The following is a 121,896-nucleotide window of genomic DNA, read 5'->3' as shown; positions in this document are numbered from 1 at the left end:
AGATGCTATAGAAGAGACGTAATTGAGCTTCAGTAAGTGAATTTTGAAGCTGTTGTGGAACACCAATTTGACCAGCTATGCCTGTGCCTTTGTAGAGAGTGACTGTGAAATTCAGGTCTCACTCTGGATTTTGAGTTGAAAGGCATTGGCTCTAATCCTTTTGGTCAAATTATTCTTTCAAGGGCACTACCAAGAAAGGTGAAGTCATAGATGTGGGGCAGCAGTCCCACCCGTGCAGGTGTGCCTTTCTTTCTCTGCCTGAATGGAAGCAGGAAGAATGCAAACAATGCCCACAGGGCTGCAAAAAGAAAATCCCCTCCCTGGAGAAGAGCCACACACCACCGGTGACCAGCAGCCTGTTCTGCCTCATGAGGGCCTCTGTTTCTGGCCACAAACAGGGGCTTAATTAGGCACAGGTTCATCAGGCTCAGAAGGCTGTTGGGTTTTTTTCAGACAGATCTGGGTGAGTGGTTGCCAGCCCTCAGGGCAGGACCAGGCTGGAATTACCCTCACCAGCTTCACCTGGCCCTCTGCCTAGAGCTGCAGCCCATCAGACACACAAGGTTCTTTAGGCTCCAGCCTGAAGGTTTGGGTTTGGGAAGAACTGGTTTGAGGATATCTGCTGCCTGTTCTTTGCTGCGTTATTGTTTGGATTTCCTGGGCTGACTTGGCTGAGGATCACTGGATGAGTTTTGTTGCTGTCATCATCCTGGATTGGGAGCCCCACCTGTGAGGTCAGTGCAGTTTAGTTTTAAGAACAGAGCAGTGGAGTGCCTTATTAGCAACTGTGATTTTCTGAAACACTAAGCAGGGCAAATGTGTATTGCCTCTTTTGGAGTGCTTAGATTTTAAACTTGTGCTTGGAAATGAGCGGGCTTTCTTGGTAACTGTTAGTTGTTGGCACTTCAGCAAGTGCTATAACATAGCCGTTTATCTTCAGTGAAAAATTAACCATCTGAAGTTTTGTAGTAGATTCAAATGAAGGGTCGTCAAGTGACACATTACTATGGAAGGTGTGATGACTTAGTGTTTCAAGATAATTTTCATGTGTTTGGGAAAGTCAACAGATCTAGTACCCTACACGATGTTTTTTTCTTCTGAAACAGTTGTAAGCTTAGCACGTGCAGATTTGATTCACCACCTACTTAAATGAATCAGATTTGCTAGGAAACTTCCTGAGCTTGCTTGCCTGAGAGCTGCGTGAATGTAAAAATGTCAGGAGACTACAATTCCCTTATTTCTGAATGAGTGGGGCACGCACTTTTTTCCGATGGAGGAGTAGAGTCTTCAGAGACACTTTTTAAGTGCCCATGCAGTGCTGTCACACCTGCCTAGCCTTTTGCTTGAAAACTCAATTGCTGTTCCTATTTCCAGATCATAACTTGCATCTGCTGTGAAACTCTGAGTATAGAGAAGGTGTTGGATGCCCATTGTTAATTCTGGGTGCTCTGGGAGGTGGCAGGACAACAGCAATGTGGAGTTTTGCCTTACAGCCGTCTATATAAGAGAGTTAATGTTTCCACCCTCACAGGTGCACCTGCTCAGCTATTGTTTGTGAGCAAAGGGGCACTCAGGGCTCACAGAAAGAATCTGCGAAGATGCACAAATACAAAAAAAACCCTCTTTGAAATACCCAGTTTAGAAAGCAAGTTTCTAGGGACAATTCTTAAACATAATTTTCTGGCTTCTTTTGTGAGGCCCAAGACTTGATCCTAGCTGATGCAGAGAAGAGTCTGTAAATGCCTACTTCTTTTTGCTGAAGGCAGTTTACTCTTCACAGAGCAAAAGTTTCCTGTGATTTGAACGAATTTCCTTTCTAACCAGGCTGGCTTTCCCTCAGGAGAAAAAGCCCCACTGTCCTGCATAGCCAATGGACTTGCATTGGTGTCCTCAAGCAGGTTACTGTAAAAATAAAGTTCATACAAAGATCCCACAGGAAAAAGATCCACTTGTGAGGGGCTGTATTGATGGTCCTTTGATTTGTCTGTTGTGGTTTTGAGATGTAGCTTTTTTTGACATTTTATCTGCCTGTTATGCCATGATGTGAAGCACAGTGACAGCTATATTTACACTAGCTGTAAATCTGGTTCTGTAAACACCAGATGAAACTGAAACTTGGACACGGTCATATTCCCAGACTGTCACTACTGTGACAACACAGTTCTGTCCAGAAATGCAATGAAACTGGTTAGATCTGCAGGGGTGTTTAAGAACCTTGGCTAGTAAACTCAAGGGATGTGACGTGCATTACACCAGGTCTCCTTATTCTTGGTGTTTTAATATGTGGATGGATGGATGGATCCTCACCACAATCATCCCTGTCACTGGAGAGGGAGAAAACCATAAAGGAAAAGTTGTAAAACAGTAGGATTTGGGAGAGGGGCGTATTGTTCTCTAGTGGCTTATTCCATAGGCTGTGACTAATACAACAAAATTCTCCTAGAGGCTGGTTGGAAGATGTTCTCAGTTTAACTTTCCAAGAAAGCTGAGGCTGCACACTCACACTTTTCTATCCACCTGCTCACAAATACTGAGACATGACCTTGAGTAGGCTGGGTGGGATTTCTCCCATGTGAGACAAGGAAGGCCAGCTCTTGAATATGCATTGCATCCCTGGGTTCCTTTTGATTGCCAGCTCGTAAAATCACATATTCCTGAGTAATGAATAAATTATACTGATCTGAATAAATGATACTGTTTCAGCTCAAGGCCCTTCAGCTATGAAGGGTAATGGGCTGGCACAGAACCATTCCTTTCAAAAATGGTGTGAGATAAGGCTAGACGTGCTAAACCAGGCTTCTGGCAGGGTGTGGAAAGGACAGAAGTACCGGTTTTAGGAAGTGGTTACCTTCTTAGTGGTAAAGTGTATTCCACATACAGCTCCCAAATTCATGGTTGTGGAATTGAACACATCCAGCCCTGGTTTCTCAGCTCCTCATCACAGCCAGGATCCTTGCAGTCATGCTGCTACTCTTGGAAAGGTGTCAGTCAGGGAAAGGCTTGGCTGTGAGGGAGGTTAAGAATCAAGCACGGTAGACTTAACATCCCACTGAAGTTGTCAGTGGACGTTGCTCAAGTGATTGGGGATCTGGGTTTGATAACTCAGCATCTGCTCAAGGCTTGTGCTCCCCAGCAGCAGCAAAGTGACTTGAGAAAATACACTTGGTAAACTATTCAGACAATAATTAAACTCAGTCAAACCTGGGATGATTTGTGCAGCAGTGCAGTGTTGCGTCTGACTGCTGGGAATGAAGTCAGAGATTTGGATGCAGGAAGGAGAAACCACACAGCATAAATAAAGCTCTTTGGGATGTGGAAGACCAAGGGTTGTAGAGGTCAGGAAGCACAAACAACTTATTTGAAGCCTGAAGCATTAAAATTGACTATTGCTAAGTTTTAAGGGGCTGTTTCCCCTTTTGTTCTTATATTGTCCTGCTTTGTTGACATTCCTTAATCTCTAGTAAATTTTATTGCATGCAATAGAAAAATTTAGACTCCTGCAAAAGGGCTCCAAGAGAGCATTTTTTTTTAGGGCATGGATCATTTAGTTTGGGTTTTGGTGGTGGTGGTGGTTTTGGTTTCCACCCCTCCTCCCCCAGATGGCTGTGGTACTATGGAAATGATGCACGTTCTGTAGTAAATGCATATGTTAAGTACATTAGAGGCTATAAGTCATTAAATTGGAATATCAGGGAAAAAATGCTTGAAGGGAAATGCCTGCTAAATAATACAAACATTAACAAATATTATCTTTCAAGTGACGAAAACAACTTTTTCATCTAAAATGATAGTTACAGAAAATTATTCTGCTTTAATAGGATGTTGGTGGAATGAGCAAATAACAGGAAATGTGGAAAAACAATGGGGCCTGTTCAGAAATGAGTGAGTTAGGGTTATAATGCCAGATCCCAGCATCAATTGCACCCTTCTGGAAAGTGTTGTATCATCTTGAGGATTAAGAAACACTTCCTTGGGAGATTTCATGAGTGTGTATTTAAGTGACTCAAACTTTCCTATAGCCCTTCTTGTACAAATTCTGGGATCTAGTGGGAGTTCCATATGGTTTTTTTAATCTTATAATGGGTATTTAAATAAGAAATTTAGTATCTTTTTGATGCTTTTAAACTAATTCTTCTCACAGCAAAAGTCAGGAGCAAAAGTAATCACTTTCAGGGAAAAGTACAAATTTTTTTTTTTTGGAACATTAACTTCAAGTGCCATAAATATAATAGATGTACAGAATAACTCTTAAGGGATCTTTATAAGTAAATATAAAAGCAGATTTTTCTTGGATGTGTTTTTTCCTTGAGAAAGTTTCTTAAGGTACTTTAAGTTCTCAAAAATCTTTGCACATAATATTCAATATATTGCTGAGAAGTTTTGTGTTTAAAGACTTTCTATGTAAGAATGGGATGGACACTTTGATGCCTTAGGTGAAGTAATGTGCTATTGAATCATTTAGAATATAATCAAATTTGGGACTGAGAGGTACTGTTCCCTGTGAAAAAAAAATACTTTAAAGCCTTTTGGGATTTTATGTATTGTCTAAATTTTTCTAGGCCAAGTTGCTGTTGAATTGTGTGGTGGTAATTGGGTGTGTTGCATATTCAATGGGTTGACAATAAAAGCAGAAAAATAACTGCACCCAGTGGTAAATGGTGTCTTAGAACATTGATCCATCTTTTGTGGTTGCGATCTTATTTGTGACAAATATCAAAGTTTATTACTGCTTCAATTTCAAAAGAGTTATATCTGCCTGGCAAGTGCTTCCCTGTTGTCATTCCAAATCCACAGGAGGGGACCACTGTCAGTGTGGCTGAAATGAAAAGAAAAATTTTTTTTTCCTTTATTTTTTATATATTTACCGATGCTTTGCTTGTGGCCAGCAAATATTCATGAGTTACGTGTTCTGCCTTGTTGGTTCTCCATCCAGAGAGCCCAGACACTCTTGTTCCCATTGATGGCAGCATGCGCAGGGGGGTGTCGTGTTGCACAGTTTCCCAATTAAGTGGCACATCTTTCACCCTTTTAATTAAAGGAAGGGAACCAGCCAGCCTCACAACTTGTGTGGGCTTTTTTTAACTTTGTTTCATGTTCTCTAGCTGTCAAAATGTTCATTACTCACATGCCGAGCTTTTGTTGCAAAATTCCTCTTGTGACTCCCCGCATCTTTAACAATTGAGGGGTTAGGGCAAGATGTTCAGGAATGTGCAGCTTCCATGTAAGATAGGCTAAAATCCTATTTCCTGTACAGAGGGTGTTCTAAAAGAGATCCCATTGTAGCTGGGCTTTTGGAGAGTAGCCAGAAACAGTCGATGGACTAGTGTTTTCCACTGTTTTTCCATTAGTGCTTGCTAAGAAATATACCAGTTCTGGAGGATGCTGAGTACAAGTGATGCAGTTATTGATTAGTTCACAATCAAAAGCAATTCCTGGTTGAAGTTCTGGGTTGGATTACTAATTCATTATCTACCACAAAAGTGTGGATTTAAGAGTGTGAGCCTTGAGTGGTTACCCCATTAGCAACTCAGCAATGCAGCACTTGGCTTCCTTATCATAAAATTGCAAAGTCAATAACTTAGGCCACTCCTGCCTGTTGTATCCATGTTTTCTGGACCAAAATACGTTGGAATAAACGATAATCTAGTGACTAGTGTAAATTGCAGGTGTAACAGGGAGATGCCCGAAGGAAACCAGATGTGTAGTGAGTGTCAGACAACTCTGAAGACACACACCTGCTGCACTGCACGTTGCATTTTCTGGACTTCACACACATGTGGATTTTGGCTGTGCAAAGTATGAACAGCCTGTATCAAATGCTTCAGAGCTGCTGCAGGTGTGGTTTGACTACAGAACAGTTGTGAAAGGTCAGACAGGTGCAGGATTTAACATCCATACATCACACAATTACTGGCTCCCTGTTGAAGCCCTGGCTAGGGTTAGGAGCAGTGTGCAGAAACATGTGAGCTGCCCTGGGTGTTAATGACAGCGAAGCTGTTGTGCTTCCTTCACCACATTTGCATGTGGAACTTGATTTGGAGAAGGTAGTTGGAATAATAAAAAGCATTAGCAGTGTAGTTGGTTGCTCTATAATTATAATTAAAAGGTGCTAAATCTGGTTAATGAATTCTGAAGATTGCTAGCACGTCCTTCAGTATTAACTGTGCGGGTGTGGTGAGGAAAAAGCATGGGAGGATAGCATCATGGAGCATCCCCTGAGTTTGATTAATGAGAAATCAGACAGATGAGAAATAGAGAATATCTGTTTATGCACAGGGAGAAAAAAAAATACAGATTTTCTCCAATTTCTTGGATAAGGGAAAGAAGTGTAAGTATAGACAGAGCACAGGCAGCTCACAGTGTGTAGAAACAAACAGAAAATCACAAAACCCCCAAATGAATAAACAAAACCAGCAGCAAAACCAACACCAGACCACCGAACAATGAGAAGAACTGAAAGCTCTTTAAAGTTAGGGAAAGAACTTGGCAAAACTGGCAGAACAAAGCATGCCTGGAAATCTCCCAACAGATCTTGGGAACATCTGTGTTTTTAACTGGAGAAACTGAATTGCTTGTTTGTTAATTAGGAAGGCTGGTATGTTGCTATGAGGAGTTTGAAATGTGAATAATAAACCTGTCATGAGGATTACCATTCACTTTCCCTAGATAAATATTTCTGCTCAAAAGTGAGATTCCAGAGGCATGTTTTGGTCACCACTGTAGCCACTGAGTTTGATAACTCTGTGTAACAGTTGGGAAAAAGTGTATGACCAAGTGACTTGAAAAAACACTCTCTTCTTTCAGGAAGCATTCTTTGTTATGGCTGGGCATTAAATATTCCTGGTCACAAATACTTCTTACTTCAAACAAATTCTGATTTGAAAGGAAACACCACCAGTCTTTCAAGGGCTAGGAATCATCTTGGCTAAGGTTTAAGTCTTAAGAGCTAGGGTGAAAAATGATCCTGACAAAAATTCTAGATACAAAACTCTTTAATTTAATGGCCCCACTAAAACTGAGGGTTGATGGTAGAACAGGGAAGCCCCCAACCCCTTTCTTTTGTTCTTTAGAAACTAGAAATACCTGCTCTAGTTGTTAGGGTGGTGGAGGATAAATAGTCCATCCACCATCAGCCTGTGCCCACATAAAGAACAATTCCACAGGACTGCTTACCTGTCCAGGTGGAGAAGGATCAATTTTACCTTCAGCACATTAAACACTGCAGTCTGAAGGGTGGGGCACAAGGATGGTATTTCTCTGCACTTCATCAAACCCTCGTTGTTTGTGCTCCAGTTAATGGCAGCTGTAAATCTCTCATTTGAGTGAATGGAATTGCAGCTGTGCAGCACAAAAATGCAGATATTTTCAGAAGAGGGCAACAACTGATGTCCTTAATATTTGTTCTGCTATATCAAGGTAAAGATCCACAGTTCTGAGTGGCCTTCAGTGCATGAAGAATGAAGTTTTTGTGCTGGGCTTGTAGAAAAAGTGCAGACGAAACTAAACTTGGCTCAAATGGAAGGAGGAGAGGGGAAGGACGAGCTCCTGCTCCCAGCTCTGGTCCCTGTCCTTCCCTGTGGGGTTCCTGGCACCACCAAGATGCTTTAGCCTCTGACAGGAGGATTAGATGTTTTGTTGGAGCAGGTGTATTATTTCTTACTAGTCAGGATCATCTGATATATTTCAAGCAAATTGACAGAGCCTGAAGGTGTAGTCAGAAAGTGCTGGTGATTTATTTCCCCACTGATTTTCAGCTCCAGTGGAATGCACAGATAAAATGCAAAAATACAACAGCTTAGAAATAACTCTTCTGTGATTATATCCAGGCCTTTCCTCTTTAAATATTCAGAGTAAATGTAAATGTATTCATAGCATTGTGTATTCTGCCTGTAGAAATGCATTTGCAGCGTGTCAATGTGTTATAAAAATAATGGAAAATACTATTTTCTAATAAAAAACCCTCACAAAAATTGAAGGCAGTAAGGCTAGCAGAAGTTGTCCCAAAGAGGATGTATTGCTCCCTGTATCCTCTATTTGAAATTCAAATTGTAATTATGACATTGTACTTTGAGATTGCTCTAACAGTGATTTAGATTCTTTCCAGTAATCGTTTCTCTGTAGTGGTGGGGCACTGCTGGTGACACATAAATTCCTCTGACAGATATGGTTAACTGGCTTAATCCTGCATGGGGACAACTCAGGGAGATGCTATAATTACTTGAAAAGGTTATTTTAAAAGGTAAAAAAAAATCACTGCCATATTTACATTGGGCATTTAAGATTTTATTTTCAGACCTGGTATCTTTAGGGGTATGAAGCTGTTCAGGGAAGGGGGCAGGAATATGGGCAGGATCTGGAAGCTCATACACACAGCATTGTTGTGGGGTCTATGTGAACTTAGGGATTTTGCTAGCTCCAGTGTGCTGGGATCATATCTAAAGATAATTAACATTATGTAAAAATTATGATGTTATATATAATTTATTTGTATAAATTATATATTACAGATATATTTTTAAATTATGTCTGTGTCTGTCTTTTGTAATTTCCTTCCAGAATATCTCTAGATCTTTAAACATTTTCAGTGCAAGTAGATACACAGAACTGTTGCAATTAAAAGTATAACCTTCAAAATATGGTTGTGCATGGATTGGTGTCAGAGACAATACATTTGCTTAAAGAGAATTTATTTAAAGATTAACATATCTATGAACAATTGTGTCCTATTGAGAGCTGTAATATAAAATCCTCTAAGTCAGACTGTCAAAACTAAAGTTATTTTTATGAGGGCTTCCACAGAAAAGCTGAGATAATATAGCATATCAATAATTTACTTTAGACATTTTGATTTGTATTTATTAATAAATGCAGCGTGCGTATGTAGTTTGCACAGTAATTAAATTGTAATGTTGAAGGAATGGAAAAGGTGATAGGCCTTTGGCTGAGAACAAGGGGAACATGTCATGTAAGCTTAAAATACTGCTAGTCTTCCAGAAGCCATTAACTATAAACAATGTAGGCATTTTGATTGCATTTTAAGGAGGAAAAATGCCCGACCTTGAAAAACAATATATAACTTTGTGGGGAAAGAAACAAAACTACGCTTTGGAAACTATTACAGCTCCACAGGGGAACGAATCCACGTGCTGCTCCAACATAACCTTTTCTACATCTTAGTTAAATATTCCTCACCCTACTGCAAGCCTGTCATTCTGTTTCTGTTATTCTAATGTACCCGACACTGTCGCACTGCCTTTGTTTTAATTCTGTGGTGCTGGGCTAAAAATCCACGCTGTTTGAAACAGTGCTTGATGGATTCCACATATTTAATACTTGGGGCCTTCTGCTAAGGAGCAGACATTGTCTGGAGCTTTGGAAAGACTTCATGGCATCCAAACCTCTACATTGTAAAGCAGGGAAGTGTAGAACTCCCTCCCTTCTTCAGCTGTTCAATCCTTGTCGAAAACTTTTGATCTTGTGCGATGCAAAGGGCCTTCAGAATGGCTGACTCATTTCATCAGCACAGGGCTCAAATCGCTGGCACTGAAGAAACAGGATACAGTTCATGGAATCAGTAAGGCTCTGCTACGAGTACTTTAAAAAAAGCAGCTTTTAAATGATTCTGATAATCACAGAAATGATTCATAAGTGTCTTTGTAAGACAATATTCAAACGGTCTTACAGTAAAGCTAAAGAGCATCTATATAGGTACATCTATATAGAATTTGGAGTCCAGAACAAAAACATTTAAACCATCATTTAAAACAGATACAATCCTGGCCAAGAATGTTAGTTACAAAACTGACTTTAGTTCCCTTAAATAAACAGGTCGGTTGCCATTGCAGATCAATTTTATTTCTTCTAACCATAACCTTATCCGATTCCAATGGTGTTTTTTAAATTAGTTATTTTTTGTGTGTTGATTGTGATGATATCCTGCCCACAAATAACTCATTCTGCAGTTTATATTTAAACTCAGTTTTACTGAGATACGATGAGCAGTAGTCAACAGTGATTTGTGATGTGGCTGGGATTTTTGTAGCTACTTACTTTGAAGATTCTATCAAAAACCTTAAGCGTGCCTTAGTCCACCTTTTAAGAAAAGCAGACAGAAAAGTAAGCATTTTTCTAAGGCTGCAAAGCAGATGTAGCAGATAAAACTAGATGTTATTTCTTCTCCAAATTCTAACTTCTTAATCACATTCTCCCAAGAATGTGCCTTGAAGGATGAATAGCCAAAATACATTTCTTGTATATACAAAAAATAGGTTTAAAAATATAAGTTCAAAGAAATGCTTACATACCTGGACACAGACTTAGTCTTTCCCTTCATGATGGTGGCTTTTTAGTCAAGAAAAAAATCAGAGTTAGTGTTGATCTCTTTGCCTTATCCTACAAAGGTGGTAGGTCAGGATTTGTGGGTTGCTTGGAAGGTTGGAAGGCTGAATCAGTTGCACCATTTGGCTTCAGGAGAAAGACTCCAGTTCACACATGTTCTTCTTTATTTTTTATTTTTTTTCCTTTTTTAAAAGGAACATCAACAACAGTTCAGCGGAGCTCAAAATTAAAGCTCAGGAATGATCGGTTAAATCTCAAAAAATTGCAGGGGGGAAATAGAGTGAGAAATTAGTTTCTTAATATTGACATGATATTTCAACCTTCATTATAAATAAGATTGTCAGCTGATACCGCTTCAGTTTTACATATGGATTTCTTATGTCTGAGTGGATCATGAAAATTTCCTCACAGTCCAGAGAAACCCAAGCAGGTCGGTATGAAATGGGTAAATATTCATTGACTGAGGCTTTCTTGAAGGAAAGTAGATGTTGGCACTACTGCTACCTGTGATGCCTGAAAACCTCTCCGTGGGCCTGACATTTCTAAGTCTAAGAGACTTTAGCCTGCTAGCAGTGCTAACTGTTTCCCAAGGGAAAAGTTCTTGAGAAAACCTTTTCTCAAAACAATCTTGGCAAAACAACTAGCCTTTCCCAAAACAATCTTTCTCCAGGCGGTGTTTTGCTGTTTCTCTAGTTTCACCAGTGGGATTAGAGAGGTGTCATTCCCAGTCACCAATCATGTTAAGTCTGTATCAGAACACCTTATAAAAGGTGGTAAGAATTAGACAATAAAGCCTTCTATACTCTTTGCCTTCTGAAAAATTGACTTGAAGTCTTTCGTCTTCCTTTCATGTCCTCCAGCAACACCTCTCTACAGATGACTGTTGTTAATGAGTTGAATTGGCTGTGTGTCCTCCATTTGAAGTTGCAATCGTCACTGGTTTTTATAATTTCTTTCCTTAAGCCAATGTAAAGATGTTGAGGACTTGTTTGTCTGCTAAGTGAATTATTTTGTATGTATATGCACATATATATATGCTCATACATATTTATATATTTAAGTATACATAGCATATTATTACATTAATTATTTTTTAAAAGCACATTATTAGTCTTGGTGATTTTACAGGGGAAAAATTAGGGCTGAAATGAAATGCAAAATTGGGAAAGAAATGTGAAAACTGCAGAGCAGCTAAGTCCCCTTGTATTCCAGACTATTGCCAAGATAAGCCATTCAGAAATATCCCCTTGAAGGACAAATATTTCACATCTATGACAAATGCCTAAATAGCTAATAAGTTGGTGGTGGGTTGGTGTTGTTTTGTTTTGTTTTGGTTTTTTTTTTTTCTGCTTTATCTGTCTTTTCTTCATAATGGGAAAAGAAAAAGAAAAAGAAAAAAAAAAAAAAAAAAAAAAAAAAAAAAAAAAAAAGTTATTCTTTCCCTAGGTGGATTAGCAACAAACTGCATTCTGTGCAGGAATGATTTTTTTATTTCCTTTAGTGCATGCAACGGTACCTGATCAGATTATTTCCTTTCCCTGCCCAATGTGGGAGAGAAACAAGGGCAGGATATGGAAAGAAGGCAAAGTAATTATTAAGCTTGCCATGAAAATTCTTTGCAATTCCCAACTGTGTGCTCGTGTCAGTTCTTGAAATGGATGTGTCTGATTTAAAGTGCTTTGCATGGGGATCAGACTGCTGTGATTATAGGAGTTGGTTATGAACTGAGCTTAGACGTGAAGAAAATGTATATTTCCTGCCCCTTGATCCAGGCAAAGTAATATTGACCCTCTCCTAATGGAGATTGAGTTATAGAAAAGCTTCTGAATTTTCCCCAAGATGTCCCAACGAGAACAACACATCTTTAATTTGAATTTTGTCGCTTTTCCATCAAACAGACCTCTCATAAATCTCAGCTGGGTGCAGGACTACCCTGACTGACACAGCACCCTGTCTCAGTGCTGCACTCACACAAATGCTGCCTCTGTCTTCTCAGGCTGTTTCACTATCCCAAAGTACAGTTTCAGTGTGTGAAATGTACCTTCTGTCTGTGCTGAGTATTTTCTGTCTGTTATTTGTGTCTCTTGAACTGTCTGAACAATTGAGAGCTGCAGAATAACAGACAGGCTGAAGGCACATCTTGTCCAACCCCCTAATTAAAGTTTTTGAAATGTTCCTTCACACGGAGTTTGCAATGTTTTTTGGGTTTTTTTTCCTCTGCCCAGAACTCCCTTCAGTTTTTCTCTATCTGTCTGTGTTGCATCAGGTGCAATATGGTAAATTTGGGTTTGATGGAAGTTGTCAATGGAAGACATTTAATTAGCTGTGTTGTCCACAGAATAAAGTCTTTATTAATACAGTGTAAAATTCACAATAACATTCTTTGCTGTCATATCCATTTACAAGTTTATAACTAATTAGCTGTCAGTTCTCAGCCTTAGGCCCTATCTTGCACACTTTCCAGAATATCTTCCTTTTTCCAAAATACTGTTACCAGCAGACCTCCTCTCTCAGGCATTGCCAACATGCTAACTGGGGGGTTTGCCCCTTCTTTGGTTATTAGTTAACTAATTTACCTGTTCAGTTGTTTGCTCGGGGGTTTTCCCCCCCACTTTTTCTAGTACATCAAGAGTTTTTTATCTGAAAGCTAAAGTTCTTCCACATTTTTTGAGCGGGACCTTTTCTACATCGCATTGTGCAGGTCTGATCTTCTACTTAGGATAGCTGACACATAAAAAACCCAACAAAACAAACAAACAACCACAACAAAACCAACCAAAAGAGCTTTTTACTCCAGATATCTGCTGTCTCCTTCTTGGTTTGGGTTGAAGGGCATTTCCCGTTGTTAAAATATAACTGAGAGGAGGGCAATGAGTGATGTACCTGGTGGTACAGGTGATGATGATGATAAATGAGTTCCTAGAAGCTGGTTAGACATGAAGTGTTTTCTCAGGAAGGGGAGAGGAGGCCAGGCAGAGTGGGGTGTGTGGAGCTGGACTGAAGGTGGTTTTGTGAATTCACCTTTGGAGACAAAGACAGTGGATTTGTTACTAGTAGTAATTTCTAATTTTAGTTTGATCTTTGTATTTTCCTGACTATATGAGGCACATAGAGACAATATATATTACAGTTATTTTTGTAACAGAATAACAGGCATGCAGAGATATAAACAGATTTATTTCCCAAGTGCCTTATCTTTGAATAATGCTTTTCCATCTGCATATCATTGACGCTTTTTCCACACAGAAAACCTTATATTATTCCTTGATTTTCAAGTCCACAGAACCTTTATTGATTATTTTTCTATTTAAATATTTGCAGGTCTTTCCAACTGATGAATTTCAGTACTGTGCAGTTTGCAGGCTCCAAGAGATCCATACTGAAGACACCAGGTTTGTATAAAGCTACATTAGACCTGCTGCTGTTACATTAATGAACTTTACTGGCATTAATGAACATTATTGGCACCCCTGCCCACAGCAGAGGGGTGGGAACTACAAGATCTTCTGTCACTTCCAACCCAAATCAGTTTGTGGTTCTAGGATTTATTGTACTAAAGTATTAAATGACTTTTTAGCACGTCTTTATAATGTACTTCTCAACTAGTAGGTGATTACAGACAACTTGTAATTTAAAACAGACTTTTAAAAAAAACCAGGTAGCTCTCCACACAAAATAATAGAGAGGCAAAAGTGTTACCTCACAAAGAAGTAGAAGTTCTTCAGAAATGCTAATCCCTTTTATTTCTTCTGAAAATTGTGCCTGCTGGCAACAAAAAAGGTAACCTTTTCCACTGTGACTTCATCTTTTAGAGGAAATAACTTTAAAGTTCAGTTTTAAATAACCACGAATCTGGGGCCCAGCTCTTGAAGATTGCGTGGTACAAGCCAGCATTGCCACAGCAGACGGTGCAGGCTGTCCATCCCCTACTCTTTATCTCTGTGTTTTATCCTTAAAATACTTCTTTTTATTAAACAATAGAAATAAGGGATCATACTGAAATCAGTTTACTGCAGCTGGTTTTGTACTATATAGTGGAACACTGCTGACTGCTGTGGATGCATCTGAAAAGCCTTTCATATCGAAAGATTGACTCCAGGCAAAGGTTGAAAACAAGAGCAACAAAACAGAAGGAAATGATGAGTCTATTTTCTGAGAGGAGAGGTGGGGGGAAAAAAAGATTTTCCTTATTAAGGTAGGAGAGGAAAGAACAATTTTCAGAAAAAATGGCTTTTTGTCCTCCTGACTTGGTTTTACTCAGAGTATTTTTATTTCTTCAGTAGTACAAGCCAAAGGATATTTAATCCATCAGGTTCATGATCCTGATGGTGGAGCTTTCCAGTGGCCTTCTGTGCATCACCAGGTCTGAAATAGAACAAAATAAAGTTCTTAGAGACAGGGGTCAGCCTGGGCTTTGTCATCACCCTTGTTCATTTCTTGGTGTGTATTAAACATCGTTCTGTGCTCAAAACCTGTCAGTGGAGGGAATATTCCATCTGATCTTAGGAATGCTGGTGCTTGGGATTCAAACACCTGAGGAGGGAAGGTGTCAGGAGATGACCTCTGCTGGCCTACCCTTGAGAAAATTGTGTCTCAGAAGTGGTGCTGTGCATCTCTAACCACAGGTAGAACTCTCTGTTTTGTTTGGGAGATGTTTTGGGTTGTTCGGGTTTTTTTTTTTTTTAGCAGATCAATCCTGAGATAATAGTTGGTAACTCATTAAATATTCATTGTCTACTTCCTTTGTTTTAGAGGATTTCTGCTGTATCAAAGATTCCTTTCTTCAAGACTGTGTCTTAAAAATAACTTCCAGTCTATAAAATGAAGGGCTTAAAAAGGATGCATGGGATAATCAATGCTACTTTGGTTGCTAGAAGTAATATATTCTGAGAGAGATTTCCACATTAATGTTGGTTGCCTATAAGAGGATGTGGCTTTACAAAGCACAGAATTAAAAGATCTATTTTATACTGTCATTCATCTTAAAATTTCCCAGCTGAAGCTCGTTACATTTTAAAAGAAATTAATAAGTTACACATTTATTGCACCAAAAATGTCTGTGTTATTATTTCTTCTCTAGCTGTTGTTCAAGGTTCCAACTGAAATGAATGATTTAATAGATACTGAATTTACGCATAATAAGACACAGTACATGCCCAGTAAAATTTACAATAGACTTCAGAGAAAATGTACAAAAGGTCAGAGAAAGGAAGTGCTCTTATCTCAGTTTAATGAATAGAAAGAAAGAGCACAATGAACACAAATAATTTCCTCACAGTCACTCAGGAAGCCTACAGCAGGAATGAGAATGACACCTGCATCTTAAGAAACCTGATGGCTTGATTAGCAAAAAAAAAAAAAAAAGAAAATATTAACTCCCCCCTCCTTTTTATTAACTGGTGTTGTTTATTGAAATACTTTGTAATTCTGGCATGAAAGAAGTTGTAGAAATAATGATGGTCATAATTAGGTAACTTGAAAAGCACCCTGGCTTGGCTCAGGGATAACACTTGAAGGTGAGCCTTCCCTGGGGGAATACCAGACCCCAGTGGTGACTGCAGGGTGATGCAGAGTGTCTCGGAGCTGTAGATGTGCTGTCCTCTGCAGTGGGGCAGCAGGTACAGAAGTAAACGGTAAAAAGAAGTAAATTTTAAAAAGCAGTAAATTGTAAAAAGCTATGGGCTTGGTTTTGGTGAGGGCTCTTGATGCAATGCTTTCAAATGAGAGTAAGCTTCCAGTTCTGGAACTTTAAGATTTCCTTAAAGGACTCATTAAGAGAACGTGGGTGAAGTGTATTCCAGGGGAATCAGTCACACACACACTGAGTTTTGATTATTCTTCATAAACTCTGCTGGACTGGATTTTTGCATTTAATCTCCAGGTATTTCTTTTAAAGGACAATTCTGGTAGCTAGTGCCAGGTGTTGTTGGTTGCCTGATTTACTTTTGTAATTGTGCTGCTCTCTCTGTACTGTGTTCTGTTAGAAGTAATGAATGTTCCCTTTTTATGAAAATTGGATGTTAAAGAGAGTCACTGCATCTTTGCTTCTGCCACATTACTTGAACGGTAGAAAACTTCATGGTGGATATGTTTTTTTTTTGTGACCATCAATTTATTAAAAAATATTAAAAGGTAAGGTTCTTCAGGTGTTATGTTTTCCCTGTGGTATTGCTTCTCTTCCCTGGAATTTGCATTTTTCTTCCCTCTTTAATACTCCAGGGAGCTGTTTAAGATGTTGACTCCCATACACAGGCACATTCTATTTCAGCACCAACACCTCATTTTCTGTTCAGCACCATAGGCATGGCAAAAAAAAAAAAAAAAAGGGGGATTTTTATGGTGAAGCAACTCGCACGTCAGACAACTTAACCAGCATTTTCCAAATGCATTGCCTGAGAGGTCCAAGGTGATGACAGATACTCCTGGTGGCAAAATTGGCTTTCAGTTTCTTTTTCTCTTACCAGAGACAATTCCAGTAACAAGGAATGAGGCAGGTGTTAACGTGTCTGTCAAGTGTGTGACATTTTGGTGCTGCAGAAAGGATGTGACTGTGAGGAGGGGGGAAAGCATACTGAAATACCTGCTGGTGGCAGACAGTGCATTCCCTCAAAGAGAGAAGCTCAGGAAACCTATTTCTCACTGTCAACAAAATTTTTCTCCAGTGATTTTCGATAGTGACACTTCCCTAAGTCGAGTTAGTCCTGTGAAGCTCCCCCTTCTGAAAAATGTAAAGGGTGTCAAGAAGTTTTGTGATATTGATCCGTGATAGGTGGTAGAAAAGTGTTCAGTGAAGTACTTAGGTACTTAAAATATACAAAACATTGCTGGAAATAAAGGCAGCATCTGATAAAAGCAGGGATGGGCTTTTTACTCCTTGCTGAGTAGTGCAAACAAATCTGTTGTGTTTTGAACACGGTGGATTTTCTCACTGACTTTTGAACAACATCCACAGACAAGGGATGAACTCCTTGACAGTGACTGAGCATATCTAACACCTCTGCATTTCAGAGGTTTCATAAGTGATGCAAATCACGGATTTGAGTTAATAAGGGTTGGGTTTTTCCTGCCAATCTTATTGCCTGCGTGAAATTGTGGAGAAGCTACTGGGATAACATTCCCTGTGCTGGTGCACAGTTACTGTTCAGGGGGTCACCTAGGATATGCAAGGTATTCCTTCTCTGACGTGTTGAAAAACACCCTTGGTCTCTGCTCTTACAGCAGGATTTCTTTTTTAAACACAAGACAGCATCAAAACAGTTGGAATGAATCTATTTGCATTCATGGGGAAAAAAAATGCAATCTTCTTTTAATATTCCCTTTTTCACATACACAGGTGTCATGTCATAATCTGCTTAGCCTTTTTTTTTCCCTCTAATCTGGTGTGCAAATAAATACTTTTCCTAGGGACATCCCCATGTCCTAATTAACTTAGGCAATGCCTTTTTTTTTTTTTTTTTTTTTTTTTTGTTTTTGTTTTGTTTTGTAAATCATTTAAAATTCTCACCTGAGGTAAAATTCAAAGATATCACACTGTTTAAAAACCATTAAAATAAAATGGTTTTTTATTTCATTTCCAAGTGTTGTACTTGATATATAATTATTTTTCCCCTAAAAAGTGTATTTTTTCATTTCATATTAGAAGCAAGAAATTAATTTAGCAGTGTGAATAGAGAGATTGGAGAATAAAAGGGACCCAAGACACTAAGGATCATTTCTTAACTCAGTTGTAGAACAATCATTCTGGAAATGATGTCTGGAAACAAATCTGCTTATATTTTCACCAGTATTCTCCCTTCTCCTACAAGGAGTAATGGCTTTAAAATGAAAAATGGCAGGTCCAGGTTAGATATTAGGAAGAAAGTATTTATTCAGAGGGTGGTGGAGCACTGGCGCAGGTTGCCCAGAGAAGTTGTGGATTCTTGAAAGTGTTCAAGGCCACCTTGAATAGAAATTTGAGTAACCTGGTCTAGTGGAAAGTGTCCCTTGCCCACAGCAGGAGATTGGAATTGAATGAGCTTTAAGGTCCCTACCAAAGTATTCCATGATTCGGTATGATTCCTCTAATTTTTCTCTTTCTCTTCTCCCGCTACTTAGATAGATTTATTTTTAGGTGCTTGAATGTGGAGGGGTGGGGAGCAATAGAGTTGTTCTCTGCCCAGTCTGCTGTTTTGGTTTGTTTTTTTCCTGCCTGTACACATGTCAAGGCCTGTATAAGGCCAATGCCCTGGCAATCAGAACAAATGAAGCTCCTGCTCACACATTTCCTCATTGCCATGCTGGTTTTTAATCAGATCTGCTGGCCTCTCTGGCTGCAGCCATCCTTGTGGAATTTGCAGGGTGGTTTCAGGAGAGGAAAGCTATGAAGGAAGGTGTTTCAGCCATAACTGATTCCATTCAGAGCCTCTGCCCTGCTTTCGAAGCTATCCATACTCTTTTGATATGATGGGTAATTATTTGTAAAAGCATATATTACCTAAGCTAACCATAGAGTATTTTCCATAAAATTCATTTTATTTTCATTCTTAGCACTTGCTTCTCAATTCTGTTATTTTTACTGGACCAGGTGAACTAGTGGTAAGAACAAGTTGATCATTTTTCTCTGTGTATCCAGCCAAAAGTAGCTTTCTGTATTATGAAGGGAAAACTACATTATAAAATGGGACCAGACTTTAAAACCACCCCTTGCCACATAAAGTGCTCAAAGGGCATTAGTTCAATCTTTAGTAGAATCCAGCTAATAGATGCATTCCTTTGCTTAAAACTTTTCTTTCAGTGAGTAAACTCCTGGGGAGTTGACTTTCCTTCAGGTAAATCACACATTAAAGAAACTTAAAATCTTAATCAAGAGAAAATACACAAATGTACTCATGTGCCCTGAAAAGGGATCCTGCAGAATTCCTCACTGAAAATTATCTGTTCTTCATGGTTTAATAACTAGTATTGCATAGACAAATTGAGGGCAATAGAATGATCTGGCAGTGGTAATTTCTGGTGATCAGTGAGGAGTGAGTTGTTACACATGATGTTGCTCCTCAGCAGAGGAAGGTGGTAATGGACAGGCTGCTGGCTCAGACATTAATCTTCTCAGCTATATCCATGAATGAAATGTCATGCCTAACAACTCCTCTTTTATTGGTATTTCATCTTAGCTGTCCCTGATAAAAATTAATGTCTGTGCATGTATGTATAAAAATGGGGATTAAAAGATCTACATATTCAGACGGTCAGAGATGATACATACACACACACACACACACAGAGCCCAAGAGATGATACATCCACACACACACACACACAGAGCCCAGCTTCAAAGAACAGATAGGAAAAAGAAAAAAAAAAAACCACACAAACCCTAGCTGCAAAAAGTCGGAGTACCTGTTCTTAAACATGACAACCTGCCAAAATTTCATCTTGAGATGTTCTTATGACTGTGACAGAGATAACCAGAAATTACTGTGCACTGGGATAGCAAATTAAAATCCAGGAGTCAGTGAGGCCACAGGATATTGGATTTAAGACCATGAAGAGGTTGTCAGTGTTTTTGACATTTCATTGCTGGGAACATATCAGTGTACTCAAGGGGTGGATGTTTTTGAATGCTAAAGCTGGGTGAAAGGCTAAATCAAATCCATAGGAAAACGTGGCATCCTAAAGCATCTGAGTAGCCTCGGTTACAGTCAGTTGTGGGGGCCATGGTTAAATCAATATATATATATATATGAAAGAAATATGGCAAATATTATTCTAATGAAACAAAAGTGAGATGTTTTATTGAAGTTACAGGTTGACTTTGGATCCAGCTTGGTGTGGCTGGTGTAGTACAAATAGGAAATAAAATGGAAGTTCCAGGGAGGGAAGTGGTTTGAACCCCACTGCTGGGTTTTCCTTCCCAGGCTTTGCCATGTGCAGGGGTGGGTGTTACCACTGGGGCTAGGGAAGAGACACAAGTTACACTGAGTTTTCCAGGTGCTGTAGGTTTGTTCCAGGCCTGTTCAGAAGGCACACATTGATGTGATTTTTCTGAGCACAAGTCAAATCCCTAAATTCTAAATTCCTCAGTTTTAGCTTGGCAGTTAAGTCTGTTGAATTTTACTTGTCCCACCCTACTCACTAATCAAGCAGAGCATTTTATATGTTCTTATACTTTGATCAGCTTTGACCAAATCAGAGGCTTTTTAGAAGAATGCTTCGATAAGCTGTGACAGAAAGGTAAAACTTTAATGAGCTTCACATGTACAATTTTAGGGGTGTTTTGTGGAGAACACTGTGAGACATGACTGATGTGTTAAAGCGTTTTGTCCTTTGCCTTGTGGAATTTATTGAACTTTCGCCTTAAAAAGGGCACTACTTCTCACGAAACATAATCCCCCCCATCACTTCTGACCACAGATCCGACCTGTGTTATCTGACAGTAAACACACAGCCTCATCAAATCACTCATCTTCCCACGTTTCAGCAATAATTTTGAGGGAAGATGAATAAATCTCCTCGCAAATGGTACAGCTGCTCTCAAAGAGCAGAACTAATGAATTGTCATGAGTGCAGAGAGGGAGAGGTGCCTTGCATCGCTAATCCAAGACAGCTGACAGGATAGTGCCCCATCAGGTTCAGTCACCACCGCTAATTACAGGCTGAGAAATTACAGCCACTCTTAGGTTAATGGCTGGTAAACACCGAGAGGTAACTTACAGCAAGAGAGGACTTGCCCTGCAGCTTAAAAGGGGGTGGAAAGACATTTTGTGCTGCTGTGCTGACCCTCCAGCAGTGACTGTCCGACCCCAGCCTTTTAATATCCATGGCATTCTGGTTCCAAAGACATTCTAAGTACAAAAACTGGGGACCTTTCCCCGTTAATTTTATTTATTTTTTTCTTTTTAACAGAGATGTATTAACACTTTAATGGCAGAAGAAAGAATTCAGTCATTCTCCTCCATCAATTCTTCTCCTCAGCTAAATTTGTAATACTGTAATGAAAAATGTCAGTGGTGTGATGGTTATACCAACAATAAAATCATTTGCTCTCTGTTTTTTCTCTGAGGATACTAAATCTAACGTGCCAGTTACATCTCGAGTGGGTTTGTGTGTGTAGTGAATACCAGCTCAGTCAGCAGAGCTTTAAATCAATCCCAGTGCTTTGTAAAAGTAGCAGTAGCTTGTCAGCTTCGAAAATGTTAATGGACTATCTGGCACGCATGACTCGAATTATAATTCCAAACTTAGGTTTTACTATACTCATCATTTTTTGTTTTTATTATTTCCTCTCAACAGCAACTCACATAAATTGTCCAGTAAACCAGACCAAACACAGACAGAGAAACTAAGGCAAAGGTGATAAGTGAGAAAGGTAGGTAAAGGACACTAAAATACAGTAAATTCAAGTGGACCTTGAATTTGTAATACTGTACACACTTTTGTGCTGCTTAATATTTATTAGCCTGAGAATTTTCCTTCCAGACCTGTTGCAGTATTCATCCACTCTGCTACCTAACAGGGATGGCAAAATTGAAAATCAACGTGTGTCTTAATACTCTGCTACTGAAATGCTCAGACTTGCTTTGATATCCCCATTTTGGAACTGAAAAATCCACAGGAAAAAAAAACAACACATGGATGTTTTCAAAGCCACAGAAAGCTCTTTTTACTGATAAGCTGAAATAAGTCAAGTTGTTTAATTTATCAAGATGACAGCTGAGATGGGATTTGATTGCTGTTGTGTGAATAGTTTATTGCTAGCTAAAAGGAGGGATGGTGAAAGGGCTCTAATTTTTCAGGGAGGAGCATGACATATTCTGATTTATGGACAAATTCTAATGACATTCCATGCTAAAATCTATAATCTTTCAAAAGTGATGAAATGAGCAGAGCAATCTGAAGAGACAAAAGGCAAGTTTAATGCTTCTCTGTCTTATCATATCTAACTTCTGGAAACAGTACAGGAGGATATTGAAAATTAAGCTATGTGCAATAGAGGGTGAAATTCTTTATTTGTCTTACTCTTTGATATATTTCACTGGGAATTCTTTACCTTTTAAAAAATGAAAATGAACACATAAGCTTGGGGTTCTGGGCTAGAAGTGGTTTTTTATTATCTGAAATCTGTACTAAGCTTGGTAAGTTAAAACAAAACAAAACAAAAAAACACCCAAAGTTATTGCATCTGAATTTCTTGTTTCTTCTTGCTCTGTTCCAGTCAGTTCTGGTGGCATTTGAAGTGTCACAGTATTTGTGTGTGAATGCAAAAGAATCTCAGTATTGGAGAACTGTCTAAAAATTCATCCCAGATCTCTCAAGTTTGGCTTCTATGCAGAGAGATCTTCTCTGCAGACATCTTCAGGCATAGAGATAGTGTGAAAAATTACAAAATATCTTTTTATAGCTTCAGACTGAAAAATGTAAAGATGAAGCTTGGTATTTCATTCAAACTTTAGAAAGTCATGAATGTGCTCACACTTTGGTCACTATTTACACGTGTGGAAACCTTTTAGGGGGAAAACCTTTTTATACATTCTGTTTGAGGGAAAAGTAAATTGCTGATAACTGTTAAAAATTCATTAAAAAAAAAAAAAAAAACAAAAAACAAACAAAAACAAACCCTTAAACTGGTTCATACTATGGCTTTGCTGGCTCCCTTCCTAGAAGGAGCTTTCTTAGTTGTCTGATCAGTAAGCCATTGCAAAAAAAGATTATTCAGAATTGTATTTGCACTCTCAGTTTTGTGTGTGTGCCCTTAGACTCTGCTAGGACTGCATTCAAATGGATGAAGGTATTAACCTCAACAAGTTTTGCTGTGGAGAAGCTGAGGTTTCACTCCACCAAAGCACTTGTGCAGCCACTTTTTTTCACCTCTCTTATCCCCTGATTCCACAAACAAAACTTGTGGCTCTGTATCAATAACCCTTCCCCGGGCTGTTCTGAGGATGCTTGCAGTGTGCAGGCTTCCCAACAGGGCAGCAACCCCTGTTCTCCAAGGATAAGCCTCAAGATAGCTGTAAATTATTCTTTGGGGTTATTTATGAACTGTAGAAAGTGTTTTGGGGGCAGTGCCAAGGGTGGTTGGGTCCATAATGACTTGGGAATGTGACCTCATTCAGAAATGTCCAGTGACATTACAGTGCAGCGTCAGATTTTAAAGGGTTTGAGGGTTATTTCCTTGGAGTTTTTACTGTTTCATGTGCTGTTCTGGCAGGCTTTATTTGGATTACCTTATTGCCTGTTTCTTTAGGAAAGGAGCAGTATGTGTTTCAAGGAAACATGATTTTAGTTAGATTAAGATTTGACTTAAAAAATATTTTAAAATTTTTTTTCAATTGGAAAATTACTGTTTGAAGATGCTCTAGTGAAGTCATTAAACAATCATTACTTTCTGCTTTCCTGGCTAGGCATAAAAATCCTCCCCTACTTTAAAGGGAATGCAAGTCAAAACTTGTTCAAAGCTTGCTACTCAATTTTTTTGTTGTTCCTAAAGCATCTTTAAATTTCCAGTGAACTGATTCTGAGCTGGGACTTGAGGAAGAAATTATTTTCTGTTTCCTGACTGAGGTCCAGCAAGTTATGTTGTTTTGGGCTTTTTAGTTTTTTTTTTTTTTTTTTTGATTCTTCAGCTGAATGAACTGGAAACAGGAAAAATATTGCCTGTTTCACCACTGCTGTACACCTTAAAGCACCTTTTTAAAAAATGTGTGTTACTTAACTGCTAATGCTGAAAGACTCCACAAAACTGCAGAAGGTCCCTTGTTTACTCTAGTGGAAGCCATGGTGACAGCAATGCTGGGTAAAAAACTAAGCATCTTGATTTAACACCTCTTAGGGAAGTATTCTAGCAGTTGAGTTAAATAAATGCCAGATGTCAAAATCCCAAAAAATGTCTCTGCTTTGCAGTGTGGGAAATCAGAAGTGATAATAAATAATGTCTGGAAACCTGAATTCAGTCAGGATCCTGCCTCAGTTTCTAAGGTCACCTGGCAGACAAGACCTTCATTGTTTGTAACCAGCAGTTTGTAGCATGATGGCACAGGACATGGAACCCATTTCATACAGGTTCTTTATGCTGCCTTAACTTTGGAGCTGTTTTCATCTGTTTTTGCAGCTTAGATGCTGAAGGCCTTTGGAAGAGGGAAACCCCCCCAGCTGCTGAAGTGGTGGAACACCATCTCCAGAGGAAGCTCTGTCACAAAGTCTGGGGCTGCAATTGTTGTCTGGCACCTTGTCCATCTGGTGTTCAACTGCTGCATTCACCTTTCCAAAGGCAGCAGGATGTGCCCCTTTGCAAATGAAGAAGGAAAAAAAAAAAGGTATTTTTTAGAAGTGACCACTTGAGAGATTATAAATCGTGCAAATACTTTCAGAGTAGATTTCCTTGGATCTTTATCGTAGCATACAGTTAGGTTTCAGAACAGACAGCTGCCCACAATTTTGGAAAAGTGGTTTGCTTTAGTTTTGTTTTGGGGTTTTTTTGTAATTTAAAAATTCATAATTTTGTCTGAAGGGATCTCTTGTAGCTGAACTAATCCACATACACTTAATTGAAGAGAGAAAGGAAAGATAACCATAACCTAGCTGGAAGGGCCATTCACAGAATTATCCACGGAAAAAATCTGAATTTGCATCTTCCAGGACAGAAGGGAGCTCGTGGTCCCCAAGGAGGACACATCTCTGACCTGTAACAAGAGGCCAGGAGCCAACAGGGCCTGAGAGTATCCAGTCACAGGTTTGTATCTTCCAGGCATCCTGTGCCCACTGTGGATCCTGGCATGGGATCAGGGTATCCTGCCTTCTCAGTGGCTGCTTCCACCCCACTCACGTGCAGCCACACAAGCTGCAGAGGAATTTGGCATAAATAACCTCCTGCAACTCATGTAGCAAAGCTCTGGTTGGCTGGCGTAGAGGGATTTATAAGTGCATGTCAAGCAAAAGCATTTTAACATCTTTTTTTAAAAAAAAAGAGAGGTTTTTTTAAAAAAAGAGAGTTATTTCTCTTTTTTTTTTTAAAAAAAAAGAGAAATAACTCAAGGACATGTGCATGTTCAGATAATAATGATAAAAGAAAAGCTTGGACTAAACAAAATCTCATAGTAATGCCTGTAAAATCCCCTGGCATCATCAACTTTTGAAGTGTTTCACTCCAATTTGCATTTATGCTAATGAGCACTTGAATATTTCAGTGGGTTTGTGTGTTTGCTTCAGCCTGACCCAATAGTATGCTTTTAAGATCTGATGCTCTGGGATAAAATCGTGCCTTTTGTCTACACTTGGAGCACATGTTGCTCATGCCTCGCTTTTAAGAGTCCCTGGGACCAAGCCTGCTTGCAGCGTGGTGTTATTTTTTCCCACAGATGATGGGCTGCTGCCGTTCCAGACATCTCTCAAATGGTCAGTGGGATGATGAGACAAGCACCTGCTTATTTGCAGTCTGTATAATCTGTACCACGGTTGCAGATGGTGCCCTGCACAGCTCTGTGAGGTATGTGCTAAACAGCCATGAATGATTTGGAAGCAGTGCTGGAAAAAATATCGACATTAGAACTTTCAGCAGTTCCACTCCCATCAGATTTTTAGACCTGGCTGGGCAGGGCAGAGCACAGAAAGGGGAGGATTTCAACATTGCAAATCTTCTGGGGCTGCTAACATGCCATTTTTCAGCTTTGAAAGAAGTCTTCTGTAATACAGAAATGAAGAGGTTTACCCAGCAGAAAATAAGTGTTGCCACTTGATTTTTTTTTTTTTTTTTTGGCAAGAGATGGTGGTTCATCATTTGAACACATCAGGTACTTTCCTTGTGAATGTCATATAATTTAAAATGACAGTGCTTCAAATGGTGACAAAATGACAAAGCACTGATCTGTGGTGGATGTGTAGCATGGAGGCAGAGCTGCAGCCAGGCAAAATTACTCTGAAAGGGAGTCAGAAGAGCACTTTGCTTTTAGTTTATTTATTTACTGGGCTTTTCCTTTGCTGATTCACTAGCAGGGAACCAGGAGCTGTGAACTTTGACATGAATGTCTCCAGTTTGTGGGGTGTCATGTCCATGGCAATCCAGCATTTTGAGGACAATGTTTATACGACGTTGTTCATCCCTGTGAAAATGGCTGAAATCAAACCTGGTGCATTTGCTGTGGCTGAAATACTGATGTCCATTCCACGTAGTAAAGGAAAAAAAAAAAAAATCATGGTTAAAACTCGCTTGTTGAATTGTCACAGTTGCTTTTGAGAGTCTCACAGAGCAGAGAATTTTGTATTTTAGAGAGACATGTTCTGCTGGACTTCCCTAGCCTTAGAAATTCCTGGAAGTGCGCAGCAGTTGCCATGTGACAAACGCTGTGAGCTGGTCAGTATGAACAGGTGATGGTAGGAAAGTGTCCATATGTCCGGGAATTCACTGCTGCCTTCAGAGATCCATAATCCTGCACAAACTTCTTTTCCTCAGGGACTTGAGTCCATCTCAGAGGATGGGAGTGAGGACAGATTTTGTGGTCATAAAAAAGGGAAGACGTTTAAACAAACCCCCCACCTTTAACTCAGCCAAAGGGAACTTTTTCTGTGCTGCCTCTGTTAGTATCGAAATCACTAATGCTCAGGTGCAGGAAGGTGTCCCTTTCTCTGGTCATTTAGGAGCTGTGAATTCTCTGGGTCTGTGCTTGTAGTTCAGAGGTTTGGACTATTCACTGGCCATAACCAGCTGTAAAATGCCATAAATGGAACAGTATCATGACTGGAGCTACCCAGTGTCCTTCAGAGGACTCTGGCTCTGTCAGTTCCACTGTCCTGATGGGAGTTCTAAAGAGCAGTGCCAGCTCCCGTGGATGGCGGGGTCTTGGTCAGTAAATCACACGGTGTTAAGGAAAAAGCCTTTGTGCCTAGGAATAGTTCTATGGCTGTGTTCAGTTTGAACTTTTCTCATGTTTTTCGTGATTTACTTATATTTCTAAACAAATATAAACTGTCGGCCCTCTTCCCCCCACCCCCATCCCCCCCAAAGGGCTCATTCATTCCCCTCATAACAAAGCATTAAATCCCCAAACCATCCCTGCTGTAGGAGACTCGGATTTCCAAGTACTACTTCAAAACTCAGGCTGGTGTGACTGGTCAGCGATGCACTTTTGAGATTTAAAATCTGATTTCTTGCTTCTACTTTCCAGCCTGTGGTTTTAATCTTCTGTGGAGCTGTGCTGAGCAGAACAGCTGGCCTGTAATTGGGGGAGATTGCTGCAGCCACTTATCTCTGTGGGTGTTACTCCTGTTCTCAGCATTATTGCAGTTAAAATGGTTATCATTTTCATCTATAGTGTCTTCCTAAGACAAAAATAAGCATGTGCCACTTACCTTTTCAGTGTTATTGAATCACTTTTGAATCATTTCAGTATGGAACAATTTACTTTTTTGTTGTTGTTGTTTTTCCCTGCTGATGCATGGCCATAGCCCAAGAGAAGCATTGTTATCACTCTCAGTCTATATAGCAGAAGGGAGCAGGATCTAAATAAGCTTAAAAGTTTCTGATTACCATGATTGGAGTGTTGAAATCTTTTAACAATCAAAAAAAAAAAAAAATCCAAATTCTTTTATAACCATCCATCCGAATTCTGCAGGTTATTCGGGTCTTGTTACACTGCCTGCTTCTCGTGCTTCATTACTGGTTTCTTCTAACTCTAAGTTAGAAAGCAAAGCCCCAAGATAAAAGCTCTCCCTAGGATTTCCTAGGATTAAATGATGGCCACAAAAAGGGTACGAATAAGAAAATACTTGAGGGCGGGCACAAGTCTTCTCCCCTCAATAGAGTGTCTAAGGCACAACCTTACACCCTGGTGGGTCTGCTCTGTGCCTCTTTAGCCATTTTTTGTTTTAATGGTTTGTGCTAATATGGGCTGGAACAAATGCAGTGGATGTAGGGGGTAGGAAAAGAAACCTTTCTGCTCTAATGTTCAGTTTAAAATGATTTTCAGGGAAAAAGAAAGCTGAATATAGTGCACAATACAATTCTAGCTAAGGAAAGGAGCTGGCTTGGAAGAGAAGGTGGCTGAAACTGAAAGCAAGCACAGCACAAGAGAAATGTGAAGTGCTGGCTTGTAAACTGTGTATTTCTCCTGCTCTGTCAGTTTATTCATAATACTCTATCTTTAAAGTAAAGAAATAAACAGTCTGGATTTTTTTTCTCATTTTCCTTTTGCCATTTGTACACTTTATTCAAACCATTTCTTTTCAGCAGTTTTTTGTCTTTCTTTCCATGGCAACAAAGAGCCAAGGCTCCTCTGCAAAAGCAATGCAGTCACCCTCACCAAAACACAGCACCCTCTTTGTGCTAAGGTGGGCACAAATCCACAGCTGTTGTTAGGATTGCTGACATCATTGACCAATAATGATGACGAAATGAGACAGTTCCTAGCAATGCATTAGTGATATGATGGAGTTACCCACAGCGAGTGGTGATCTCTAGGTTTTATTACACTAAGGCAGCCTCAAAATCTTCAAATCATTTACAGCTTTATCACACTTTTTCAGTAGTTGTTATTGCTCAGCCAATCCTCTTTTTCTTCCTCTTTGCCTTCCTCAGATGAGCAAAGATCTTTGATGCTTCCATTTTCTCACTCGGTGAATGGATCAAACAGCCCAAAATCCACAGGGCTTTGAAACAGGAGGAGCACTGGAAGAGGGAGATTACAGTCAGATAGAACAGACATGCATTTGTCTGGAGCTTGATTGACTGGTTTTGTAAATTGATATTTGTGAGCATAAAAGCGTTAAGGGGAAGTAACAATGGCATTTTTAAATAAAATAATAGTAGATTTTAAAAGAAGTTAATTTTGCACTAAATACCACTGTAATATTGTGTCTTGCAGTACGTATCTAACTATTCTGAAATGATACGCAGTTTTCTTTCCTGTAAAAGGATCCATAGACTAAGGAGACTCTTGAGTGGCAGCCTAGATATGAGAAACGTTATTTGAATTAGGCACAGTTTATATTCTAATCCATGTTTATAGTACTTTCCAGGGGCTTTCTCTCACTTTTAGGCCTTCTTCACAAAAGCACATGCAATAAAAATGTTACTGCTGCCAGCTTGTATGCCTGAAAGGTCAATTCTTCTTTTTGTTCTAACTTTATCAGTTTCTTTAATAAAAGATATTAACTCCCTTCACAAACCTGTCTCACAGAGAGAAGAAAAATATCCCCAGCTCCAAAGAAAATATCACTTCTATTTAATGATTCAAACAAATCTGTGTGAGTGAAGACATGAGGTAGCTACCAGAAAATTCTGGTGAGTAGCAGGTTATTACCAATAGGATCATTCTAACACTAATAATTACTCATGATTAATATCAAACAAGTCTCTACATTTCCATAAAATATAACAACTGTGACATTAAAATAGTATTTTTTTCTAAGAAATATGTAAGTAGTTAATGCTAATTAACTAACCACCGCAATTCCATGAAATGTAACAGTAATTAGTAGTAACAAATTCAATTACATTTCTATAAAATGTAACAACTATGATAGTACAATAGTAATTAATATTAAAGAGTAGTAACAAACAAAAATTATTACATTTCTATTAAATGTAACAGTAATTAATACTAATTAATAGCAACAAACAAAACCCATTACATTTCTATAAAGTCTGACAGTAATTAATAGTAATAATGGTCTTTACATTTCTATAAATATAATTTTATGATACTTAGTCATTGCATTTCTATAAAATATAATATTAATAAGGACAATGCTAATAAGATGTTAGCCCAGGGCAGGTAACCAAACCTGGGGTGTTTGCAGCAAGTAGAACACAAACCCCAGTTCCAATTTTGAGCCAGTGCAATTTTGTTCCAGGTTCAGCATTTAAATTCCACCCCCTCTAGGTGTGAACGTGAGACGTTATCCCTGTTTGACAGGGAAGAGCCAAGCCTTTGCAGAGCTCATCAGCACGCTGTGCTCTGCATCGTCACTGCCTGATTATTCAAAGGTGTTTGTGGAAAAATAAGTCTAAAGTTCAGCTTTGGGGGATGATCATTCTTTCTGCACCATTTAAGCACATCATCTCATTTCTAAGTGGTACTGATTACAACAATTCATGGGCAACCACAGTCATTTTCTGAATGGAAGGGCGAGGGAAATGTGACCCTGTCATAAAACAAAGCCCATGCTACAGCGAGCAGTGCTAACACGGGCTAAAGGCTTGGGGGGGCCCTGTTTCCATGTGTGACTAAAATGCATCTCATTGGTATAATGCCTTCTCATTTAAACAGCTTAATTTTTAAATCGCCAGATAATTGTGTAATTGTGGTATTTCTGGTCGCTGTGATGAACCCATCTGAGGGTTCTGTGAGAACAAAATGGCCTGCAAGCACTCCCAACCCTGTTCCGTGGTGTGGCTGTGGGGCTCGGGGCTGGGCCCTGGAGCAGATAAATGGTGTCTGACTTGCCAGGTGTATTTACACCTGCTAGGGCCAGTTCGCTTCTTCTTCCAGGAAGGACATTGCTCACAACATCCCCACTGTGCTCCCACAGTCAGCTGCTCCTGATTTCTCCTTGTGGCAGATCTTTTGCAGAGTGTTGCACTGGGAAGCTGCACCGTTGCTGTCAAAGGAAGGTCAATCCATTACAGACTTGCTGGATTCTCCTGAAAAAATTACACCCAAAGCATTTTGAATAAGCAGGAGAGTCTCAGTGTTCTTTTATGTCTTCCCATTTCACTAAAACACAAGCCACTTGCTAAATACATGTAATTTGAGTCAAATTGGTATAAATGGCTGCAAAAAATAGGGATAACACTGAGGATGATGAGGGAAAAACAGCTAGGTGTTACCAATTAAATACATCAGTAGATTTGGAAGAAACGGCTGGATTTGTACCAACAGGCTGTTTGTGCCTTGCTTTTCATAAAATAAAACACAAGTAATTACGGGCAACTTAATCTTTAATGCTTGCACTTCACCCAAATGGGACTTGGCGCACAATTTTCAAATGCAACCCGAGTCTGCTGTGAAACTGCACTGCCCCAGGCTATTGGCTCTGCTAAAGGCAAACGAAAGAGGGGCAGAAAAACGTGAGTTCAGGCCAGCAGAGAGATTTGATGTGTCGCTTGTACCTGTCCCATAACCCTGGGGAGGGTCACGTGCCACACGCGCGTTTACAGGGCACGCTTCGTGCCAGAGACGCTACAAAGCGGCACCCAGGGCACTCACAGCAATGTGGGGTGCGCCCAGAGCTGTGGTGAGACATTCTGCTCTGCACAGCATGAGCTCGGCCAGCACTGAGATGCACCAGCAAAGCACTGCAAACAAAGCTACAGCAGATGAAACCACAGCATGCAACACAAACCCCATGCAGAACAGGTCTAAAGCCAGCACCATGGGTCTGTGCATTTCCCATTGCTATTATTTTATTACTATATTTTTTGAAGGTATTTTCTCTTTGGGCAGCTAGAAGCTTTTTACCAAAATCAAGTTTAATTTATGAAACAAATTAATTTTTGCACCAGTATTTCAACCCAAATACTTACTGCCTTGCCTTGGTATTTTCTTCACTGATGTAGTTGAAAGACATTCTTGTAGCTCCTTGACTTTAGGTTTGTTAATCTAAACAAGCCTAGCAAAGCTATTTGAACACGTCTTTAATAGAGATACTGTCCTTCCTGTAATCAGTCAAGCAGTTCTTTAGTTATTCAGTCCAATAAAGGAGTGGATATAGTTTCACTGCTCTAAATGAAAGCATATCAATGGCTTTTATGGGATTTTTTTTTTTTTTTTTTTTTTTTTTTTTTTTTTTTTTTTTTTTTTTTTTTTTTTTTTTTTTTTTGATTATGCCAGAAAACACCATGCCTGCTGCATGAAAAGTGCACTGTTTTTCTCTTGGCACTGGCAAATGTATGGGTCACTGCCACAGTAAACCAAAAATACTCTCAGGCCTTTCTACTGTTTGTTTGTTTGTTTGTTTGTTTTTTCTCTTCTGTAACTTCCAAATGATGAACTGCAGAAGTTCTTGTCCCACGAGACATGAATTTATGCAGCACATCTTGTGATAGTAGGATCCAAAGTACATTTCCTTGCATAATTAAGTTAATCTTATTTTTGTTGCTGTACCTGTTGGAAGGCATTTGGTTCCCTGTTCACACAGAAACAGCCCTGATTTCTGTCTTAGCATCAGCTGAAAAATTAAAACAGGGAGGATTTTCCCACACATTAATGAATATGTTAATCAGTATTGAACTCCAGATCTCCTTTTTATATTCCCTACCCTAATTTACTTCTGCCTCTGAGTGCTATATGAAACCTGTAAGAGGGACAAAGCCTGAGTAGACAGACTTCAAATGAATATTTTAGGGCTTTACCTTGAGAGGAAACCTTTGGAATTTCTATATGCACACGTTGAGAAGAGCTATTAAAATACATTTCTCTGAGCCATGGCTTCTCTTCACTTCACTGCTTCACCTTCCCACCCTGTCATACAGCAGCCAATGCACTCCATTCCTGTTGAGAGATTTAAATTGTGAGCTCTTTGGGCTGTGGGTTGTTACCTTTTTGCTCGGTGCTTTCACACTTTTTAGTCCCAAGAAGCCAATGACCTTGACTGGACGCAAAAAACACACCTTACACAAATTACTCCTTAACTAGTTCCAGAGTTTTTCATTGGCATCACAGAAATTTATTCACCCACACTGAATATGTCTCCAGCTCAAGGCAAATGGTGTAAACTTCTTGCATGATACTCTGCCTTATTTACAAATATTTCAGCTTCTAACCTAGTCCATGTCTACTACACCTTCTGTTTCTTACGATTTTTAAGGACAAATCAGTAATTTCAAAAGCCAAGAACGCTTACATACCTGACAGTATGTAAACTCTAAGGCAAAGACTCAGAAAAAGTTGGTGACTTCATGTTGCTACCTTATTTACATGATGTTAAATACCACCACGCCTATAAGTTTTACTGAGCTGGAAACAGACTGGAAGGCAATGGAAAACAATCTCTAAAAGCTTAAGAAATATAATTTTACATGTTTGAGTGCTTCTGTGTTTTAAAGATTTTTAAAAACTGAACCAGATTGTCTAAGATTTAAATACCAACTTGAGCTGTCAAAAATCACTACAGATGTAGGTAAAATTATTTTTCATGTAACAGAATCTAACTCCTGTCTCTCGCTGCATTTTGGACACAAAACTGGCTGACAACTCACACTGCAGTTATATGAAAACGTCACTGTCAAAAGCACAGACAATTCAAACCTTTTTTCTACTACATTTGTGGTAAAGAAGACTTTTAAAAGCTTATAGCAGTAAAAAAATAGCACATAGATGAGAAAAACAATGTTTTGAGATGACTTATTTTGCCAAGTATCAAGTAAAAGCATTGGAAACAGATATTGCACTATTTCATGAAGTCAGAGGAAGGAAAAGACTTGCAATTTAATGTCATTATATGTACACGCTCCTATAATATTGTCATCATCTGCTACTTGAGACAATGTAATCAATCCAAAAACTTCACCTTAAAATAAGTAGCATTTTTATACTGGAAACAAATTGAATACATTGGCAGCCCAGTGCACTATTGAAATTAATTCGGTCAATTCATGTTTAAAACTCATCAATATTCTCAAACTTAGGAGAAAAAAAACTCTTGAAATAATCCCCCTATAGATGGCACTGCAATTAATGACATGCTGAGTGTAAAATGTGTGGAGTGATTTGTGAGAAACAAAAACGCGTTTTCCTTCTCCTGTTACCTTAAATCCCAAATGAGGTAACTACTTCATTATCTAGAGAAGAGTAAACCATTCAAGATATGCAAAGGAAGGAATAAAGGGAAGATCTTTACCTCTAGACTTTTAGAACTTGAATAACATCTACTATTCAGAATAGATGAAACACGGCAAAATATCACTGTTCAACAACAACAACAACAACAACAACAAAAAAAAAAAAAAAAAAAAAAAAGAAAGAGGGAGAGAGACAAAGCAGGATTTGAGCTCAGTTCTTGGATGCTTTTGAAAGACAAATGAGGTAAATGTGTGCAAGTACAATGCAGATGCAAGGGGCATAAAGATGCTAGGGGCTTTTATAGCGTATTGGAGACTTTTGTTTTGTGATAGAAATTTTCACATCACAAGGCTTTCAACATAACCTCAACACTTTCCTACAATTTAATTTCTTCCTTTATTCAGACCACAGAAAGTTTTCACAGTGGAAAAGTACAGACAACTGGAGGGAAAGAAACCTCACCTAAGCACTGCTGAATGAAACACAGATGTAGAAGGACAGCAGAGCTTCTTTTTCGTGGTAATTATGTTTCTGACAGTCCTTAATGTGATTTCCTACATCAAGAGGAGCCACTGACACAAATAAGTATTTCCAAGGTTTGTTTTGCAGTTTTCATTGCTAGAAATGTTCTGTTCAGTTCTACTAAAGGGACAGAAAATGTACAGGGTGTGGAGGAAAAGCTCTCTTTGCCTCATGATGTTGGCTTCTCATCCATTAACATGGTGTTTGCCGATATGATCACAGTATTTTCCATGGGAAAATGAGTTTTGTCAAACTTCCATTGGGAAGGGTCCAGAATGCAATTAAGATCAGTCTAGAATAGTCCAGTGCCATCCTTAGTTTTAGAGAGAGCTATATCTCGGAGACCCAGGTTACTCTTATCCCTGTATCCATCGAGCTACTGGCAATTTTGAATTAATTGCAAAATGGAAATGCCAAGGAGTTTTCAAATTCTTTAATATTTTGCCCCTTAGTGCTTCCATTAGCAATATGCACTTCAAAGAGATGAGAATATAGGTGATCCTGCAAAGTATTTTCAGGCTATTGTGACATGTATTTCACACTCAATTATTGATGCAATACAGAATGAAAAATATTAGAGACAGAAGGCACTGATAAGGGGACACTCTATTTATTTCTCTGAACCGAGTGTGCAATCTGACTGGAAATTTCATCTGAGTTTAAGTGTCTTTGGAATTAAAGCAGTTATCTGACCTCGGCACTTACGGTTTTCTTATAATTGCTATTGTAAGGAAAAAGAAAAAAAAAAAAAAGAAAAGCTGAAATATAAAAATTTCCCAAAGACCAAAAATTAACACAGCACTTCTTAAACTCAGTAACACCCTCAGCCTAGTAATACCTGCTCACTCTCAGCCAGGATCATGGGTGCTGTAAGTGCAGCACTCTCACCTCAGTCAGCACTGCTGCTTGCAGCAATTTCTGCATCCGCTTTCCTTGGTGGCTTTTTAATCATCTTACCATTTTACATGAAATTACAGGTGGATAATTGAAAGGGAAAATCCAGCACCTTTCTACTAACAGCTGCCAGGTATTTTCAAAACTCTAAGAAAGGATGAGACCCATTCCAGTAAAACTAACCACGGAGGGCAGCAGAGATTCCCCCACTTCCCCATCACATGCCCCATTAACAGCACAAACCAGTTTGAACCACCAGCCTTGTGCTTCCTGTGTTTCCAGCACAAACAGCAGGGAAACATCGGAGCAGGGCACTGCTGCTGTGCCCTGCCCCTGCAGCCTTTATGGAGTGGCAGAATCTGCAAGCCAAGGTCTTTTCTTTCCCTCAGGAGCACCTGCAGCTCTCCTGTGTTGCACAGGCATCTGTCTTGTGGCAGTTATAATGTTACTTGAAGTTCTCTCCTTCTCTGTCTTATCTTCTTTCTTTTCACAGGAGAATTGGGACTGCTTTCCATGTGGGGCCAAAACCTGCATACATTGAATCAATTCACAGCAGGAAACCTCCAGGCCTTTTTGGGACAGGCCATGTCATTCCAGGGCACTGTGTGGAAAAGGAACCAAGCAGTTCCTCCAACTGCTTCTGCACTATAGAGCAACTACTACCTCTCTGCAAGTTTAAGGCTGGCCCTGATGAGCAAAAGGATTTCCAGTCCGTCCCCAACATGTTAAAAATACACAGGCAGCCACTCCAAATATGATAAAATTAAATAACCTCCTCTATTCTACGTGATAAAGCCAAACTGCTACAGTTGTGCCATTAAATGCCACACACAGAGAGGATGAAGAATCGGAGCAGCCCGTAGATTTTTCTCCGGTTCTGTCAGCAGCACGAGTCTGCCTGCAACAAGGAATACCCAGATCCATATGCTTCCTGTCAACCTGGGTGACAAATGCGGCACAGGCTCCGTGCTCCCAGCTAACAGAGGGAGTAAATGATATATAAAGCCCCTCTTTGTTCCTATCCATGGATGGAAGGAATTGCACAGACAAAGACAAATGTGATGGCTGCCTGCTGGTCGGGGAAAGTCAGCCACTGCAGCTGTGAGCTGATTCAGGAAAAGCACAGCTTTATTTTACGTTCATGGGTTTGAACCCAAGCTAAATGTGTTGGTAAATGACTGGGGTGCCATTGTGGCTTGGCTCCCAGATCGTGCTGCAAGCCAGGCCTGCTCTCTCTGGGCAGGCTGGTGCTGCAAGATCCTGACCTGCTGCCAATCTGCATGGAAACTGTTCCTCCCTCCTCAGCACAGCTCAGCCAGCCACTCGGGAGGAGCAAGGGCATCCCAGCTGCTTGCTGTCACGAACAGCAAATTCCCAGGAGGACTGGGGCGACCTGAGAGGAGATTCTGCTATGTTTGTAATGATCTGCTAGTGCTGCAGGACTTCCACTGCCCCTGTGTCATAATTTGCCTTCCAAGTGGCAATGCCAAAAAAGCTGACTATCATTTCTGCAAGGCTCAGCTTCCTGAATTGCAGTGAAGGAAAACAAAAGGTCACACCAGAGTAAAGTTTCACTTTTTCTCCTCCTTACTTAGTTTATCCCCTTCTGCTTCCCACATCCTAACAGAGGAAAGGTCCAGGCTCCTATAGAAATACATGGTGATCTTAGTGAATTTTATACAACGAAGCATATCGGAGGAAATGAATACAACCAGTCTCATCCCCAGACAGAAGGTGGAGTTGATGTCCCTTGACTCCTCTAACTGATAAAGATACAGTGCTCCTAAAGGGAATTATAACCCACCAGATGAGGTGAGCCACGTCTCACAGCAGTGGCCGTGAAGTCTTGATGGTGATACCTGATGTTCTTGACTGACTTGAGAGCCCGGGTTAGGTCTGAGGTTCCATGTTCTGTTTTTCAGATGACTGAAGCATTATTAAACCCAGCCAAACATTAGGCTTTTAAGCTCATACACCACATTCATCACTGAACCACTCTTTGTGATGTGTATTACTGTTAAGTAATACGCAAACCTGTAATTTCAGAAATAAAATGTGATGCCTCTCAGGCAACTGGGGCAGCAATGATCACTCTAGAATAACACCACTGAAATAGGAGATGCTGTTGGCTGATATTACAGGGCCTGTTTCCATAAATCTCCTATAAAATCCATATGCACAGCAACCATTTGCAAGTGAAAACAGTGGCTGATGTGTGCAATTGTTTATTCTGAATACAGAACAGACATCTGCATGAGCAAATCGATGTGCATGCAAATTTCCTCCAAAACTCACAGAGACAGTTTTGAGCGAAAGCCACAAAAGCTTTTTGGAATATTCCTGTTGATTTCAGGGATTTTGCCTGCAGATGTTATTTCCACACCACTGACTTTACTCCACTACTCTTAAATATCAAGAAGAACCTAAAGTTGTTTTTTTTACTTACAGCACAGTTAAACTGATATTGAGTCAAACCAAGCCCAAATACTCTAAGAAGGGATAATCTCAAGAAGTAATCTTGATAGTCACTAAATAATAAAGCATGAATCATACTGCTCTTTATCTTCTCCTACAGTGGATATTTGCAAGCAAAAAACAGGGATTTCTTCTATTTATTTATCTATTTTCCCCTCCAGGAAGTCTGTTTAATGAGGAAAAAGCCACCAAACTCTTAAAACCCATGTGTATAGGTTAAAGCTTTTCAGTAAAGAAAACTCTTCATAAAGCTTAAACATGTCTCACAGTTACATTTTTCTGTTGCTGCTAAGGGATCAAAAAAACAACTAAGCGTGAAAATAAAATATGCTGAAAAGCTTTTGCATTCTGTAATTGTGTTCATGTTGGAATGGGTTGTTTTGGGGGGTTTTTTTGTTTGCTTGAATTGGAAGGCTCTCAAAAATTGGAAAGCTTCCAGGTTGCCCTCAGGCAGAAAAGTACCACCAGCTCTCTTAATACCATGCGAAGAACCAAGGGGTATTTGGTGCATCTCTGTACAATACATTTGCTACTATCCAAGAGTAGCAAGAGCCTTTCCTGTGCTCCTCTGTTGGCACAGGGGCATCTTCTACTTCAAATTCTCCCAGTCACCACAGGGCAGCCACCATCTGTGTGCACCAGGTCCAAACTACTGGTCAGGTCTCAAACAGAAATGAAGAATCACTTGCTTTGCCAAATTCTCTCAGGATTCCTCATGAAAAGTTAAAGCTGCTATTCCTCTGGCTTAAGCTGCCACACTTTAATAAGACGAGTTGTTGTTCTTGGTTTGCTGACTGATAAGGTTTGGAGCACGTTTACTTTTGCATTCTGTTACATGTAAGCTGGCAGTGAGCAGGAAGGAATAATTTATAAATGAGATGAATTTGTATAGATTAGCCAAGTGCCTACTGACTAAGAGTATAGCAATGTCTAAATATTTAGATGAATTAAGCAGCAAGGAAAGATAAATATTCTTGAAAAGAACACATTTAGTAGTCCACTGAAGTATAACTAAGAGTAAACAAAAACAAGAAAAGAAAAAATGTAAGAACACAGAGGAAAGGTGTAGCAGCATAATGAGGCAAACAATAAAAAGTTTGCATGTCTTTATTTATACCTCTCCCATCACTTAGTCTAAGTTTATAACCCCCAAAATATAAAATACTGGTTAGGTGAATGACCCTAGCTGGTCTATATCACTGTTCTCAACTGAGCAGCCCTGGACACACATTGTCTTTGTTCTCCATGTTAAAATAACTGCTTTACATTCCTGTCACTGCCTGTAGACAAACATACATCTCCATTTATATGTACACATAGAAAAGGATCATGTAATGTAGCCACCCCTCGCCTTGGAAAACCAAAATCATTGGCATGGATTCCTGTCAGCCTCCTGATTCTAACAATCTAGGAGGGGTGGAAGAAGTATTGCTCTCACACTGAATGAACCATCATCACAAGGACTGGTCAGGTGCAATTCTTCAAGTCTTTCCTGTAAGCTCTGCACTGATTTTATGGTGAGGGTTTTTTTTTTTCCCTCTCTTTCCTTAATGGAGAACAAAGGATCACCAGGCAACATGACACAGCAAGTGGACAAGCTCTGTTGCATCCAAGTACCTCTGCCTATATTACTTTCAAACTTTCCTGAATAAAAAGATAAATCTACTTCTCAATTTTCCACTTCTGGATGAATATAAGTTTGAAACAATAGGAAAGGGCTTAAAAAATTGAAAGAAATATTAAGCACAAGTGAAAAATATCTATTTCTCCAGTAATCATCTCATGGGATTCTTAGACAGAGACATTAAAAGTATGCTCTAGGAGTATGAAGCATCATTTCAGTCTTTCAGAGCATCTGTATTTTACTGATATGAGTTCTTGTCTCTGCTAATTGTGGAGGTCTGGGTGAGGTAATTAAATTAAGAGGAAAAATAGGGTTTGGGTTGTTATTTTAATGATTTGAGTAATGCATATTTTGTACAGTATACCTTTTAAAAAATATAGTCTAAAAACCCTAGAGAACAGACTAATAGCTCTGAATAATCCTAGGGAGAGCTTGACTCCTTATTACTTGATCTGCTAAATCACAAAGTGGTTATTGCCTGCATATATTTAAAAACAGATAGTAGGATATTAATCACTACTTTTAATCTTGAATTTCTTTCTTTAGGTAGTAAAGACTGCAGTTTTATGTGGTTTATGTCCTATCTTGTTACTTTAAATGTTATTAGATTCCTTCTCACAAGAGTCTGGTTTGTTTTCTTTGGTTTGTGTAAATATACTTTAAGATGTGCTAGAATGCCAAAGAGAATTTACAGTTTTGTATAACTTCAGAAAACTTGCAACTATTTAAAATAATCCCATTGTTCTCATAAAATCCTAATATTTCCACCTCATGTCCTCATTATGTGGAACATGTCAACTCTACTTCAAAAGAATCTATATTTGCTTTATTGTAAGAACAAACAAAAATTTTAGCACAGGGAGCCAGCTAAACCAGAAAACATTTCAAGTAAAATGGTTCTCTCTATTCTGGGCATGGCCTTATCCAATGAATTTCCCAGGTTATAATTTTCTAAGTAATTTACTGACAGAAGTTGTTAAAATAGTTATTTGACCTTTATGGAGTAAGTGAATCTAAATTAAGTATAAGCAATTACTGCATTATTTAAATTTTCCACCTTCCCTCACTGATTTCTCCCCTCCCCTTCAGTATGTTTATTAGCGCTGGTTAATTCTTGCTTGTCTCAGAAGTTAATTTTTAGATTTCAAAAATCAGCATGGAAGAACTTTTTGAGCTGATGCTGTAAGGTGAATTTTACCACCAAGCATCCTTAAAATTTCAGTCTCATTTCAGGGAAAGAGTTCCACAGACTGCAAGGAAGAACAGACTATTCCACAGATTAAAGAGAAAGCCCAGAAGTATACATGATGACAGCTGCAAGAGAGCTAATATATTTTCAGTCTCTGCAAAACATTAGATTTTCTCCGCTGAGTAATGGAGTGAGAAGTTATGGGGTTTATATTATGTATGTTTTCAAAACCATAAAAAAAAGCAGACACATTTCTCTTTGTGAACACTATCACAGTGTACCAGAACACTTCCCATTTGATATGGAGCCCAGTCAATAAAAAGGGTAACTATTTATGGCACCCAAACCAATGTATGGAATTTCAGCCATAAATTAAACCCCAAACCTGCATTTTTAAGGGTTTCATGGAAGTGGCTTCTATCCCAGCCTTTAGGGGGCACGGCAGCTCACACACTTGGAACAGAAAAATCCTGGATCTGCTCAAGATGATGACAAACCTACCAAGCATGCAATGATGTTCAAAGGAAGTTCATTATTATTGACCCACAAAGACAGAGACAGACAAGGAAATCCCATTTTTCTATTCCTCGTCTCACCTAAAAGCACTAAAACTCAAAGAATTTCCCGCCTCCTTAATCTGTGTGCCATCAGCCAAAACAATAACAATCCATTTAAAGTTTTACTGACACTGGAAGTGCTGATAAACCTCCGTCTCTTATCACCTCTTTATGAAATGGATCAGACAAGTCAGACTGGAAGCCTTTAAAGATATTAGCTGAAAATCAAAACGGAAGGGAATTTTTTCCTGACATATTTATTCTCACTCTTTGACACTTTCACATTAAAAGTAAGTAGTATGATTCTTCTATTACAGGGCACCTGGTGGATTAACATTGGCTCTTTTGGAAAACTACAGCTAATCTCAAAACCGGTTAATTCACACCTGGTTCTTTTTTAAACCAGTAAAATCAAATTGATCCCTTGTGGACAAGCAACTACATACACCTCAGCACCGCTAAGAAAATGGTAACTACTATTTTCATTGTGGTTTTAACACATACTTTATGGTTTAGTAAGGTGTGTGCCTTCTCTTTAAAAAGAGTTCCAATCTGCTTCTGTGAGGTCCAGCAGCTCAGAGCAATGCCACGTTGTACCAAAACTCCATTATCCCAAAAATAGGAATCAAAATATTCTATGTGTTACACAGTGCAGGAAGCCAGTATTGTTTCTAATCAATTGTTTCAGAGGAGCAAACAAAATCCTTCCCAGATTCCACTGAGGGGAGAGGCAATGGCTGGGCTTCGGAACCTAAGGAAAACCGTGGTGTGGCCCTGCTGGCATCCACCATATCACAGAACAAACTGCTGCTGTTCTGCAGGTGAGGCAGCTGCACGCTTCTGGCAAATTCACTGCCCATTCTACACCACTAACACAAAACCCACAAACCTCCCAGTAAAATGTTCTGTGGTGGAATGTCTCGTAGAATAAGGAGAACAATCCTGCTTTGCACTTTCTAAAACCAGCACGGAACATTACATAAAACTACTTGCCTATAGAATTGTTGGTCTTCCAACCTCTGGAGAATGCTAAATATTTGTAGTATTTCCATTGAGTTACAGTACTTGTGACACATGATCCAGACCCTTCCTTAACTAGAAAATCACTTGGACTTCTTAGACCCAGAAGGCAGCAGTGAAGCAATTGAGGCTGCCCAAGCCTCTCTGCAGCATTCTGTTTAGAAATTCAGGTTACATTGAGCTTTCTCAATGACATTTTTAGGTTTGAAAGGTGCAGCTCCTCTGAAGAAATTTGCTGAAGCATCTTTCGTATTGCTACTGCGGGTTTGCTCTGGTGACATTTTTTGGAAAACAACTGGGCTTTAAGCAAAGGGAATTAAGACAAAGGGGTATTCAGTGCTGCTGTCTGAAGCTGCATTCAAAGGGAAGTGCTAATTTCTCTAAGTTGATTGTTTCATTTATTCTGTTTTCCTGTTCCTATTTTTGTGTACTAAAAGGGTAAGGAATAGACTGCACTATTTAGAAACCTTCTCTTAGAAGTTAATTTTACCTCATTGTTGATGTTTATCAATAGATGCTTAAAAAAAAATCAGCTGGTTTTCAAGCTACTGTTGCAACTAATAGCAAACTGTTGGGAATGGCAGCGAGCTGCAATGAAGATGATGATAAAAGCATACGGATCCATTGAAAAGCAATGGAGAGGAAATAAAACGGAACACTGCAATATACCAAGTGCCATCACCATTAAGTTAACATTACACTCACTCTCTGTGAAATCCCTGATCGTGGAGACCGCATTTTCTTCTAAATATTTAGAGGTATTTTCTGTCTACTCATGTACAAAATTCCACTTCAAGTTAAGCTCTTTACCTAGTATGTAAAATAAAAACTCCCCTATGAATTTTTTGCCTAATTTGAATGTTTTCCAGATCTGGGGATGTATGGCTATTTTTTCTCCAAGCATTGTTTCTGACACCCATCCTAGCAAGACTGTTTTTGACTCATATCAATTTTAGATCTATTACTGGGGTGATTTTCTTCCTCATTTCAGGGGTTCCAGCTGAAAAAGCATCACTTGCTGTGTATAAGTAAGTATCACTTGCTACCTTTGGATCGTTAAACTACTTAGAGGCAGGGGAGAAAACACCTGGGGTTTGGTTTTGGTTTTTTTTTTGGTGGGGGGAGAAGGATATCTGCCTGTACAAATAAAAAATTCTGCAGGATTCAGGAATCTGCATTTACAGTAGTAGGGATTTCTTCCCCAAAAAACAGCCCAAAACAAAAGCAAAAACAATAACAACAATAAAATAAAATCAAAAAAACCAACCCAACAGAAACACCATGAAACAGTCTTCCATTACTGGCACCTTTGGCAATTCAAAAGCACCAGGAAATTACCTCAGCTACCCAGTAAAAGTATCTCTCATATGGGGAAGGTCACAGCTAGCAGAAGGCTCCAATTTCTGCCAGTGATCATTTGCTGGTCTATTTTCCTACCTTGCTCATCAATAGCTATTTTTATTTTTCCATCTCTCAGCTGGGTTTTCTCACGCCATGCACATCCAAGAAGATGCAATCACACCCAGCATCTTCTGATCGTGGTCAACCCCCCTCAATTTACTGCTGCAATCATCTTTTGAGTCAGAGAGATACACCCTGCTACTTACTCCAGATCATCTGGGCTCCCTCCCCACGCCAAAATCCTTCCATTTCTTCAGTTGTTTCTATATGGGAAGGAGCTGTAACACCTGTGAGCCCACACAATTTCCCAGTTTCCTCAGTTCTTTCAGGTTATTGCTCCCTGAATGGTTTGGGTGCTAATAGATTAAAATTCTCTTACCCTATAACAAGGTCTTCTTCTATTCCCAAAGGAAAGGAAAGAGAGGCAGATAAAAATGGTAAGTATTTCATAGTCTAAACAAAACCTATAATACTAGGTAAGTATTTCATAGTCTAAACAAAAAATGGTGTGAGTTGTCAAACTTGAGGGGCTATGCTGCACTTGATAACATGGCCAAACTTCTTGAGACTTGGTTTCAAAATGCAGATTTGTACTTCTGCACACTGGGTGCAAAAGGGCTTATTTACTATTTTTCTGCTTCCTAGTTTTGGGTTCTTATGGAGCTTATATCTGTCTAAATATCTACCCGAACAAGCAGGCAGTAATTCAAGTACTCTCTAATTACTTGTGGAAGTTTGAACAAATAATTTGCTGTAACCTTCCACTTTCCCAGTTTTCCAAATCTGTAAAGTGTGGCATAAAACCACTGCCTGAGGGTTTCATGAGAGGAACTGCACACACAGTGTGTTAGTCAAGTATTTGCTTTCCAGGAAGGGAAGGGACGAGCTGAAAATAAGAAAAGAAATCAATTTCAGTCCAGAACTGCAGCTACTAAAATCTGCAGATGTTGTGGTACCCTACAGCTGCTCTTGCCTCAGGGCCTTGCAGACCTACCTGAATGTCTGGGCCATGCACATCAAGATGACTTTGCACATCCCACGGGAGCTTTGGCTCTGGAAATAGCGCACTCACTTCTCCTCAGTGCAGGGTTCACTACGTAGTTACTCATATTCCAAGAACCATGAATACACAGCCAACAAACTAGGAGTTGTCCTCTGGTACTCACACAAGTTCTTCACAACTTAATAACTAAGAACATGATACAGAAAGTCACTTCTCAAGGCTATTCTCACATTCTAAATGTCCTGCTGACGGGGCTGGGCTCTGTGGCCAGGTCAGAAGACACTGGCAGCCAGAACAATGAGTTGAAACATCAAGAAATGAGCAACAAAAATGCTAATAAAATCTTATTTCTGTTTCTCAACTAAACAGCTCTATGAACAAATCCTGTAAAGGTTAATGGATCACAACCTTTTAAAAGAATCATAAAACAACATCCAAAAAAATCCTCTGGTTAAATGCAGATTTTTTATAGATAGGCATGTACATTATACACACATAGCACTATATTTATATTGGATTTCACGTGTACATATTTATAAAGTAAACCAACTACAGGAGCATAAATGATCAAAGGCATCATTTTACAGTCCACATAATCTTAAAACAATTTCCCACTTTAGACCCAATTTGGAAAATAAACAAGAGGATGGCAAATGTTTTTGCCCATTAATTCCTCCTTGGAAGATAAACCACCAATCAATATTTTTAACAGCCTGTTTTGTTATTTCACACTCATTCACCACTCTAATTGTGGGCAGGAACAAAGCACTGAGCTGTTGAACTTAAACCTACTCAGAAATCCTATTTTTAAAAAGTCATACAGAAAAACGTAATCTGTCCTTTGCCTACTGGTTTGGTCAAATCCATGTCATTACACTGATTGAAACAGAGTTAAAGTACTCCCCAAAAGATCATGGAATAACAATCTTAGGACATTTAAATATTATGGTTGCGTTTAACTTTCACATCCATCCTGACAGACTTTTTCAGGAAGGTAACAATGTGACCATGAATTAGCACTAAATCCAGAGTTGTCTTCAGTGCCATCATCACCCTCAGTGCCATCACTTGGTAGCTCACGATGGGTGAACACTCCTAAAGATTTGAGAAATGCTGCATGTCCCAGGACTTTCCCCAGTTCCTGCCTCTCTCTGGGACAAATGCTGGATGTCTGAGGAGGCAAGCAGGCCACCAAGCACACAGTAGCTTTAAGGCCAGCAATCACTATGCAGCTGACAGGAAAACACCTTATTTCAAGCCTCCAAAGCGTGTTCCTCCAGCAAAACAACAAGATAGGGACCAAAATCATTTAGTAAGTGGAAGAGAGATTCTGTGCCAAATTTCTGGTGCTGTAACTATGTGAATACCAATGAGTACCAAGAGAGGCAAGAGAAGACAGGCCTTATTTCCCCAAAACCAGGTAGAGCTTTAAGACTGATAATAACATTAGGCTGACCAGTCTCTCAAGCATATTGTGCTGTGACTAAGCTCTTGATAAAAGGTTCTAGAAGTAAGAATTGCATTTTAAAGTCAAGTTGGTTACAGAATAGCTACAAGCACCAGTGAAACTTCCTTATTGTTTTCCTGTTTTCCTTCTGCAGACAGACTTGGAGAGGGGTCAGTTTCTGATAAAACCATAGAAGACAGGAGAGTTAATGACTCACATCTGCAATTTTAAATTATTCAGTTACCACTTGAGCACTAACCACAGGCGCAATAAACAGCAGCTAATACGAGTCATGCATGTTTCATAAAGGGGAACTGTACACTCTGGAGTATATTACATCCAGCTCTGAAGACACTCATAGTGTTTTCAACATCATTTAAGACCAGTTCTTCCTACTATTAACTTAACCTTCTGCAGTGGTACCTCTCATTGGTTTGAATCGGAGTTTTATTGAGGTACAGGAAACAGACTGCAATCTATTAATTTTTTTTTTCTTTAAAAGTCATAAAGACGGGGAAAATCTATGAATGGGTTGGCCCAGTATCCCTGTGGCCTATGCAGTCCATAGGGCTGCAGAGAGCAGCTGTAGCCAGATGTGCCTCATATTCTGGTGAGACATCCAAAAGACTGAGAACCCCCCAAAAGCCAGAGACACTTACAAGAAATAGGATGGTGTCAGCAGACTGCAGTGGCTGCACACTGCAATGAAAGTCTCTCCTAGCTGGATTCCTGGAAGCAGTCATGTGCCCACCCAACACTTGCACTCTTCAGCAGGCAGCTTCTCGTATTGTCAGCAGAGTTTGGACACGACCAAAGTACCTTTTTCCTCTGTTTGGAAAGGAGCCTTATACAGAAATACTGAACAGACACCCAGTAGAGGGGAGAAAGTAGGAAGTACTGGAAGGAACATTAGAAATATACTTTCAGGCAACTTTCTGGCAGCTAATCTTAATATCCTTGGTCCCTCATAGTACCTTCTTTAATTCAGTTATGACTGAGAAACAACGCTCACTCCAACTGTTACCCAGTTATGCAGGAGAACTTTCTGGTGACCTTACCTACAGTGAAGGCTGTCCTGTTAGTGTTGGCAGGATTATTAATAGCAAAGCTTGTGAGACAGAGAACAGCAAAGAAAAAAAGTGGGATTAAAAGATAAAACTCAAACCTCCACAGAAGTGTTTGGCATGAAGTACGAGTTTGCTAATACATAATGGAAGATGAATAGAAAACTTGGCTTTAAACAAATTCGTCATGAACACCTCTGAAAGATGGAGAGAGGCACGGCTAGAGCCTTGGGCTGTTGACTCCTGTTCTTATATGGACCTGGCAAAAGCAATATTTGCATAACTCTGCTTCACTGAGACTGCAGCCCACCGAGCTGTTCGCCACCTCCTTACACTTCTCATCTTTTCCTTCTGTAATTGGTTCCCTACCCTTGACCTGGGGATGTGGTGCCATGTAACAACACTCTGCCAGCAGAATATTTGTACCTCTGAGGGATTAATGGCACCACTCTCTGCAAAAACGTCTCTATTGAACCAACACGGCTGCTCTTATAGCTCAATTACAGAGCAGTCATCCAGGAATTGAAGATGACTTCTGAGGCAGGAGAACTCATGTCCTTCCAGAAACGATGCTTTTTCTCCAGCTGTGAAGCCATGACCCCTCAGGATCCAAGTCATTAAAAGAGCCTGACTATCACAGGATCTGCCATCTGATTACTGCAGCCTGTCTTCAAAAGAGCTCTTCATTCACAAAGGTATTAGCGGGGAGTTAAAGTGCCATCAATTTCTCTCTGCTATTTCTTGGATAGCTGTTTCCTCTCTTCCAGCTAATAAGGTTAAAGAAGGAGAAATTGTCAGTGAAGCCAGAGTAAATTAAAAGTGAAATTTCTCATTGTTATTCCTCAGTTTCTGAAAAATTCATGGTCTCCTTTTTGAAGTTTCACTTTAAATGATTGACACCAAATTTTCAGAGAAATAATAACACTTAAAACCCTCACCCTAATCTTTCCCTTAAAAAAAAAAAAAAAAACCAAAAACCAACCTACAAATTTCTGTGAAAGAGACCATTTTTTATAAAGAAATGTGCAGCTTTCATAGTGAGATCTTCAAAGTCTCCAGCAAGTGGCACTATTCTGGAAGCCCCCAAAGTTTCCCTTGTGTTAGTTCCCATGGAAGAATGCACATCATCTTTCAACACAGCCATTTCTAATTTTGGCAAGTTCACCAATGACAAGCAACAACAAAGTCCCTGTTTTTAGCCTGTTTCCATGATGATCTGTGCATCTGTCCAGAACCAAGGTTCCCTATAGCAGCAGTAGCACAGGGGCTGGGAGACACAGAACACTTCCCCAGATGCTTCTCAAGAAAACAAGAGGTCCACAGGGACAAGAGGCAGCAAATCACCTTTTCACTGACTCCAGCCATAGACAGCCATCTACATGGCAATCAACACGTAGAATTACATTTTATAAATAAATTCACAGCTAAGCTCCTCCTCTTCTATGAGGGTACATGACTCTCTTTAAAGTTTCATGAACTCCAGCTGACTTTAAATTCTTTACATGTACATAAAATGTACACTTTTCCCACAGGTTTCAGGTGGGAGTGGACAGTCTATACAGTGGAACAATTACTGAAAATATATTCACATGTAGCTTGGTTTTTAGTTCTTCTGAAGAGCTGAAAAAACTGTTTACTAGCTTTGAGCTGGGAATCCTGATGACTCCTTCCCCAATATGCAGAACAGAACTTTCCCCAAGATGTCTCTATTGAGCTTAGAACTCAGCAAAACAATCTTGTTAAACAAAGAAAACCACAAAAGAACCGCCACCACACCACAACAACACCCCAAACCACGGAGACACTACAGAATGCTTTACACCACATTAAGCAAACAGTTTAGGAACTCAGGCAAAGGAGAAATGGCCTTTACTGGTAGAAACTGTTTATGTAGATAACAACAGGTATGGAAGGCCAGAACTTTCCTGAATCTAATTTTATTCATTCCTTCATGACATCTAGCAGGTGAACCATCACTTACTACAGCGATCAGCAAATTTAGGTTATTGCCTGAAGAGCTGAAATTGTGCTGTACTCATTCTGCCTACAAAAAAATCTGAACGGCTTTTGGACACATTCTGTGTCCAAGAGAGAAGGGGAGGTAAGTATCCATTCTGCATTAAAAGTCAATTTTAAGATGATGATTTTATCACAGCATTGTAAAAAAAATAAAACTGATATAGCCAGAGATGTGATTAATATTCTTATTAGCAGGACAAGATTGATGCACTACTACTGCCATGACAACAGAAAGAGAAATCAAAATTGCCATAGTAATTAATGAAACTAGGAAAAGGCTTGAATGCTATAAGTAGTAAAAGAAGAAAAACATACACAACTAGAAATGGAGATGAAAAATAATCTAAACAGAGCTCAATTTAAATTAAAATGACACACGTTAGAAGTAACGATAAAACGGAACACAAGTGCAGAGATAGACAAAAGCCAGAGACGGAAGATCTCCTCAAGACCAGAAAAGGAAGCTCTGCAAAGAGCTATTACACAACTCTTGAAGGTAAAATAATCTGAGTCAATGAACATGATGGAACTGATACATGGTTTTGCACATCCAGTAATAAGGACTGTGATCAATACTTTCAAAAATAGTATTTTTAAAATTCCTAAAATCTAAGTACCATTTTAAAAATGTCTGGGAAGGGTTTGGGTAATAACTATTAGCTCAAATGTATGGAAATGGAAATTCTTGATTATAAAGTCATAAAAGATATAGATATGAAAGTAATTTTTTTATAAAATGTAACTCTGGATAATGAAATAGACACCAGTTTGGACTAACAAAGCAGTAGAAAGACTTCCCCAGTTAAAGACCAGAAGGCAGATACTGCCTGCTGTCTGATGTCACCTTTTTGTCCTTGTGGCCGTCAGCTGGACGCCCTTGAGGAGAACAAGATCTCAGCTCTACAGATTAATCAGTGGAAAACCATGACCCAGTGGTGTCATAAAATATGACTCAATGGTGTCATAGGTAATATTTATAAATGCTGCCATAAGATTCCTAACTAACACATTTCCAATAAACACTATGAAGCAGCAGATATTTTCAGCTATTTTAATATTATCATTTATTGTTAAAACCTTAAATTAATTATCTAAGCAATTCTCAACATTTAACTTCAAGGAAAAGAAAAGGAGCTTGAAGTAAATAAAACTTTGTTCTAAAGAGGTTGACTACAATGATAAACAATTTGATTGTAGATAAATGAAGTAATTTGTGATTAACTTAACCCCCAGTTTGTCTATTCTTAAAAATGTTTTAATGGACATAAAATTAAATCAGGCAGTAAAAAAATAAAAACTTTATATTTATTTTTAGAGTACAAAATACTTGTCTCAAACTTGATTCCTTCCAAGCAGGCACCACACACCACCAACTCATATTGCTCACTGCACAAAATCTGCTACCACTGTTTTCTTAATCTCAAAGTCAGACCTTCTGTTAAAACATGTAAACAAACCCCTGCCCTTTAGTCTCCAAGGGGCAAACTCTCCCAAATTCTCCTTTACTCAATCCTACATCAAAAGCATGTATTCTGCTAAGACTCCAATTAATCTTTAAGAGTTCCTTCCATCAATTTTGAATTCACATACCTTAAGGAGAAAACCATCATGGATCAAGTCTACTGCTAATTATGACCCATAGCATAACATTTTCCCCCTCTGTCCAGCGTAAACTCTGCAAAATCCATTATCATTGTAAATTATTTACTGCAGAGCTGCTGAACAGAAACTGCGCTTGTTGGAAATTCTGTTGGTACACGAAATAGCTTTAAAATACATTGCACCTTCCTACTCCTATTAGACTTATTACTTCATATTTCAAGCAGAAGTAAATATTCCCCTTGTGGGAGACTACTGTCTATTTGTGTAAGACTTAATGACACAAGGTAAATGGTACTGTTGGTTTGAGTTAGACATGCAATACACTTCCATAATGTGCTATTTCCCTCTGTATATGATGCAATCCTAAAGAAAACATGATTAGGAAACCCATTTGTGCTTGAAATTTCCTTTGATTGTTTTAAAGGCTATAGCTCAGATCAACACTGTACTGTTCTTCCTTCATCAATTTCCATTATCAGCTTGGTTCAGAGAAATCCTGTCCCAGGAGGTTCCCCAAGCAAATTTTAAGTGGATATAGTGCTCTGATGACAAAAGAAAAGCAAACAGAAACCTACCGATTCAATGCATTCTGAAAGACACTTAACATGAGTAATAAGTAGTAAGTATTGCATTCAAAGTTCTTTTTTTATATTTTCATTACAATACTTATTTTTTCCTCAAAGAACATGAGCAAAATATTACTATGGGTAAAGACTTCTCAGATCTTTACAATAAATTCAATTTTCTCAATAACTTTCCTTTTTATTAGGAAATCTAAAACCAGGAGGATGTATCCAATCTCATCTGGTCTTTCCTTGCCACTGCTCATTTACCAACATCCATAGCAAAGAAGGTTTGTTTGGCTTTCATGTATATTCAGTGTTCTGTTGTAAAAAGGAAGTGCAGTACTGAAAAAAATCATGAGAATAAGAACCATTGCTAATTAATGGACAAGTCATTTTTCAAAGAACCCCATGGAAGAACCACAAAGTGATTATCCCTGCATGTATTACGCTTTGTTCATGTAAAAGCTGGTGGGATGAGACAGCAGGAGCGGAAACTCCAGAAAGCAAATGGATCCTCCAAGCAGTGCCCTGACATAAGTGCAGTCAATGAGCTGCATGAACTGAGGGCTCTCTGAAAAGCAATCATTTTCCTGCCAGCACCTCCAATAGATGTTTAACCCCGAAAGGTTAACAGACTATATGCTGCTTTAAAATGTCCATTCAGAAAGCTCTTCATTATTTTTCTTCCCCCCACCCCTTGCATAATTACTATTCAGGACAAGGTTTCATCTTAACAATATGTGAATAAGAGATGTTTATTATTTTCCAGCTACTCATTCTGGTGCTGAATTTCACCTAGCAAATTATTCTTCAGGTTTATTCTGTCCATAATTAATTTATTTTGCTATTTACTCAACACACAAAGCAAGAAGGAATAAGCAATTTAAAGATTTTTAGAATGCCTTATTACATAGACAAGTAAAAGGTGTGTTGTTGGCATATCACTGCCTGTGATTCACTGCTTGAGGAGCAGTATAAAGTCAAGAACACAACACAGCTGCTCTCCCCAACCATATCCCAGCAAAGTTCATCAGCAAAGTTATAAGAAACCAAACTATCTCTGACAAATAGTTGTTGGAAATGTTGTTAAATGGGATTACTCTGTTCCAGGGCCAGGTTTACAGTCTGATTTCTGACAGAATCAGAAAAAAACCCCAAAACTTCTCCTGGACCAGAACAAGAGACCATCTAATTCTGCACCCTGTTCCTACTGCCAGCAGGAAGATGATGCCTAGAAAAGTTATGAATGCATGACAAGTACTTATGATACCTCCCCAAATCCAGTACCAAATACCAGTGATTTTCAGCTACGCAACTGTATAAATCTATCATTCACTCAGCCACTAGGGGAACAAAAAATCTGAACCAAAGCCCCACACATCAAAAGGAAAAAAAATCATTACAATTAAAAACACACGATACACATATGTGCAAAATTGGAATAAACTCTTAGTTTCTCCTAGAAACACTTAAAAAATACCAGCTTTACTCTGGGGCAGAGAGAGGCCAGTTGGAGCTTCCCAAGAGCTGCAGCTCTTCAGGATCCCGTTGTTCTCAGATTTCCACAGTTCAACACATCAGAATCAACCTCACACTACTGGCTTTGGTGTACATCAGAGTAAAACCTAAAGGTGGACAGTCTGCCACCGCCTGTTCAGGGTTGCTTTCTCCCTGTGTGAGAGTAGCAGAGAATCTGCCCGACCTTGAGAAAATACCATTTCCCACACATCAAAAGGAAAAAAAATCATTACAATTAAAAACACACGATACACATATGTGCAAAATTGGAATAAACTCTTAGTTTCTCCTAGAAACACTTAAAAAATACCAGCTTTACTCTGGGGCAGAGAGAGGCCAGTTGGAGCTTCCCAAGAGCTGCAGCTCTTCAGGATCCCGTTGTTCTCAGATTTCCACAGTTCAACACATCAGAATCAACCTCACACTACTGGCTTTGGTGTACATCAGAGTAAAACCTAAAGGTGGACAGTCTGCCACCGCCTGTTCAGGGTTGCTTTCTCCCTGTGTGAGAGTAGCAGAGAATCTGCCCGACCTTGAGAAAATACCATTTGTAGATGGCATTAAGGTCACCCCAAAAATGGTAATTTACTCTGGTACTCCTCCATATGCTGCTTTTTGGGGGACATGTAGCTCTCTTTTGCAACATCAAGAGACTTCAGAAGTTTGATTTCTGTTTTGGTAAGTACCTTGAGGAGCCACTGAATGACAAGATGGCTCTGGAGTGCTCCATATTTCCCTGCTTCTTGTGAGGGTTTTCCAGCTCTGGCTGGAAAATTTTAAATTCCAAATCTGGCCCCCTCAGCGGAGTAGAGGCAGATAAGGAAGGCTCACTCACAGTGTGAGGAGATAATGCTGCTTCCTGGGGGACGCTGAATGTGGCAGGGCAGGAAATGAAGTGAATGCAAAAGTAACACATTCAAAATTACATCTTCAGGAAGAATTTAATGGCTGGAAGTAAAAGCATGCAGTCCTTTATCACACCTAGATCTTCTTCTGAGTTTCAGCAGAACAGTTTCCTATTAGTAGTCAATGTAACCCAAATTCCTCTTTCCAGCTTTATCCTTTGCTAACTGGAAACACACAAGAGTAAATACAGCCTCCCAGCCTAATGCAATATTCTGAAAGGATTAAATAAAATCTATCTGACCACACATAATATCATTATACATTTCTCAAGAAGGCTGAAGGATTATTAAGCGCTCTATGATTTTCTGACAAGAGAAGCAAGCTACTTTGGGACATGCCTCAGCCTACATTAGTGGGATTTTTATACATTTGCCTCATCAACTGGATTATCAGAAAGAGTAAATTCATTTAGAGAGACAGATTTATTTTTTTTTCAAGTACTGCAACAGTAAAGCCAACAAAATCTAAAGAAAATTTAATTTAAAGATTCTGAAAGGATTTTATATATATGAACTTTGGTAATATGCAGTAATTCATAAAAATGGGAGGAATTCTAGACCCATCTGATTATTTTATGAGATTAAGTGAAAAATATAATAAAAGTTTACGTGGTTTTGTTGTTTCAAATGGAAGATAACATTTTTGCCTTAGTGAAAATGATCCCAGTATATGCTGCTGAATGCAGTGCTTACTCATTGATTTGTAAGATACTAATAGTATAGATTTAAGATAATTAAAACCGCCTATCCTTGAATTCTGTTTTCCATATTCAGATACCCTTATGCTTAATGCCATTTAAGGCGTAAGCCAAAATGTCAGCTTTAGGAACCAACGAGCAAACTGTTTCATGAGATGAGATTAAGGAAGAGTTCTTTAAGGAATGCTAAGCAGACAGGCCTTGGAGAAAACCACCTTTCAAAGAATAATTCCAGTCTAAGTAACACATGTAAATATGACTAGCTAAATATTCACCAACTCATTTATAATGGACTCCTCTCTTACCTTCTCTATTTTTATTTTCCTGTGTCTTTAAAGTTAGAAGGGGTTGAGTGGGAGCAGGCAGGAATTGTGCACAGTGGACACCTCTAGACTGGAGCAGCCTTGGGGCTGGCCACTGGTAACACAGCTGCTGAATTTCAATTGAGATGTAGGCAAAAATAAAAGAACATATTATATTAATAAAAAAGTATCCTTTTTTTTTCCCCCAAAAAAAATTTCATGCATCTTTTAATTCTTATTCAGCTCAACCTGCTAAACCAAATGAAATGTAGTTCTTGTGTGGCAGAAATCTTCTCAGAGCAAGTACTGGCACCAGAATGGTTTGTGATGATTATTCTTAAGCTTGTATGAACACTTCAGATTACATCTATGAAAAGGTATATATTAAACACCACAATAATAATCAGAATTTAAAAAAAATACTGGCACAAGGCCACATCAATACCAACTGCTCAGTAATAATTAAGTCTATAGGAATGTGAGAAGGGAATTACTAAAACAGCTTTTCAAGCTAAACTTAACATTACAAAAAGTCCTCTCTGTATCTGAATTCCTACAAGGAAAAAATAAAGAGTGCAGTCATCAACTTGCCAGTGGCCTGTGGTCCTCCAAAGCTTTTTGAGAAGAAAATGCTTTGCTTTATATTTGCACTATATGTATATTAGTTTAATTCAAATCACAAGGGTTGTGTGCAGGATCCAGGCAGGATTAGACCTTTACCACCCAGAGCCACTAATGTCCATGACAGATCATTTGATTTGGGATTTTTCATCCTTGACAAAAAGGATGTGATGTTCTGATCACTGGCTTTCCACCAGGAATTTAAGTTTTTTTAGGAGGCTGTAGAATGTTCTCTTAGGGGGAGGTGCAGCGCTGATGAGTGGATACTTCTGGCCACCCTTCATTGCCCACAGTTTAACAAGACCAGAACTGATTTCTCCTACATTAAATTTATGTTTTATACTTCCCCCCACCCCCAACATTTTGCTTATTGAGAAGTTCCTCATCTTAGTTTTCTGCAAGTTCTTTCAGGATTTAATTATTTCACCTTTAATAGAAGTGCAAGAAAAAGAAAGCAACTGCTCTTTTGCTGTATGCATATTTTGCTGTATGTTTATTTTCACCTCTTTCTAAAACGTCCAAAATTTATGACTGTTTGGTAACTTTTCCCTGATATGAAGGAAAACTTTAGTGACCCATAAAATTTGGAATTTAAACTCATTTGCTTTTTTGTTACCATTAATTCCTAGTGTAACCATCACTACTCACAGAAATTTACCACACACTGCACACTTTAACATAGCCAAAGCAACAGGCTCTGGGATCCCTCTGAGCAAATGACCTTATTGAATGGTCTGCTCAAGTGACTGACTTTTCCTGTTTTTCCTTAGTCATACAGGGATATGTGAAAAGCCTGACTGAAGGCTGTCCTTGGACTCCTGAAGTTTACCGGACGCAGCATTAAAGGAGGCAACGCTTAGAACTTGCTGGTTTCTTTTCAAACTGATTGCCAAGCTATAAAAGCTCAAGTAGGAACATTTATTGTTAAGTAGTTTTTTCCCTTTTTTAAAACCAGAAACATTATTATGTGCACATTAACTTACCTTAATGAAACATTTTCCTCCTTTTATGGAAACAGAAGAGCAAATAAGAACTGACACTATTTAAACCCTTACTGCCTATATATTTCATTTGCAATGGCCACATGGAGTTGTTATCTTTGCAGCCTAAAATTGTTTACTAAGATTTTAAGATCTGAATATCAACAGAAACTTGATTAATAAGTGCTGGCTATATTTCCAAAAGTAATTAGGCAAATTAATCTTCCAGATACATAGACTAAAACAGTGCCTTTCAGCCTCAATCAACTTTCTCTTCTTTTAAAACTTTCCAGATAATCTGCATCAAAAAGGACTTGAATTTAAATGGTTTGCCAGAAATATGAACAACATTTCATATGAAAATACATCCCTGCAGGGAAAATACGTGCCATCTCTATATGAAGATCCAGCACAGCCTGGATTGTGGGATAATAAAGTACTTGCCTGACGTCTCATGCTGGCCTGCTTTTGCCGCCAGCATCCTTGGAAACAAGAGCTGCATTGCTTGCTCTGCTGCAAACAATCCTTTAAGTCTTAGGAGATCTGGAAATTAGATTCTACTACATTACACAACCCTATTATTACCTTTCAAAACTTTTGACCCCAAGAAAAACAGAACCAAACACCAGAGGCATTTGCCTGTACTAAACCATTTCAGGGCCAAACCCACAGGTATTCTTTTGTTTCTGCATAAAGAATAAATCATTCTGTAATACGCCAAGAGGATGTTATTAAAGAACTGGCATAGCTCTATTGATCTTATCTCTTGGAAATCAATTACCCTCACAAGTGTCCTCTTAGAATCTGTGTAGATAAGACCTGCAGTGACCTGTCCCCCACAGCTGCCTGGACTCACACCCATCCCTGGACTGCAGTGACTGTGCATTGCACAACACCACAGAGAGAATTCCCAGGACAGGAGGCGATGCAGGAAGTTGCCTCCATGTCTGAATGCTGACAACTGGCATGAACAACCTGATTCCTGCTTTAAACCAGATCTGTTATCTTGCTGGTGCACAGAGGAGTGAAATAATCAATCACCCACAATAAAAGGCTTCACCAATGGCTGAAAGTACCTCCCACATGTTCAGACAGCCACTTCAGAAGTTAGCAGAATCACTGATTATCCGGTAAACCACAAATGATTAATTCACAGTCTCAGACAAGCTCCTATCACAGGGACAACTCCATCTGGTGGAAGTCTATGCTTGACTCAACATCTGGGATGTGGTCTACTGTCCAGATGCCTGGGAAGATGATCTTCTTTACATTTCATTAAATGAGATCTTTAAACAGGCTTTACCTACAATGTTTGCAGCTGATGTACTGATTTTTCTTATGAAAAGCAGTTTTTATGCATCTGGATTGATGGCATTCCTCTAAAGGAACTGGAAGATCTGGAAACTCATGGAATGTTCTGTCCTGGTGGGTTTGGGAGAAAGTTCTTTGGTTGAACCAGCTAGGCCACTTAAAAATATTCCCCTGGCTGGAAATAACAATGCATTTCAGCCGTACTTGTGGCAATGTCCTGCCATTTATTCATGCATGTTTCTTCAAAAGGCAAGTTGAAAAGTGTCAAGAAGTACCTCTCCTGATCTGAATATACAGAATTCCCCAAACTAATATTTGTGTGTAAACCACCTATATAAACAAAGCAGCAACCACATGAAAGTTAATTAGACTGAAGAGAGGGATTAGCTTTTTTTTTCTGCGTGACTTCTAAAAGAAAATACAACAGAAGACTGTGTTATATCGATGTAGATTAAAAATAGTAGCTACATCAAAGCACAAATACTGTCATAGAAAATCAATTAATAGATAGGTTTTATGGCTGAGTTCTTACAAAAACCAAAGCTACCATGAAGGAGGACCTCCAAATTGTTTTGCCATACTGTACTAAATTGAAACATCTGTGGCCATGAGCCTGCAATTTCATACACTTGGACAGATTACTGTACTTGTGTGAAATGCAATCAGCTTACTTTTAAAGACTTCACAGTGGTTTGCTGATGCTAAAGCAATCATAATTAACATCTGAGTTGCCATGCCTTACATACCAAGTTTGTATCAAAACCAGTGATTTTAAGAATTCAAGGCCAGGCCTTTAAAGGCTGAAATCTCTTGTCATACCTAGAAATGATTAAACCAAAATGATTAAACATCTGTTTAGACTAAAATACAGTTGTTCAAGGAGATTAAGAACAAGCAGCCAATAAAGCAGTGGGAAAAAAATAGAACTGATTGCAGGTTTGTCAACCTGAGGCAGTAATTTCACTGCTTATCACTGTTCCATCAGCACATCTTTATGTGTTGAATAAAGCAGTCACCAGATTACTGCTTTAATCAGCATCATAAAACATGGTGTTTCTCCCTGCTTCCTTACAGCTGCTCTAAGAGGAATAAAAGGTTTATTTGATGGTTGAGTTGGAAGATCTCCAAAGGCCCTATAAGCTGATACATTTCTACAGCTGGACTTTCAAAGTAAGCTGAGTTTTCACAAATATTGCCGAGCCAATTTTTTTTTTTTTTTTGAGCATAAATCTTCCTATTAAAAAAAAAAAAAAAACCCAAAAAAAAAAAAAAAAAAAAAAAAAAACCACTTGGTACCTCTAACACAAGAATCTACTCACTTATCCTTTACTGTAACATCAGTTGTGTTATCAGTAAGAACGAAAATATTACTTCCTTTAAATATTATTGGCTTAAAACCTAATTCCATACATCAGAAGCAATATTTCACTGTCTACAAATTACGCTGCTAAATTATGAGGTTACTCAATTCTACTTCTGTATTAAATGATTTTCACCAAAATAAAGTCCTCCTAGTTCTTATTTGCTTTCCCGAGGCTGTGGAAGAGATCCATAAGAGCAGAGCCAAGTGAACGAAGCAGTGAATGAGGGAACCTCTATGGCATGGATATGACAAAAAGTCTCTTTTTATAGCACTAATTGCAGCATTTTTAGGAGGTCTATTAACAAGCTATTGCTACTCATACTGAAACATGTGCCATGGTGTTGAGCACCTACAAAATTCCAAAGGACACAGCAAGCACCAACATCCACCCTCCTGCACAAATTTAAATAACAGCCAACCACCCCCTGAAGGAGAGAGGTAAGGAGAAAAGATGAGAGGAAGACTAGAAATAAAGTACCAAGTAAGTTCTCTCAAGTCTTTTTAAAAATAGCATAATTAGAATTACCTCAAATTATTACAATAACAATTAGGTAATTCAGCTAATTAAGGCTTGCACTGCTTCTCTTACTTTGAAACAGAACAAACAGCTTCACTAGATCCCTATGGATGCCAGGAATTTTGTACTGATGGCAGCTGCTAAAAAACCAAGCACCTCTCCTAATATCCTATTATTTTTTGTCATGCAGATGTCACTATGAGGTGCATCTTTAACATGGTTGTGTAAAACTGTCCCAAAAGTCATATTTACAGCTGTGGTGTGGCTTCCACAGTGTAAATGCTCCACATGCTCACAGATTGCCTCCTGACACCCTTAGTTTGGATTCAGCTCCTCTTTGGTGAGAAGCTTTGCCTTCAGACTACCAGAATAAATTCTCCTCTGGGGGAATCTAAATTATTATTACTCAATGCATTATCTTCACTTTGGTTATTGAACAAATACAAGCAACTCATTTAAAAAAAAAAAAAAAAAAAAAAAAAACACCAAAAAAACCCTCTCATTTCAGCTTGAGTTTTGTAGGTGTGAATGAGGAAGGAAAGGTAAAGTGCAACCCACCAAATTTAAAATACACAATTTGAAAAGTGCTGATTATTTATATTGTTAGGAATTTTAATCAAAGTAAAAAATTAACTTCCAAGAAGAATCCCAAGCTTCAAGAGTACATTAGACATGCGCTATGCGATATTGCAAAGATTCTAGTCCTGCTGCAGAAGTTAACAAGACAGTCAATTTAATTAAATTAAATTAAAACAGATTCCCATAAATCCCTAAATTATGCCTGGGAGTTCTCCAGTCCCACTAGGATTAGGCACAAAACTGTTTTACAGATATCTTTATTCTACCCTGCCTATTAAAGGTATAGCACAGCACTCCCAGCAACATTGATTTTGCAGACATGCTTTTATTTGAAAAAAAAAAAAGTGGTAAACAGTATTGTTCAATCATCCCATACTTATTTATCAGAACATTTGGAACAGGTGTGCAGGCATCCAGGACTTCTGTTCCGCACACACCTCCCTCCCGACACCAAGGCTGTCATCTGACAAGGACAGCAGCTAATGCTTCTGCCTTGGGCTTTTTCCTCCCCTCTGGTTTTCTTCTGTTTTACAAGTCCACATTGAGATGACTAATGGATAAAATCACCAAGCTCTGGACTGACAACCTGGCAAGAGCTGTGATAAATCACTTATCCGAGGCAGCAGTGAAACCACAGGTTGGGATGGGGCAGTGTTGGAGCAGCCCTCTTGTTAGAGGGTAGAAATGAGCCCAGACACAGACTTCTTGTTTATCCCAGCATGAAAAGGGCCCTGGTTTATTCCTCTTTACAGCTCAGCCATCCTGACTCCAACCATTCACTGGCCCTGGCTGCAGCAAGCTCCTACTGCAGGGTTCCCTGGCAGCCTCTGACTGCTGGTTATTTCCTGCTAAACTCTGACTGCAGGGATCAGTTTGCAGACTCTGACTGCAGGCTTTTACCCAGCTAGACTGTGACTGCAGGTTCCAAAAACAGGCTCTAACTGCACAACCAAATTGAGCTCACAGCAGAGATTTGCTCTGCCCAGGATCCTTCCTCTTCATGATTTTTCATTCCTTCTTCCTCAAGGTTTCTCCTCCATAATGATGATCCTTTCACCAGCTAACCCCCTCCCTTTTATCACACTGATCTTTACTGGATGCAGCTGTGACTCAGGGGTGAGGCTGTATTGGGTAATTAACACAGCTGTTACTGCTCAGGGGCCAGGTCACCTCTATTCCCTTCTCCTACAGCAGAGAACTACAGTGCGTGTCCTTCAGGCTTCTAAAGCTTATGCTGCTGCTCCCCATCTTCCCTCCCCTGACATTAACGCTAATTTGGTATGGCTCTGTGAGTTAAAATGAAGTTTCCAGGTACAACAGGTAATACATTCAGGTGTGTGCATATGTTTAAAAGCCAGCAGACAAATGCTATTTCTCTGCTTTAATGAGAAAGAACAGGAAACTGAAGACAGATCATTCTCAATGCAGCGATTTTTACCCAGCAGACAGGAAAGTAATCAAGGCATCCACTATGACGAAATAATATAGCGAGACTAGGAGAAGAGAAAAACCCTTGTCAAGCCTCAACTCAAGAAGCTTCAGCCTGACACACTTCAGGATAAGCAGTAATGATTCCTTCAGGACAGTAAACAAAGGGAAATCAAGAAAGGAACCATCTTTTATGGGTATGCTCAATACTCATCAAAATCTTATGAGTTGGTTTTATGCATTGAGGTGAGAATCCAATGCAAAGGACTACCTGAAACAACAGTCTTAGCTTTCATACACCCAGATCCCAAGCAAAAAAACAAAACAAACAAACAAACCCAACCACTGTATAGAAATTAAGAAAAACAGCACATGGGCAGAACCTTCTGTTTAAACTCCAAGAAAAATCTCTTGCACCTGACTGACAAAACTGAACTACCCCAGATGTCCACAAGGAGTTCTGGGGACAATTCATCTTTGTCCTCCTGAAGTGTCCCAGGCAGAGCCCAAGCAGGTTCCTTGTGTCAAAGAAAAAAAGGGAAAAATAAAAAATAAGGAATCAGCCATTAAAAAAAAAAAAGACTACAGAGAGACAGAAACAGAGGATACAGAAGCTGACAGGCCAGGATGGTGTTGTGTTCCACACAGCATTCTTTCATTCTGCAGTTGGTCACTCACACCAGGTAAAATGTTCCTTCTTTAGGCAGCAAAGATCAAGATGGAAATGACAAAAAATGATTTCTCACAAACTCCAACTTGTCTGGGGAAATTTAACCTTTTAAATAGGATTTGTTCTGTAGATAGTATTTGAAAACCAGCTATCTACCAAAGAGCTGTTCTCTTCACTAGCTCTTGTTGCGTCCCCAAAATCAGGCAGGGTACAATTTTTCTATCACTCTAACCCTCTGTTTTACTTTCTAAAAAAGAAAAACACTCCTCCACAAAAAAAAAAAAAAAAAAAAAAAAAAAAAAAAACACAAAAAAAACCCCCAAAAAACCAACCAACCACCAACCCATAAAAACCCTAAACCAAACAAACCCACAAAACCAACATGCAGCAAAACAACAGCAGAAAATCCCACAAACACCAAAGCTCTTTCTAAAGAAATATAATTTTTGAAAGAGAAAGCACAATTCTTTTTACTTTTCATTTTCTATCGTCTCCTTTCTATAAGTACATTCTGCCTTAGGAATAGTGTCATATACCAATCCCTACCTATACCTACAGTAGATAGCTAACCAGTATGGTACAGACCCATAATTATAGCCTGAAGGAGGTGAAAGCTGTGAAACCTTTCAGCAGTGGTTTAGATGTATTAAGACTGATAAGATGGGAAGAGAGAGGTGATGCTGGAACTTGCTCGATTTCAATGCTGAGTGCTAGGAATAGATGTTGCTCTCCTGTTTACATGAGCCAACAGTCTCTATTCACTGGCAACAGAAGAGAAGATCTTGGTTTTATGCACAGCCAGGTGAGTTCTGTAAATATTTTCTAGATTATAGTAAGAATGGTGTGTTTTGTTTGTTCTTTTTTAATACTTGAGTGCAAGTGTGAAGCAGACTGATCAAAAAACTATCCAGTTACTGCTTTTCTACCTAAAAAACATTGACATTCCAAGAGCCAGATACTTATAGCTTTATTCTGCCTGACATAAAACTGTGACTAGTGCCCAACATTTTGGACACAGATATATTACATTGTGATTAATCCGGCTTTATTTTTTGCTATTTCTCTTTGTGAGCAAGCACATTCTATTAAGTCAAAACAGGGGAGACAAGTGTGTGTGTGCGTAAAAAAGGGATAAGGAGGGTGAGGGAAGGTGTTTCACATTCCTACTTTCTGTTTCATATTAACTGCTTCATCCCTATTAAAAGAAAAAGCACCAGAACAAAATAATTCTTCTACAGAACAGCTATTCTCAAGGGGAGAGTTTTGCACCAAAAGCAGGAATGACACTTTCAACTGAAAAGAATTAACACTCATTAACGTTGGAACCTAGAGGCTAAAAATTTCATACTTTCTGTGCCAAAAGACAGTGCTAAGTTTTGGAAAGTTCAAGACGTCAGGTGTGGACCAGGGGTTGCACAGATAGGCCTTCAGAGCTGGTGCTCCACACATGCTTTTTCTTCCAATGGGAAGCACAAAAGAGGCAGCATCTCCTCGGTCACTTCCAGCCCCAGCCCAGTCTGTGCACAGCCCCTTCTTTTCAGTGATTTTAGCTGCCACATGGAGCATTCCCTACCTGTGACAGCCATTCAGGAGTCCCTGTCCTTGCTTCCAGTGTGTATAATTCGGCATTTACTTCCAAAATAATTTTCCAGACTAAGGTTCAAAGTGCCATCAAAAGCTAAGAAAATACAACTGCTAAAATATTGGATTATTCCCCTACACCCCCATAACCTTGGGTCTATGATGATACACTGGAAAGCTTACCAGCAGTCCAGGTTGCAATGTCCAGGTGCTGCTCTGAATGTATAAAACAAACAGTTTCTGATTTTTCCCCCAGTGCTGCCATTAGTATTCCTTGCAAACAAGGACCTGTCTCTGGTACATTAATGTGCCATGAGCTGTGGCATCTTGAAGCAGAGCTTTGCACTAAACGTACCTCCAGTCTGACAGCCAGAGGATGCCAACCACACTAGGAACAGAGAAAACCCAACAGATTCATAGCTCTGCCTCAAGAAAGCCAAATGCTTAAAATTCAATGTTCAATGCAATTAATTTTTTTAAAGGGAAACTCTCTGCACACTTTCTAAGAAATGGACTGTGGCAGCCACGTAAATTGTTTTCCACTTGAAGGCAGAACTTGGAGCCTATCACATTTACGACACGGTGACAACTGTTCATTTCTCCTAAGTGATAAATCTCACAGTACCAAAGTCAGCCTTTTACACTTGTTTGATTTTTAATAACCCTGATGTGCCAACAGAGAGAGTCTGAACCAGAGGAAGAGGCTAATGCTCTGTGGAGCTCCTCGTAAGTAACTGCTCTGTGCAATACCTAAAGTAAATCCATCTTGGGAGAGGGAGAAGGGACTGAAATGATGTTGGCAAATAAAGCTAAAATAAACCAACATAAAAACCTTCAAATAAACAGCAGTGTACTCCATTACATAAACTTAGTAAATACACTCCCACACATAGGGGGAAATATGAATAAACTAATAGGGTTATGCAAAAGTAGCTTCTAATAATAGGCCCATAATTAATCTTTTTTGGTCTTGGGGCTCACCTGTAATCATTCTTCATGTGCATAATATAATTTAATATAATTTGGACAAAAACTAATTCTATGCAAAGGACATGTCTTACAACTACCCTCCAATTGTGAGGACTATTTTTCCTCATCTAGTTAAGGCTCAGCAGAGGGTACAGAGTTCACTCCTAAGACAGGCTTAGTTTTGTGGCATTCTTTCTTTATTGACAAAAAAGTGGACAACTTTTGTTTGGACCACTAAAGCACAGCTTTCTTGGCATGAACAGATGAACTGGAACTGAGGAGAATTTTACAGAAAACCTTATAACATCCAGAAGATAGCATGAGAATTATTTTACTGTACTCCTCAACTATTTTTTTCCCCAGTGGTTACTGTATAATTTTTTTTTAAATAAGTGCTCTATAATTGAATCAAATAACATCTGTAGAATGAAACCCTTTATCTGACATTTTATGCAGTACTTGTGTGTGCACATGCGTGTCCATATAAAGCAACATATGTTCTAAAATAAGTTTTCCTAGGTTTAAGAAATAGATGATCCTGGCAGAAAAAAAAAAAAAAAAAAAAAATTAAAATTTCCTGACATCCTAGTCACTTTACAAGGGAAGTAAGAAAGGAGACTCTACAAAAATTCTACTCACCTCATTAATAATTTTCTTTTAAAACATGATATTTAGTGAAAATATTTTCCAGTTAATGAAAAAAAGTATATTTTTAAGCCCCTAAAACTAATTCAAACCTTCACACACAACACAGAAAATATTCAGGAAAGTGGTTCCCTCTTTCTTTCTCTTATTTATTCCAGTTATGCAATTAGGGAATGCCACTGCTGGAAGTTGAGACATTTTCTAGCATATGTTCATTCTCCAGCTTCTTAAAATGCAATATGCTACAGGTGATAACTGAGGCCAATATTTCTTTCATGTTCTCATCAGAATAATTAAGGCCTTTTGCCATACATGAAAAAAGTCTCCACCAGACGTATCAAAAAATACCTCGAGCACTGTCGCACATCCACCCCTCAAATCACAGCCTGGCTCCTCATTTTCAAGCTCAGTTCATAAGGAAATGTGCTTTTTACTCTGTTTCAGTGGGGTTCATTTTCTGTGTATAGTGTTAGACCAGCCCCCTGCAGGTTCCATATTCAGCCGTGATCAGGGTACATAAAATGCAGAATAATGTGGCATAATTGGGCAAAAAAGCCCAATAATGGCTAATATCTAATATTAGAAATGAGGAGAAAAAAACCCTTAAACTTTTAAATGAAGACAACAAAACGAATGAACTCGCTGTGCATTCTGAGCAGAATCAGTGGAGATTTTTCTAAGTGCAATTTAAATGATGATGTGAAGAGATGGGTTCTTTATTTTAATTCATATTACTGCTACAAGCTTCAGCTGTAGTGTTGGGAGGCATGAGTTAACATTCATGAACCCAGAGAGCTGCCTGGCCAGCACAGGAGGGTCCAAGGCTGCTGCAGATCCATGTACCCAAACCGTGGGGCAAGGCAGACTGGACCGGCTGCACAAGCTGACTGTAAGCTGAAAGCTGCAGCGGTAAATGCATGTACCCATTGATCAAAATTGTAAATAGAAACTGTCCCAAGTGACAGCAGAAAGGAGAACTAATCACTGGCCAAACTGCAGGGGAGGTGGCAGAGATGGAAGATGCTTCCACAGAGTTTACAAAAAAAACACCAGCCAGAAGAAACTGAATAATGCTTTGAAAAATGAAGCAGGGAAGTAGCATTCTTAAGGGAAACAGGTAGTTAAACTACTGTTTTTCATGTGGAAGAATGAAAGAAACCGTCCTTCCTGTGCACAGCACTCACAAATCCATAACAAAAGAGTAACAGCAATGCCAGATAAGGGCTGTATTTCACACCAAAATAGTAACTCTGTCATTACAAAAAAATGTAGTCAAGGGGAAACTGCATGGTAAACCCAAAGCCAGTGCATGTGGAGCTTTATGATCCATGGGCATCATTTGAAAGAAAACTCTTTGCTCCAGGATCTACGTAGAAATCTTCCTGAGGAGATGTGCTCTATCACGAGGCAAGACCCTGTGCCAGGCAGCTGAATGGGTTTGTGACACTGCTCATCTTGGTCTGTCCCCAAACTGCACTGGAGGCTGCACAGCTGCAGACTGTCTCAAACACACCAGCCAGCAGCAGTGACACAATCCAGGGCTTTTTATACTACTCATACACCTGTGCACAATGTGACCTCAGGACAACAGGCAGCTACGGTCCAAAAGCATTGCTGATCACATATTTCTTCATTTCTCCATTATTGCTTATGGGCTCTGTTATGGACATATCACTTCCCTTCTAGACTTACCTGCTTGCACAGTGTGCCAAAGCAAAGCCAGACAGAAGCTCTGCAGATCTAGTAAGATTGCTGATAACGTGTCATGAGCTTCAGTGACTTGTGGGGATTAGGTGTATTTAGAAATGCTATGTAATCTTCAATGTTCGGCAAGAAACCATGGTTTGGGATTAAAACACATAAAAACTTGTCAAGACTCTGATATACTTAATACCTGCTTAGCGACACCTCATTTAAATAAAAGATCCATTAACCTCAAAATGCTGTTGGTATTTGTTTCATAGCAGCAGTATGATATGCAAGACTGAGCTGGTGCTTGCTTTATAAACAGATTTTCAGAGTCACTGGCTGAATGGATTCAGATCTCAGCAGCATAAAGTTTAGTACATCCAGATATCAGGAAAACACTGAAATTCATTAAATGGCTTTGCATACTGGAACCTCATAAAATAGGACTGTAGCCTAATTTGAGGTTGTGTCTGCTCTCTAAAATTAAAGAACACACTAAATTAAAATGACTAGATTTTGTTCTACCAAGCATCCTCTGAATAGATTTTGGGTATTGTGGGGAAAATATTTGAAATGAGCCAGGTATTTTTCTGCAAGAATGAATATTAAGTACTGAGCAGGTGCAGTAGTTAATTTTCATAATGTTCTTGGTTATGCAGCTAATATAGCATTGCAAGTTTCATTACAAGGCAGAATAGATTCTAACAAATTTTGTTTTGACACTAACTGCCATTCAAATAAGCAAAAGTACCCTCGTTTATTTTAATGAGAGCTGACATTAAAAAACCCACATGCAAATAAGACAATATTACATAAAGGCAAAAAAGTCAATCAAATCACGAAACATAAATAAAATGCTAAATATAGGGGTTCTATGGTCCTAGAGTCACAAAATTATTTAGGTTGGAAGAGACCTTAAAACTGTCTTGTTCCAATGCCCCTGCCATAGGCAGGGACACCATCCACTAGAACAGGTAGATCCAAGCCCTGGCCTCCCAGGGATAGAAATATTCACCATACTTAAACATTAAAGACTGATAGTGAATATACATAATCAGCAAAGAAACTATGTACACACACATCTGTTGTATTGACAGTGAGTGTGTTTGCAGTCCCAGCAAAAGAGCTGCTGAAGAAGAAAAGGTGACAAATGTCCAGGTCACCAAAGCCAGCCCTGCCTCTCTGCCACTTTTGCTCAAGCACTTACGCCTAAAAATCTGGAGGTTCTGAAATAACTTTTTTCATCTTTCCCAATTCTTTGTTTAGCAACACCATTGTCAAAACCACTGCTCTGTACATACAGAAGAACTCAGTGTGCCACTGCTCTGGTCAGGAGCTGCACTGAATCATATTTTGTACTTCACAGTCTTATGTTTCCTCAAACTTTCACCCTTCAAGTGCTGGCTGGATCCCAAGCAAAGACTCCATGAGAAGTGAAATTTTCTTTATTTTCTGTCAATCTATTTCCAAGCATTTGTATTATGTCATGTAAATAACAGCATCATTGTATAAAACAGTGCAGCTGAAATGTTGTAATTAATTTTGATACCTGTAATCATAACCTGTAATTATCATGTAACTGGAGAACTATAATCAAGGTGCAAAGCCCAATTCCACATTTGATGTATTTCACAGGAAGAGCTCTGCGGTTACTCATGTAACTAGGAGAAAAAGCTAAAAGAATATTAGCTGTGCAAGTGCACTTTTAAAAGTCATCATAATTAGATATGCTCAACAAAACACAGCTGAAGAAAAGCAGGAAGGAGGAGAAAAAAAATGTTTTGCTGGCCTTCATAGAAATACCAAGATTTTGGCATTTCCACACCTTTTAACTGTAATTGTGAAGTAACTACATTAAATGCATTACAGAGCCATCATTCTTAAACCTATATGCATTTGCCTGTCTGAACTGCACTGACTCCCCAGCAGTAGAGTGGAATTTGTTATTATTTATAGATCAGTCAAGCCAAACGTTGAAGCGACTGTAATATTTGCTTGGAAAATCATAGCCATATTTTGACAACAAAGATTAATGGAGTAAAGCCCCTATAAGAGAGGGAAAACACAACGCTTAACAATAAATTACATCAATAAAATCATTTGCACTTATTGTTTTTTCACACCCACACATGTGCAAGCACAGAAACACCTGCACTGAAGTGGTCTGCCCTATAGTTATACTTAATCCTGTCATGAAGCAGAGGAGACACCAGCTCTCACACTGTTTCCAGTCCCCAGGGCTGTCCTTACAAAGGAGAGGCGATTGTTGCACATTTTCATTTAGTGTCTTCTGCCCCTTTATTTGGATGTCTCGGGGTTGCAGTCTTGTTCTTTATCTTTCCTTCATCAGTTCCTAACAGCTTCTGTCTGCTCATTATTTTTGCTCTGCCCTTTGTTTCCCCATCTCAATGTCTTTAAAAGCCTTTAGGTCACTGTGCTGGTATCTTGCTGCTCTGTGTGCCATTGAAGCTTCTTTCATTCCCCCTGTTTTATTTCCAGTGCTTCCACAGCCTTTTCTTCCTCTTCATATTTTACTCATACAAATCTTACAACCTGTATTACAGATTTCTGTTTTCATAGGAGCTCAAAACACAAACTCTGGAAAACACTGCTTCCCTCTACATTAGGCAGTTCCTATCTACAGAACTGTGCCAAAGAAAGACTGAATATTCATCCCCAGGAGTTGAGTCCACAAAATCATCTGCGTGCCCTTGATTACACAAGTTACAGAGTCATTTGTTGTTTTTTTTTCTTAAAAATTCACATAATAGACCAACAGTGAAAGCAAGCCCACAGGTGTAACCTCGTTCACTCCTACACGGAAGGGAACCCAATTTGTTCCAGCATTTGGGTGATTTGTGCTATAATGAACTTTTCCACTATTCTCTTGTTCTGTGATGGTATAATTACCTTTAGGGATATTTGTGTAGAACTGGCATTTTATCTGCTGAATAATTTACTGGTTGGTAAAGTTTAAATACGAGGAAATGACACACTCGCCATTAACGTCAGAGAGACAAAGGAGAGCAAGCAGGATCCCGAGGAGGTGCCGTGCTGCTGTTTCACCACCTCTCAATGCACTCACCTACATTTTCCAAACAGCTAATCTCATACAAATCAGGCAGATTGATTTTGAAAACAGCAGCAAGGAAATTCTGTGGATACCACATCCAGTGCCCTGTGCAGCACCTCGCCAGCGAGCGTGGAAGAGGCAAATCAAAGCTGACGCATTGATACTGATCAAAATGGAAAAGATCAAGTATGAGACAATCTTGTTCACAAAGATGAGCTGATGGAAAATAATTTGTACAACTTTCAGCTGTTACAAGTTGTCCTTAAAATAATAAAACTTACAAAAAAGTACAAGATATGCTTTAGCTACAATAAATGCTACTGAAATACCACTCAGCCTAATATGTGTGAATGCCATAGATTTTATCCATGCTGCACATCAGTCATGGACGGTCTTGTACCCCCTACTTGCCTTAACACTGAAATCTCTAGTACACAGTGTCACCCTCAAAAACCAGAAAACAGGTTCTTAAATCTGAACTTAGTAAAAACCAAACAAGTGGATTACGGCCAAAGCAACCTTTACATCAACCCCACTTCATCCATGCCCTGGGAACCTCATGGATTGATACACGGAACATCTAATTATTATGAGAGCTACAGACTGAAGACTGATGTCTCTTTAGGAATGCCCAGTTTGTATCCATTTCTTCCAGTGAATCCAGCCCACAACAAAGTGAAAAGATTGCCATTACCTCCAAAGGAGGGATTAAACTATGGCAAATTTCCAATAACATGCTGTCTGGAATGCTAATTATAACACTCTTTATATGAATATTTAATTTTCTATTGGGTCTTATGTCCTTGAGCTCAAGCCTGTAACTTCTATCAATATTAATGCCAATTATGCATTTGGATCCATAGAGATCAGAAAAGTTACCCAGAGATCTTAATAGTGCCCAGTCTTGTTTAGCTATATTGATTTTCAACTTAATTTCCAGCTGGTGCTATATGACAAGGACACCAAAACCACACATATTTTCAGCCCTTTTTAAAGGGGAAAAATGATGATGATCACAGTGGGTCTCATCAGCATCTAATACCAGGTAAAAGGTTAGTGAGTTTGAAAACACTGATTAACTACTGCTATTAAAAGAGGAGGAAAAGCTGGAGAATCTTCAACTTTAAAATCTAAAACCCACATCTGTATGACTATCATAACTACCCTGCTTAATTTCATCTCAAAGAGATGCTTTTGCCTAGAAATAGGCTTTTGAGGATACAACTTTCTGCCCCATAAGTAACTCAATGTGACTGCAAGTTTGAAATAAAATTTAAAAAAAAAAAAAAAAGAAAAAAAAAAAAAGAGAGAGCGAGAGAAGCAGTGGGAAATGATTAACTAGAAATGATGAATCATACTTTAGTATTGTCAAAGTCTGAGGACAAAATTCTATGACTTGGGTTTACTACTTACTCCCACATTGGTACATGATAACAAATACATCTGGGGGAAAAAAAAAAAAGCTGCTCCATTGCAGTCAATGAGAAAAAAAATGCTGTCAAGTACTAAGTGAAGAAGGATTTTATCCACTGGGTGCTTTTTTCAGATCAGAATTTGTACAGAAGTTTCTGGGTCTAAAGAAATTTTGAACCTGTGTTAAGCAGTTTTGAGGTATGTTGGTAAAGTGAGGAAATATTAATTATAATGTTTTTAAAAATGCTATTTCATCAAGCTTCTGCTTCACCTGTAGGTTTCTCCTCTTTCCCCATTTCAAATGAAGCAAGGGCATTTTTCCTAGTTCCCATCATCCCCTCAAGTCTGTTTGCAGGCTCACTCACAGATTTCAGCAGGCTGCAATGAGAGCACCTAATTATCACGTCAGTTTGAAGAAGGCTCTTTTAGCCAAGCTAATTCCAAAGGCAGACATCCTGCAAGCATTCACAGACCAAGCAGGACCCCAGCTCTTTGTCCAGCAGCACAACCTTAGCCCATTCACTCTCTCCAAAACGCTTTGCCAGTTCTTCCTTTCCTGCCAGCTGCCAAGCTTCCCAGAACTTCCCCGGGGTATTTCAGTTTGTAAGAAAAGCCACCTCTGAATGCAGGCACATTCATTAAATTTAGCAATTTCTCCCTTATTATGTCAGTGTAAGATGCTATTCTCAAAAATGCATTAGGAAAGTTTTGAGAAAAAACTACATCCATCCAACCTGTTTGTAGGACAAAAAAGAAAATTTTTCACCTTCATTTTCATGTCAAAAACTTTATTTCTGCTTAACTTTGTTAAAGTTTGCTAAACATTAAGAAAATAAAGCAAAGGGTAGAATTTCTTTTTATCAATTACTTTACCCCCCATGGATATTTTCCATTATATAATTTCAAAATAAACACACCCAAACCCACATATTGTTTATGAATTTCCATAAGTGCCACTTCAATTTGAAAAAAAAAGAGTCTAACTGAAATAATCCAATGTCTGCAGATCTCTGGTACCAGGATTTTCAAGCCTGAGTGACTTACTGGAAGATATCGTATTGTGCCTATGTCAAGCCCTTCATATTCCTCTCGGTAGTTCAAAGGTTTTGTTATTTGTCTGCAGCACAAAAATCAGTGCTTTTCCAAGTGAAATTACCTCAGAACATCATAGCATGAGCATAAACAGCAGCATAAAATTCAGAGACTAAAATTCTATCAATACAGCTTTTACGCTTCTCCATCAAAAATATCTCTTTTTCTCCAAAAGGATTACCATGGATACCTAGTTTTATCTTATATAAAATACAAACATATTTCAAACACCACAACTGAACAACAATTTTCTTTTGCATGTGGAAGACCTTCAGAGCCACATTTTTTACATTTTTCTAAAGGCTCGCCTTAGGTTGAGGTCACTCTGCCTGATATTTAAGTGGAGCAACAGCTCTTTAATGCTTCTTAAAAGAAAGGCAATGGTAAAAATCCATCGTGGTGCAGTAACCTCCCCAGTGTCAGGACGCTTTGACACATCACCACAGCAGCTTAAAGACAAGCCCATGAAATTGTGCACGAGGTAATGCTCAAGAAGCACTGCACTCATGTGTCCCTCTGCAAATGAGAACAAAGGCCTCCTCCAGCCTCATAGTTTGGCTTGTTTTGTCCTAATAAATAAATAAGATAATTAATTTATTACTGGCAGTTACTTTTCACCAGAAACTGATGCACCACTGCTGGGGATAAGCACAAAATACAGATCAGCAAAAGGCCTGAATGAACATCATCCTCTGTCAAATCACCCATTTCAGAAGAGCTCTGTCAATCACCCATCTCGGTATTAATTAAGATTTACCAAAATATAAAGCAAAGCACAGGCAAGAACTGTCCAAATACTGTCAGAGTACAACATAAAGCAAAAATTCCAGGTCTGTGCAGCCACACTGCCCAGAAAAGCCCCACATCCAACATTTTTTCAGTTCTTGCCACCATTTAACTTTTCACATATTATATGTGAAGCTTGCAGCTTAATCTTAAATTCTCACTTTTTAAAATTCTCACTTTTTAAAAACTCAATATCAAGCACTCTTCTTTCAGAAAAACAAGGTTTTGAACAAACACTCCAAGTAGCAAACAGTAAGATCATATTCTCAGCACATAAAACAATTGCAGAATCATCAGCCTGAGCTATTTTAGATTAAAACCAAGGGGTTTTTTTCAAATGGAAGTAAAAGCATGTATTTTAAATTCCAGACTTTGACAAAAAGTTCAGAGGGGCAGGGCTTAATCTTGAAATGTACAAATTTCAACCCCCAAAAGCCAGTAAAGAATTATAAACTATTTCTTCCTGCCTTTTCATTAAATGAGGAAGAAAAACTAATCAAAACAAAACCAAATCAACAGAGTGGCCAAACCCTCCACTTGATCCCTAAATCAGCCGTCAGTAGTTTCCTTCCCCTGGAGTGGGCTATGTTATTCTTCAGAGATGTTGAAAACAGGATTTGGAAGGGAAAATTTACCTCAGGTACCGATGCCTGGAAAGCACATAATTGCAACAGCAGCATGAAATTCATCCTTTACTCTGGCTTGAAGTGCTATTTGCCCTGCTGGTTTATGGTGTTTGTGCTCAAAGCTCCTTCTTTGCACACACAAAGGCTTCAACACTTACACCAAAAACACCGCAGCAAGTAAATAAATCTCTGGTTAAGGCGAGTAGGGAAGCTAAAAAGCACCCTTTTAATTGCTGAATTCCTAAGGATTTTCCAAAAGTTATTCCGAACCTGATGGTGTAAATGATAAAACTAGGAGAAGAGAGTATTAACTCAGGAAAGTTCAGCTCTTGTGTGCTGAGTTGCTGAGGCTGCCAACTCACAAGGGTTCCAGGGGTTCTCAGCCCCAGAGAGGGAAGGAGATCCAGCAGCTTTCAAGGCCTCATTACCTCCAGAAAAACACATTAAAAAGGAGCCTGTATACAGATCGCTACAAATTCTGTAACCTCTCCATTACACGTCTTTTTGTATAAAGAGCTTTCTGTTCTAAAGCAACACAAACCAGCCCTGGATTTGGAGTGGGGAGAGCTGGGGTGGCAATCAGAGTGGAACAGCACGTCCACTTGCTCCTCACTTTTGTGTCAGTCCAACACCCCAGCACACAAGAGGCTATAAAAGAGCTTGATTTTGCACCCCAGCATGATCCCATCCCCACAGCTCAGCTGATCTCCACATAGCTCCACTCCTGCTGCTGCCAAAAGGGCCCTCACACTCCGCAGAGGGTTTTTTTTTCTAATTAGCACTTCTCTGCCTTGTTAACATACAAAGAGCACTATGGCATATGTTTGTCAGCCAAAACAAATGCAGTGATAGAACTTGCAAGATCCTGACACCACGATGTCTCATCTCTTATTGTAATACACAAAGGGTTTACGTGTGTACGTTGTAAAAACTAGAGGAAGAGAAGAAACACATATACATACAATGAGAAAAAAAGAAAATAAATGCCTTTTAACTGTATTATATAAAAAAACATTTCTGCTAAAGCATCCATTAAATTAGAAAGTGGACTGTTTCTCTGAACACCAGAATGAAAATCACATCAAGCTTTTGTAGGTGGAAGGGCAGGAATAACTGTTATTTATTTCTAGAGACAAATGCCACTCTGATCCGCCTAACAGTGACAGGAACTTGGCCAGGAAGATAGAAACCAAAATGAAGCAGGGCCTTTGTGAAAATGGATGACTAAATTTCTATTGATCTCTTTCTACTTCCTAAGGAATCAAATTGCTATAAGACTCACTTTGGATCTCCCAGGTTTTTGCTCAGTCAGTTTAACCTCGACTCGGTGACCTCTGTGACACACCTGTCTCAATTTATTATATTCAAGCCTATGGAATTTGTACTTCCTTCATGTCCTCACTGTGATTTGATTTTCTCTGGCTGCATGGCGGGTCGTTAGGTTTAATGCAGGGCACCAGGACGCACACTGATTTGTAAGTGAACGTAATGCAAAGCGATACCAGGTGTTAAAAAAAACACAGCTGGAGCACAGGGGGCCATGGACAGAGCCAAAAATAGAACTCAATATTCTTCTGAAAGAGAAAATATCAGCAGGACTCAAAGAGTGCAACAGTAGTTGTGCTTGCTTTCTAAAATTAAACCTAAATATGGCAATAAATAAATTAATTTGAGTCCACAAGTTGAATGCATGGGAAGCCTGCTAATCAAGCCCGAGAGGAAGAAGGCTTAGCCCAAAGGGGAGACTGAAAGCATTCATCAATGGAATCTCTGTCTATACTAACAACGGGCTCATGTTTGCTCCAGTGTTAAACAAATATATTCACAGGGACCTGGACCTCTGCAACCCTGCAATTCCAGTCTAGTCTGTTACTGCCTCTAAGGGTTTGAGCATTGCCAAAACAATGTCTGCTTAGACTCAGAATTTTTTAACATATCATTCTAATCTGTTAATTTAGGAAGAGGCTGCGCAGCAAATTTCAGTAAGCTGTGAGTTTTATACCATTTTCCAAACTTAAGCCCAGCTAACTACTTGTTGTTTTACCTAAATCCTTCTTGAACTTTTAGAAAAGACACACACTGTGCCACTAGGCTGGGGGAAACCTTTTTCCATGTCACAGCTGACTGCTTTGGTTTATTGAGCCAAACCATCCTGAACACATGCTTTGCAGTCATTTTGTACAATCTCCTATACATTTTAATTCCTTTAGATGCGTTCTGCATACATCAGCTACTACTTTGTTGGCAATCCTTTTGCCTGCTAGAAGAACGGGGAGATCCTGCCAAGTCAGGTAAAACCTAAGGGACAGGCCAGGGATAACAAAAAATTAAAATAAAGATCCCTATGTATTCATGGAAGTCCTTGCTCCAGTACAGACATATCATTAAGGAATGCTCTCTAGGGGAATAAGCAACGTGCAGTCATATCCAAAATAAGGATTACAAAGAAGATAAAACTTGGTCAGATTGTATATTAAAACAAATTAATAATAAAGGGAGATTACAGCAAACTCCCTGACTTTTACTGTTAGTCCTTCTGACAGCATGAAGAGCGACATCTTTTTATTGTGTTAATAGAGGATTTCCAGAAAAGGGGAATACAGGACTTCTCATATATAGAAAGGATTATATAGTTAAAATATTGAAATGACACTCAGTAATTCTGACGTTTTAGACTTCAAACCATTTCAATAATCCTTAATATTTCTGTTTCTCTTTACCTGTAAAACTTAAGGATTTTTTCAACCACAGGATTGTAATACAGTAAATTATTTCCCATCACATATGCATCCACTACGTAGGTGTAAACATACAGTATTAAAACTAGGAAGAAGGAACTTAGAGCAATGGTTCCATAAGTTCTGTCAAAATGGTTTTCTGGGGCCAAATACAGTAGATTGACACCTTAAAAATGTGGGGTTTTGTGATCTCTTATGTAGGTGTTCACATCTATATTTGGTGTACATGCAGGAACGGATCCCTTGCACTACAGCACAAATGGGACAGACCCCTGTGTTGCACTGGGGCCCAGATGGGAAAATTCGGGTCAAATTCTCTATTTCCAGATCATCTCCACTGCTTTGGAAAATAAACACTCTCAGAGAACTCTAAATTACACTCTGTGATACACGTAATTCTTACATCACACAGAAACCATACTGGGAGGAGGGAGCATCCCATTATTTTGTTTTTGTCACTCCAAGCTCATGGGCACAAAAGAAGCAGCTATGTATCTCACATTCTGCTTTCCTTAAGCAGCCTCACTTATGAAAATGAACCTAAAACATCAATTCGGAGCCTTTTACAAATCATTTCAAGAATTAAATCTCTGACATTTTCCTTCAATCCTTGGCATATGTATCTTTTTAGAAACATCATCCTATTTTCTGTTAATAGTGAAAAGCAAATCTCGGGAGAATCATGAGAATGCAGAACATCTTAATGTTGATTCCAAAATTAAAAGCCAGAGGGGCTTCTTTTCCCTCTCACAGGTCTTCCAGCAAATTATTGATTGTTGCTGATCTTCTTCCATTAATATATTTATTTCTTACAGCCTGAGTGATTGTGTTAAATTACTTAGTAACTCTCTAATCATGTACATCTCCTGGGGCTGAAAAGAGCTTTGGTTATAAGAGTAATTTGTTTCAAATGAGGCCTTATCTATCCTAATGTGAGGGTAAGGGGCTTGGGGGAAAAAAGGAAAAAAACAAAACAAAACAACTTTTCCAGGATCATACTTGGAAGATCCTAAATTCTAAGCCATTTAAGGTCTAACAGAAGAGTGACTCAAATTTGTATCTTCTGAAAATCACCCAACAGTTACCTGTGAATACCTACTGCAAGAAAACTGGTGGATTAGAACAATCCTTTTAACAAAATAGCTATTAAAAAAAAAAAAAAAAAAAAGTTAATAGCTTTCAATCTTTAGCAACCCTAAAGTCAGACACAAAGTATGAGAACAATTGAGCCACAACGCTCAATTTTTTTTTTTTCCTAAGTATTGCAGCAGCAGTTTAGTGTCATCCTGGAAGCCGAGCTAGGCTGAATGATGCCAAGGATTCTTCCTTCACCAGAGCCACCCTTCCAGGCAGAGGCCTCCCTTTGCTGCCATCAGCACAGCTTGTTTCAACTACTTCAGCTACGTTTATGGATCAAGCCCAGACCCTTTATAGTTCTATTTCAGTCATGATAATAAACCACAACAGTGCAAGAATCCCACAAGATACTCTGGCACAACGCAGCTGCATCTACTGAGGAGACACTGGGGCTGCACCTTTTGGCCATGCAGGTTGCCAGCATCCTGCCATTCCTTTCAGAATTTTTAAAGGGTTTTAAGGCAGGCAAAGAGAGCACAGAAAATTACATACTGTGAATTTTTGATCTGCTTCAGTGCAAAATCTCTCAGGCTGAGCTGCAATTAAAGTACCAATCAAACCTCAAAAGAGATGGGGAGCTCAATATCCCAACAGGATGACCAAATGCTTTCCCTTCCTGTAATAACATTTTCTGTTGCTTGGCTTGGATTTTTTTTTTTTAAGCCATCAGTAGTTCCAAGGTTTAGGAAAAAGTCCTGGCACTCCCACTCATAACCACAAGCAGAGACAAAATCCCGTGAACCAAAGCCAGAGGATGCAAGCGACCAACATGGAAGGAAGAAGGCTTGATGCTGTTTTGATTTTTGTCTTTTTTTTTCTTTTATGTATTCTCTGTATTTGTTGGGATGTTGCATTCTTTACATATATATTTGGAGCTCTGTAGCCTATTATTGTATTCTAGCTAGTTTCCCCAGTACTTTTCAATGCCCTTTACCCTGGCAGAAAGACAAAACATGTTCTAAAGCCCCTTTCCTCTCTTGGTTCTTATAAACCAAGGCCAAAACCCAGCTTTTCAGACACATTTTCATCAACAAAGCACAGACCCATCTGAGAGGGGGAGGATTTAGATGTGGCTTGGACTGCAGAGGTATTGCATTACCACTTGTGCTCCTAACTGGTGGTTTTTTTGTCAATTTTGTTGATTTAGCAAACTTATAAAACTGTATTCACCCCTGTAGGGGGTGGGCTTTTGAGGACATTCTTCCATAACTGCCCCTGGAGCTCCAATAAAGATCCACTTTTATATTACCTCCCATACTAATGTTATCTCTAGAGTGTTGTTGTTACACTTCTAGGTTGAAAAAGGCATCAAATCCACCCACATAAACCCGACAGGTACATTATGGATAGAGATACAGAGGAGCCTCTCTAGGTTCTTTGAGAACTTGAAATAAGGTCATATGAAGGAATGGAAGTTCCAAGAGCTTTGCATCTGCTGGACTGCAGTCCATACTCTGTGCTGAGCAGTCAGTTATGAGTGGAATTCAGCTCAGACATGAAGTTACACAGAGAACACTAACTTATTCATTTTAAAGCCCTCTTCTTCCCCAAAATGAAATCAAGGACTGATTTTTGAACTGCAGAACAATACCTCCATGGCAGGCTGCCCAGTGTGTCCTACACCTTGAACTTTTTCTGTGATATCTAAACCAAGTCTGGAAAAGAAGGATTTGGCTGGGAAGTTTGGGACCTACACAGTGACACATATGTACCTGGTATCTAAGAAGAGGAAAAAGGGGACAGAAAACACACAGAAATTAGTCACTCCTGGTTTAAATAGAGTTCTCTCTCTTGTGATCAAATGCTTTCTTAAATCAGGGCTCCAAGCAACCACCATGAACACTGTTGGTGTGAAAGAGAAGTGTGCAAAGCTTTCTGCTGGTATGTATTGAATTAATCTGGCAGGAAAAAAAAAAAAAAAAAAAAAAAGCAGTTAAGAAAGAAAAATCTATTTGCTAAACTTGGCAGCTTTCCCACTTTCTGCAGCACTCAGCACCCTTCACGTAACAGACAGGTTCTGGCCTTGTGTCAGCAGAGCAAAGTGGATCTCACAATTCACCTCTCGCACCAAAACAATTGCACCTGTTGAGACTTTGCAGAAGTATCAAAGGAAGCAAAATAATTCCTTTCACAGTATGCACAACTCAGATTATATTTACTACAAATGGTAAGATTCCATCTAAGACTTACAGACTTTTGGCTATTTATTCCTGGATAATATGTGACATCTGTTCAGCACCATAAAATGGTTCATTGCTGTGGGGAGAAAAGAGGCCACATGTCTCCACAAGAGTTACTGAAGATAAAAGGAGTTTATACAAGTACTCTGACCGAGTGGGTCTGCCAGAACAACTGCCCTTGCCCTCCTAAGAGGATGTGGTTCCCTTATAAATAAGGCAAGCAATATGGCAAATTCTCTTGGCTTATCCAAGGAATGCACTGTAACTTCCAATATGCAAAATGTAATAGGTTGGCAAAATTTCTATCTCTCCACGCCCTCACCTGTTAAACTACAGGGTTAGTTAGATCTAAGTAGAGGTCTGATCTCTACAACATCAGCAAGCCAGGACAAAACTGCAGGTCAGCAGTTTTATTAGCAGGAATCTTAAGCTTTTCCAGATAGATTTAACTTTGAATCCAAACCCTGAACCCATAGCTGGGGGTGTTCAAGCTGTTTGAAAACCAGATTAAAACCCAAAGAAGTGGTAGTCACTGGCAAAGAAAATAGTTTCCTTTCAGAAGCTCTAAAGCTCTGTATCTGAAAGTTTAGATTTAGTTCTTTCCCCTGAGATACTCAGTATCTGAAAAAGACAAGAAAATTTGCAACACCCACTATGTTTTTCCAAAAACTGTTAATTTTGTTTATGAGACGTCCTTGTCCTAAATAATACAATAAAGTGAAACACATTCCTGTCTTTTCCCTTTTTATGTCACCAGTGTACTCAGGGACCTTGGTGCTAAGTGAAGCTAGTGGAAATTTCTTTCCTTCTTGCAGAAAGGGTGAAACCAAAGTTATTCATTTTTTTTTTAAAAAAAGCAAAATTGAATACAAGCTCCATTCCTCTCTAAAACCTGTGTATAATATTGCAGAGTAGCTTTTAGTTAACTTCACTATTTTTTTGTACTGCTGAAGTCAATAAAATTCCATGCATACTCTATATACAGGATTACTCGATACATTTTTGACCAGCATTGTACTAAGAAGCAGATGTTTTAGATGTTATTGCCATCCAGAGGAAGATGCCTTAAGAACACATTGTGTGTCTAGTGATGTACTTCCCCTGGAACAGAAAACAAGGCTGTAACACTTAGGCTGCTTCAAACTAAAACTTCTAATTCAACACAAAGTAATTAAGTGGAGCATATTATTGAATCTACAAGCAGCAGGTTAAGTGCACAGGTTAATTTATTTCTGTTATTTACACTGCAGCTCTGTACCAGGCACAAACCTGCCAGAGCATCTCAGCCTTCGAGCCTCGTCTGATCCACGCAGCTCTCATCTGCCACCACGAACATGAGATCACCGAAAATGAAGTGTTCCACTTCATTTGACCCTCTCTTGTAGAGAGATATTAAACGTGTATAAAAACTGCACATTTTCTTTCATTGATTTCAGGACGTCTTCAACCGAAAGCAGCAAAACATGCATTTCAAGTGCTGCCAGGCACTCAATTTACTGCTGTTCTGTGCACTAAAATGCACAGGGCTCAGAGAACATAAAAAACAAAGCTACAGACACATGCTCAGAATACAGAGGATCCCAAAGATAATTCAGCTACTTGCCAGCAGGTTTCACATGCCTCAATTATTTCCACATGTGCTATGCAGACTACTAAGGGAGAGTGTATTTACTGGTCTTTGTATCTCCTTTCAGTCTTAAGTTTTAATTCATCGCAGTTAGGTCTGTATATAGGCGTATATGCATTGCCATGAGTGTACATATGTGTTTATCAACACACCTAACCAATAACTAAGGCTTTTCTGCTACACATTTACAAACTTAAAGGCAGCTGTGATCCTCTGATCTCTCCACTGCACTACTCCAGCATTTTTTTATTATTATTATTATTTTTATTAAAATGTGACATGAACTCGATCCTGTACAAGTAGATATTTGGGCTTTGCAGATCACCTTCCTATAGAGAGGGATATCAGAAGCAGAGGGCATGGAAATATTCTACACATGCCTAACTCTGCTGACTAAATTAACTCAGACCAGAGAACCAGGCAGATAACATATTCCCCCCAGAAAAGGAAAGAAAAAATAATTAAAAAACAAGGGTGAACAAGGAATAAAAATAAAGTCCTCACATGAAGCAGAAGCCTCCATGGCCTCACATACTTCTGAAATGGGACAAAGGGCTTTAGTAAGGTTATTTTCATATTCTGAAAAGAAATTTTCATGTATTCCAGTGAGGTATCAGCTATATTAGCAAGCATAAAACTTCAGTTTCTCACATCTGAGACTCTGGGCTTGCTGCCTGTGGCCCTCCTTCTGCAAGATAAGTTTTACTCAGCAGGTGCCTGGTTGCCAACAGGGCCACGTCCCAAAAAAGTTCCTAAAAGAGCTGCACCATGTAAGAGAGGGCAGCCACTACAAAAACTTTTCTCAGTAAAAAAGGCATTTGTGGACTTGTAAATTACTTTTTTGTTTCTTCACATACGAAATAGCGGCATGTTACGCACTATAAAATGACAATTAATTAAACAAAATAAGCACCCTCCAAGAGATCCATGCTTATTCCCACTTGGATTTGCTTTGTTCTGGAGATAAAAGTAGTTGGAGTTTCTTGGAATGTTTTAAGGCACTTATTTCTTCCTCACAGGGGCCCAGAAATACTTTTGAGGAGATGCCAGTCTGGGTTGGAGAACCCTTAGTATCTGCCTTTCTTCACTGTTCATCAGATTTCCTGTGGCAGGAGTACCTAAAGAGGTGTTTCCCCTGAAATGTAACTTGTGTTTAAGTGCACAAACACTGGCTTTAGTCCAGGCAAGGCCCCTGAGTAGTTCCAAAAATCACATGGCCCAGGGATGACTTAATGTCACCAGATACTCTTCTCTGCTTTCAAACTAGACTCTGCTCTTTTTGTTAGCTGTGTGGGTCAATTACGGGATGGTCTGGATAGATCTTTAGTCCTCTCTCATCTAATTTCTATAATTGTTCTCAGTATTTAAATTTTTCATGAAGAAAAAGGTCTATTATTTCACTCAAATCAGTATTTACCATTAGGTTTACCATTAACTTAATTTGTAAAGACAAGCTCCAGATAAAATTAGAAATCTTGAATTATTCATGGTGAGGTCTACTAATTTTGCACTATTATTTCTTATGTGAAACTTCAATGTGTCACATCAAAGGGGTTGGTGGTTTGTTTCTTTTCGGGCAGGGAATAAATGCTTCAAAACAGAGTACAAAATGTACTCCCCAGAGGAAAAAATGTAGCTGTCACATTGAAGATAATGCATTTAATCTCTCTGTTACATTGTAGCAATTTCAGTAAGCTTTATTGTACTGTGTTTCTTTGTAGCAACCCTGCAAAAAATTCATTTACTAAGTAAGCAGCCTGATGGGTCCGTACATTTCTACCCACTTAACAATTAGATTAGCGCTTTCAAAATACTCAAAAGCAGCAGTCAATTCCTTTTATAAAAGCTAGCAAACAAAGGAAGCATGTCAGTCATTCCTCAAAACAGAGATGCCAGTTACTTTCTAATCTCCTCCGATTTAGTTGAATTCAGATTCAAATTACATATGATTTTGTAATCTTCTAAGTCTTCCCAAGAAATCTAAATCTTCTAAATCTTACTCATGACCTATTGTGTAAGTATTTAATCTTAATTTATTTTGATGCCTATAGTGGAACATAGCCTAGTACCAACACAAAATCCTTAAAAAAACCTGACCACGACTAAAGTGTGTTCCAATTTTCAAAATATTCTTTCAAAAACACACCTGGAGACAAATTAATTGTATGTATAAATCAGGCTGTAACATGAGAAAAAGCAGCACGGAAAATCACTTGCCTCTCATGTTGAAGCAGTTCCTGCAAACTCCATTTACTGCATGCTCATAGGGAGAAGCAAAGCATCTTCCCAGGACAAGCAGCTGTCCCAGGATCAAAGTGCCAATCCCACACAGCCTCTGGAAGGATTTGGCCTCTGTCTATCTGGCAAAACCATTCAGATATGGATCATTAAAGGTTTCACTGCTAAAAGTACAGAATGCTCTTTAAACAATCAAAAAAGATCCCTCAATATACATTAGAGCTTAGGGAATATCTGTGCCCTGGCATTTTATTTAATATGACTTCTTTTGTCCTTTCCAAAAGGGCAAAAATTTGACAACTATTTAATTCACAGACCACAACTGTTGCAGCAGTCAGAGGGTAGATATGGGCTGAGACACAGACTCTTTGTTTATCCCAGCATGAAAAGGACCCTGGTTTATTCCTCTTTACAGCTCAGCCATCCTGACTCCAACCATTCACTGACCCTGGCTGCAGCAAGCTCCTGATGTAGGTTTCCCTGGCAGCCTCTGACTGCTGGTTATTTCCTGCTAAACTCTGACTGCAGGGATCAGTTTGCAGACTCTGACTGCAGGCTTTTACCCAGCTAGACTGTGACTGCAGGTTCCAACAACAGGCTCTGACTGCACAACCAGACTGACCTCACAGCAGGGATTCTCTGCCCAGGATCCTCCTCCTTCTTCATGGATCCTTCTTCCTCAAGGTTCCTCCTGCTTCATGATTCTCCCCACACCAGCTAACCCCCTCCCTTTTATCACACTGATCTTCATTGGATACAGCTGTGACTCATCAGGGGCGAGGCTGTACTGGGTAATTAACATGGCTGTTACTGATCAGGGGTGAGGTCACCTGCATTCCCTTCTGCTACACACAGAGTCTATGCAACACTGAATACCTGTTTACAGGATGCTTTCTGTATCAGAAGCAAAATGGCAGCTACCATGAAAATAAAGGATGTTTTCTCCTGCTTTGTGATTAGGAGTATAAAGTTACACTGATTTTCCTGCTATTTCTGCTTTTCAGTCATGTTGACTGCTAAAATTATCTGTTGTCAACTAAGCAGGGCAAAAGAAATCTTGTATGGGATCTGAGACTGCAATAATAATAAACAGAATAATTCAGGACTTTGTATTTCATGCTGGAGGTGATTACCTGGCATGAAATGTTACAGTGTAAGAGGAGACTGACCAGAGCCAGTTATTCCCGTTACCATGTATATAGGAGCTCTATGCCATGAAACAATTTTAAAGAGTTAAGATTTTAGGTAAGGGTTAGAAGCAATTTATATTGATCAAAATGTAAGTTAGATTAGTGAATGGTAGGTTAATGATTATTAGATGCCCAAGCTAGAGCTAACTGTTATATCAGGAGCTTGTTTATAGAAAAAGTGGAGTAAGTGAACCGTCATAAGAACAGATTGAAACCACTAAGAACAATGGCCAGCACCTGGACTTGGTATCAATCAATCACAAAGCAGGGGACCTTGGACAGTGCCAGAGGGTCACAGAGACCTGACGAAGACTCTCCAACTTCATCCTTTGAGACCACTGACCCAATTCGAGACCACCAACCCAATTCAAGAGAAGAACTGCGCACGCGTGAAGGACCGATAGCCTCATTTTAACACAGAGTGGGGATGGGAGGTGCTGGGGTTATGCTGCATATGTATTGTATGTAAGATCTTGGAAAATAAATAGAGAGCAAAGAGCCTTGTTCGGGGTGGCCACGCCTTTCGGAGATGACTCCCAGGCCGCCCGTTGGTGAATAAATATACCACTTTCTAACTTTAATTGGTTAGAGGATTTTTGTCTGTGATTATATTGGTTTTCAATGACTCAGCCAAACCAGTACCAACTAAATCAGTAGCAGAAAACAGACAAATAATTAACAAATAGAAGTGATTTCAGGTGCAATCTGGAAAAAAAACCAAAACAACAAAAAACCCCACAAACCCAAAAAACCCAAAACAAACAAACAAAAAACAACAACAAAAACCAAACAACAACAACACAAAACAACAACAACAAAAACCCCATGTATTGAATAAACAGCTCAGGACTATCTTCCTATTTCAAAGTAAGGAAACTAGCAAGCTAACTGAATGTATTTAAATACATTCACACACTGGTTGTGCTAATAAAGCTTTCAGACAGTGAACAGGGCTCCTCTTAGAAATGACTGCTTAGAAAGTTGGGCTTTGTAATATTCCCATGAGAACAGGAAACCATGAGTTTTGGTGTGCATTGGGAAGAGGCAAATTTAGAATTCAGAGACCTCTAAGTGCTTTGTGTCTTCTTCTCCATCTCTAGGTCCCCAATTAAAGACAGATGTTAAACGTATGCTTCAGTCTATTTCAATTTAGGAAGTCAGTGAAGCATGAGCTCAAGCCTTATATTCAGCATAGGGATCACGGTAGAAGTGGGGAATTTAGTAATAAGTAATACTTTACTCTTAAGTAGCAGCTTGAATTAGTGGTATGAAAGTGTTTAATGTAGGAAATCACTACCATTAGCTTCATTTTAACAGATGAAAGAGCTGGGACACAGACATGAGTGATTTGTCTCCAGTCATACAAAAGGCCAATAAAAAAAGAATCTAGGGAAAAATCCTGTATTACCTGATTCTCAGTTCAGACTTATGGTCTCTCCTGCCATCTACTACAACTCCCCTAATTGCTATATTTAACAGGAAAATAACAGCACTATATCAATACAGACCCTGCAAACCATCAGAGGGGAATGGCTACCAGACCTGCAGAGGTGCTGTAACACAAATCTGCAGTAAATCTACCCTAACATAGCAAACAGGTGCAGTCCTTGATTGCTTTTTCTAGAGAAACATAACTTGAACATGTCAAAAAGTTGATAGCCCACACTGACTTGAGATGTCTACCTTCATTACACTCATGATTTTAGAACAGTTTCTGAATAACACACATACCTATGTTTCTAACCTGGCACAGTTTCCCCAGAGATGTTGAACCAGATATTTGTAAGACATTTTTGACAAAATGCATTTCCAAGAGTTTCCTCTGTTTTTACAGAATTTTTGCCCAACTTCAAAAAAATCCCATGCAGACTTATTTGGCATATTATGGATGCATGAATGAAAGACTGCAAGAAATTGCAGTGATGCCGAGGACTTGTCATACAACACAGAAGTAGCGCCAGCATCTTCTGAAAAAAAGGCCAGGACTGACAATTCTTTAATTTCAGCCTTCCTCAAAGACTCATCCTCACGTGCCATCTCCATTGCCTCTGTATTCAGGTTTCTAAAACAAGATAAATGAAATTATATCCCACGTCATCAGCACAATGTATACAAGACACACATCTGTTACCAAAACTGTGATGTTCCCTTATTGCTTAAGCAGTTGTCAAAACTTATCACTGCCTCTGCTATTTCACTGGTGCAAGATTTATTCAACATTCAAAAAAGATGAGGTGCAGGACTCTCAGTAACCAGTAAAACAGCTTTAACAACACCAGCATTTGTTCACCACTCGTAAAATTTAACCTGTACAGAGAACTTCAGAGACCGATAGAACAAAGGTGTTTTAATAGACAGAGCTGGCCACTAGACAGAGTGTTTATATTCTGTACCTGAGCATTTTCTAAGCCCAGGGACTGTATTTTCCCAACTGATATTTTACTATAAACCTGAAAACAGCATGTTAACAAGGCTATGCTAATGTTCATGTTTGGAAAAAAATCAGATCCTCAGAGTTTCATTACTTATTTTGTAATTATTTTAACTATTCCCTCAACAAAGAGTATTTTTGCTTACTTCTTCAGATTTCACAGTTTATGTACAGAATTGCCTTTTAACAGCCTCTCTGTGGGCTCCCACAACCTTAATTCATTTGAAACCCATATAAACCTCTATGCCATCTGGTAACTTTTTGCAATCTAATTATCCTGATAAATGTATGCACAATATTAGACATTTTCCATTACAGGGGTGACTAATGTTGCTTCTCTATTTACAAATCTGCCTGCAGATTTCTGTTACAGGCCCATTTGAGGAGGCTAACAGACTTGTTCATTTAAATTTATATCTTACCCCATGCCAAGGTTTTCAGCCAAGCATCCCTTGAATTACGAACTACTGTTTATTCAAATCCATTTCCTGTCATGTAAATTAAATATATAAAGTAACAAAAATGCCAGAGAATTTCTTTTGCACATTTTTTGTGTGTCACCAAGTGAAATTTTGAATAAAATCCTTGGTGCACTGTGAAAGGAAAAATAACAACAGAAGCTGCAGTTTCCCCTCTCATTTTGGAATTTCAGGCAAGCAGCTGTGTGTCTTGATGAAGGTTCTGGAAAGACAGCCGACTTTGAAGTTCACATCACAGTGACGTGATCTGTGCCACACATGACTTCTGGGAAATATGATGAACCCCCAGTGCTGCCTCCCCAAACCTCCAGCCCTACAACCCACGGCGTGTCCTGTGTCACACTGGTTCATTCCAGACAGCAGTGACACTGCTGACCTGCTGGGCACTACCGGCATTCAAAACCCTCCAGGGATAAAAAACCACTTGTGCATCTCTGTGTGTGTGTGTGTGTGCACAAGCGGCATCTCAGAGCGCCGAAGGGAGGCACCGCAGCTCTGGGAGCTCACGTTTGCCGCAGCTGAAGACAGTAAAAACTACAGTTAAAACCTTGCTGAGTTGAAAGCCGAGAGCAGCTTGTCTTGTTTCCCTCATCACTCCTCCGATTTCTTCCACCTTCCTCGTTTTCACATCTCCAGCCATGCTATACCCTCCCATCCCAGCTGGCTCCTTGATTTCGTGGTACATTCTGGCGTTTACTCTGCCAAGTGAAATTCGAGCCCTGCCTTTAGGGAATACTCCTCGATACAAATCACAGGGTTTTCCACCTGCAGTCCCCCAGTGCTTCACAAACGGGACTCACTAGGGAACTGAAACCAAGAGACCAACACCTTTAAAAGGCAGCTCAAAACAGAGGGGGCAGACCTCTGCTCTGCCCCAGCTGTGCGCTCCATCAGCAAGTGCCACTGTCTGTAGCCCAAAGAAACGTGGCATGGAACAGTTCATGCACCACGGAAAAATCTCATGGTCACAGCCTGGCCACTGCCAAACTTTCATAGTGCCTACAGAGAACAGTTTGTGAAATTACAAAAAAGCAAGACTGACAGAAGGAAGAGAGCTACAGTTTATCTTTATTTAGAGAAGAAAAACATTTTATGTACTCAGCTCATTTAACATCTACAAAACTGCGCAAGAGGGAGCTGGAGAAATGGTTTCTGCATATTTTACAGCTATACAGCTACTCACAATATTAACTCAAGACTGGGAAATTCCCTTAGGATTTGTCTTTTTTCATTAGTTGATGATATAAGGGTCACAGAACAATATAGTCTACTTTCAAAAGTGCCTTAAATCAGCCACTCAATGTGCTTTTGAAACTCATCTAAACTCTTACAGAAATCTAGGTGTTTTTAAAACTTTGAAATATATTAATTTATGCAAATATAAGACATCTCCTTACTTCCCAATATGTGACACTTTGCTGTGCTATAGATACTACATTTTTATAGAAATGTATTTAAAATGTGAATTTCTATACCTGCATTTCTCACCAGCAGTAAATAACAAAAGCAACAGGAAAAGGGTTTTTCAGAAAGAGGTAGAGAACCAGCAGTTGCATGGACTCCTGCCAACAATCCCCTCTTTCTCAACTTTGGTTCCGCTGGTTTTAGCATATTTGCGATACCATCCTTCAGTTTGGGGATCTGGGTTGCTGTCCACCCAGGAAAACCGTCTACAAAGATTTTTATGTTCAGATGCTGCGTCAGGTTGCTAAAGTGCAGAGTATGATGTTGGCATGTCCAGCATCTCCAAGCTTTTAATTTTAAACTCATCAGTCCCATTTAAGGTGCTGGCAGATAACTGGGTATCAGTGGGCTGAGCACTGAACAAATCCTGAGATTAAAGCTGCCAGTACAAAAGTGCACTAATTACACACTTAAAGATTTTTTTACTCTGAACTCCACTGAAAATGAGCAGTTGGCTAAATTAGACAAAATTAATGAAAAAAGAAGCACAATATTAGACAGGCACATTTATCCTCCTTCAGTTCAACCATTAGTAGTCTGTTTTGCTGCTGAGTAACACCAGGAGGGCTCAGCACTAATTAAGCCAGTCATTATCACAGCTAGGTGTTTACAGCTCTTAAACTTCTCACTCATTTCTTCTCCCACCAGTTCCTGAGAAAAACATTTGCCCTTTTTAATTCAGAGAGCAAACAGGTCAAAATAAAAAATTATCCCATTTAGGACTGTTATCCAAGAGATTAAAAGAGAAAAGCCTTGTACCTCGAGGCATCCTGAAGGATGTGCTGGAGCATCTGGGCCAGGGTGATGGGGGAGGGCAGCTGGTACAGGAGCTCCAACATCTGCTGGCACTGCCACAATCCTGGAGAGAATTCCCTGAGCCCTGCAGAGCTCATGGCACTCTTCACAGGGGCTGCAGGTAATGCTCAGACAGGTGTTGCTGCTACCCAGGCTGATGTACTGCAGCTGAAGCAGGGCTGGGAAGGTGGTTTTCCCTTGTTGCTGGGCGAAAATAAGCTTTCACGTGTTGTGATAATGCAGCAAGACGTGGAATGTCTGCATTTCATTAAATAACATTATTAAACAGACTAGCTCACAGCCTCGGTGACAGTACAGGGATGCAAACTTCGTGTTAAATGAGCACCATTCTGAAAGTAAACCTGATGAATAAAACAAGGAAAGGGCTGTAACAAAGGAGAGCTGCAATATCCATAGTGTTTCTAATTAAGTTCTTCTTCAAGCTTACTGCAAGTTACATGTGCATTTCCTAACACATCCAAAAGTTGTTTTTGAATCCCTCAGATTCTGAGGACATGTCAGGGAAGGCCCAAGAATACCCAAAGAATTTTGTGAAAATCTGAGACAGTAATGGAAGGTGCCCAAAAGGGTTTGCTTGCAACCAGCCCTTGTATTAAAAATGAAGAGGAACAAAAAGCCTAATGATAATTCAGGAAACAAATGCATCTATCAAAAAAGGCTCCTTTCTTCCTAAATGATGCATGAATAATGTATCAGTCTCAGGGTTTTTTTAAAAGACTTCAGCAAGCAACTTCACTGAGCTTTCTGATCAGAAAAATTATCTTAAACCATGGGTTTGAACTGCAAATCCCTTTTGTTTATCCACACCAAATGAATCAGTGTGTCTGAATTATTTCAGCCAAAGCGGACACAACTTTTTTTAGAGGTGACCGTAGAGATTCCAAAAGGAAAGGTGCCTGGCTTCACCAGGAACCTCTTCTTTACTTCTGAGCGTACAATAAATGTGCAATGTGTCAGTTCCAACTTCAGGAGTCCCCAGACACGTGGGCTATAAGGACTTATTTTTAAACTCTCAAAAGCCATATAAATATCGGTGAAAAGAAAGTGGTTCCTCTGTAGTATAGTGCTACTCTAATACAGAATATGTCAAGCTACTAAATCGCACACACACACAAAAAACCCCAGTAAGTTGTTTTTTCATTGCAGGAATACTTTTAATCTTCTTTTTCAGCCACTAAACCCCACTTATTATTTATTTCTGGGTTTTGTGAAGCTTTAAAAAAGAATTATCCACAGAAGTACCATATGAAACTAACTACTTTTAGTAGAACCATGAAGGCAATTGATTAAGTCAGATGATATTATTTTTAATCATTCCATTAAGTTCTACTAAGATTGTAAAATAAATGCTCTAAAGAAAGAGACATTATTAACAAGACAGAAATGCATTTAAAGGAAGGAAAACAGCTCAATTGCTTTTTTTCACTCTCCAAAAACATGCAAACAAACAAAAAAAAAAAGGCAAAATTTTAAATATCTCCCAAAACATGAAAATTACTGATTCTTTTTTTTTTTTTTTTTTTAACCTTGGTACTTAAAATCAGCCAAATCCTCCATCAGATGCCATCATACAAGGATAAAAATTATTTTCACCAGGATTATTATTTCCCTTCCACATCAAGGCTGTACTCTGCTATAAAACAATCTTCTAACTCTATCCAAATCAGCATCTGGGGGAAGTGAGACTGGGGAGACATAACGAGCAAAAGAGAGGAATTAATTTCTACACAGACACAGTTAAAGCAATGGCTTAAAAAACATAGTAAGTGCACTGCAAATAAGTTCTCAGGGCACCCTTAGAATAAAAAATGTCTCTCTCAGGTAAGAAAATATTTAAATATTCGAAAAACACGGCGTTCTGGGAAACCAGAACAGAAACACTCCCAGACTATTTGTACATCAGGAGAGGTGCATCTTCCTCATCAGATGGATTGAGAGCCAGGCCAGTCAGCGACTGTGCAGGTGCCAGTGCAGAGCACCCAGCATTAGGTGTGGTGCCATCGTGTTTGCTGCTAATGAAGGCTGGTCAGGAGCACAGCAGAGATACAGCTGCTTCCTCCAAAGACATCACATGGCTCCAGATCATCCAGAAACAGCTGCCAGGAAGCTGTTTCTGTTACACAACTAGAGATGGTCAGAGCAGAGGAAAAGACAGTTTGCCAGGGTTCAGCCAAAACAGTAAAAAATGCACCAGAGGGACCTGAGCTGGGTTTGCTTCAAGCTCCAAGGGGAGGCGGAACGAACTGCTTCCTACAGCTGAAATGTTCATTTGCAGCTCAAGGAAATATGGGTAGCTACAGGAAATCAAGGTTTATTCATGGAAAAGGACAAGCTTTTGGAAGTATAATGAAAAATCTCAGAGCCACTCTTTTTGCAAAACAAGAGCAACATTCCAAGTCTGATTTCTGATTAGAACTTTTCAGTAATGAGTCAGGTGGAAGCCTACCAGAAATGAGGCAAATTGTGGATTGAAAATCATTCAGCTTCCTCGGTAGGCTGTTATGAGCTGTGTGAGCAGGATCAGATGTGCTTATACCACGCTGATTTATGTCAGAAGCAACAATCATGACTTAGCATAAGAAAAATTTGTACAACCTATTTTCCTGCAAGAGCCAGCAGTGTGTAACCATTCTTTTTCACCTGCTGTGCAAGTGTCTTAACATCTAAACTGCACCCTGTGTGCAAAGCCATGTAGCACTGAGTAAGGAATGATGATCAGCATTTGAAGTCCATCATGCTCAGGTCACAGTGAGAAAGTCATAAATTGGCTATGACACTTAATAGTATTAAAAAAAAACCTATTAAAATATAGATCAAGCCAATAGTGAGAGATGAAAAAAGTAGGAGTCCAGCCCTAAAACCCTCTTAAAACACATACAGCAGCATTCTTATTTTACATTGTCCACACCCCCATTACTTGCCATTCAATAAGATCAAAAAATATGTAGTATCTGTCAGCATACAAGTTCCTTTACCCTCAAATTCTGAAGGCCCTGCTAGAATATTCTTTAACCTCACATCCCCTTAGAATTCACTGGACACAGGAAGAAGTCCTTTATTATGGAAAAGCTGGGAGTTGAAAGGCGAAGAAGGGGATATTTTTATACTGATTCAGTTTTATCCAGCCACCAAGATGCTGCCACAATATTTCAGGATTCCTCTTGAATTTAACCCTGTCATAAATTCCAGGCTAATGGGGAAGTTGCTCCTGTGAGCCCTCATAGCAATGCTGCCCTTTTGTCTTCATAAAGTTTCAAGTGCTTCTCCAAACATTAAGGGTGGATCCAACTTTATCGGTTTTTCACCAGTGACTAGTTTTCATTGTAGGAAGACAATTTAGTTATCAAGTCACAAACCACTCTTCTCATTTTGGGGACCTCTGATTTAAACAACACACACGTTCAGCACTGATTCCCAGGCATTCATTTACTGATTATTTCATTATCAGCCAAAGAGCAAATATGGAGAGGAGTTAGCTGGGTTTATTGTCAAGCTAATTACTTTTCCTATGCCTTTGTTTAAATTAAGTATGAATGTGTTGACAACAGTGCTCGTCCTCAGCGATTTGTTATTTGATGTTGTTTCAAGTATCAATTGTACATTATTAAAAATTGTAATAAAATGGTGGCGCTTGAGTGCATACATCCATACAGACTTTCTTTAACTGGGGGGAGGGGGGGGTGAAATAACCATAGGCAGTAAATACAGTTCTTTCAATCAAATTAGTTAGAATACTTAGTTTGCTGCCTTGGTGAATTTGCTTAAATGCTTCCCTAAATTTTATTGACAGTATAAAGCTCGTTCTAACGGCCAGCTCTTCAGTATATTAAAAGAGCTCATAAATGAATATAAAATATTAAAGAAGGTTGTCATTTATTACAGCTAAAATCAACTGTATGTGCCGAATTCTAATGCAATGGTTATCAACCCTTCCACAGCCAGCACTGCAGAACTCCACAAGAAAAGTGTCTCAAGGCTTGTATTTGCATAAACACTTTCAGATCTTTTTCAGAATTGCAGGCAGATTATTATGTTTAAACCTCTTATCTAACTATACAAGAATTATTATTTTTCAAGTAGTGTTTTATATGAACTCACTATTCCTCAGACTAACACAGTTCCACACCATTAATTCCATAATCATGGCTGAGAATTTGCTTCTCACATCTTCATTCATATGCAAACACACATATCCCATCAACAACTGCAGCATTAAAAAACAAAAAACCAAAAACCAAAAACCTGAGGCGGTCATTGAAAAGACCGTATCAGTCACATTAATGATTTCATCTGCTATTATACACAAAAGCACGTGTTTTTACAATTTCAAAAGGAAAGGGTAGTTTTTATTGATTTTTTGTTGGAGAAAGGGAGTGGTAGGATTAATGAGTCCAGGAGGACATGCCTTTCAATATTTCATAATGCCATTTTAGGCACTTAATTTAAAAAATAACAAAATACTTAACTTTCACTTTTTAAAAAATCTCCAGATTCAAAACAGAGACTGTGCTATAAGAGAACCATAGAAACCAAACCCCAAAGTATTCCTAAATTCAGTCTGTTAATTCACTCTTTAAAGTTACATCTTCTCTCTACCGTATTTGATTATTTGTACATGTAGTTCTATACAGCCCAATGTTACTCGGTTTTCCTGACAGCTCCTGGCAGCAGATTTCCTAAATTGTTATGCATCACTTAAGATCTGGAGAAAAAAATAATTAATTATACAACTGCTGCCAACCAGCAACATTCCCTCCCCCCCACCCCCCCCCACTTTTGTACAATCACTTACATGTGCAGAAATCTTCTGTTGTGAGAGTTACCAAGAACAGAGGTTTTACACCCAAGTTACAAAAATCACAAGAAAGCTAAATAAAAAATAAAAAGCCAATAAATCTTCAGCTACAGTGATGTGAAAGTGACTCTATGATTCCTTCTGCCACTCACAATACATTTTTAACATGCATGTATTCAGTAGGGAAATGCTTGTACAAAACTCCCCAAACTGTGTTGGAGGTGGGGAGAGTCAGAGTCACCATGGCCAAGAATACCCAAGTGGGAAAAATGAGAACACCTATTTGGCAGGCTTGGGGGAGAAGTGACATACACCTTCTCCTTATGCCTCGGAGAGGAAAAAAAATCTCATGAGCTTGGATCCTTCTGCAAAGTTTCCCTTTGGTTCATGATTTAGAGCAGGTTGGAATGAGCTGAAGGCCATGCTTCATAACCTTTGGCACATCTGGAAGTGCAAACCTCACAGGGTTCTGGCACCACAGCTTTAGCATCCCCAGTCGAACTGGGATTTGGTTCTGAGCTGGTTGTCCAATGGAAAAATTCCTTAGCTGAAGAATAAATGAACTAATATATTTCTACTGATTTCAATTCAATTACTGTCCAAATAAGAATTTCTGAAGCTGGATACTACAACTGATCACATGCCAGTTAAAAATAATCAAACAAAGCACTGTACATTCCTTACCTCTTTTGCTTCACTGAAGCATAAGCCACCAAAACAACGAAAAACCCCCACACAACTCATGCTAAGCAATGATTTCTGTATCTCTTTCTTTCCTGACATATTTCTAATCTACAGTTGAGCAAAATAGTTAAATACCCAGTGGTCTCACTCTGAATTGGGTCAGGCTCTTGACCTTGTTTTATGACCTGCTCTTTTCTTGAGAGCAAAGTGACTTCAGTATTGATTTCTCCAAAGGATATGGAGTGAAAAACATGAAGCCGTTCCATTCTGGTAGTCCACATTGACAATCAAATGCTTGGTGCTATAAAAACACTTTCAAATCCTTACTTAAATTTGGAAATATTTGATCTGTGACTTCAGTGAATGCCTGGCTATTTACTAGTGCACGAATAACCTCCACAAAGGCAGAGCAGAGAAGAGAAACTTGAACTGGAGGGGGTTTTTTTCTACAAAGCATAAGCATAAATTTAAAGCATCCTGGTTAGTGCCACAAGGGTGGCAGCAACACTAGAATACAAATGGGTTGGGCACAACTGTAAAGACTTGATGAGGAAGCAATAAATGTGCTGTGAAATACAAAACTTCATTCATTCACCAAGAAAAAAATACCTACAAAACAGAGGTACTGCCAGTGTTCACCAAGCACTTCAGCAATGCCTCCATTGACCTGCTAGCTTGCATAGCAAGGGAAAAATTAAAAGTTAATTTCCCTGTATTAAAAAAAAAAACAAACCAAAACCCCGGGTTAATTTTGTCAGCAAGGCAAAAGCTGCTCCAAGTTAAGCCTGGCATTTTTAGAAGATGTTCTGAATGGCACTGGCATGACAAAGATCAAGAGACGGCGACTAATTTTTTAAAGTGTTGTTTCAATTAAGTGCCTAACATTTGCAATTATGGAGTTTTGAGAAGCTGAGGCAACAACATGTTCTCATTAATTTATCCAGCAATAACAGTTTTGGCACGAGGCTGGAATCACGGGCCAATAAAACAGATGAGCAGGAAGAGCTGTCTCTCACTGAAAAGACAATTGGCCTCAGTAGGCTTTCTTGCAAAGTCCATAACTAATTAAAGTATTTACACAGACTGAGAGATTGAGGGCCTTTGCCAACCTTTTGGGATGTGTTCATGGGAGGGAGGCAAGTGTCCAGGAAGAGTACAAGGAAAGCATTCTGTGTGGTTACACACACACATTTCTCGTTTTACTACAGAGAGTGAGATACAGGCAAAGCAATAAAAAACTGACACCAGTGTGCAAGAAAATACTAAATCTATATTTGTCTCACATTGGATTTTTATTACAGGCAGTATGTGCCTTCCAAACTTCACAGTCAGTATATGCCCTCCAAAATGTTTACAAATATTTTGTTATCAATTAGCTCATAAAATTTTCTCACAAAGTACCCTGAGGTAGTGAATTGGACCACTGCTGATGAAGTTATGGAGAAAGATCAACTAGTCTCTGCAAACTGTTTTTGAAGTGCATCACAAGAGCTTCTCAAAGGTGTAAGCATGTTTTTTCAATACCTTCTGCCAAAAAAATACTGAGTCACCATTTGAGAAAATAAACCTGCCTGGAGGCTTTGCTGACATAACAATGCTATTTATTAATTTTTTACAGGATTAATTTCCGCAACAAATAATCCCTGTGGGGCCTGGCATCATAAACATTCCAGCAGGTACAGTTACACTTCAGGAAGTCAAATTTAGGCAACACTATATGAGATATGGTACTTCCCCACTTTCTTGAAATTGTGGAGACAAGATTTTTAGAAATATTTATATACTTTCACACTTATTTTAAAATGAGATTTATTGCCTGTTAATTAGTTGAAATTATTTTCAAATGAATACTGATTTTTATCCTCTGGTAATTCAGACACAACATACATCAAAACATCCTGGCATAAGTCCTAAAGTTGCTAATTAAAAGGTAAAAGCAATATAGTTTGAACACGTACCATTTGGTTTAATTTGACATCATTTAACATACTTGTGCTTATTTAGACCTATTGCCATTTGCAGCAACTTGATAAGAGAATGTTCATTCCTTTTTCAATGATGCCTGAGCCTCTTTAAGAGAGTGAGGCAATATATATCAGTATGAACTTGTCCAATTTCTGCTTTAAGTGGGAAGAGCCAAAACCACCTTCATGCAATCATGTCCAAAATCACAAGCACAACTCCCTTCATTCTGAGCACAATATTCTGTTACAGAGATCAAGTTAGAGTTTATTAAATCTGTGATTAACCTATTTCTGTTTAAGAGAAAGTGATGATGCCTGTCTAGGTGAAGATTTTAACACCAGATCTCTGAAAAACTGAAATACATATTAGATTCACGTATTTAACATTTTGTCCCACAATTCCACATCTTACCAACCCTTTTGGGGCTTTACTTCTCTACACGTGACCTTTTTAAGTAAAGAAATGCAGTGACAAATAATGAAGTGGAAATGCAGTGAAGAAAAAACATGTGGATACCTCAGGACTGAGGAGGTTTACTTCTCAGCATTTACTCTTTCACTACTTTACTTCCTGTCTCTTTCCAATGGGAGATGGTGATGAAAACTTAAGTGACCAGACAAAATTCCCTTCTGCAGGACGATAGAATACCCCCCTACCGTCCCTGTACCCCAGTGAGCACAGGGCAAATTAATGTAGATACTTTTGTATATGGATACTGACATCCTCATGTATTTCCTTGTCTTGGGAGGAATGGATGAGAATGGAGAAGGCTAAGGAGCAGGGAAAAAATGTCTCAGTTTTTTGATTTTCCAAAATCCTCTGAAACAATTCTTGTTTAAGTCAACAAAATTTTGACTTCTTTTTCTCCTGTGACCAGTTAGACAGTGGCAGCAGACTGTGAACAAAACCATCCCACTGATGCCTTAAGTTTTAACTTCCATGTTTTTCAGGTTCTGTGCTGCCTAAGGGTGCAGTACTGAGCCTCGTATTAAGTGTTAGAATAGGATGCTCCCAATTGCCACATAATATCTTTGAGCCAGTTGTTATGTAGAAGAGAGACTGAATCCAGTCAAAGAAGAAAACATCAAATGTAGGGAAGGTGCTTAAATCCTGAAGGATATTCTTCCATCACTCAGTGCTATAATCCTTATATGGTTATTTTTGGCAACAAGAACCTACTTTTTTTTCATTAAGCATAAACAAGGAATAATCTCTAAGTTGACCTTTGATCAGCTTGGCAGTTCTTAACCTTGGGAGAGTGTTAGGACTGAGAGGACTCCAGCTGCCTGTGCCTCAGCCACAACAGAACAGCAGAGCTATTCCCAGAGAGTTACACTGCTCAGCACACACAGACACTGCCCCTTCTTCCTAACAAACCCTACTTCTACAACAATTAAAAGATAAGAGAATAAATTCTGCCTGTAACTTGCTTTTATTTTAGTGTTTGGAATTTTTTTTTTTTTAGGTTTGGGGTTTGGTTTTTTTTTTTTGGGGGGGGGGGTGGTGTTTTTTGTTCTTGTTTGTTTGTTTGTTTTGATTTTGAGCATTTACCCTTGATTTGATTCTCAACAGATCAGCTGTTATATTTAAAACTAGAATATCTTCCTGATCCTGATCTGTGGGGTCCAGACTTGCCTCTTTCCTTGGCTGCAGCTCCATGCAGAGCAAATTCAAAGCACACCTGAGCTGGTAGCTATTGTACACCCCAACAGCAATCCCAGACAGGAGAGATTCACGGTACAAAGAAAATAAAACATGCTTTTACTCAGTGTTTTCTCAATCACATTTCAATAGCTACCATATGAATCCAAGAACTCAGCTTACTTCTATTCCCATGTCTGTTACCCTGGTTTTTCTGAGTTTCTTTATTAGCCTTTTGATTTTCATAAATGGAGTCAGATCTTTTAGTTACTGTAGAATATTAGAGCAGTTTTCTACCTTTCCCACAGAAGTAAGATAAACAAATCCTTTGTTTTTCATTCTCTGTCCTTTGTTTGCATATTTCTAACCTGAAAACAATTGTAACTGACAATTGGTCTGGTCACTGAGGCTGAGGGGTAGAAACCCCAAAAAGCCAATCTTCTGCTAGACCCACAAATGTATAAAAAGTAAAAAAATAAACAAAGGGGTCTTCTTCTCTCCACTCTTTCAGCTGGGAGCTGGATCAGAAGAACCTCTGCGAAAATCTCTTGTCTGCGTGTGATTGCTTTGTGTGTCTCGGTGACACGTCCTCAAAATTGGAAGTCCTGGCTATCAGCATATAACAGGAGCCAACAATTGCCTTATACTGATCTCTCTTTGAATGCTCTTTCTCAATTTGTCTCTGGTAAATGTTCCTATAAAGAGTAAAAAAATGCAACCTCATAAATGAAATTTGAATGCTGTTTCTCCCCCTCTCTGCAGACTAGATTTCACTATAATTATTAAAAAAAACCCAAAAAACCTCAATCCAAATAGCCTGCTTGTGGTATTTATGTCTTGCCAGTAGCCACAGTACTAAAGAAGTGGGGGGAAAAAAAAAAAAAAAAAAAAATTGCAGAAGCAGAATGAATTTTGGCTCCTCAAAATGAAATAGAGAAAAGAGGCGGTCAGTTACTACAAATGCCTCAGGAAGATGAACATCAGGGGTGGAAAAGGCAGCACCAAGACAAGAACAAGAGAGGCATCAATACATTCTGGCAGTGAAGGATAGGGCTGCCAGTCTGGAGTGCTGGGTTCTAGAACAGCCTCTGAATGGGAAAGACAAGACACACCAGGCGATGCTCTGTGATCCAGCTGTTGTTGATGGGCAAGTCCGGAAGTTTCCTTTGCCTGTGTTCTCACCTCTTTATGGCTTGCTCATTGAAAAGTCCCCACACAATGTAACTGTGATGAAAGAGATAATGCAGCACTCCTCCCTCTGGGGATATTCAGGTGGGTATGAACACCCTGTATTCCATTTTAAAGATGAAATTCCTTCAGGTTATTCAGAGCAGGTCACACAAACTTACAAGTATTCACTTTTACCTCATACAGACACAGAAAATATTAACAGGCCTGTAAAGCCTCACTTTAATAGCAAAACCTGCCTGTTGAACTTGAGTTTTTCTTTCTGGGCTAGGCTGCTCCTGAACGAATATAAATGATACTGTGACAAATCAGTTCTCAGGTGACAAAAGCACAAGTGCAGCAGCCAGGTACACACGCTGTCAGAACCTCCTATTCCAGGGAGGGTGGTGGGAGGTTGTTTTGGACACTTGCTGTTCTCTTTGATCCTCTAATAGCAGTTGGGAACATAGCCAAACCCCTGCGCTGTCGGTGACAGCAGGCTGACAAATACTTTCTATCAGAGTGATTGATAAACTCTTTGCCATACTTAGTAATTGTTTTCCCCCAACTTCTGAGCTTTATTTCTACCCTGCCTACACAGTCCCTGATGGCTGTCCACTGAACAGCTTCTGAGCATTACACAATCAATTTCTTCAGCAGGTCTGAAAGCAGCAAATTTACAGAGCTGTCACCCCAACGCCCAGCCATCTCCACCCTCATTTCTTCTTAGCAGGATGGCCAGGCCTGAAGAGAGAGCGAAAACAAGGCAGAAGCATCCCCGGGAAGGACTGACGACGGGATTCCAGGAGAGAGTCCACACACTGGATACAAGAAGATGTAGGGATTTCCTCTCTTTCACCAACTCACTGAAATTTTCAAACCTACCTAACGTGCCTTCCAGGATTTATTCAGCCTGCTGTCGCAGGAACAAATAGGTTTTATGAAGCCCTTGCAGTGAAAACCAGTGAAGGCACCACACACAAGAATATTAGAGCTCCTAATAAAGTCCTCACTGCAACTCAGGTACAAAGCTCCTTTCTCACAGAAAAAAAGCACAGCTTACAGTATTAACAGCAAACACCTCTCTTTCTAACAAGAGTTTCTGCTAAATTAATCTTTTGGAGCTACCATAATACAACTTTTCCTGAATGAAAAATACCTTATTACCAATATTATTATTGTATAAAAAAAACCTACCTCCCAGCTGAAAAGTCTATTAATAATTGGCAAATTGAGCCTTTTCATTATTTTTCATCAAAGACCATACTATGATACAGCAGATACTGTATTCCTTATCATCTCTCTCCTTTTATTTAACTCCTGACTGGCAGAAAAGTTTAAATCATCACAACTGTTTTCAGAAAGGAAGTATTTAAAAAGTACAGTGTCTGTGAAATGCCAAGCTACTCAGGTGTAATAAAAAAAAAAATGACAGCTTGCCTTTTACTTGGGCAATCCTGCAGTGGATCAAAAGTCTCTCTTATAAGTTCCAGACCTTAAAAAAAGATGATGCTTGGTATTAATCTGAAGTTCTGGCTACAACCTGAACACTAATCCTTTGAGAACTGTATTGAAATAAGTTTCAGCTTCATTCATTCCTGAAGATGGCAATTTGGGGTGTAAGGTTTTATTCACTTGAGATTTTTCAAAACCAACTTATAAGACCTGTGTTTCTATCTAAAAGACCCATTTAAAATGCTTAAGAGTAACTTGCAGTATATCTCCATTAAAATATACTTTTCAAAGGAGTTAATGATATTTAACACCCCCAACTACTCTCAACTTCCCCCAGCAACTTTAGATGTGCAGAGACCAGAGAAATATTATAAAATGGAGAGATTATTTCTGCATGTTTCTTTCCTTGCCAGAATATTCTTGCCTTAAGTAAATTCTCTCTTAAAAATGTGTTCTAAAAGAAAAGCAAATAATTTTTGGAGAAGGCACTAGATTAAGATGCTGATCGGATCTTCCTAAGTTCTGAAACTAAAAGCTGACATTAAGTACAATCCGTCTGACCAAAGACAAACTTTTCAGCTTCTATTAGGTGATCTGAGTATTGCCTGATACAAGGAGTTATTTAATTCAATTTTAGATCACAGGATCAAAACACAGTGAACAGCAGAGGGGTTGGTTTGTGGGTTGGGTTTTGTTTTTTTGGGGGGGTGGAAGTGGGAGCGCATCTGTCAGAACAGAAGAAACTTTTAACCCTGTATCACTGAGGCCACATAAAAATAAATGGTATTGCTCTTCTAAACGAACGACATTTCAGGTAATTATTAAAATAAAGAAGTTAAGTATCTTATTTTTTACTTTCTCATCGCTGTGGACAAGTTACCTGAAACATGAAGCCTTTCTCTGAATTCACAAATATAAATTTATGATCAAATTGTAAGTCACAGAAAGAAGGCAGTGAAATTTCTGAGTGTGTTCTTCCCTCCCACTGTTTATGTCTAACCCAACCTGCACCTATGCCTGTGGCATCCCTGGTGAGTCTGTTGACAGCTCCAGTGCTGCACTAACTCCAGAGCCGGTCTCCTCATTTTACATTCTGAAAAGATGCTGTTATGCACTGAAAAATGTGCTGTCTGTTAACATAAAGGTACAAAAAGCTGCTTGCACAAGGAAGGGTCTGCACTTTGTTATATTTCCAGAGACATTCAGCACCTAGACAGTCATTTTGTGCCTGGATGTACAGAAAGAAAGCAACAGTACAGCTGAACAGTACAGCAGAACAGTACAGCTGAACAGTACAGCAGAACAAAGTTCTGGCTGCAGGACCACTTAAACCTCCAGGCAGAGACAAAGCTCAGCAATTCCTTCTCCCATGACCTGCAAACTGAAGTGACATAAATACACAAAACTGTTCTCCAATGGGGCCACCTGAACACACAACTCTGGTCAATGCTGGATGCCTGGGGCAATCATTTCTCAAAAGTTAGGAATTATACAAGGAAGAAATGCAAGTGAACAGATCAACCAGTTAAAGAAAAGGCAAACAAAAACATCCATCAAGACCATGACAATCAACACAGACTTAGGGAAAAAACCCCAAGATGATATCAGTGGAGGTGAACAGAAAGTCAGGAGGGTACTAGGACACTGCAAGCAGCCATGATGTGAAGTCAGTCATATTTTCCCCCGGGAAGCACTGAAAGAATTCCAGTTTCTGTCAGGTAAATGGGATCAGAAACTTTCCTTTTTTTAAGGGAAAAAAAAAAAAATTGTAAGTAACACACAAATTTTTCAGGAGCTACTAGTTTTATTTACGCACAGCTTCTGTTTTGTAGCTGTGTGTAGATAAAAGCTACAACAAGATGGATGCAGACTACGAACTTACTCCAACAGTAGTTCAGTGCCTAAATTTTTTTCATTCTACAGCCTAATCCACCTTGTGAGCAGGTCATTTCAACTGTTCTCTGCTGTTCTCCCCCAGGCACTTTGCATTAATACATTTTGAAACACCAGAATACTTAAAGGTCGGTGGCAACATAAACATGGTGGCTCGTTAAACCCAACAGTATTATTAGAGCTGCCTGAGTGCACTGTAACCTTCTGGACAGAAAAGATTTCAAGGTGTTTGACTCCCAGTGTTATTTTTGCCAGGGCGAGAGGCAGCTGAAAACACTCTGAACAATTGGAACACCTAGCAGACGCACAAAAGCTGACTGTACTGCTCAAAAGATTGCATCTTGCTTGAGAGAAGGGAAACGTTTCACATGGCAGTTCAAATCCCCTGACCAACTCTTGGGTCTCCAGTCTGCCCAATCCTCCCTCCCAAAGCAACATCTGGGTGAGCATGGGGATTTCCTGTGTCTGCATTTGTAGCACAAAGGCTTGTGCAACTTTTTCCCCCCCTGAGACCACAGGAGTGCCATGGTGCCTCCTCCACCAGCCCACAGTTTGAGACCCAGAGCTCGTGGTGTCCATGGACACACGTAGACTCTCCTTTATTTGCCCACTGAAATCTTATTCTCAGGGTTTTGATTTTCTGTCAGCCTTGTCTGGATGGGGCAGAAGTTGAGAGGCTTGAAGTGTTTGGCAGCCAGACAGCAGACACGGGTGTTTCCAGAGGAAACTGGTTTTTCACTTATATATCAGCCATCACGTTAATGCTGGCAGTCCCGTCAGGGGCCTGACACTCATTTTCAGAGGCCAGCAATAACCAAGCCTGCAGGGTAAATTGTCAAGACCCTACCACTCTCCCTCCCCTTGGTTTTCAAGCAGAAGAGAAGGGGTGAGGAAGGAGGTTTTTGAGCAACTTTGTCACAATTTAACACATACTGCGCATTTCACCTGGCAGAACTTGGAGCAAGCCTATCAAGGCTTGTGCTGTAAAAATCTGAAGGTAAACCAAACACCCGAAGTGCAACCACCATGTACCTGACTCATTACAAGTCCCTCAGAGGATCTGATCATTGGTAAGGAAAACCTGAAAACCGCTTGAAAAAAAATTAAGCGCCGCTGGACACAACAATTTGCATAAGAAAATAATGTTGACATAAATGAGAATATGTTCACAAGACCCTTAAAAAAAATACACATAACCTATGGTCTTTGCCTTGGTAACCTGAAAGATTTATACAAATTTTAAAAGGCTACAGACCTGCTTATGAAGCGTCATATATCTTAAGTCTAGACTTCTGGTTAGCAGGACTTTTTATTCTTCCTTGCCACTTCGTGAATCTTGCCTTTCAAATTTAAAAATTTAGTTCAAATTTGTAATTTACAAGTTAAGGGCTGCCTTGTTCTATTTACAGCAACTTGACTTACCCCTATTTTCCCAGAAAAATTGTTTTCTATGTACAACAGCATCAGCATTGCTGTAAAGACCTCAGGAGTTGTGACAGTCTCTGACTTTGCAAAAAAGATTATAATTAAGAGAGAGAACGAGATTGTACTTAGAGTTTTGTTTATATAAATCAACATACATAATAAACAAAACTATTTTGTTAAAATTACATGCAAGAAGGCTTTGCCAGGTCAGACCATCCAAACCCTTGAGATACACACACTATTTCTGAATTTCATATACTACATTCAGTAGGAGATCTGTTATTAGTGCTGGCTCAAACATCCTTTTTGACAAGTCAAATAACACAGAGCTCAACCACTGTGCCAGCTCTCAGTTCCACATATTCTTAGAGAACAAATGGGTATTTCCTCATTTGGCAATTTCAAGGGAAAAACTGTACAGCTGTATGTTGTGTCTGACCAAATGTAAATTGTTTTCATAGCCCCCAAACTGCAAGATTTCGAAAAAATACACAGTACAACTAGAAGAAGGAAAAGGTGTTGCTTTGATTAGCACCAATTCTTTAAAAACAAGTTATGCTTAAATGTCATAAATTTAATGAACTGCATAATCAGGAGAGAGTATCAGCTGTCAGAATCATTACACGTGATAGAAATTATTTCATTATTGTGCCAGCTCTAATATAAATCCTAAACATTTTTTTTTTTTCTCAGACTGTCTTCATGAACCCTGTCATAGCCCAGTTATATGCTAACTTAACAGAAGACTTCGTTGGTGTCAATTGAGGAAGTGATATAACAACTGACATAATTGTTCCTACTGAGCCTCCTGATCGAGCGCTGTTGGTCATGCAGAGAAAACTTCACAGGCAGGAACTAGAACTAACCAGTCACCACGCTACTCCGTCTGCTGTGTTTGTCCACCCCATGCCATCCTTCTCACAACCACCACAGTGTTTCTTCTTTAAATTGCATTTCATTCCAACTCCACTTCCGGGGGAAAAAGAAGCTTCAAACGGCACCATGAACAGCACTGTAATCTGCATTAACGTCACGTTCTAAGGACAACTACAAATGTTCTCATTTAGGCATTAAACTACTCTCTGCACCAGCACAGCAGCCCCAACAGTGAGCCACAGCAGAATATTTTTGCTCCTTTCCAGCTGACATGTGCCCCTTCCAGAGAACCCTGTGGGCAGGTTGCCACCTTTAAATGAAAGAATCTGTAAAAGAAGTGTGAACTTGCCAGCGTACTCTATAGTCTTTCCTCACACAGTCTCCTAAAACAAGCTGTGCCTTCAAAACAAACAACAACCAAGTGTAAGATACAAGCCAACAAGCTGACAGAAACCAATTCCCTCTGAGATAACCGAGATAACCTGGGACAAACACAGCCAACGGACTGAACTGGTATTCAGGAAGGGGACGACAAACAACACACAGAACAAAAGGCTACATAAAAATTGTTTCCATAGAAATCTTGTCTCCTAAAACAGTGATAGAAATCACCATGGCAACTAACCTAAGGAATTGTAATGCAGATTTAAAATTTACTCTGGTTTAAGATAAGAGGACAAGTCAGACCACTGCTCCAGCTGCTGTAATCCTCTTGGAGCAAGTGGAATCAGGATGCTTGCTTAATCACAAATTATTATTTCTTTTGCCATTAAGCAAGATCTATTACTAATTTTCTTCTCCAAAGGATAGAGTTGCACATGGGTTTTGACAATTTTTAGAAATTATGTTTCAGTTGGCTCCATAAATTGCAAACAAGCCCAGCAAAAGCACCAAAGTGCACTGGACATTGCTTGTAAGCACTTTATAAAACGGGTATCAATAGTCTGGTAGAAAAGAAAGGGATTTAAGTGGTTATTTTGCTCATTCTGCAGAAAAGCCATATAATGTTCTTGGTGCAGTCATGTATTCAAAAGAATCTGTGTGACTCCACTAACAGGGAAGATAATTTGTCCTATCCTTATGAACAAAATTATACATTCTCTGCTATGTACAATTTATATTTTGAGTCTCAGCTGGCTTTAAAATCTAACTCTAAACATTTTAGGTCTGTACATATCTGTACTGATTTAGAGATTGAAACAAACAAACAAACAACAACAACAAAAAAACAACAACAACAAAAAAACAAAAATAAAAAAAAAACCCAACCCAAAGGAGTGCCTCTGGCCACTGAACACATTCGATTAAAAATAACCCACTGATAGGAACGATGAAACCATTGTTACGTTATCTGAATATTTATTTTCTGTACTTAAGGGCAATTAACCAGCTCACAGGAGTTAAGCCATGCTTTAAGGTCTGCATTTCCCCTCACTTCCACAGCAGCAATTTCGGTGACCAGTTTCAAGTTATGACATATACCCAAAATCTTATTCTGAGGGAATCTGGAGTGAAACTTAGTTTGGGCTGCTGAAAGTTATCCTTCTTGAGAGCTGTCATGGTTCCTTTTAATTCCATTCCAGCTGCTGGATTTAGGACACTCCTCATCAACTGCTCACCTGTTCAAAAAAATGCATTTATTTCAAATATAAAGGTTATTTCTGAGGACAGCTAACCTAATATTACGAGGTCTAACTGTCTTCCTGCTTTTTAAATTCCTTACATAGCTGAAGACAAAAGAAAAACTCTGGCTTTAAATGACATCTTGAAACAAAAGATATTTGCGAACTATTAACTATGGTGGAATTTGCTATAATGTATCTGGCTGGTGCAGTTCCTTCCCTTAATTGTACAGGGCCTGCATTTGGAAGCTCTAGCTAATAAGCTAAGAGGGTTTTTACGGCTTTCAGTTTTCAAACAGGTGGCTGGTGTTGAAGCAAGATGTCTTGCCACAGATAATTATTTGTTCTTGTGGAAATTCAGTGTGGCTAATTATGCACCCCACGACAGTGGAAATCTGAAAAATAAGGAGAGTGAAAAATGTAACGCAATTCTGGCCAAAATTCTTCCCCCATCATTAACCCATTAAAAATGTTTTTATGCAGAGGTAGGATTTCAACAGCCAAGAAGAACATCACATCTGGCATATGCTCAGCACCAAAAAAAAACCCCAAACCAAACCAACCCACCTCACAAGTACTGTTAATTCATTTTCTGAAGTACATCAGCTCACTTTGATTGTATGTTTTGGTTGTAGTATTCATTGTTGCTTTACATTATGTTTTCTAAGCACAGGTTCCGGAAGACTGGATTTTTTTCTTTATGCTGCTGTGTTTTTCAAATTTTATCTTGTAGTTAAGTGGAGCACTGGTTGCTAAGATGTTACAAAGGAATATACAATGAAGCTAAATTTCACTTGCCCCTGTGTGTTCATCACAGTCAAGTAGAGGAAAAGGAGAAAATGAGATTCTTGCTTTTTCTGAAAACTGTTGTTTTGCCTTTCAGGTAAGAATGTTGCTCCTCTTCTTTATGCACCCAGTCAAGCTTTTGTGGAATTCTCATGTAAATAAATAGGAAGAGGACAAGCACTCTCAACAGCTCTGAAAATGCTTCTGACTTCCATCACTCTCTGTCAAGTGAAGATCAGAAAAATTCTGATAGAATGTTTCACATCAGACAGGTGTACGCAGACCACAGACACAAGTGTGCCACTCACGATGAGTTAAAATGGTAAATTAAAAAAGAAAAGCAGCAAAACCCAGCAAAACATCTTAAAAAAAAAATTAAACTTTTCCAAGTGGGGCAGATAATTCCTTTTCTTTTGCCCATTTTATTGAACACCTTATATGCCTTTTCTGCAGTACAAAGAGGCTTTTTCATTACTAATGTCTGAAGGTAGCTAACTGCCAGTTAAGCAGTCTGCTATGCCACAAACTGCAAAAACTGTCCCTTATCTGCTGGATGGCTCCAGGTAGTGCCACCGACTTCAGCTCACCAGGCTTGAGAGCCAAAGCCTTGACTCCAAATGGAGCACTTCACAGAAATGCTAGTGAAAACCTCCCCAGAGGGCTTTTTTCTGTGGGCCTGTGCTTTTTTGTTTTCTCCTAGGGACTGGTGGAGAGGATAAGCTCTCTACCGCCAGTCAGCTCCCTTCCTGTTAACCCATCCTGATTTTTCCTCAGTAAATGTGACCATTTGCCCTCATACTTAGCAGCCACTGTTGCGCATCTCCCCTCCTACACTCAGTTTCTTATGTAGAGTTCACACCTTTATTAAAAGAAAATCCATCATTATCCAGGCTCTTGACTACAAAGAAAGGAAAACACTGCATTGGGCCATACCAGAGGGAAAAGCCTATTTGTCACTCCATGGGATCTGCATCACGAAATTCCAACCACAGGCTGCCATCCTGAGTTCAGCAAATGAGCGGAGAGGGAGAACAACACTCTCAACCTCCATAAAAATGGTCTCTTGTGGTGAAGTGTTTGAAGAAGAGAATCCACACTCTCTGCGTCATGTCCAAGAGTAACATCCCTCCATAAAGATTTAGTAAGCAAAGTGCCATCTATCCAGACCACAAGACATTTCACTGCCAGAGGAAGAGATAAACAAAGGAAAAACAACCACACACGACCCTACCAGTAGTTACATATTGCTAATCACATAGAAGAGATCAGCAGTGAAAAAAGGGCTGGATTCTATGAAACTAGGCTAAAATATACTGGCTGGAAATCTTAATATATACAAGAGTATTTTCCTGCTCTAGTACGTTTGTGATTAAATAGTGTTTAGGCATATCTTCTGGATTTTTTAACAGCTTCTCAGGAAGCTTCTCAGAGCAAAGGTTAATACACACTTGGAATTACCCCATTGATTTGTCATCCCATCTTCATGTGGTTAAGCCCATCACAGGAACCAGTATAAATTTAACACCATTTCAGGAAAGGCTTAACAAGATCCTGTGTCACATCGCTTAGAGGAGGTCATGTAAGTTCCAAAGGCAGCCTTTCACATCCACTGCATGACACTATTAAATCCAAGTGTTTCAAACAAGATCTTATTAAGATTACCCAGCTAGACTGAGGAAACACAGTATTTTACCCACAAAGCAGTGTAAAATATCTTGAAGATATGGCTTCACACTGACACCAATTCCAAAGATTTGCTGTTTGAGAGTCCTAATTAGGCAGCTGTATTCTAATAGACTGTTTAGCCTTCTCTGAACTAATATTTCCTAAGCAGCTTGCCAGTTCAAAATACTTTATTCTTAAGATATTGTCACTTTTGGCTACTTTGCTCTGCTAAATCACTCTCAAGTGATTTCTGTCAGCAGAATGTCAGCTGAGTAGACTCTTAAGCCTCATCCTTCCACTCAGGTGCAAAAGCAAACAGGAAGTTTTGTATCTTTTGACTTTCAAAACTGAAAAAAAAAAAAAAAAAAAAAGGATTATTTGTTGTAGAGGACGTAAGTATTAAACAGTTGTAATACATTGCCACCTGTAGCAGTCTGAGGTTTCCCCATTAGCCCCAATCATTAGGCTATAATCAAGATTACCTTGTTCCCTCTAGAATAAGTACACAAGGATTTTCCTTCACCACTGCTTGTCATAATTTATTTATTCTTTTTTGTCAGCTCTGCAGTCAACCCTAAGTTCTGGGACAAAAGCTAACCACACTTTCCTAAGTGGGTTAATCCCACATTAAAATAAAGCCACCAAAAAACCCAACCAACCCTGCACACATTTTCTGTGTAAATCAGATTTCTAGATCCTGGATGAAATAAAAACCAAAATGAGTCAAAACAAGGTGCAACACACCCACAGAAGCCTTCTGGTTTTAACTATAAAGCCAAAGGTAGGTGCAGCTTCACTATTTGAAATTAAATTCCTAGTGCTGCACAGCTGAACAAATTAACAGGCACAGGAAAGAGCTTTTCCTCTTACATTTCAGAGTTCATTTTACCAGGGTTCACTGTGAGATCTACAGGAGAGTTCACTCACACATGTACGCTTTCAAATACACAGCTCACCAAAATCCTCATTTCTTACTGTGCCTTGTTCACCCATCTTAAAAGATTTTGCTGAGATATTTGCTGTTAAACATTTTTGTTGACTTGCAAATTTTTGTGACTTGAGCCACGAAAAAAACTTGATGCAAAATGCATCAAGTGAGACAGGTGAAGCCAAAGCACGCCTTTTAAAAAATCCATAATCCTGTGGTTAAGCAGAACTATTGCATCCTCCCAGGGTTTCCATCTGCAAGAGCAATGCTCTGATTTCCATTCCCAACAATACCCTGGTGAGAAGTACTCTCAGTTCTATCTGTTTAGGATTTTCATGCTTGCCTACTAATCACCAACAGGAATACAGACTGGGTCTCAAGGTCCCACTTGGTAAGGACCCACTCCTAGGGCTCCACTTCCCTCATCAGTGCATCATATTATCAGAATTCTGCCCAACAGAGTGGATATTTGCATTCCTTCTGAAAACCCATGGGGCTGCCAAAGCTTCATTAGAATGAATTTAAAAAAATGCTTTTCCTTCCAGTCTAAAGTAGATCACCTCTGAAAAGGAGAACTAATTGCCTATAGAGATGGGCCATGTGGAAGTGGGGATCTTTTTTCAAAGCAGGAACTGAACAGCTCACTCATAGCCCACGTAACTGCAACAATTACTCAATTACTGGAGAAAAGTGTGGAAAGCAGCATGTTCGAAGTCCTCTTGCAGATGTTCTTAAAGCTTAACCTTCCATACTCTTGGTTTTGATATTAAAAAAAACCCAAACAAGCACAAAATACCTAAACAACAAGCAAGACACTCCCCCCCCACTGTTTTCTAATTAAAAAAAAAAAAAAAAAAAAAAAAAAAAAAAAAAAAAAAAAAAGAAAAAAGAGAAGAAAAAGAAAGAATTCAACATTATCCTTTTCACAAGAGTAAAAGATGCAGAAGATACTAACATGATCATTCTTGCCCTTGGCAGGGGGTTACACTGAATGACGTTTGAAGGTCCCTTCTGACCAAACCATCCTGAGATGCTCTGCTGCATTATCAGAAAGAAACAAGGCCAAAAATAAAGACAGTTGCATAAGCGACAGAAAATATTTCACACAGATTGTAACAAGCCATGAAACACCTCTTAGAGGGCAAGTTATTTGTGTTCTATAGTGGACAATTAATGTCATTAGAGAACACAGAATTAATAACCCTCATTAAAAGCATCTGGAGAATTTCACTCTACAGTCACTGTGACCAGCCCAGAGTGCCCAAGAACAAATAAAAGTTGCATCCTTCACTCCTCTATGTAATTATTGCTGAATATACTTTTATTTATTATACATATGGTCACTGTAGATCTCAGTGAGTATTTATTTTCACTGAAAAAGTGTTGCTCTACTCTTGTTGTAACAACATCCATTGGCTGCTAATACCAGATTTCTATTTTAGCACTGAACAAGAGCAGTTGCCCTGTTCTGAAGGTTTGAAATCTAGGGAGCATTCTAAGGGGACTGATAAGATTTAAATAAAAAGAATCTCCAATATTAAAAAAAAGAGCAAGTTTTGAAGTCTGGGCAGACATGCTATGAAATATTTAAAAATAATTCTAAAAAAAATCAGTTAGCTATTTCCCCATCAAGTCATTTGTAATCCAGCTGAATAGTGGAACCCAAAAATGGCTCTGAGCAGTTTTCAGGACACATATGAAGAATACATATTCAGCTTTCCATGTCTACATATGTGCTACCTGAACCAATTAGGCAGATTTGCTTGATAACCGATTTCAGAGTGATGGTAACAGACAACGGAGACCACCCGAAGACAAAAATCCTGTGCGATGCAGTGAACCATCATAGAATCTTCACCTATGACATACAATTCATGGTATCTCTTAAATGGAATACCAAGATAAATTTAAGGAAACTGAAATTACGAGTCCTTCAAGTAAGGGTGTGTTGTACCCCACTTTAGTATGGGTTAAAGTAGTTTTGTGCAAGCCACAGCTCATGTACCTTAATACCTATTTTTTTTTTTTTTAACCTAACATTTTTAAGGAGGATTTTCTAGGGGATTTGAAAGAGTCACAGAAATATTAGCAGAGAAACAAACCACTGAGAATAGATACATAACTTTTTAAAAAATATACAAAATTGAGATTAATTCTCTAAAATAAGCCTTCATTAATACAGGGTAGCACAGTGAAATTTATCATATATTAAGTCATCTGGGAGTCCTGCCTAAAATGTTTTCTCAGGACAACTTCGTTGAGAGAGCCAGAATTACTACCCAATTTGCATTATAGTTCTTTTATTTAATGCTGTGTTTCAGTGATTACTCTCAGATAGTCTAATAGGAAGGTGCATGATTGATCCCAATCAGCTCTAGTTCATAATACCCTTCTCTAAAAACCCCTAGGTGATAGGCAAAGCACAAACTTTGGAGAAAGCCCTGACAAACTTCACTGGACCAGGCAGTATTCCTATCACAGCTCAAGCGTCTTGGGCAGCAGGATTTGCTCACTATTGTAGGTCTTAAAGAGATAGGTCTTAAAGGTCTTAGATAAATACTTGTGTATTGAAAAATCCTACATCAGTAAGGGAGGTGTGAAGAGTTAAGTTGTTCCCTGCTGGAAAACAAGTACAGCAGCTCACCCCAGTCTGCTGTAAAGCTCCTCCCAGGAGCAAAGGTGCCTGTGAGCTGAGGGTTAGCTCTGACACAGCTCTGCTACCTTCTCCCAGGAGCCTGAGACACTGCTAAAGTGTGAGACACAACTGGCAAACGCCAGGCAGAATGAGCACGTTAACCAGGAGACATGGCAGGCAGAGGTGAGGCTGCTGAGGCAGCGGGGATCGTGCCTCCTGAATCCATAAGGAAAAGACAGCAGCGTGAGAAGGTGTAAAACCCTGTGGGGGGAAATCAACCTACCAAACTGGGGCCTCAACCATGAGATTCAGGCAGTTTTAAGAAAACGCTGAGACCAGCTCCCACAGCTGACTGGCAGCAGGCAGCCTGGCAGAGGTTGCCCAGCAGTCCCACTGGGATGGGCAGGGCAGCTGCAGGTGAGCTCCAGCCTTCCACTGCACGTGCAGCCAACAAATAATTGCTTTAGACTTGCAAACATTTCCTGTTTGCAGAACCTCTCTGCACAATGTAGAAGCTGCTTGAGCAGAGCAACCCCCTGAGGAAGGACACTGTGGGCATGAAGCAGGAAAAAAGTTTGCCTTTAAAGAACTCTTTTTTTAAAAAAAAATTACAAGAAATAAGAAAAAAAAAAAAAAAAAAAGACACTGCTGCAATAGTCCCCCTTTCTATCTGTAGCCTAGAAGAAAGGATTAAGCCACACTGAAAACTTTGGAAATAAACTTTCTTATGATGAGCTGCCAAGTCAAGGAAGGCCAGCTTTGGATTAAAACCAAAATTCCATGCCATTATTTAGAAGAGCAGAGCTATAGCTTAGGATCAATTAAAATATAACCCAAAATACAGTGGCCTATACACACACCTGACAGGCATAACTCCACCATAACCACACTTAACCAAAACCTGTGTACCACCTTCCATCTGTTATCCTTTCAGACCAGTGCGAGAAACGCCAGGAAAAAGCTAACCCGATGCTTCTAACAGCTTCCATTACTGATCTAACAAAGGTACACAAATCTGGACTCCTGGGTTTCATTTCCACCACTGGGGAAGCCTCTGGATTTCCTGACACTTTTCTTCAGGCTTTTCCTTGCCAACTTACTGCCTGCTTTCTCCAGGCCAACCACAGCAATTTCCATGCCCAGCACCAACCAACATGCACATGCTGAAGAAAGGAAGGTGGAGGGGATAGGGAATGCCCATGGGAAGTACAGAGGAAAAGAGGTGCTGAATTGAAAGAAAAACACGCTTTTACTTTAGGCCTTAATGACATTAAGATTGAACCCATAGTTTACAGCACGAATTCAGCTGTTATCACAGCATTTAACTTTGGCCATGACCAACAAAATTAGAGGTGAGAAGATGCAATGACTTAATTTGCTTATTGCTGTCTTTGCAATATAGGTCTCCTGATGTGAAGAACAAGGCAGAAATCACTCAGTTCTTGATGAGAGTATGGCAGGTGATGTGCCATGTGAACTCAAGCACTGCACTCCCATCACCTCCACTATGGATTTATGGATGAGTCTCAGGCCACTGCTTTCAGTTTAAAAAGTCAAAAATACGCAATGAGTTTAAATCTAAGGCTCCTGGTAACTCCAGTTAACACATTACACACATTGATCAAAGGGAAGTGCTTGAGAACAGCTTTAACTTTTAGTTACACATTTCAGTTAAAATAGGATAATTAGGATCTGTAGGGTTGTGTGCTCTTTCTTTCACTTCACTGCACTAATTTATGTCAATTATATCACATTTTGATAGCCTCAAAAAAAAGGGGCATTCCAAATTACTTATATAAAACTGGTTGCTCTCCAGTTTTAATTTAACTTGCTTCCTGTACCATCAATAAATTCGACAGAAGGTTACATACATTGGAGTGAGAATTTTGTTGAAAACAAAGCTGCAGCCTGCTTTCCTGGATGTGTTTACATGCATTATTATAGTTTGATCTGCTTCCTAATTTCTGAAGCAATGCATTTTTTCTCCTCTCTCATTTGTTTTGAATGCAGCATGTTCACAAATGCTGATTACTTTTCTGCTAGGGATTTTAGCCATCTGTGCTAACACAGTTGCTCAGAGAGTCACACACAATAGGAATAAGAGATAATAGTCATTAACATGAAACAACAATAAAAGACCTAAATTTGCAAACTCCAACTTTGCCTACAGTTTATGATTAATGAAAACTAGTGCTTACTGAAAGCTGATTATGTGTTTCATTCTGCGTGAAGCCTGAGGGGCTGAAGCTTAGAACACTAAAATCCTTCAAATTCCACCCAATTTAATGAATCTCTTCAATTAACTTTGCAGATTGAATCACCGAGTCAGCACAATCAGTGCAGCAAAACCCATTAGAATAGATTTTCCCCTGTCTTGCTAAAAAAGCATCAGTTGGTGATCACAGCTGATTAAGCAATACAAGACAGCACAGCACACCCAGAAAATTACTTTCTCTTTGAAGTCACAACTTCACAAGTTTCAGAGTACTGCTTGCCTACTTAGGTTAGTTTAGAGTTAGAGTTTAGACAAAGGCAATGTTTCAGCTCAGGGGTAGCAATGCAACCATAATATTGTGTGTGGTGTAGCCATTACTGCTACAGGAAGATTTGGGGAGTAAGCAAAGACTTACTGGGGAGCAAAGGCTTCAGGAGCTAAGGAAAGTAAAAACAAAGCAAACCAAGAAACCACAGTTCACCTTTTTTTTTTTTTTTTCCCCTCAATAATTTCCTCAATTATGGTGTTGTTGTTGAATTATCAGTGAGCAAAAATTAATGCCAAATAAATTACCAGATTAAACTGAGACACTGCTGGTTATTCTATCAGGGCTACAAGTGAGGTAGCACCCTGTCTAAAATATCCTGTGCAATATTCTCATTATTACAGTGACATCAGCCCAGGCTGGCAGCTCACCTGAAAGGCATATGGAGGGGTTGGTGTGATCCTTTGTTCAAATAAAGTAAAAAAAAGCACATTGATTAAATTCCTACTTATCTACCAGGTGCTTAAGGAAGGGCTGATGACAAGTGTGTGACTGGTAACCCCACAGAAGATCCATTTGTCAGTACTTTATTCAAATAGACGTCTTTTTCCCTTCCTCTGGTATTTCACAGAATAGAAGAGAGTACTTTTGAGACGATGTCTATCTTAAGGAAAAAATTGCTAGTCCTAAAAGATATTCCTGTGTTGATACCCTACAAGAAATGACAGGCTATAATCCCAACATAAAGGAATCTAAATTGGAGTCAAAATAAAACCTCTACATTATTTAGTGATTAGGGTATTTAATTTACTTATTTTAAAACTGCAGAAAGAATCTGAACGTTCAAGTTAATTATATCACAAGTAATTAAATTATTAAATGCACTAATTATATCACATAAATTTAATTAAATATCAGAGTACAGTCACCGTTGTGCAACAGCTATGTTTGGAAACAACAGAAAAAAGACAAAAACTCTGTTTTTGTGAAGTCCTATCACCCCTCCCCTTTAAACCAAATCAATAAATTGCCTGTTTCTAATTAACTATAATAGGCAGAAAACAAATATGAAAGAAAAATGTTTGATCTCCAGTTTTTCTTGCTTTATGTTTTCAATGAAAAGTTGTTTTTTAAAAATCAGTCCACTGCATCCTGCTCATAAACATTCAGTGAGTTCATATGGTTCTTCTCCACACGTCATCTGTATCCTAAGAGAACACAAACCATCTTCTATGTATTCAAATTCCCTGCTTTTCACAATGTTTTGGGTTTTTTTTTTTAAAAAAAAAACCAGCCTTAGCTCAAGTTATACAACCAGAAGCTTCAATTCTAGTGATGTTACACATAACCATTGAAGGAGAGTCTGATACTCCCCTATTGCCTGACAAAAACACCCTTTACTATTAAACCTAAAATATTAAAACCAGTGTGTGTTCTATTTTATTTATTAGTCTATTTTACCTGAAATGCAGTCTCAGACAAACTCAGACAGTTTTGTGGGTGAGATTAATTCCATCAGTTCCTTCACAGTGAGAGAAGATTTTTTAGCATCTGTAAGCAAAAACAAAAAACAAACAAACAAAAAACAACAAAAAAAAACCCCACCACAATGAGAGACTGTTTTATCTTCCCTGTATAAACCTCCAGGATTGCTTTGCTTTTGTACAGGAAATATTCATGTTGAAAGATTCAGGTGTAATCCAGTTGAGGGTTCTACAATCCATGGACTGCTCTGACACAAGTCCTACAATTTTTCACTTCAAGTATTGGAAATTCTGTATTGCTTCAGTTCAGGACCAAGTTTTTCACTGATTCTCAAGGAATAACTCAAATTCAAACTATTAAATCATTGTTCCAGATAAAAATGAAATTCAAATTTTGAGGAACACAATGCCTACTTAACTGTCAGGAAACAGCAAAGTACTGCTGGTTTTTGGTAAGAAAAGTTTACATTCTGAAAGAATTAAATTTGTAATAGAAGTATTTGTGGTATGTATTTCTGAAGTATTTAGTTAAAAAAATAATCACACACACCAGTTTTATTTATTTTTTTTAGTGCCCCATGAAAGACACATACTGACCATTTAAAAGTCAGTCAGTCCTCAGAGGTTAAATCTGTGTTTCATTGATTGCTTTTGGGTTGGGTTTTTTTTCATCTTTTTTCTGGGGTGAGGGAAGTGTGTTGGATTTTTAGTTGGTTGAGGTTTTTTTAACTGTTCATTCACAGTTGCACAGCACTACTTATGAGAGCTCTTGACAATTTAAACCAACACATGGAGAGGGAAAAGATAATTTAATACATATACTGTCCATCACAGTGCCTTCAGTTTTGTTACTCCAGCTCCATTGTGCCACTATCACTATTTGCTTTACAGCAGACTGTCAGATTAATGCAATTTTATTAAAAACTAATGCAGTTGTGAGGTTGCAAATATTAAAATTTTAAATATGGAGCAGTGTTTTGCTCTGATAAGTTTTTATTCCAGAAATTAAATAAAATCAGTCCTCTTACCGTCCTTAAAATGTATGCTAACATTCAAGCACAATATCATCTCATTTATTTCTATCAATTGGAAAAACTGCTCTCAGTGATAATATTTTTACAATTTGATTCTCAAATGTGCAGTGGTGTCGGACCAGCATGAGCAGGGGGTGCAGGGGTCAGGAGAGGCTTCCCTGCAGTGGATTTTTGATGCGTAGGGGTTTGGGGTGGTTTCTCTCAAACCCAAGGAGCCTGTGAATTCAGGCTTACAGAATACATTGTCCTGTAAATTTTGGGAGATACACAACAGGCTGTGACAACAGGCTGTGTGACAGGCGGGTTTGGATATTAAGCTAACAAATAGCAAGCGAGCCTGAGAAATCCAAATCTGCTATTTGCCTGTTGAGTTGTGCAAAATCTTCTGGCCTCCACAATGTGCAGCATGTCCAGAACTCTGGGCTCAGGACCACCCCAAATACCCCCAGGGTATTACAGTCCCCCAGGGAAATACCCCCAGTGCAGCCAGGGCTTGCTGCACTCTCCAGCAGTTTCATATCTGAAAGTCACAATTTTGAACACCATCTGTTTTATTAAAAAAAGGTTGCTGATACGAAAAGGAGTTGAGATTTCCAAGGTGCAAAATGGAAACACTTAGATTTTAGAGTTTGACCGGCTTCCACTTAAACACAGATTTTTATAAAAAGAGGGGAGAGAAGACAATCAGAACAGCACGAAAAAATCAGAAATATGAGATCTAAGATACCCCAGGACCAACCTCTGACAAAAATGTCTGTCAAACAACAGTAAGGAGCATACTAATAATAGCACATAAGAACATGTCTACAATCTCATTAGGAGGAGCTAACAGCCACAAGTGTTTCTAGCTTCCATTTGGAAAAGAAATGAAAAAGACTAATCATACCACAAGGCTGATACAATCCTTTCCCTCACGTTTCCTGACTTAGAAAGCTCTTACTAAAACAAAATCTTTAGAGTACAAATTAAGAGAGTCATCTGAAGATTCAGAACTGCTTTTCAATAATTCCTCTAAGCCTGGATGGACTCCAAAAAGCTGTGGCTATGTTTAAAACCAGTGAGTGAGATGAACCAAGCAACCTCTGCCCCACCAGTCCGAGTTCCAAATGAAGTACTGGGACTCTGCCATTCAGAACTACTAACAAAGCTTTTAGTGAGATTGTATAAAATCAGGCAGGGATGTTTAGGGCAGCTGGACTTTGTTTGATGACAGCTTGGTTTAGACAATAAAGGCTTTGAGGTGCACAGGTGAGATCCTTGGCATTTGAGACTGAGAAAGGGAAAATAATAATAATAATAATAAATATATATATATATATAATCTTTCTTTGGACTACAGAAAGGCTTTTGTAATTTACAACTAGCAGACCTAGAGTCAGATATGGATTCCAAGGGTTTGTCCCTCAGAAAGGGACAGAGCTGCACTAATTAGAAGTACAGGAAAAAGCCGTGCTAAAGAAGTTTCAGGTAATTACTCATCAGGTGGACCAGCCTGGCCTGAGCCATACCCTGCACCTTCAGCTGTGACTGCAGCCACAGGAATTGAAGAAGCTCAACAGGTCATTAACATCCCTCAGGAGGTGGCCCAAATTATATACACTGGGACACTCCTGCAATCACCAGGAAAATTTAAAGTTGTCATTTGAGATGGGCTCAACTTAATTTCCCCCAGTTCCTCATTTAAAGTTATAATATTTTACTACGAATTATGTACGAAACCTCATTGCAACAAGAAGCAAAGTTCATATGTTCTTCTGTTACGCCTCAAAGTCCTAGTCAGTCACAACGAAGAAAAGCCAGTTTTCCAAGAGCTACTCTGTTGAAAATACGCCAAGTAAGAAAAACAGTTGTTGAAAGTTTTTTAAGTGTTATTTTCCAGTTTCTCTTTTTCAGTTTTTGTCAGAAATACTGACAAGCACTTCTAAACTTGCCCCGAAAGCAGAGTTAATCAGAAATTTTCAAACACCATTAAGGTTTCACTAACGTAATTTCAGCTTCAGTTTAAGGAGAGTTCACTCATCATTAATCTAATACATCAACGAGCTGTTTGGCCCAATGGTTCTGCATACAAAAAGGCAGGCTAGCAGGATGGCTCCAAGGCAGGCAAACATTTCCAACAGCCTGACAGTCAGGAGATCAGGCTGAACTCTTTGGTGAGTGGCTGCAGCAGGCTGGCCCCATCATAATCACCTGTACGAGGATGCAGGTTGGAGAGGAGCTCATCTCCACACCACAGCCCTCCTCAGAGCTGCACCTGACAGAGGACAAGCTGTGCTGGGAACACCCAGAGAAGGGCTGTGAATTAGTATCTCCATCCCTCAAGCCTAATAAGAATTTGGCTCAGGATCTACACTTCCACAGCTGCACGGGCCCATCCTCACATGTGTGATCCACGGGGAGATCTCCATGCCTTGACTCCTGCCCGCTCAAACCCTGGAGCACAAAACTTGCCCTCCCTGCCAACCTCCCGCTTGGAACCAGCACTCACAATCCTCACAGAATAGGGATCTATCTCCCAACAAATCTCCCATCAAAGCCCACATTTTCCTCCAATCAGTACAGCGGGGGGCTCAGAATTCGGATGGTGAATTCCATCTTTTCCACCAGACCTGCTTTTCATCCCAGTGCTGGAATCCAGACCCTTAAGCTAGATTGGATGAGGACGTTGTGGCTGTGCCACAGTTTCTCATCATCAGCTACTCAATACTCTTACTGATGCTAGCAAATACACTTGTCCTTGTGGACAACCACTCTGGTACTCTTTTTACTGCAGTATTCATGCCCAGGTGCCTGAGCTGCCTGAAAGGCTGGCAATGGCAGGGGA

At 39.2% G+C, this 121,896-nt stretch overlaps 3 long non-coding RNA genes across 6 annotated transcripts in view; 1 reads left to right on the top strand and 2 right to left on the bottom strand.

Annotated features, from left to right (window-relative positions):
- The first annotated feature begins 491 nt into the window (after positions 1-491).
- Positions 492-27,169, top strand: LOC120755502 (uncharacterized). 3 transcript variants are annotated; one of them, XR_005701801.2, is made up of 7 exons: positions 492-734; positions 13,660-13,730; positions 21,607-21,682; positions 24,425-24,629; positions 24,952-25,045; positions 25,671-25,798; positions 26,305-27,169. It is a non-coding gene; the product is annotated as an uncharacterized LOC120755502 (long non-coding RNA). The 3 variants fall into 3 exon arrangements; XR_005701799.2 differs by having other exon boundaries at positions 26,302-27,169; XR_005701800.2 differs by lacking the exon at positions 24,425-24,629 and having other exon boundaries at positions 26,302-27,169.
- Positions 27,170-30,310: 3,141 nt separating this feature from the next.
- On the bottom strand, positions 30,311-90,620 carry LOC120755503 (uncharacterized). 2 transcript variants are annotated; one of them, XR_005701803.2, is made up of 3 exons: positions 90,481-90,620; positions 32,660-32,798; positions 30,311-30,949 (listed from the first exon to the last, which is right to left on the bottom strand). It is a non-coding gene; the product is annotated as an uncharacterized LOC120755503 (long non-coding RNA). The 2 variants fall into 2 exon arrangements; XR_005701804.1 differs by lacking the exon at positions 90,481-90,620 and adding an exon at positions 84,780-84,853.
- A 27,015-nt stretch (positions 90,621-117,635) lies between these two features.
- Positions 117,636-121,896, bottom strand: part of LOC120755504 (uncharacterized) — a 14,125-nt gene continuing 9,864 nt past the window's right edge. Inside the window, exons 2-3 of the long non-coding RNA XR_005701805.1 lie at positions 118,016-118,105; positions 117,636-117,762 (exon numbers count right to left, since the gene is read on the bottom strand). This is a non-coding gene — a long non-coding RNA (uncharacterized LOC120755504). The remainder of the gene's footprint in view (positions 117,763-118,015; positions 118,106-121,896) is intronic.

The sequence above is a fragment of the Hirundo rustica genome, chromosome 7, assembly GCF_015227805.2.
Source record: "Hirundo rustica isolate bHirRus1 chromosome 7, bHirRus1.pri.v3, whole genome shotgun sequence".
NCBI classification, from domain to species: Eukaryota; Metazoa; Chordata; class Aves; order Passeriformes; family Hirundinidae; genus Hirundo; species Hirundo rustica.
The sequence above is the reverse complement of the archived record's forward strand: the minus strand, read 5'-3'. Positions and strand labels throughout refer to the sequence as shown.